General features: G+C 37.6%; 1 long non-coding RNA gene and 1 other non-coding gene across 2 annotated transcripts; one reads left to right on the forward strand and one right to left on the reverse strand.

Moving 5' to 3' along the window:
- Positions 1-26,536: 26,536 nt before the first annotated feature.
- Positions 26,537-74,189, forward strand: LOC121139855. Its single transcript, XR_005876692.1, has 3 exons — positions 26,537-26,629; positions 28,501-28,659; positions 73,907-74,189. It is a non-coding gene; the product is annotated as an uncharacterized LOC121139855 (long non-coding RNA).
- Positions 74,190-100,733: 26,544 nt separating this feature from the next.
- Positions 100,734-100,806, reverse strand: Trnav-uac. Its single transcript has one exon. It is a non-coding gene; the product is annotated as a tRNA-Val (tRNA).
- Between the last annotated feature and the right edge of the window lie 43,373 nt (positions 100,807-144,179).

The raw sequence follows: 144,179 nt of genomic DNA on the forward strand, positions 1-144,179 counted from the left end.
GCCCTACCATGCTGAGTACTTGGGACTGAAGGAGGCTGGGTATCTGCAGAAGTCAAGTATCAAATTTCACCCTACATCCCTCTCTGTCTCTGCCTCTGCCTCTGCCTCTGTCTCTGTCTCTGTCTCTGTCTCTGTCTCTCTCTCTCTCTCTCTCTCTCTCTCTCTCTCTCTCTCTTCCTTGTCTTTCACACTTCTGCCTTCCAGTTTTCCTCACCTCTTTTTCTCCTCAAAGTTAATCATGAAAATCTCAATTCATTCTTCTTTCCCAAGAGAGCCACAGGAAAGCCACAGCCCTCTTTCCCCAAAAGCAAGTTGTAAAATCTAGAATGGTCATATTCTCCTGTCTTAGATATTCACAGGGCAAGATAGCTACCTAAAAAGACCAAGAAAAATCTGAATAGACAGGCCTTGCTGGGCTGCATCTCAGTCTATCACTAGGATGTAACTAATTTTTGTTCAATTTTTAAAATTTTTTAAAAGATTTTTTTATTTGTTATGTATACAGTGTTCTGTCTGCATGTATGCCTGCAGGCCAGAAGAGGGCATTATTACAGATGGCTGTGAGCCACCATGTGGTTGCTGGGAATTGAACTCAGTACCTCTGAAAGAGCAGTCAGCCCTCTTAACCTCTGAGCCATCTCTCCAGCCCCAATTTTTGTTCAGTCTTATTTCTATATAAATGTTCATTCTTTGCCAAATCTGAGCATGAAGAATTTTTCTTGGGTTCTTGGATCACTGAAATGCCTGCTCTCATAAATTTTCGTTCAATAATTTGGTTATGTCTTTCCCTTGTTAATTTTGGTGTAGCTGTCAGCTGTGATGCTTATGATGAGTGACAAAAGTTTCATACCTCTCTGCCTCTATAAATAATAACATTAATAAAGCTCTATTGTAAAAGTGTTTGGTGGTTTTTTTTTTGCCCTACAAGAAAATAGTCTGGCTTATTTGTAGCATACAGTTTCTATATATGTTTGCAAAAGTTGGGATTGATTATGTAAGGTTAGAACAAATTATTGAAGCACTTGAATGCCACCCAGAGCAATTGGAACTCATTCTTTAGGAAGTTTTAGAGGTCATCCAATGTCCTCAGTGCATAGGTATTTAGCTAGGGAACAAGACTGACAAGCACCAAGCTTGATTTTCATAGATCTCTTATTACCCTGTGAGGAATACCTTAAGAGTGATATCTATCACAATTTACAAATGATACAATGCACCTATGCTCAGTCAAGAGTAGATAGACAGGGAGAGGAGGACACACTCTATGAAAATGTTTCAAGGATACTTGTGAGCTATTTTCATAGTCTTGAGCTTTTAAAAGCCTGTGATACATATGTGACAGAGTCTAATGTATCCCAGCCTGGCCTCAAACTTGCTTCGTAGCCAAAATGATCCTGTATCTCTGATTCTCCTCCCTCCATCTCTTGAGGACTGAGATTACAGCTGTGTAGCACCACACATATTTCATGAGGAGCTGGAATCGACTCCCAAGTTTCATGTATGTTAGGCAATCACTCTACCTACAAGAAGTCAAGGATATTTTATTGTCTCAAAAATTGACAAGGAACACTGTGAGTAGTGCTGCCTAAAAGCAATATCATCTCAATTTCTTTTAAGATCCATGTATCATATGACCTGCTGGAACAATAGAATGGATTACATCACTATAATATGCCTTTGCCTACATCTTCTATCACTGTGAATGATCTAAATGCCTAATTACCCAAGCCTGAAACACAATAGATCTATAAAACTCTACCTTCTCTCTCACCACCCATTTTCAGTCAGTCATACGAATATCTCAAGTTACTATGCCATGCCCAGAGTCACTGTTTCATTTTCAGGCTCTGATTACTCCCAACTTTCACTGCTTTATGATTTTCTTCAATCTCATCCTCTAGCCCATCAGCTACATCATTGACTAAAAGATGTGTTTTATAAATGCACAAATGTGATCTTTAAACTATATAAGTAGAAAAGAGCAATACCATAGCAAGGTTATTGAATCCAGGTTTTTATGTGACACTGGGGGGGTGGATGTAGTAGAATAGTTGCTTAATATATGTGCACATCTCTAGAACAAAAAGAACATAAAAGCAGTTTTATGTTACACAAGAGCATTCAGTTATGAAGACCCAAAGGTCTCAGGAAATCTTTTTTTTCCTTTTTCTTCAATTAAGAATAGGCTTATGTAAATGTAAGAGGACAAACTAATATGAAGCATAAGAGAAAAGGGGAGCAGAAAGGATATTTTGTGGCTTTCTTTGATGAAGAGGGGTTCTAATTTCTGTGACCGATCTTAAAGGGTAGAAATCTTGCCTTCTGTAACTCACTTTGGGAGAGAAATGATTGAGAGACACGGGAGGAAAATGGTGAAACTTGGTTCTAGGGTTCCCTGAATTTCTTTTAACAGACAGTATTCAGTGTGCCAAGATGGTATACCTCAGGAGTATTATTTTCTGAGTTCCAGCAGCACCGTTCTATTTATAAGTGTTCAGTAATACTCCATATTCCTTTCAGGGCAGGCCTCAGACTTGACTGCCAGCCCTTATATCTAGATTATTTCCCTCTTCTGCTTCCCTCATGCCCTGTGCTCTATTGACATTGAGCAGTTACCTTTAAGTGTCTGTTCCTGTCCCACTGCCCTGAAACACACTGTGTTCTATCTTTCCCTGCCCCCTTTTCTTCTTCCTACTTGTAATGTCAGACAGCTTAGTCATTACCTCCTTGTTAAGCCTTTCTTCCTAGTGTAGGCTCTATGGCCCCCAAGGTATCCTGACCACACTTGGAATGTAAGCAAACAATTTCCTAGCGTATTGTAATCGCCTGTGTGCTGCTGGACAGTTTTATGTCAACTTGACACAAGTTAAAGTCGGAGAGGAGGGAACCTGCCCTGAGGGGAGGGAACCTCACTCAATTAAGAAAATGCCTCCATAATGGTCAGCTGCAGGCCTTTCTTAACCAGTGATTTATGGGAGAAGGCCCAGCCCATTGAGGGTGGTGCCATCCGTGGGCTGATGGTTCTGGGTTCTATAAGAAAGCAGGCAGAGAAAGCCACGAGAGGCCAGTAAGCAGCACTCCTCCATGGCCTCTGGATCAGATCCTGCCTCAAGGTCCCTGACCTGCTTGAGTTCCTGTCCTAACTTCCTTCAGTGATGAACTGTGATCTGGAAATATGAGCCGAATAGGCCTTTTCTTCATCAATTTCTTTGGTTATGGTGTTTCATCACAGCAATAGTAACCCAACTATGACAGCCTGTCTAGCTGTATCTCTTATAAGGAGTTCTTTGAGGGAAATGGCATGTTTCTCTTTTTTTTTCTATGACGAACATCTATGTGCAGTATAACCCTCAAGCTGTGTAACAGGAATATGTAGGTGAATAATTTGAACATGTTTACGGTGACATATGGGAGGGTAATATCATATTCCCTTGTGGAGAGTAATCCATAGATACAGAAAAGTATAAAGTTTGCAGATAACCTAAAATTTGGAGAAGACCTGTGTGTGAGACTTTTATTTATTTTTATCTTATGTGCATTGATGTTGGGTCCCCTGGAACTGGAACTACAGACAGTTGTGAGCTGCCATGTGGGTGCTGGGAATGCAGAGATTTCTTTTTCAACAGACAAATAATACAACTGAATTAAACAACTAACTTCCTGGAAAATGGAAGGATAGCAGGATGTACTGAGTGAACAGAAGGAAGTAGACCTTCAGACTTTCATTTACAAGGAAGTATCAGAGTGAAAGTACTCTCAGTTTCTCCTTTTCTCCAATCCTGATGACTGTTATTCCTTACTACTGGGTATGACAACTTGCAAGATAGTCTGGCCATGTAGGTGAGGCAGTAACTACCTGATACACTTTTATGAGAATAGAGTTTTAGTTCTTATAGAACAGGGTTATACTATGGTGTAGTCACCCCTTATACCTGGTTTTGTATTACATGGATTTAGTTTCACAAGGACAATGAGAGTTAGAAAATAATAAGTGAAAACTTAATACTAACATTGGGAGGCAAAGGCAAGAGGATCACCGTAAGTTTGAAGTCAGTTAGGGCAACATAGTGAGTTCCAGGTCGGTGTAAAGCAGATAATGATATCTTAATGGATAAACACAGATTCATAAGCTTTAAGTTGTATGACTTTGAGTAACATAAGGCAGCTTCACATTTTTCTTCTCCTTATTGCCCAGGACATGGATTATCCCTTTAGCCAATGTACCTAGGCTGTGAATGCTACCCACTTGTAAGTAACTTAATAATGCTGGGTGTCGTATCATCTATGCTTGTACTTAAGTGGTTTCCATTTTGCTTAACAAAAGCCCCAAATGCACAAGTAGCAGTGTTAAAGATTTTATTATAGTACATTGTTAAAATTGTTCTATCTTGTTATTAAGTATCATTGTTAAATTTTTTTTCACTCTATTAGTGGTTTTTCTCATTGTTTTGACCAAACATATGACAGAAGTAACTTAAGGGAGGAAATATTTATTTTGGCTCATGGTTTGAAGGGTATACAGTCCACCATAGTGGAGAAGGCACAGTACCTGGGGCTGTGGGAGGGTGGATCAGAAAGCAGAAATCATGTATAAGTTTGCACTCCCACCAGAAATGGAGGAGTGTTCCCTTTTTCCACATCCTCTACAGGAGGAGCTGTCTTTTGTGTTTTTGATCTTAGTCATTCTGACAGGTGTAAGACAGAATCTCAGAGTCATTTTGATTTGCATTTACCTGATAGCTAAGGATGTTGAACATCTTCTTAAGGGTTTTTGGTCATTTGAGATTCTTCTGTTGAGAATTCTCTGTTTAGATCTGTACCCTATTTTTAATTGTATTAATTGGTTTGTTGATATTTAGTTTCTTGATATATATATATATATACATATATATATATATATATATATATATATGTGGGGTTGGTCAAGATCTTCTCCTATTCTGTAGGCTACTGTTTTATCCTATTGATGGTGCCCTAAATACAAGGGGAGGTGCTAAGTCTTATTGGAACTTGATATGGCATGTTTTCTTGATACTCATGGGAGACCTGCCCTTTCCTGAACATAAACATAGGAGGAGGGGATTGGGGTTAAGAACAGAAGTGAGTGGGGAGAGACTGGAATGAGAGGAGGGAGGGAAAATCGCAGGATGTAAAATAAACAAATAAATTCATTTTTAAAAAGTAGAAGAAATAGAAAGAAAGCGGAAAAGAGAGCATGGGGCAGAACCAAAATTGAGTATATCATTCTAGTAATCTTGGTACCATCCCTACTTGATCCCCACCAAAAGTCTTATTTTCTAGGTAGCACAAAGTCTCAAAGGCTTCATAGCCTTCCCTCAAATTCGGTGCCACCAGATGAGGAGCAGTATGCCTATGGGACATACATTACATGTAAACCACAGTATTGTACCTGATATATAAAGTAAACTTTATGATATCTATGTGTGCATAGGAGAAAATAGAGCCTATGTAGGGTTTGACATAATCTGTGGGGTCATGCAACCATGTTGCATGTTGTTGAGTTTTAGAATGTAATAAAGGGGTGATAATGTTATGTCATCCTATAAGACGCTGCATGGATTTTGCATGTAGAAGACATTATTTTTCTACAGAACACACTAAATCATACAGTGTGGTATTAAAGACAGATTATCTAACTGGGAAATAGAGAAGTGTGGGAAATTAGTTCTAACTTTGATAATTTGCTGCTGTTTGCCAATGGACATTTTGTTATCATTCTTTGACTCTCTTGTTTCCTTCTATTTACAATTAGAATGCCAACATGTTCTTCATGGGTTACTATAAACCACATGAAAGAAAACATGTGACACATTAAGCAAAGAGTACATGATCAACATATGTCATTTGGAAGCAAGGTAATGAACATGAACGGATTCACAACCTCTACACCAAAGGATCCATCTGCTGTATGCCACTTAGTCACTCAGTTTACATTCTAGTTCGTGTTAAAGGATTATTATTAGTAGTAGTAGTAGTAGCAGTAGCAGTAGCAGTAGTAGTATCATCATTTCACTACCTGACCACAGTTTCCCCTCCCACAACTCCTTCCTGTTTCTGCCATACCTCCCTCTCCCCCAGATCCACTCCTCCTCCCATTTCCCTTCAGAAAAGAGCAGGCCTCCCAAGGATAGCTACTGAACACAGTATAACAAGTTACAATTAGGTACAAATCCTCATATTAAGGCTGGATAAGGCAACCCACTAGGCAAGCGCTTTACCATTGCACTATGTTCCAAGTCCTGAGATTAGCATTTAATTGGCCTTACTTGTGCATCACACACACACACACACCATAAACCATGAGGTGAATGCCTTATATTGTGACATAAAATGAACTGCATTTTATTAATTCTGGGAATGAAACAGTGCCAGGGTGTGGTTCCTGCACAGAGTTTCATGAAACATATGTAGAGCTCTTCATTTTAGAGCAGAGGAGATGTTATTGAGGATATGAATTAATTCACCAGGAAATTTAAGGACAGGAAAGAAAATGAAAGCTGTCCATTTTAGTCATCTTAGATGGGGAATGGGATGTGTGAATGATGTTTCTGGGTAAATGTGAAAGAGTAAGAAATACCAGATGAAACCAGGCCTTTTGGACATCTATACACCCAACATACATGAACTAATATGAAAATATAGATGGAGTCTGTAAGTCAGTGGTTGGGAAAAGGCATCTGTACATCCTTTTAAATTTCTTATCCTATTAACAGAAAATTGAATCCTGCTTGGGAGGAAGAAAAGGGCCTGTTTTTTTCTTGGAATTTCTTCAGGGTCTAGCAGAGGGTCTGGCTATTAATTGTTCAGTAAATGTCTTATGGAAAACACAGTCAGGGTTTTTTCATTTTGTAGACGTGACATAACGAAAGAACAGACTATCTGGTTTAAAATAATCAAAATATACTATCTCACAGTTTTTCAGGCCAGAAGTTCAAGCACCAGCTGCTGTCAGGATCAGGCTTGCACTGGAGCTTCTAGAGGAGAACTTTTCCTTGATTTTTCCAGCCTCTGGTAGCCCCAGGTGTTCTTTGACTTGTGGCACCATAACTCCATCTGCCTGCATCATCACGGGGCCATCTGCCTTCTGGGTATCTCCATCTCCACATGATATTCTCCCCTTTGGGATTCTATCTTATCATGTACGAAGTACAGCAGCTGTATTTAGGTAAGGGGATCACTGCAACGACTCCCATTTCCAAATGAGTTCATACCACAGGTCCTGGAGTTTAAGTCTTCAACATATATTTGTAAGGAACACAATTCAATCCACATCGAGACCCGAGCAATGGCATCTCCTTATTCCCAAGATGACAGAACGGAGACTTTCTTTATACCTAGCTTCAAGCATACTCAACCTCACTTACTTTATTCTTCTGAGAAAGATCTTTGTACAGCCGATCTTTTAAATGATCCAAACTCTTAGTCCACATGTTCACTTATGTGCCCATTACCGTTGTACAAGGCTTGTTCATCTTTTTTTAATGTACCCTTTATGTTTTCTTCAAGATGATTTTGTTCTCTAGTATAGAACATAGTAGGGAAAAGCAGGGCTCTTGGAAAAGCAGGAAGGACTCCCATGCTGATGGAGTGCAGGGAGAAATTTTTAGCCCTCCCCTTTGATCTTCAAGACGGCTTTTCATCTCACCAGATTGCACCTCTCCTTCTGCAAAGTCAAAGTCTAACTATGGCTTCATCTGAGGCTCTGGTTGCAGATTACAGAGTGATGAGAGGACTCACGCAACGTTTCTCTACTTGGACTCCAGAGTGGCTGAGATCAACACTTTGGAGAATGTCGGGCTTCTGCTAGTTTACTGTAATTCTAAAATTGACCATCAAGTTGGTGACTTGGAAAACCAGATATTCCACCCCCCCCCCCACACACACACCAGGACTCAACACCAAATCTGAAGCAAGATTTTAGTGCAGTCAAAGTTCCTGAGTCGTCTCTGAGGGAGCACATGTTCCTTGCCTCTTCCAGCTTGTGGTGGCTGCCAGCATTTCTTGACCTGTAGCTTTATCAGTCCCATCTCCGCCTCTTCCTTCATTGCCTCCTCCGCTTCCGCTTTCACTGCATGTTTAGGGACACTTGCTGTTTTGTTTAGAACACCCAAGATGACCTTATTTTAAGATCCGGAATTTAGAACTTCTGTGGAGGCTTTTTAAACCAGTTACATCATGTTCACGGGTTCTGGGGATTACACTGTGAATACATCTTTTGGGGAGCCATTATTCAACCCACTACAGTGTTGTTTTTCTTGGGGAGGTTTCATCAAATTTTGCCAGAATTGCAAGATTCCGTAAATCAAAGAGAAATTAGGAGTTGGTTGTCTCTAAGTGCCTTCATTAAAAAACATTTATTTATTTATTTATTTATCTATTTATTTATTTATTTATTTATTTATGCGTTCATTCACTCATTCAAGGGAGACTTCAGCACTTCTGTGGAAGTAAGAGGACAACTTGCCGAACTTGGTTCTCTCCTTTTACTATGTACATCCTAGGGAATCAAACTCAGATCATAAGGCTTGGCAGCAAGCCCCTTTACTAGCAGCACCTCGTTACCAGCCTTTTAAGGTATGCTTTTAAGAGAAAATTCTATGACTTTAATTGATGAGGTAAATGTTACTTTCTATTAATAGTATACTTTGGTCCTTTTGATTTGGCATTAGAATTATGGTTTTAATATCAAACATTTAGTGCTGCGGGCCAAACAATGTGATGAATACATCCTATGTGTCAACTCATTTCACATTAACTACAGTCATTTTCTTCTTTCCTTTTCTTTTGGTAAATTTGAAATGGGGCCTTACTCTAGTGTCCATGTAAGCTTCGAACTCTCTATGTGGCCCAGGCAAAAGGATTCTAAGTTTGAGGTTAGCCTACACTATATGGTAAGTACAAAGGCAGACTGAGTTGCATAATGAGAATGTGTCTCAAAAGTAATAACAACAGCAACAACACAACAATAATAAAAGAGAAACACCTTGCGAGAGCAGGAGAAATCCCTAGCATTAAACCACTACTGTAAGAAATAGCAAAGTCTCCCAGTTCGAATATATTATAGCCTGATTGTATAGACAGTCATGGTTCTTGTTGTGCTGGTAAAGCTACCCACACTAAATGTGGCAGTGAAACTAATAGTCTTGACAGGAATGTTGGGAATGAACTGTGATTGAACGTGCATTTTGTTGGAAACTGGAGGAAAGTATGAAGGATGAAAGGATGAATACAGAGATACCAAGAAGCAGATATAGAGAAGGTAGGTTTTACTTGTGTCAAAAAGCATGACCCAAGCCTTAGAACCTCTGCCATGTTCCCTAAAAACATCAGCCATTTATCTGCTCCTGTCTACAGTCCTCTTAATATATGGGTATTGGAGTTCATTTCTGTCTTAAGTTATCAAGCAGACAGGGCAATCCTTTTGATTTGCCATAGCCAAAGATAGTCCTGGAGTAACATTTAAAAAACATTGCTGATATCTATTCCTTTAAATTGTTCTGAAACACATAATTAAAATATTGATAGAAATTGCTGAATTTAGTTCCCCTCAAAAAGTCGTATGTGTCTTTCTTTGATTATCATTCACTGAAATATTTAGGGAATGAGTGTTTTCTGCATGCTTTGTCCTGTGTAGTGAAACAAAATGATGGAAATGGCCCAGGCAATCCCTCTGTATCACACGACTGCCACAGTGTAGACCTCACTGCCTCTCAGAAGAATTTAAAGTTTTCAACTTACAGCGTAGCACAACCTGAGACACTCTGCAGGTTTCTGAATCAGCTCATTATTTGTTTAGTGCCCTACCATTTGTTTGACATTATGTAGACACAAGGCTCTATTGAATGAGGAGAGTGTGTTAGCTAGTAGGTCATAACTGGGGGCTTGGAATTACAATCCAAACAACCTGTCACACATTTCAGTCACACATAGGAGCAATATAATCCTGTTGCTTTGGAAATAGTTAAAAGCTAATTTTACAATAAGAAGACAAGCTCTTGAAAACAGAGAGGGGTGGGGCTTTTGTGTGATTGACAGACTGTCATTAGTATTTGACAGATATCCATGATTGCTTTTTCTAACAGGAAAATGGGTGATTCTTAAAAGCAATTCCAGATTCCTTTCTATTTTTTTAAACAGAAAGACTCTTTCATTAGTCTTTCTGTGTAGTATCAGTGAATGAACTGTTTCCTCTAAAGTCCTGAACACTGCCTTGTAAACTCCAACTGCATAGCAATGTATCACAAACATTTGGATGTAGAGAGGGGAACAGCCAGAAATAACTATTTAGTTCATATAGGTTTTTAGATGCATCTCTTCATATAGTATGGGTCCTAGAGAAGACTTGCATTTTAGGGAATATGTTACCCCGATGACAAACTGTAAGACAGTGAGTCACTTGCATAGTCTGACATTTCACTGTAAAAGTACTTGAGAGCAGGTGCATCACTTTTACAATCTGCTGTTGTCCTGAAGCAAATCAGTGGTATCTTGCATGATAAAACATAGGATGTATTGGATGATGAACCCTTTATGAGACTACCTTAAAATGGAAACCTGCATTTTTCACCTTGTTATAGAATTTAGTGCAGTCATGATAATGGGCCATTTGGGCACTAGAGAACAGTAATGGCATAATCTAATCATAATGTCAATGATATTACATCTGCCTAATGCCATACTCACTTTTTCTACAATAAAACAATTCACTTTCATTCATTATTTTATTGCCAGTATGCTTAACAGATTTGCTTATGTTTTCCAACTATGAAACAAGTTTTCCATATAAGCAATGTTATAAGTTTGAGTCTACGTTCAAGTCATGGTACCTATGACCACTTCATCCATAATATCCTCAAAGTGTGGCACAATAACATTTCCACATACAAAAGTTAAGCTCGGTTTTGCCTACAAGAAAACTATTATCATTATTTTTCTTTCCTGTGATTTTCCCCCACTGCTGTGCCATACTTCTACCTCTCATCCTTTTCCAGGCAAGCCTAGTCAAAACTATCACTTTTTTTCTCAGAGTTAGAAGTGAGCTCTCCCATGTCTGTAAAGGAGCAAGAAATCAGGGTCCGTTAAGGCATTAGAGGCTGGCTACCCCGTGTATTGTCTTTTCATTCCTTGAATATCTATCTGAGTGTTGCCATGACAAAACAGAACTTCATTTTTGTTGTTGTTTTCTGGTTGTTGTTGTTTTTGTTATGTTCTGCCTTTTTGACATAAAGACTAGTTTGAGAGACCAGAGTGGCCTTGAACTCATGATCCTCCTGCTTCTGTCTACTCACGGTATGTGCTACACATCAGCAATGCAGATTTTCTATCCTACACATTCTATATGTCCATTTACTTCCTCAATATATAGTTAAAAATCCAATTACCAGGTAGCTGTGCTGTGCTGTGCTGTAAACCATATATATGATCCCTTCAGGTTCTTTCAGTCTACTGAAGGATTCAGCCATATAAACAAACCTTTGCGATGTGACATGTTATTTATAGTGTTGGAGTGCTTTAACCACATAGAGAGGTAGGACAAAAGAGTCAGTATTCTGTTTGGTCAAAAGGCTCCTCAGAGCAGATACTAAAGTTTGGTTATGAAGGATGAGGCGCTCAGCAGGCAGACAGACCAGGGACTATGAGAAGACATTTTAGACTTTGACAAGAATAATGAATTATCACATTCAGAAAAATAAGAGCTATTTGATGTGGTTTGATAGAGGCTCAACATAGGGTGGTGTGAAAAGTTGAGGTTAGATAAGAGGTTTATGTGAAGAGCCTCACATATCATGGTAGAAGACAGGTTTATCTTCTCATTTTTCATGAGAAATGTGCTTAGATTCACCATGCTAGTTGCAGTTGGAAAATAGATTGAATGGGAGGAGAGTGAAGAGAGAGTTCCTCAATAAAAAGGGTAAAAGAAAGAAATATAATTGTGCTAAAATACGCTTCACAGTTTTTAGCTATTTCTAAATGTGCAGTTCAGTAATCCTGCACACATCCATTGTTTCACAACCTATCTCAGAACGCTTTTCATCTTACAAAGGTAAAACTCTATACCTGTTAAGCATTAACTTCTTTCTTCCTCCTCTTCACATTCCCTAACAACCACTGTTCTACTTCCCGTTTCTGTGAATACTTTGTGTGGCCCATGTAAGTGGAATCTTTATTTGTGGCTGACTTATTTAGTTGTTTTTAATTTTCACTTTAAAAGTAATTCATGCTCATGAATTAACAATATCAAATAGTATTCAAATGTGTAATATGGAGGGTGAAATCACAGAATGGATGATAGATTTTTGTGAAAGACATTTCAATCTATTAACAAGCGATTTCATTGTTTACTAATACTTCATTATATAATCATTGACGATTAGTAGGGACAAGAATAAGGCAAAGGTCATGGTTAATGTCATAAAGACTGAAACATCACGAAGGTGCTTCTGAATGAATGAGCAAACAGAAGTCTCCTACAGGACCCCAGAAGTCTAATCTTTGGCTTAGAATAAGGAAATGGGGTGTGTAGCTATGTGAGTCAAGGTTTCAAAGACTTTCCTTGACCATATTCCTTCCTCTTGAGTGTATGCTTATCAAGCTTACTCTGAAGTAATTTAAGAAGTTTTGAGTTAGATGGAGTCAAGCACACTTTCAATCCCAATTCTCTGTGAATTTCAGGACAGTCAGTGCTACATAGACAGACGTTGGCTAAAAGGAAAAAAATAATTTTGTAGTTGCTAGAAGCACCTGACAGTGACTTGGTCCCTAAGTATAAATACCAATTTACTGGTGACACACTTACTCCTAAATACAGAATTGCAGAGCACCCCTCCATCATTAGCCTCTTCCATTCTTTACACCTCCTCTTCTGAGATACTCCCTGAGTTTTAATTTGTGGGTGTGTGTGTATGGGGAGGTGTTAAGAGATACCTCCTGATGGCTGCAATTTTAGATTTACATCACTATGCCTGACTTTATGTGGTGCTGGGGATTGAACCCAGGTAAGCACCCTATCAACAGAGCTCTATCCCTGACTTGTAATTATTATATTTCACAAAAGGCTCATCTCAATTCCAAATCAATAATTCCAAACTCTTTAAGATCACACACAAGACCAACTTTTCTCTTTCTGTTTCTCAATTCTATTCCATAGTTCAGTAACTGTCACTGAGGTATCACTGTTCTCACTGGTCAACATTGATGAGTAATACATATTATCCATGATGACACCCTAAACGTGGTTTCATCTTTTCTAAGTGTCCGAGACAGAAAATGATACAAATTTGGAAGAAAAATAAGGAGAAAACTACCTTTACGACTATACAGACACAATGACAGCATTAGTTGTTATGTGAATTATTCCTGGGTAGATGTGTACAAGCATCTACTCATCTCATATATGACCCCTACAACAGACCAAATAATCTATTATACCAAAGTATAGATTGGTAAACCAATGAGTTCAACTGGCATTATTTACAAGAGGATGGATGAAATGCTAGCTACATAACAGGGGTAATTTATGGGTGATCAGCTACCCCACTGAAGAACAAGTCCTCCTAGAAGAAACACTATCTACTTATATACTATGCAGAGTTATGTATCTTCATAAGCTTCCCCATTCCATGACGGACCATTAGTAAGTCCAATATTGTACACATCTGCAGGTATTCATTGCTGCTAAAAAGTGGTCAATGGCCATGTCATGCCGAGAGGTCAGCATTCCGCCACAATAAGTCAGAAACTTTATGCTTTGTAACGTCCCTAAAGCTTCCCACTCATTTATAAATTTTGCATTTCATTAGAAAAGATGGGAACAGTATGACATTTTGAATGCTTGACAATAATGCAATTTCAAAAAGTATTTTCACTCCATTGAATAGAACATCACATTCTCTACAGATTTGGGGCAGCATCAATTTACTGAAGAGCTCTAAAAATGGAACCATTCAACCGTTTGACCATCAGATTGCTCATCCTATAAGTAATTCAGATTTTATCCACACAGAATCACTCCATGCTCACAAAAATATATTGAACATTACCTTTCCTTTCTAGGTTTCATGGGATAGTACCAACAGTAAAAATGAAATTAATTATATAATGGCAAGACTACAAACCTTGGAATTAGATATTAAATATGCTTAAATTTCCTCTGTAAATTACCATTTGTCACATTTTAGAAATTTATTTAAAATAAAGTACTGGTATCTATCTAAATAGGGGTACATATGAAGTATCCAATACTACATTGTACATATCATAATAACAATGATAGAATCATTTGCTGAATATTTTATTTAGGCTAATTATATTAAACACTTGATATGCATTATATATAATTTGATACATTCAATACTGTTTTCTATATGGACCTTCCTAATTCTGGATTTGACCACAGAAATTGGGGACTAGATGTCATCCTTGAAACTGGATTCTCTCCAAATAGTACAATGTTGGGAAAATGTTTTTCTCCCTATTTTTCCTTGACTTCTATTTTAGTTGGGGTTTCTATTGTTGTGAAGAGACATGACCATGACAACTCTTATAAAGGAAAACATTTAATTGGGGCTAGCTTACAGGTGTCAGAGGTTTAGTTCATTAACCTCATGGTGGGAAAAATGGCAGCATGCAGTCAAACATCTGGATCAGCAAGCAACAGGGAGAGAGAGTGAGACACTAGGTGGGCCTGGATGGGGCTGCTGAAACCTCAAACCCAGGGACACACTTCCTCCAACAAGGCCATACCTTCTAGTAGTGTCACTCCTTGTGAGCCTATGGGAATTGTTTTCATTTAAACCATCACAAATTAACCCCCAAATTTGTGACTCATCTCCTGGATTAAGAAGGTTTACCTGTGATACTTTACTCATTTCTACATTTTTTAAACAATGACGGCATTTCTAAACCTTCCATAGCATATCATATTTATTAGTACAATTTATTTTACATCAAATATTCTTCACTTTTCTATCTCCCAATCCCAACCTTCTTTGTACATGATTTGATGAGAAAGATCCTAATAGCATCAATTTCCTTAGCAAGCGATATTCTGAAATAAACTTGGTTCCAGTTGATGCCAAATCCATGAAGAATATCTCAAAAGATATATGAACCTAAATATTTTCACTCTGAAAATTATATTACAACACAAATTCATGGAACCTGCAGTTGATGATGTCTTGATTTTCTTTGGAAATTATACTCCATCTTTTCAAATTGTATGAGTCTATCAAGGCTCATCACAAAGGTCTACCTTACATGCTACAAGAATATATTTCTTACCCAGGTCCTTCTAAAAATGGAATAATGTTTCTCTAACTACACTGATAGTTTTTGAATAAGCATTTGGCAAATCTTAGCAAGAACACAATATTTTTTGAAAATACTGATATTGAGTTAAAGGAAACAAGCTTGCTTATTAGGACATAAATATAGATGAATAAAGGAAGCCATAAATAGTTATCACTTCTTCCACAGGGAAGAACTAACTTAGTTGAGGGTAATTATACCAGGAAATTGAACAATGGAAAAAGGTGGATAGCACAATTCATCATGGCATCATTAAGATCTATCTTGAACATCCTAATTACATGAATGAGTTTTCACATTTATCTCCAAGAGAATTTGATTTGGGTTTCTGCCAATTTTATCAGGTTTTCCATAACTGCCACAGTTTAACTGCTTACTTTCAATGTGATTACTTAGTTCTTTTCTTGACTCAAGTAGGTTTTGTGTTCTAGCAACTTTTCCTCCTTTTGTGTAAGCAGGACAATACATCTGTCTTTTTGTGGCCTACTACCAGTGGGTATTAATCTAGACTTTAAGTGACAGTGGGATAGAAATTTTTGAAGCAATCCAGTGACAAAATGGGTCTTCAACACGAGGATAATAAGAAGCTAAAACAGATAAAGTTTATAATAAATCAGTGGGGTAGACTAATAGGAGACATAACAATAGGGACATCCAGAGGCAAATGGATGATATTCACAAAGTAAGAATAAGAAAATGAAGTTGAGAAACATGCAATAAAAAGTAGATTTTGAAGTCTTGCTAGCTAGTCTATTTATGACTAATCAACAATCTCTTTGTGAATGGTTATGTATTGTTAGCTACTGTTTTAATTTCTATTCCTGCTGCTGTGTTCAATACCTTGACAAAAACTATGTAAGGGATAAAGGATTTATTGAGCTTACAGTTCCAGGTTACAGTATATAATAGCACCGAAATCATAATGATGTGTTTGAAGGATCTGGTCACTTTACATACATAATCAGGAACAGAGAACATTGAACTGAATGCATGCAAGTGCTTAACATGTCTTGCTGTTATATATAATCTAGGATCCTTTCCACAGTTAAGACAGGTCTATTAACATCAAGTAACACAATCAAGACAATCCCTCACAGACATTCTTTTTTATATATTTTATTTTTTATCTTTAAATTTAAATTTAAATTTAAATTAGAAACAAGGTTGCTTCACATGTCAATTCCAGGTCCCTCTCCGTTTCCCTCCCCTCCTCCCCCGCCCTCCCTTCAACCCCCCAATAGCCCCGCATGTCCCCAGGGAGGGTGAGGCCCTCCATGTGGGTGTCCATAGTTTGTCATTTCATCCAGAGCAGTGTCTAGACCCTCCCCCAAGAGTCCAGCATGAGAGTGCATCTCTCATTGTTGGATGGGAGCCCAAAGTCCACTTGTATACCTGGGATAAATACTGATCTACTACCCAAGGCTCAATAGATTACCTAGGCCTCCTCACTGACACCCACATTCAGGGGGTCTTGATCAGTCCCATGCTGGATTCCCAGGCATCAGTCTGGGATTCAAGACCTAACCCTTGTCACGTCAGATGTTTCTGGGGGTTAAACTAGCCCAGTCTTAACCCCTTTGGTCATCAGTCCTCCCTCTCTATCACTGGATTTCTTGAGTTCAGCTCAGCTCTCACAGACATTCTCAGAGCCTAAAGTTAATTTAAACCATCCTTCCTAAGTGTACTCATGGGATTGCCTCCTAGTTTTTGAGTTCACAATTAATACTAAGCACCAAACCCACAGTAATTCAAATACATAAATAAGACTTTAGTATTTGGTGGAATATATGATTGTGATCTGTGGTGCATACTCATTTTGTTTTAGTATTATTATTAGCTAGTTCTCAATTAACTACATAAGCTCTTATCTTTCTATAACTTTCATTAATTCTCACTTGCTATTTGTATGAACCTTGCAAAAAGACTAAACTGTTGAAGACTTGGTTCCCAATGCTCTAGAACTGAGGTAAGACCCTGGCGAAGCAATCACAATCATGAATATTCTCATTACATTGATGGTGGGTTCAAAATCTGATGATATTATTTGGAGGTTGAAGAATAAAGAAGTTGTTCCTAGTGAGAAGACATAGTTTTCTGTGAACTTGCCTGAGGATGATATTCCTTGTCTTGGGTTTCTTCTTATATCATTCTCTTTTCCTGGTCAGTGACAATTGAGAAAATGTTCTTCTATGTCTTTGTACAACAATATTATGCTTTACTATGACCACTTCCTAGACATAACACAAATATCACAGACATTGAGAGCAACAATTACTAAATGGGACCTACTAAAACTGAGAAGCTTCTGTAAGGCAAAGGACACAGTCAACAAGACAAAATTACAGCCTACAGAATGGGAAAAAATCTTGACCTGAAGGACCCAGACCTTCATCCAGACCCCTTGTTTTGGCAGCCATGACAGGCTGGAGAAAAGACCCAGAAAGATGTAGGCCCCTGACACAGCAGGATGTGCTGAGCCTCCTGACTTTGCTCAACCTTGCCCTAATTACTAGGAATAAACTGCCAGATACCCTCCATGTGGTAAGGAACTAATCAGAAGTTAGCTGGTGGGCTTTAGATGTGCCTTAACTGAAAATAGTGGAATGAAGCTGGTAGCAACGGCCCTTGGATGGCCTCTAAGCATAGCAACCCTTCTGCAGCTGTAGCTGATCAAGCAGCTTGCAACAGGCTACCCCAGCCCAGAGTTGTGCCACTCCTGAGACTGTTACCATGCAATTAGCAGACCCCCAGACACCCTCTTGTTCTATCCCCAGATATGCCCTGTCCAACTGCTACTTGAGGTTCCTCCTACTCTACCTGTTGTGTTGGATGGATAGAGGACCTGAGTTAACTTGTAAATTAAAAAGACTCTTTGCTTTTGCATTGGATCTGGTCTCTTGGTGGTTTTGGGGGTTCAAAGTCTGGGCACAACACACCAACCCCACATGTGACAGAGGGCTGATCTCCCAAATATACAAGGAACTCAAGAAACTAGACATCAAACTACCAAATAATCCAATTAAAAATGGGATACAAATCTAAACAGAGAATTCGCAACAGAAGAAACTCATATAGCTGAAAGACACTTAAGGAATTGTTCAAAATCCTTAGCCATCAGGAAAATGCAACTCAAAGCAACTCTGAGACACCATCTTACACCTGTCAGAATGGCTAAAATGAAAAACATAAATGACAATTTGTGCTAGAGAGGATGTGAAGAAAGGGGAACACTCCTCCATTTCTGGTGGGAGTACAAACTTGTACAGTCACTTTGGAAGTCAGTATGGCAGTTTCTCAGAAAATTAGGAGTCAGTCTAACTCAAGACCCAACAATACCACACTGGGTCATATACCCAAAGGATACACACTCATATCACAAGGGCATTTGCTTAAGTATGTTCATAGCAGCATTATTTATAATAGCCGGAACCTGGAAACAAACTAGATGCTCCTCAACTGAGAAATTGATATAGAAAATGAGGTACATTTACACAATGAAGTACTACTCATCAATTAAAAAAACAATGGCATCTTGAAATTTGCAGGCAAATGAATGGAATTAGAAAAAAACCATCCTGAGAGAGGTAATTCAGACCCCGAAAGACAAACATGGTATGTACTCACTTGTAAGTGGATATTAGGCACAAACAAATGATGACAAGCCTAAAATCCACAAGCCCAGAGAAGCTAGATAACATGGAGGACCCAAGAGAGACATACATGGATCAGCCTAGGAAAGGGAAATAGACAAGACTTCCTGAGTAAATTGTGAGCATGAGATGGAGGAGGGAGGGTAAAATGGGAGAGAGAGAGGACAAGGAGAGGGAAAAGAGATCATGAGAGAATGGGTTGGTCAAGTTGGGGTTAAGGACAGAGAAGTACAGCAAGGGAAGAGATATCTTGGTGGAGGGAGTCATTATGGGGTTAGTTGAGAAACCGGGCACTAGGGAAATTCCCAGGAATACACAAGAGTGACCCCGGCTAGGACTCCTAGCAGTAGTGGAGAGGGTGCTTGAACTGTCCTTTCCCTGTAATCAGATTGATGACTACTCTAATTGTCATCATAGAACCTTCATCCATGGAAGCACATGCAGAGATCCACAGCACTGGGCCAAGCTCCTGGAGTCCAGTAGAAGAGAAGAGCAATAATACAAGCAAAAGTGTCAAGACCATGATGAGAAAACCCACAGAAACAGCTGCCCCGAGCTAGTGGGAGCTCACTGACTCTAAACTGATAGCTGGGGAACCTGCAGAGGACAAAACTAGGCCCTCTGAATGTGGGTGACAGTTGTATGGCTTGGGCAGCTTATGGGGCCACTGGCAATGGGCCCAAGATTTATCCCTACTGCATGAACTGGCTTTTTGGAGCACATTCTCCATGAAGGGATACCTTGCTCATCCTAGATATAGGGGGAAGGGCTTTGGTCCTGCCTCAAGGCAATGTGACCCTCTCTGAGGAATGGATAGGGTGGTCAGTTTTGGGGGGATGGTGGGGAAGCATGAGGAGGGGCGGGAGGGGAAACTGGGCTTGGTATGTAAAATAAAAAATTGTTTTACTGAAAATACAGAAAAAAGAGATTCTAATTCTTCGTCTATGGACATTGCTCATTTGTAGGTAAATAAATGAGCTCCATACTGATTTTCTTTCTCACTAAGTGGTGAAGTTCAAAGGTCAACCATGGCTCACACACAAGAGATTAGAAGACTCCTATTCACATTCTAAATTGCTTCTGAGTAGCCAAAACAGTTGTTCTAAAAAACTGAATTTCTCCTGTGGAGTCCATAGATGTCAGTATAACATAGAATAAATATATTGAAAAATACCTGCTTGAGATATGAAGCTTTCATAACAAGGATATTTTGAAATTCATATATATGTGTGTGTTTGTGCATGCACACACAAATATACATATTCATGACATAGCAGTTTGATTAGCCATTCTGCATGAAAATACAAATAAATACAGTTAGCCAAACCAGTATTTGGCAAAAGACAACAAAATAAAACCTGTTTATTTAAGAGTATTTTTACAAATGATATCAATATTTTTTAAAAATGAATCTTTATAATTATAAAGCAAACTAAAATTTCATTGGTGTGCAACACATGTTTTTAAAAGTATTTTCTAAGTTGGTATAAAGGAGAAATTTCAGTGCTGGGTGGAAACATTTTTCGTTAAATCTTAGAGAAGTCATCAAAAATTTTTCTGAGAAATTTCTAGAACATTCAGGCTATGCCACTTCCTGAATGGGTTTGTTCCGTTCAAAAGGAAACTGGATCCAATACAAAATAAACCCAGAGGTTTATCACAGGGACTACTTGGTGCCACATAACCATTTGACTTTTGTTTTTAATTTTTCCATTATTTTTTGGCTTTGAGGCGAGCACAAGCCGCTGAGCCACTATAATCAAATGCACAGGGATACCTGTTTACACTGCTGTTCACATATTCCTGTAACAGCTCTTCTAAGGAGAAAGTACAGAGTGACAAGCAGCTATTGTTCTGCTAAGAGACAATACAATAAGGTTGCAATTTTCAAAATGAAAGATTTCTGTTATAATTGCACATGTGGTGCATTCCTTAATCCACTTACACAGAATACATTCCCAATTACCTCTTAGAGTCAAAAGGGGACAATTAGGTTCATATTCAAATGCTAATAAGCATTGCATTATTTAAACCTGTTTTTCTTTTCAAACCAGGAAAATTAGAACTGAGGGGTAGTGATGGAGACATATAAAAGTAGCAATTACCTTTTTCAGGTTCAGCTTTCCATATAAACGCATTTCACCTAGCAGCTTTAGCAGGTATTTTTCAAGACTAGGATTTGCTGGATGAATGTTTCTTCCCATAAAAGGAGCCCTCACAATCCCCGGTATTCGGTTACCTTAAAAATATATTTAGAGAATGTAAATTTTTGCCAAAATATGTTTCAAGTTTCCCTGCCCTTGCTTTTTAGACTTCCTATGTGGATTGGGCCATAAACCTTCAGTTCATCTTTGTTTTTCCCTTTGAAACAATTCAGCATGAAGGGGATCAGAAAGTAACCCCATGTTCTTGCTAATTGGTATTTGTTGTTAGATGACCCAGACTGGAGAGCATGGCTGCTTTCGATCTCCGAAAGCATTCCTCGCAGATACTGCAGAATATTGCAGCTTTGAGAGTTCTCCCAGCTACTATTCAATAGCAGACTGCTTTTCCAACATTTTCGGGGGAGGACTGGCTATTGACAAACAGAACAGCCATAATATAATTACTCTCACACTTATTTGAGTGCAATGTTTTCTTTTGTTTTGCTTCATTTTCTGTTTGTAGACATTACCTTGCCCTGTTATCGGTGCTAACCTCAAACTCCTGGGTTCAAATCACACAACTGTCTCAGCTTCTCGGGTAGCTAGGACTTCACACACGTGCCATGAAGCCTTAGTTGATGAGACAATTTGTCAGGAAATAGTAACAGAATTGAAGCAAGTTACTCAGTGGATTTTGTGGACTTATGTCACATTGCACATTGATTATGTGGCAGATAAAATTGTCATTGTTAGTTTATTGTGGCACACAACATCTCACATCCCCGTCACACCAATTTCACTAAAGTAGCCTGTTTCTCTATGTCTGAATATTTAACTGTAAAGGCTGATCAACTTAAAGATAAGGATCCTTCCTCCTGCTCTGAGATTTTCCTCACAGGGGACTGGATTGTGAAATATTCAGATAATCTCCATTCCTCCCTCTCCCCCTCCCTCCCTCCCTCCCTCCCTCCCTCCCTCCCTCCCTCCCTCCCTCCCTCCCTCCCTCCCTCCCTCTCTCTCTCTCTCTCTCTCTCTCTCTCTCTCTCTCTCTCTCTCTCTCTCTGTGTGTCTAATGCAAAGGGAATTGAGTTTTATGTATACCAACTGACAGTACAACCTTGGGTGAGCCAGTTAACATTCCCATGCCTGAAATTCTGCATCTGACAATTGCCTATATGAATGAACATCTGTCCTACAAGATTGGTATGATTGTCAAATGAGATAATGGTTGTAAAAAGGCTCTATGAACTGTAAATGCTCTACAACTGCAGTACGTTAATAGCCATAATAATCTGTTTAAAATGGACATGGCTTTTGTTTCTGTGACGGCCTTTTTGCCTTAGAAGCTAGACATTTGCCCTCTGAAAGGTCAGAGACTCTGAATCAGTAGTCTATCTGCCTGCTCGATGTTTATGAGATTATTCCAAGGCAAATTGCCATTTAGCAAATTGCACAAACTGAAACCTTCAGTTCAAACTGGAATTAAGCTGAAAGGTATGTTCTGCTCTGAGGCATTTGAAGTGTGTTGAAAGTTCTCTCATCATGAGACAGGATAACCCCGTCAGAGGAATACACATGCAGGTTATGCTTCCTAGTGTCCCAGAAACAATAAAGTTTAACAAAGAAACAGCCACTGTGTTTGAATCTAATGAGTAATGTGAGGGGACAGGAACAGACGACTTTTCATCTGTGCTTTTCCTTATGCCATTATCTTTGAAGTGTCTTGAATTTATGAATTTTGTAATAAAACTCAGTGGTAAAGAAAATCTTTTAGAGATAGGCATAGTGACATGTGTCTGTCATGCCATTTGGGAGACTAGGGAGGGGTTCTGTGGAGCTAACCAGTCTAACCAACATAATGAGACCTCCACCACAGATAAAACAAAAGCAAGCAAAACAACAAAAGAAATCCTTTTTTAATCAAGGGACGAGTGAACAACAAATGTAGAAATCTTTGTAATTTCCAAAAGCTCAGTGTACAATATATAGTTAAGTCTACATGAAATCACTGCTTGGGGAAAATGACTGTATTGCTGATCTAAATGCAAGGATTTCATAAGTGCTGGAGAATTTACTGCCGTGGGCAATGTGTATCTGAGTGCATCGGCTGCAATAGGAATGATGTCTGTCACTTGGGGATTCGTTTCAGAAGATTCTGAATTTTACTCTTTTCATTCTTTGTCTTAATAACGTAGCCCAAATATTTGCATGGTATTGTAAATAATTCTAAGATACGTAAGTAGAAAGAAAAAAAGAAAAGAAGGAAGGAAGGGAAGAAAGAAGGAAGGAAGGTTTCTTCAAGCCAAATAGAGGTAATGCTTTCAACTCCTTTGTGAAAGCAGAATGGTAAACCAGAAAGCCTGTGTGGAAAGAGCATGAGTGAGGTCCTGGTGAAATGCATAAAGGTTGGAGATCCGTGCAGAGGCCTTAGTGGCTTCAGCATTTTCCCTCGTAGACACTTTCAACAGAGACATTTTATGACTGCAGTGACCTTGAAAGACAAGCTTGCACCACAGCCCCACACCTGTTACAGTGGCAGTCTTTAGAAGTTTGCTTCTATCAGGCATCTGGCCAGCTTGAAAGAATTTTAATCAGGAAGAGGTTTATGAGGTAACTGTGCTTGGACTCTGTCCTCTCTGAAGCACCATTCATACTGAGCCCAAGGTTGTTCAGTCAATCAGTTGCTTATCAAGCCTATCTTAATTAGACCTGGGAAATCAGTATGCAACGCAAATTGTCCTTAAGCAGTTAGAACACTGCCTCCGAAAGTGTGTACTCTGTTCATTTTTCTGAAAGGAGATTTTCTTCATCTTGAGAGTCACAGCTGGAGTAGAACTAAAACCTAACACCAGCCAGAAAGCTTCCTGCTGGGGACATTTTCCTGGCTTTCAGCATAATTATGCAAATCCATCTTTGACATTAGAGAAAGGCCAATGACAATGTCAAGCAAATGTTATCCAATTTTCACTTAGTCCCGTTTTAGATATTCATGGAGCTGGAGTTCAAGTGCTGGAGAATATGAGGCATCATTTTAGTGTCTGAGGGAACTGCAGTTCAGTCCCTGCTACTGGACTAGCTGTTTAATTAACAGAAGAAAACCATCCATATTTAGGCCTCTCCACTTTGAGATCTTTAATGGCCTTTCATTTATTTGGCATTAGTATAGCATCCATAGGCTGTTTCCATGACACTGACTACTGTTTTTTTTTTAACTAATTTTATTTTCATTTTACTTATCAACCCTAGTTCTCCCTCCCTCCATTTTCTCTCATCCTCTTATCCCTTTCTCACCCCCATCCTCTCCTCAGAAGGGCCTCCAGGGACGGGAAATAGTTACGGCACTGACTACTGTTATCACTGCTTTTCTGGAATGAAGCTGTATCTAAAGGTAAGATAGAAGCACCTATAGCCAGTCTTTCACACTCTTTTGTTTGTTTGTTTTGAGTGCTCTATCCAACACGAACAAGAGTAGTCTGGGAAACCATAAATACACAGAACTCTACCTTCTCCATTGCAGAGGCCATGGAAATTGATTTTTAGATGTGAACAACAAGAAACAACCATACTATTATCTCATGTGGCAGCACCATCTTGCCTGTAAGTCACTTGAGGCCTATTGCAAATGACTTGTCTTAATTCTATACGCAATCCTTGGCAGAGTAAGGAAAACATACTTTTTTTTTAGATTGAATCCACCTTTCCTACAGCACATTTTATTATATACAGAGGACATTAAGGGCCCAGAGACAGCCTTCCACAGAGGTCTTATGGCTTCTTTATGACACAAAACTGAGACATTTGCAAAATCTCCTGGGGAGGATCAGAGGCAAAAGCCTTGACATTCCAAAATCAGTACACTTAGGAGTTCGTCGAGAAACAATGGTGACTACGAAGAATAAATGACCCAGAAAATGATGTTGTCTAGCAGTCTGACTACTGGAGAGAATCCTGACATTCCAGAAAAGATGACCTGGCTTTGAGGGACTTTCATGATATCACTGATACAGGTTTCTCTGGTTGGGCAAGCTGGGCTCTGGCAGCCTTGGAATTCAGGAAGTCTGGAAAATATGCACAGGCCATTAAGAAACATATTTTTGAGGCTCGGTGATAGAGTGCTTGCCTGGTATGCACAATGTCCTGGATTCCATATTCAGACTGGCAAAAAAATTTAAAAATATATTATGTGTTTCTAGGCTTTCTCATAGTGTGTCTTGGGAAACATCCAGAACTGTAAAGGATGCTGCAGAAAGGTCAGCGAAGGACGAAAGGAGAAATGAAATGAAATCAATATGAAAGAACAAGACAGAAAAGGGTACAATGTAAAGACAAGATGTTTCTAAAAGCAGAGCTATGGATTCTGTTTTCCTTTCTGAAATGGGGATACAGAGCAGTGGAGCTCCCACTGTTGAGTTAGAAGAAGAAAAACCAGATGAATGGGATATTGTAGAGAGGAGAGAGGGTGCTAACAAAAGGACTAGATTAAAACTGGAGTTGGCTGATGTGGACTAAGCTCTGATGATCATGTCAAGAAACAGCATCTCCGGGTCTCAGAAACAACAAACAAATGAAAAACAAAAACTGGAAGGAAAACCTTTATAAAGAATTGGTAAAGTAGACACAGGATGCTTATCTTCTGATAAGGCTGTAGAGTGCTGAGGTGGTAGTTATTAAATACTGGCTGTTTGTGTCTCTCTAGTATCCAGGTGTTGACATTTTAACTCCCAATGTGTTATTATTAGAGGGTTGGTGTTTTCGTAGTAATTAGGTCATGGATTTAGAGGTATTTATGACATGATTGGTACCCTTGTAAGGAGAAATATAGGCACTCACACGCTTTGTGGCGCGTTTTACATTATTAGGACACAATGAGGAAAACATGTAAACCAGCCCATGTTCTGGCCTTTCATCATTCCCCAGAACTTGACCATCCTGGTACTTTTTTGGTGAGAGGAATGGAACCCAGAGCCTAAAACATGCCTGGTAAGGGCTCTACCATTCAGCCATCTACCCAGGTCGATGCTGGCAAGTGAATCTTGGACTTCCAGTCTCCAGCACTGGAAAGGAAATTCTTCTTGAAACCACCCAATCTTTGGTATTCTGCTGAGTCACTGGTTAGAAAAGATCCAGTTAAAGAAAGCACGCCATGATTTTGCGATCAGTTGAATTCCCAGCACTTAGCCCAGTGAGTAGCATATGATTGGATTTAATGTTTTTAGTGAGTAAATGATCAAAGTACATTTTCTTTTGAAGAACAAAAGTTCTTCTGAATTTGGCAAGTGGCCATAGGGATAGGAGAAAAAAGAAGATACATAGAATGAGAAGGACATGACAGAAGGGTTTGGAGTGATTTTAAGGAAAGCTTGAATGGAAACCTAAATGATATAATTAGTTTGTTATTTTGCTGCAGGCAAAAAAAACCCTGATACGATGTCTCTTTGTGAGCATACTTTGACATTTGGAGTGTCGCTGATTTGATTTGTCATCATTGGACATGACAGATGATTCAAGGTATGTTTGTTCTCCCTGATCTCTTCCCGGGAGGCTTTTGTTGGTACAGAAGGGGTGTGTGATACAAATAGATTGGATAAAACTCAATGTGTTTCTTCTCTTGTTCATATGAGAAAAAAGGCTAATGTTTTCATGTTCTTCGTTAGGATCATGTGTCACTACTTGCATTGACACAGAGAAGAAAGACTTTAATGCCCTCATGATCAAAAGGTACAAGTACAGACAGTGATTACTGTGCCAAAGAAGTTATTGGTCCTGAAAACTCAAAAGCACTGATGGAGTATTCATAAAAGACTTTCCACATCTTCAATTGTGTGTTTCTCTGTCTCTATGACAAAGTACAGATTGAGCTTACATTTAGTTTCACAAGAATAATTTGGCAGATGTGTAGTATACAAATGAGTGAATGGATGAACTAATAGTAAGTAACCTTGTTCAATAAAGAAGTATTTAGATATCTTACCTAGTACCAGTTAAAGAAAACAAGGGCCATAATTTTCTGTCTCCAGTTTTTATAACTCCAGCCACTGACACATCATGGCCATGACATTTAGCAGAATAGACTAATGAAAAATGAATCATTGTGGGTCATTAAGTTTTGAAATATTCTCATTTCTACTGTTTTGCTTACTAGTCATTTGTATTTCCACCTTGCATGTTTGGATTTAAAGTCTTTCTCCCTCATTTACCTTCTATTGATTTCATATAGGCTACTCGAGTAAAAGTTTTAGTATTCCAATTTTCATAAAATTTTTGTAATAATGGTATCCATTCCATAAGGTTATCATGAAGTATCTATGATATTAAACATATGAGATTTTATAATAATGGTGGGCTATAGTACATAATGAATTGTTCTCATTATTACTTAAAATTTTAAATGTAGAAAAGAGTCTTGAAAGAGAGATACTCTTTTGTTCATACTGACAGTAGTCTGATTTTTAAAATATTACACACACACACACACACACACACACACACGTTTCCAAATAAATAGTTTCTTTAGGGCATGTACACACATAGTTTGGGTTGATCCCCTCCCCACTCTCCTCCCTCCACCTCTGCCTCTCCATTCCCAGATGCACCCTTCAGCCCCAGTATTCCTCCATCCAATTTTATATAGCATGTATTCTATTATAGTCCCCAGCTCTTTCCTTACAACCTCTTTTCTCCTTTTTCATGCTCTAATTTTCTGGCATCTATACATAATCACACCCACATAAACACACACACCTAAAAATTAGAAGCTAGAATTTGCTACATTTGATATTTGTCTTTATGAGCCTCAGTATAATCACCAACTTCCCTGCAAATTTCGTTTCTGGGGCTGTGTAAAATTCTATCGTGTATATGTACCATGCTTTTATTATCTATTCATCTATTAATGGACATCTAAAATGATTCCATTTCCTAGCTTTGTGACTAGAACAGAAATGAGCATGGATGTGCAAATATCTCCTTGGTAAGCTATGGATCCTTTGGACATATTCCCTGGAGTGGTATAGCTAAATCATGTAGTAATTCTGTTTAGTTTTTTTTTTTTTTGAGATGACTCCACATTGATTTCCATGGTGGTTTCAGTTGTTTATACTCCCACCAACGATTAGATTTGTTGTCATTCCTTTTTAAATTTGTATTTGTTTTGTTTTTAGAAAAGTCACTACCAGACATGGCTAAGAGACCATTGCTAGTTTTTCAGGTGTGATTTTTTTTTCAGACAATATGTTACAATGTAGCCTTGGATGGCCTGGACATCAATATGTAGACTCAAAAATGTTGTGATTAAAGTCGTATTCATTTTACTCTTATTTAGTAACAAAATATAGTAATGATACCTGAAAGTACAGAGTTTTCTCTTTCTTTTTTAAAAGGAACCCTTGGGTTGGAGAGATGACTCAGCGGTTAAGAACACTAGCTGTTCTTCCAGAGGATCCAAGTTCAAATCCCAGCGCTAACATGGTTGCTCACAACCACCCACAACTCCAGTTGCAGAGTATCTGACATCTCACTCTGTCCTCTGCAGTTACCAGGTACATGGTCCACAAGCATACATGTAGAAAAGCACTTGTATAAAAATAAAACAAACCACACCAAAAATGAACCCTTTCAAGCATTCGTAAATTAAACCTCTAGTACATTTATTTATGTATTTGTGTGGGGAGAGGCACATGTCATAGTGAGCATGTGGAGGTCCAAGGAGCATGTGCAGGACTGGAGTTTCTCCTTTTGCCATGTGGGTCCTGAGGATTAACCTCTGTCCTCAGGTTTGGTGGCAGGCACCTTTAGTCACTGCATCATATCTCCAGTCATTTATTTTCCTGATGGTAGGCATTCTAACTGGGGTTAGATGTGTCTGTTTTTGATAGCCTAACTGTACTGGGGAGGTAACATATACTATGAAACTATCCAGTTTTAGTTTTTGCTTTTTAAATTTAAAATTAGATGTAGAATTTGCACATCTTTATAGGGTACATTATCATAATTTAGTAAATTTATATAATTTCTAAAAATTCAAATTGTCTAACAAACTGTGTTAGTCAGCTTTCCCTTGCTATGACAAAACGTCCCAGAGAAATCATGGTCTTTTGATACTATCACTGTGGGCCTATGGTGAAGTTGAGCATCAAGATGGAAGGGATGTGCTGAACGTTGGTGGCGCACGCCTTTAATCCCAGCAGTCCGGAGGCAGAGGCAGGCAGATCTCTGTGAGTTCAAGGCCAGCCTGGTCTACAAAGCGAGTTCTAGGACAGCCTCCAAAACAATACAGAGAAATCCTGTCTTAAAAAACAAACAAACAAAAAAGAGTTGGAAGGGATGTGACAGAAGAAAGCATCTCACTTTATGGCATCCAGGAATCAGGGAAGAGGTGAGTGAGAGGGTAAAGGAGAGGCAAAGGAGAGAGAGAAAAGGTAGGTCAGGACAAAGTAAATCCTTCAAATGCGTTCTCCATTGACTTACTACTTTCTGCTAGGACACACCCCTAAAATCACATACAGTATGAGCTTATCAGTGTATGAGCTCATTGCCAATATTAGTATTCTCATGATCAAATCATCTATTAATAGTGTGAACAGGTTGGGAATATACTTTCCAACACATTAGCCTTTGAAGACATTTTATATTTACAGCGTATTATAAACATTTTCCTGTCCTAAAACACCAATCACTTTTACACATCAGGAATTTCTTGCTATTCTGTATTCTTTACTTGCTATTTTGAAATATGTTAATAGTTATTTTAAACAAAAGTTTTCCTGGTGTGTTATAGGAAAAAATACCAGAACTGATTCTTCTTAAGTGTTTTGTGCCTTTAACGAGCAGTTTTGTTTCCATTGTGTGTTGGTCTCTTAGGATAGTAATTGAATTGTAGAGTGAAGAAACTGAGGAGAAATCCATGCTAAAATCATAGAGCCATTTAAGGGGGACTGCAGAAAGGAAAAAAGAAGTAATGTAAGTCTGAACCTTAGAGAAAATTCACATTATGGAATTAGAAAGCAGTAAGAATGGAAGAGCTGTATAGATAGAAACAGACAAAATAGATTGGAGAGGCTCATTTTGGAGATGTAGTAACTCCATCTTTTAAATACTTCTACAGAGAAATCACGGATTACTAGGTTGAGAAGTCTTTATGGCAAAGATTTAATTTTATCAATAAGTGCATTCACATTCCCAGCACATAACCCTATAACATGAATAATAAAAATCCAGAGACAGATATTGGTGTTCAAGGTGAAGAGCAAAGAAGCAAATCAGCCAAGCTACCAGAGAGCTCTTACCTCTATCAAAGCTGAGGAGATCTTGATCTCAATAGGGCTGAAGACTAATTACCAGAAGACTGAATACTGAATTCCTGCTCCTGTCGTATATACCTCTCTAGTGCTGGGATTAAAAGCGCGAGCTCTGTTTCTGTTTTAGATTGATTCAATCTCATTTCACCCTGGGTGGCCTTGAACTCACAGAGATCCATCTGCCTCTGTCTCCCGAGACCTCGGTTAAAGGGCTCAGCTTCTATGGCTGTTGCTAGCTTTATATTCTGATCTCCAGTGCCTTTACTATATATAAACAATATAAAACCACATAATCTGACTCTTGTGGGGTAATCAATATATATTTGCTAATGAATGGAAAAATATGGCATCAGAAGGGCTAGAGAGATGGCTCAGTGTTGGTCTCAGAGAAGTTAGTAACATAAGAGAGATTAAAATGGCATTTGTTTGGGATCTAGAAATATTTAGGAATCTGGTATTATAAACATGTATTTCAAGGTCAAATAGAATCTCTAGATATATTTGATTTCATGTAGTCAGCAAAACATCAATACTGATCTACCTCCAGAAATCTTTTCACACACCTTTCTTCTGACATTATGTCTTGTTTATTGCAAAATGGAACTTTTAGTGGTTCCTGGGGTAGCAGGCAAGATTTGACATTGCACCATAACGTACACAGTCATGAGAGTAGATTAATGGGCAAAAAGAGAGTTAACAATCTAAGGTGATCTAGAGTACACGATGAGTGTCAACAGTCTGACAACTCTTTGCTGGAGACAAAGTCAGGCTTCTGTAGCCTATTTTTAGACTGTGCACTTGTGACTTCTCTTGTTTCTCACCTTTGAACAGTGACATTATTGGTATTTCTGAAAAATCACAATTCCACAAGCAAACATCTATTTCAAACCCCACCCACAATGCAGTTTTCTTCCTACCTCCAAATAATAATGACATTGTACATCAATACATATATTAAAATATTTAACAACTAGAACAAAATGATCACCAAAAACCAAAGGCAGCATCACAAGCCCTGAAAAATTTCAAGACTATAAGTGCATGTCAACTGAACTAAAGCTCTGACTGTGATATCTTCATTATATCAATCACAAAGCATTTTGTACACATTGAAACAACCATTAATTTATTCTTTTATTTTCAAGCAATCAATAATAATATAAAGTACACTGTACCACAGACTATGTAAAGTAACAATTATATATAAATACCTCTTACCTAAGGGGCTTTAAAATATAGACTTAGAATTAAATGAGATTCAGGAACTACCTGCAATTTCCTATTCAACCTAGAATGATAAGCACTGTGTACTGATAATTAACACTGAGCCTGACAATTTGGACAATCTGAAAAATGAGAAGCATTTGGGTTTTCTTTGTTTAAGATCAGTAGAAGGATTTTTGGTATATTTTATTTCTGTTGTTTTCGAATTTCAAAGAGTTTGAGCTGAAAGACCTGAACTTTAGAGAGACAAAATATCATCTGCTTCATCACAAAAAGAAATTTATACAACCTCTGTATTTGGTCACAGATTTCTAGTACCATTATCTTGAAGTTTTGTGGATGCTTTGACAATTGGTAAGTAGCGGGACAAGATGAGAACAGATATTCAAGGTGATCAGTCAGAAGATTTTGCATCCTAATGTTTCACAACAATCCAGGAACCCTTCATGTTAGAGGGAAGTGGCTCCAACTGGACTGAGGCCAATTATCTAATTATGCCTGGAAGGTGTGGGAGCTAGTGCACTGCAGGAAATGCGCTTGATAAGTAATAGTTCTCTTCAGTGTGAGCCATGATAAACAGATATTACTCTTAGGGTTTTATTTTCCCAGAAAAGTTAGAAAGAGGTATAACTCTAATGCTCTTTGCTTCAAATCCAGGATGTTTTTCCATAGATGAAACATATATGTAAATATCAGATACTAGGAAACCCTGTGAAAGAGATAATATAAAGAACGTTCTGATTGTCATAAGAACTTTGAATAATGTTGAAAATGTGTACATTTCTAGATATCCATCTGTTGTGGAATAGTAGTTGAAGATGTGTTACATTTGCCTATGCTGTGGAACATTTGTTTAATGATGCAAAGAGGTGTTGCATTCTTTTGTTACGTTTGTTTAACTCTGGGAAGCTGTGTTACTTTGCCTGTCTAAAACACCCAGTTGGTCTAATGAAGAGCTGAACAGCCTATTGGAGAAAGGATAGGCAGGGCTGGCAGGCAGAGAGAATAAATAGAAGGAGAAATCTGGGAAGAGAAGGTCAAGGAGCAAGAAAAGAAGAGGAGAACTCCAGGGGGGCAGTCACTCAGCTACACAGCAAACCATGGAATAAGAAGTAAAGAAAGGCATATAGGAAGGCAAAAACCCAGAGGCCAAAGATAGATGGGATAATTAAAGTTAAGGCAGGCTAGATACAAGCCAAGCTTAGGCTGGGCATTCATAAGTAAGAATAAGACTCCATGTATTTATTTGTGAGCTGGGTGACAGGACCCCCAAAGAGTAAAGAGTAAAAAACAACCAACTACATCCATCTTGTCTATAAACCATTTCAAAATATCAGCTTCATATGGCAGGTAAACAGTTACTTACTAAATGATGTTGTAGCAAGAAAGAATATGTACCTTGGTTGAAAGGATTCGGAAGTATAGTAGAGTGTGTAGTGATAATCTTTTTCTTTGAAAACAAGGAAAATTGAGAACTGACATTTAGTTATTTTTGGTGGCGATGGAACCTAGGTCCCTAGTCATACCAGGCAACAACTCTTCTTTTGAGATATATCTCATTATTAGGAACTAGACTTTTTAGTAGAATGTTTTATATACACACCTGTACACACAAAAACCTACATATTTAATGAAGGAAGATATCAAGTGTTTATTGATGGCAGAAACAATTTTGATCATTGTTTATTTTTAATCATCAAATTATCTTCCTCTTTAATGTGTATCAATGATGGAGAAAAATATGTGAATTATTTTGTCTAATTTCCCTTTTGTGTAGGCATCATTTACTAATGATAAGCCCTCCATGCTGAATACAAAAGGAAGATAATTTAACAGGCCTCTTCTGTTGTTTAGATCATGCCTTCAGAAGCTTATCAATGAAGGAAACGATACTTTGTAGATGTAAATATGTTAGCAGTATTCACTTACTAGACTTTTTTTTAATCATGATCGCTCATCAAAGGAAGCAAATCTTAAGGAAATATTACAATCAGCCATGTTTAGCCTGCTGATAGAAAAGTTCTTTCAGACATTTCATAAGAATACTACAGTAGATTTTTATCATGGTGGCTTTATGTGTAACAATAATAATTAAAGGTGGAGATATCATGAATTTGAGAAGGAGTAGAGGAGAAGACAGGTGACTTGGAAAGGGGAGGGGTAAGGTTGCAAATGATGTTAATACAGTACTCAGGTATAAAATCTGTCCCCAAATAAAAATATATAATAAAATAGATAGCAAAATAATCATAAACTTAAAATAAACAATTGTCAGCCAGACATCATAGTCACATCTGTAATCTTACACTCAGAAAGCTGAGGCAGGAGGATCAGGTCTTTAAGCCTAGTCTGTACTACATGAAACCTTGTCTTAGAAAAGAAAACAAATGAATTAGCAAAGCTGTGTTTGGAAATGTATTTAATCAAAAAAAGGAAAAATAGTTAAATCACCATTAGCAATAATATAAACAGTGAATCATAGCAAACAGCTTAGCACATTGAGACAGCAATATTCCCCCCCCCCCCCCGTCTTGTGCATTCTTTTTTTCAAGTCTTTTTTTATTTTTAAATATAAATTAGAAACAAGGTTGCTTCACATGTCAATCCCAGCTCCCTTTCCGTCTCCCTCTCCCTCTCCACCTGCCACACCCTCCCACCAAATCCCCACCCCCTTTCCCCAATCCCACTCCTATGGGGGGTGTCCATAGTCTGCCATTTCATCCAGAACAGGGCCTAGGGCCTCCCCCAAGAGTCCAGTCTGAGAGAGCATCTCTCATTGTAGGATGGGCACCCAAAGTCCATTTGTATGCCAGGGATAAATATTGATCTACTACCCAAGTTCTCATAGATTGCCTAGGCCTCCTCACTCACACCCACGTTCAGGGGTCTCGATCAGTCCCCATTCTGGATTCCCAGCCATCAGTCTGGGGTTCTAGAGCTCCCCCCTTGTTCAAGTCAGCGGTTTCTATGGGTTAAACAAACCCAGTCTTGACCTCTATGCTCACCTGTCCTCCCTCTCTGACACTGGGTTCCCTGAGTTCAGCTCAGTATTTAGCTGTGGGTGTCTGTCTCTGCTTCCATCAGTCACTGGTTGAAAGTTCTGTTTCCTAGACTCTCTGGCAGTGAGATTGTAGGGACAGAACATATTTATAAAAACATGACTGTCTTAAGATACAAACCACATGATAAACTTCAGAATGTTTCCAATACTGATCATATGTATACAACGTTAATTTTTTAGACAGTGTCTCATTATGTATCCCCATTTCGCCTAGAACTCACTATGTAGAACAGGCTAGCCTCTAAATTACAGAGATCATCTGATTTTGGCTACAGAGTGCTAGGATGAGAAGCATGCACCACCGTGCCTAACCTATAATATTGGTCTTAACTAACAAATTATGTACTTTAGTCCCAGATGTAATGTCTTTAGTTGGAGGCCACTGATTCCATCTTTATATGTGAGGCATCCACAAAGTGCTCATAGTGACTACATTTAATCTCAACATATATACACATTTCCCTTCCTTTGAAGAACAAGTATCAAGTTTTGACTTCTTTTTACTTTCCCTTCCTTGGGGGAAAAATGTGATTCTTGGGGGGAGGAATCCAAGGTAATTTCATTGTGTGTGTGTGTGTGTGTGCGCGCGTGCACGTGCACCAACTAATGGTTCAGTACTATGCCAAACATCACATCTGCAATGGGAGATAAAAGGAATGGACTGTTACCCTGCTTATTTGGCACACAACTGTCTAGAATATTTGTAAACTGAAGGAAATAAGGAAGCCTCCAAGTGTAGCCATTTCTTCCTAAAATAACTGTGACAATATGGTGTTTGACCAATTCTTCAAGTAGCATAAAGGCATGTTCTGTTTTACTAGTAATAACACACATGAGCCAATTCAAATAAAAATGAGAAAATATTCCAATTTTCAGTAGCTAGAAGCTAAAATTTAAGAAAATAAAATTTAAAACAAACCAATACTAGGCTACGATTCTCAGACCAAAATATGTAGAGAGCTGAAAATGTCCAGGGCTTTGTGAATTTTTACAAGAACTGCTATTGGTCCCTTTTGGTTCAGATAGTTTCCTTCTGCTGTGTCTATCCTGGTGTAGTTCTTGCTCATTTTTTCCCTCAATTTCTTTTTGAGGTACCAAAGAATGAATGCAGGACCTCATGCCTACTTCCTGAGCTACTGAATGTTTTCAAATTTGAAATTTCACTTTTACACTTCGTTTTCTTTTCATTATATTGTTTGACATTATCACAATTCAGTCAGAAACAGCCAGCACAGGTACCCAGCAAACAAGAAAGTCTATTTGAGTAGGGACTAACTTTAAAGTAGTTTACTAGCAAAAGATTTGTGTTGTGTGCCGTTTGCTTCACTTCACATAATCTTAATGTCTGTTATGTGGGCAATGGATACTTGGATAATGACCCTTGTCCATGTACTTCCTACAGGCCGAAAAACAGAGCTTTAAGATGCAATAGGCCCTAAATACAAATGTGTTCCTCGTCATTTCATTATTAAAATAATGTGTTTATCTTAACTGAAACTTGGGTAAAAGATTTTATTGTGAGTATTGTTTAAGTGATTAAATTATGCCTCTCCTAGGTTGTTGTGAGCATCTTACAGCAGCATGTCTGACAGAAAACCACAGAAAGTATTCCTTATGTTTGGGAGGCACGTTTCAAAGCAGCACTCAGCTTATCAGTTGTAATTCTTGTCAAAGCCCGAAATTCCCTATAATAATGTATCTAAAACTATATCTTTTGATAGTCTTACTTACCTTAAATGTTAACAGCTTTTTTCTAAGAGAATTGTTAGAAACTTTGAGCTCTAATTTAAATTGGTATCAGAGCCAAAAACCCAAAAGAGTGTGATCATTACAAAAAAGAGCAAGACATCTCTCCAAAATACTAAAAGCCAAGTGTACATATAATTCCATTTTTGAGTGTGAATTCAAAAGAAGTAAAATCAGGGTGTTAAAAACATATTAGTAAATTCAGGTGCACTCCATCATTATCTATGCTAGCTAAGAGGTTGAAGGAAGGAAGGGTCTATTTACTGCTACATGGATAAAGAAACTATTCTAATGGAACAGTTTTTCAGTCTTAAAAAGGAAATTTTGTTTGATGTTGCATGGTGGTGAGCCTAGAAGACGTAATGCTAAAGGAAATGAGTTCAACGTAAAAGACCAATACTGTTCAGAGAAGTGGCTCCATGTGCACATGCACAAGCCTATGGATCCAAGTTCAATCTCCAGACCCCACAAAAAGCTGGAATGACAAACCTGACTTCACAATGTTGCCTTCTGACCTCACAGACATGTCATGGCACACATGAACCTACATTCTCATGCAATAGTAATAAAAGAAGTAAACGTTAAGAAAATAAATACTGTGGGAGGAATCTAAACTAGATTGGATAGAACATTGGCTGTCACAGGCTAACAGGACAAATTGTGATTTACTGATCAGTGTAGAGCTTTTCAATCAGGCAAGATGCCGATGTTCTAGACATCTGTTGTACAATGATACAAGGTTAGAGTTAATATTATGTTACATTAAAATGAATAAAATGATAAACTTATGTATTCATACTGATAAAACCAAGCTAATTTTAAAATGTTGTATACAAAATGTTTTCTTATTTACTTTGAATATCATCATATTAGTAGCTTTGAGAATGACTCTATAACTAATTTTTCTTTAGCTCACCATTTCTCATCCTCATTTGTCCACTGTATTTTTAGAACTATTAATGAAGTATGCTTACTAACATTCTTTTTTTTTTTTTTGGTTTTAAGAGACAAGGTTTCTCTGTATTGTTTTGGAGGCTGTCGGTCCAGCTTGGCCTGGAACTCACAGTGATCCGCCTGCCTCTGCCTCCTGAGTGCTGGGATTAAAGGCATGTGCCACCACTGCCTGGCGCTTACTAACATTCTTAAGGACGTCAGTGATAGAGTTAAAGAAATGCCATTTATGGAGACTATTCCCACCATCACCACAGTGTGTGGAGAAGAAACTATTTGCAATCTTTGATAATAGATTCAGTTTTGGATATAACGCATTGAAGAACGCAGATGCTGGAAGAAGCTCACTTTTAGGTTTTTGACCATTAACAAAAATCCATTGTATTAGTAAATGGAAAGCAGAGCTCTGGAAGTCATTTGAGAAAATCTATACTCCTAAGCCTGGCTGACCCTCTTGAGTTGCTTTCAAAACAGCTTAGGACTTGCTATCCAGAGATAGCAATTTAGAGAATTTGAATACCAGCCATGTGTAAGATCTGTTTTAAAAGTTTCAATTCTCAATGATCACATACAGAACCAGGCATAGTGGTGCATGTCTTTAATCCCAGCACTCGGAAGGTAGAAGCAGGCAGATCTCCGTAGGTTCGAGGCCAACTTGGTCTACAAAGCAAGTTCCAGGGCAGCTGGGGTTGTGACATAGAGAAACTCTGTTTCAAAGATCCAATATCTATCACATACAGAAAGATTTATTTGGAATTTGTATAGTAACTCCAATCTAGTAAAATTATGGCACAGATTATGGATGAATCAGGTTAACAAAAGATGAAGATGAATTGGTCTGTAACCAAGACAGAGCCTGTTGGCTAAGGTTTCATGACTGGGTTGGCAGTAAGCTTGGTAGTAAGCTCAACTCCTTATTAGTGGGATTGGAAATTTCCTGTAATTGTGATTTTTGTCCACAAAGTTACAGACAACTCCTTGCATAGTGGCATTGCAGCATGGTCTATTTCTGTTGGCAATACACTGTCTAAATGTGAGCTTATACTAGAAAAAAGTCAGGGAATCAAAATTAGAAAAACAAAACCAAGGAAAATGTAATTATAAATGTGAGAGGATACAGTATGATGTAACTTTAGGTTGCAAAGCCTTGGTAAATCAACATGAACTCAAACCTTACCAATACAGGTTATGTGTACATACACATATGCACACATAAATATATATATGGATTTGGCAGATCACAGCAAAACCAATAAATTAACGTGGTTGATTTCAAAGTTCAAGCCCAAATGGGGGTCACACCTTAGAGTTTTGTGATAGCACATATCCAACATGAGCAAGGTCCTGCTAAACTCTTTGCCTCCTACTTGAAATTCAACCTAAAGGTTTCTATTTTATCCTCAGCATAAGATTCAGGTAACCTGCCAGGTGGTACAATTAGGTTGTCAGGTTTCAAATACAATCCCTGTTGCTTAATGAGCAATGTCAGGTTAGTTTCTTTCCATTTCTGTAGGTTTAAAATGTGAGATTCTCCCCATGCCTATCACCTAGCGTTGCACGATGAAATAAGAGCTTGTTTATAACATTATAAAGTGCTGTTAAAAGCACCTTGCCTATGAAAACTAGTAAGCATCATTGCCAGCATCAAACATCAATATCTTATAACAGATGTGTTTCTGAATTTCCTGACTCAGATTTGCTGGGAAGAAAAGTAGGATAGAGTGCAGTGGGAAGTAAAACTTAGAGTTACAGGATAGTGAAGGGCAAATTTCACTGAGGACTTACTGGTTTCTGTCCAGTCTTAAAGTTATTATAGTTTCAATATTCACTAAACAGGAAGTTTATTTTACTACATCTATATCTCGCTTTGAATTTCTTATAATTTCCTTACTTTATTGCATGGGGGATAAGTGACCTTGGTGTACTGGTTTTAATTTTTATGTAAATAATGGCTCCTAATGAATTATCATCTTTCTCTTTCAGTGGAACAGTTAATATAGATGATATCTCATAACTACAAAAGAATAGCTAGAATGTATTTTCCAATAGATCGCCATCAAAAGATGTTATTACTTAACACTGAGCAGGATTTGTTGACAGATACATTGGTTGTGAAGAAGAAAAGTCACTGGGGTGGGACATTAGGGCCTAAGTGTCCAACCAAAAGGCTGAGTTAGTCAGATGACTAATGTTGAGCTCTTTCATGTAAAAGAGGAGCTGGATGTCCTAGAAATCTTTCTGATTGACACATGCATTTAAAAAGCTATTCATTTTATTCGTGTGTGTGTGTGTGTGTGTGTGTGTGTGTTGTGTGTGTTGTGTAGGTACTATGTGACACAATGCATGGGACCAAGCCCCTAACTTTCTTAATTTGGTTTGCATGCAAATTGTATGCATGATATACTGTAATTCACTGTTTTATCTTATTATGATTGCAAGACTGGAGAGTAAAATGAGGGTTAAGGTAAATGAAAAAATGTCTCAAGAGATAGCTTCAACCTTCTTTTGTCTACCTGTGACCTATGTAGCTTGCTCCACTTCCCAACAGACACATTCCTTTTTCTTGATCCTTATCAGTCTAAATTGTCCCTTACTGTCTTGACCAAGTTTTTTTTATCAAGTCATTTCAGAGCTATATATTGAATACTTGTTTTGTTCTGTGATATGTATAAGGAACTGAAGTTATAGTAGTGAATAATATAAACACAGTCCTGGCTTGAAATACTCATCCTCATCATCTCTGATTTTATAAATGCTCGCTTTTTTAAAGTCCCATCTCTAAGTCATCCTAATTGATACCCCTCTCCCCCACAAAGACCACCCTTGTATTTTCAGAAAATAATTAACTTATTTACAGCAAAGCATTACTCCTTAATACCAACACATGATGCAACATATATAATTTTACATATACATAAGGGTCTAGAATTGAACAGATATTTCTTGGAATCCCACCTAATTATGTGTCTGATCTAGAACAAGTTATTTACTCTATCTGAGCTGGGATATCTGAACTAACTATGATTTAATTAATTAAACTTACTGAAAATAGTAGCACCAATTTCAAAGTGTTGAAAGCGCTGCGTGTTAGAACATATAATGACGTACAATATGTGTCTAAATGTTTGATATTATTGTGGTTACTTATTGACATAAATTTTATTGAAATCATCTTATGAAATTAAAATATCAGGGATGATTAATTTTACCTTGCATTCGAAGAAAGGGATACACAGATTTAAATTGATTTGTGTTAAGTCTCCCAGGAGTTTTATATAGGGTCACAATTAAAAGGTAATCTTCCAGCACACAATATAAGGAACTGAAGTTACAGTAAGGAACTGGTTCCTTTGTATAGAATAGACTTTCACTAAAATTTGTGTGGCTTTCCACACTGACTGACTTCTTCACTTTTGGACTGCTTCCTTCCTGCTGACAAAATTAAGTTGATCAGTCACAGCTCTTATTTGATAAAATAACTAAATTTCATCACTTTTTTATTAACATGTGAATGTGAACTACAAACACTCCTGACACATTGTCCATCCCTCACCACATCTTTTCAATGCAGGTTCAGGAAAACTGGAGCTCACATATGGATTGAGACATTATTGGTTTCCTTTACTATGTAATGCCCAGTAAGAGGGCAAAACCTAATATATGACAAGTTCTTGATGGCACATTACAAAATTATCAGAGTATTTTCTAAATTTTTTTAAAATTTATTTATTTATGACAGATACAGTTTGTCTACATGCCAGAAGAGGACATGCACCAGATTGAATTGTAGATGGTTGTGAGCCACCAAGTGGTTGCTGGGAATTGAACTCAGGACCTCTGGAAGAGCAGTCAATGCTCTTAACCTCTGAGCCATCTCTCCAGCCCTATTTTCTAAATTTTTAAAAACTGAAAATGCTATGTCCTGTATGTACTTGCCTTGGTTTGTGTAAAAACATCATCAACCTGCCTGAGTTTTATAATCAGTGAGCTTTAATAATGTGCATCTTATTCTAAATAGAACAAAAAAACCGAACTAGCTTGGCCAGGGTTTGAGTTTCCCTATTATGAGCCTGGAATGTGGACACACTGTCATTTCATCCGAGGTTGAACTTTAATGGGTAGTTTTTACAAATCACTTCCTGCAGTGAGAGGTAATTTTCTAAGAGAGTAGCAAAGCCCAGTCCTTAAGGGCAAACTCAGCTAAGTTTTTCTAGTTTCTTTATAAATGAAACATTTAGGTAAGGTTCCCAGTTTTCTTAAATCAAGAGTGGCAGAAATAATGTTTTGAAAAGGAAGTGAGCAGGAAGAGATGGCAGTCTTCAGTCCTGAGCAATGTGTAGTCATGATCATCCTTATTCTACCCACAGATCATGTCATGGTGTTTTTTTTAGCTATAATATTTTTCCTACACTGGTATTTTAAAAGGCTTATTCTTATTTCTTTAGACCTCATCATAAGCATAAATTTATTCATTTTAAAAATGCATTTCTGGGCTATTTTGTTTACTGTTCGCTTTCTATCCACCATTCACAAAAATTCTGAGACATAGTCACTGCCCTCAAGGAATTCAGAGCCTGTGGTGGTAGACAAGGGCTAACAGACGAATTATTAAGTAACATAGTTGAATGCTATTACTAGGAATGAAGTCAAATGCCGTGGGAGTCCACTTCTTTCTCTCAAGAGTGTCTGATTTATCATCTTTATCTCTAATTCAGAAAGAGAATGCAAAGTCCTCATTAAATGATTTCAAGCTTCAGAGAACAGGTCAGAGAGAGATTTTTGGCAAAGGGTTCCTTGCCACTGTCTCAGAAATAATACCAAGAGGCTGCCTACGCCATCTTTGTTCAAGACCAGACTTGCTAATATTGCAGGTCATCTAAAAGAATTAGGAGCAACATGTCTAGCTCAAAAGGAAGCATTCACAGTAATTCACATTCCTATACATGGTAGACAGTCATTGGGAGAGTCTGTGGAGATGCAGACAGCTCAATATGGAGGTTGACCTATTTTTGGAGACTGCTTTCTTAAACTATCATCTTGCCCAGTGGGGTAAGGATAATTGAATCTAGATATCTAAAGGAAAATAAATCAGTTCCTATAAGCACTCAAAACCCAAGCAGTTGCTGACTTTTTCCCAATACAAATGGATCAATTCTGAAATGATTTTCATGTTGCAAAGACACATTTGTAGATGAGAAAAACATGGCTGAGTCCCAGGCAATTCCTGTTGAACAGCAGAGAAGCCTGTTGGAACTTGGACCCTCTACCTCTAGGCTGAGGAAATTTCATGCTTTTTCTACATAACAGTCAAAACATGTGAACATCGGAGAGGCATATGTTGGTGACACACATACCTGTAAGTCCAGTTCTTGGCAGTCTGAGGCAGGAAGATCACACACTCAAGGTTAGGCAAGACTATACATCCAGACTTTATCTCAAAACCATAAAAGTTAGCAGTGTTTTCTATTAACAAAAGAACTGTTAAGTAACACAAATTATCTTTAATACATAAGAAGATGTGCCAAGGAATTGTGAATTGTTTAACACTGTGCTTCTTGAATGCTAGAGTTGGTGATAGCGTTGCTTTCTCTCTCAAGAATGTCAATATCATGCGTAGATAAAGATTTTACACCATCAGTAGTTTAAAACCGGTTTGAAGCAGTAATGTACAGTGGATTGGAATCCCATGTATTTTAAGCCTACTTATACCTATGTTAAAAATTTTGTGACTCTCCACTTTGTCTAAATAAGAAGTAAAAAACTAAAAAAACTGAAAGAATCCACAAATATTTAGCTCCATTATAAAATAGAGATCACAGGAATAAATGCTGCTCCTCAAATTGGAGAGGCAGAATGTGGATACAAGGAATCACAATTCACCAAATTTGAAACCCTTTTATTTCAACGGGGAGAGTTAAAGTCTTCAGGGATAGCACTCATAGAAGGTATCTGCTTAGACTTTTTACATTTTTTTCTGCCAGAAAGCCAAACTATGTTCAGACAGTGGAGATCAAAGAAAACTCCTTGATGTTCTCATCAGATGGAGAGGAAAGTAATCATGTTAAAATATGCAGGAACACTACGTTCTTATAGCAAAACTCAACTTCAAGAAAAAAATAATCCCAAAACCTAAGCCTTGGGAGAAGGGAAACAATCTTTGTAAGCACCAGATAAATAGAGCTCAACATGCAGAGAAAGGGGATTACATATTTTTGCTTCAATAAAACAGACACTGGAGACTGGAGAAGGACTTGAGTAGTTCATGAGGTACAGGGACAAGATGCTTAATAGATGCAGTCAAATCCTAGGTCGTAGAATATTTCTCCTTTCCCAATTTTATTACAACGGAATTGAAATGCTCTTTAGAGCAGCTCCATTTGTCTAGTATATCATGCTAGCCTTCCAACAAAAATAAAAGACAAATAAAAAAGTCAAAAGACATAGTTGAGGAAGTGTCACAAGCATCAGAAGCAGACTTAAGTAAGGTAGGTATTTTATAATCACCAGACTAAGATTTTAAACATTTAAGGTGGTCGCTCAGTACTGTTCTTGAAATCACAATCCTCCTTCATTCTTTTCCCCAGTGCTGGGACTAAAGTTAGGCACCACTGAGAACAAAAAATGGTTATGATTTATTTACAGATAGCCCTACTAGACAAAGCAGCCTATGTGTAAGCAGAGACATGCCATGTTAGTGTAGAGACAGAAACTTCAAGAAAAAGTAAAAAACGAGAGAGGTACAAAACAAAAACTGAATGAAGAACACTTTTGTCTGGTTTCTTAATAGCTTGAACTGGGCACAGCTAACACAAGCAGTGTATGTTTAAGGACATCACAACAGAAATATCCCAACATTGAAAATAAAGGGGAAGTAACTAAAAGGAAAAAGAAAATAGAATATTAAAGAGCATGGAACTAAAAAAGTACAACATGTACATATTGGAAATATGAGATGGGGAAGAAAGAAAAGAACAGAAGAGACATTTGTAATAATAATGGCAGAAAAGTTTCCAAATTAATATCAAACACTAAACCACAGATGAAGGAAGTTCAAAGAGCATTGAATACGATGAATGCAACATTTGTTCAAAATAATAGTAAAACACATTCAAAATCCATTCAAATGGATATGATGATACTTATAGAGATATTTGTAAATATCTTTACAGATACATATTATATATATATATATATTCCCTAGTATGCGATATAGAGGCTAGGATCATTTATTATTATGAGGCTGTCACACTGCTCATACAAATTTATTACCCACTAAAAAGTGGGCATAAAGAATGGATGACTGAAAGGAGGCAAAATGGATCCTTTAAATGATGAGGGAAAATGGAACCTTTAAATGATGCATTGACGCACAGAAGACAGAAAAGTACATATAATACAATATGAAACACATTAATCCAATTTCTCAGTAACTGCAAGATAGTATACTGATTGGGAAACTGTTTAAAAAGATTTTTCAGAAAAAGAAACACTTGGAACATATAAGTAACTGTTCAAACTCAACAATCTGGAAACAAAATAAATGGATTAAAAACTGAGTCTTGAAATCAGTGAGTGTATAGTTCATTGGTGGACTATTAATGTACTATGTACAAAGACAAGGTTTAGTCTTCAGTGCCAGAACAAAGATGGGAGCAGAGCAGGGATAGCAGGGACCTTAACTGCCCCTCATGAAGGAAAATATACACATACGATTATGAAAAGTTGGTGCCTGCCATATAGAATTTAAAATTATAAACTAAAATTAAAAGAACAATGAAATATCACACACAATTGGTGGAATTCCAGATTCTATAACACTGATATCATTTAATATTGATTAAATTTTTGAGTGGTGGGAGCTGAGTCATTCGGTGTAGGTGGGTGTGCAAAATGGCAATCATTTGGGAAGACACTTTGATAGTTTGTTACTGGATTAAGTATTTCTTATCCTGAAATCTAACAGTGGTGCCTCCAGTGTTTACATAAATGAGTTTCAAACTTGTGGTCCTACAAAAACCTGCGCATAGACATTTAAAAAACTGTATTTATAAATGCTCGCTTGGCTCAAACACGCTGTCCTTTAATTGGTGAATAAGAAATAGCATATTCAATTGATGAAAGTCAAGACAGCAGGAACCTGAAGCAGTTAGTCACATTCACTGTAAGGGGCACAGAGAGGATGAATGCATGCATGCTTAAAACATAGTTCACCTTCTCCATTCTTACACAGTCCAGGATTCAAACCCAGGCAATGTTGTCACCTACTACAGGCTGTTTCTCCACATCAGTTAGCATATCAAGACACCCTCCATCACACAGGCTGGGTTTGCTGTTACCTAAAAGAAGAGAGAAGATGGATATATATCCAAGTTTTCTTTCTAGTTATAGCCTTTGTAGTTTTATTTTATTCATAACTAAACTATTTAAACCAATAGTCTATAGCTATCATGTGTTGAATGTCTCTAGTATGAACTTCATGAAGTACTTTCTGTTCTGTCTTTAATTCACATAGTTTACTCATTCCCCTTCCTTGATGCCTCACTACCTTCCTTATTGCTAGTAGATTTACTATAATTATCTCTAAAAAGTAAAATTCAGAAAGTATTTTACAATAGCTTTATGTTTATGGAGAAATTGTGCAGACAACACAGATAATTTCCATTTACCTAATTTCTTCCCATTTTAAAGAATTTACAATGGAATGGCTCATTAGTTACAAGTGATAAAATAATACTAGCAGATTTTTAACTGATTTAGGTTTTCTTGATTTTACCTGGTGCTTTTTTTCTTTCTGGGTTCTCACATTGAAATTTGTCATGTATCCTTATGCTCCACTTGACTGTGACAAGTTAGTTGTATATTATTTATTTATTTATCTATCTTTTCATATAGTTCTGTTTTGAAGGAAGGCCCTCAATATAGCACAAGCCAGATGGGAGGAACCAGAAGGTACTCTTACTTCTTTTTGCATGGGGCACATACGTAACATATTTGAAGCTCTTTGGCACTGGGTTCTTGACTCTTCCCTATTTACTAAGTCATTTACTTATATCAGTTTAGAATCGTGGGCATTATTCTATTTTGGAGTTATGTAAGTGTATTCACTACTAGTTCATGTTTTGGGTGCCTAGTTCTTAGTATGGGGACTTTCTGTGACCTTGTGGACCTCTAGATGTGGTACCAAGTGGGAGGTCCTTAAGCTGCTAAGGATGTTGTCTTCAGAGATTAAGGTAGTCCCCATGGAACTCCTTGTTCAACCTTTCAAAGGGATTATTACAAAAGCCTTGGCTTTGCTCCACTTAATCTCCCCAGTCTCTTCCTCTGGCATCTTGCTTTGAGAAATCTCTTCCTTCCAGATAAGCTCCCAACATTGCCTTTCACCATGAGGTGACACAGCCCTAGGAAGCTCTTCTTGAAATCTGCATGATGCTTTTTAGACTTTCAGTCTCCCAATCCATGAACTAAAGACACTATTCTTCAAGATTAGCCTGTGTTGTCTGTGAGATGGTTCACTTGGAAAAGCGCTTGCCCTATGAGCCTGGCAAACGGAGTTTGATGGTCAGGATGCACAGAAAGGGAGAACAAGAGAACTGGCCCACAAAGATGTCTGGCCTCTGCACATATGCCATGCCATGCACATGTTAGAAAATAAATATATATACAGATTAAAAAGAATTTGTCTGTGTAATTCTGGTAATGAAACAACTCTAAGGCTAGTGCTATAGCTCAGTGGTAGAGCATTTATCTAACATACACGAGGGCACAGGTTCAATTTGAATACTGACTCCACCCTCCAAAGACAATTCATATTGTAACCTAATTTAATATGCACATTATTGCTTTACTAAAATTCTTCCAATTTTGACCATTAAGAAATCTGCTAATAGGCTTATATAATCCATTTGACATATCCCATCAATATGCCTGTATGCTTCTATGTTAGCACTCCCTTGTTTTCTAGAAACGTAAAATTCACCAGGGATACTTACCAGATTTTTAGTGTCCTAGAATCAACCACTTAAATGCTTGCTGCTTCTCTTTGCTTAGGAGCTTAGGGTTTTAAGGGTCAACATCTAGCTACTGATTATGTTCTGTGGGTATTGTTATTTCTAACTTTTCTGTTTTTTTCCCTCAACATTTGAGTTTCTAACTCTCTGTGTTAGTGATATCTTAAACCAGAATTTTGCTGTCATGGGGAATGATTCTGTGCAATGTGTGTTGTTTAGCAACATTCCTAGCTTCTACCCACTAGATGGTAGTAGTAACTTCTTCCAGTTGTGTCAAGTAATGTTTCTTGAAATTTCTAAATGTCCCCCGGGAGGCAAAATAATCACTTGTATTTGATAATGGCTACATTAATTATTTTTTGTTTCCCAGTATTGCACATTATATCCCAGGTTTCTTTGTATCTTATCCTATTGTCTTGATCAAACTTAGCCATCCTCTTTATTTTAATTATTATTCCTGAACTTTCTTTCAAATGCATATATGTACCTTTGATTTCTTTCCTAAGGGAAGAAGACATATCCCCATTTTCCTGCTTTATAGTCAGTCCTCTTGACACTTCAAATTAAATTCATTTAAAGTATATCCCCAATATTAGTAAGGAAGATCTTAAGGAATAACCAATGCCCAAAAGAATGGAAAAATCAGCCAGGCGTTGGTGACACATGTCTTTAATCCCAGCACTCGGGAGGCAGAGGCAGTTGGATCTCTGTGAGTTTGAGGCCAGCCTGGTCTACAGAGTGAGTTCCAGTGCAGACCTCAAAACAATACAGAGAAACCCTGTCTGGAAAAACAACAAAAAATTGAGAAATCCAACAGACAGCTTAGCTTACTACAGTGTCAGAGTTGTCACAAGTAGACAATGTAGTTCAGCTTTTCCAGAGGCAGGGTTGGCAAACTATATTCCTAGAAGAATCTAGCTCACGTTTTTTATTAATAACAGTTTTTGTACTTTATGCATGTGTGTAGATGGTGTGTGTGTGTGTTATTCACTTACTCATGCATGAACATATGGAGACCAGAGGATAATTTCAAGTGTCTTATTCTATTTGTCTCTTCCTCTTTATTGTCAATGCTTTTTTTGTGGTGCTGGGAATTGAGCTTAGCACCTGACACTTGCTAGGTAAGCACTCTCTCACTAAGCTATACTCCCATGGTCTCTGGAAATACAGTAAACAATCTTGAATCAGGGTCTTTCACCTGAAGCTCACTGTTTCTGCTAGACTGGCTGGCTAGTGAGCCCTTGGGACCATCCATGAATCTCTGACCAACCCTCAGCCTGAAAAATCTGTGTTGCAATTACAGGAGCTTGCTGAATCACCTGACTTTCTAATGTGTGTTCCAGCTATGAACTCAGCTTCTTATGCTTATTGAGAAAGCACTTTACATATTGAGCCATCTCCTCAGCCCAGGTTTTCCACATTTAATATATAAGAAAAAGTTTAAAGAATGTTTCAGGCCACATGAAAATTATGTGACACTTTCTGCATCATTAATAAAGATTGATTCTGACATATTCATTCTCAATTGTTTACATATTATCTGTGGTTTGCTTTAATGTCATTTTTATTGCTTTTTTGAGACAGGGTTTCTCTGTGTAGCTTTGGAGCCTATCCTGACACTCACTCTGTTGACCAGACTGACTTCCAACTCACAGAGATCTGCCTGCCTCTGCCTCCCGAGTGCTGGGATTAAAGGGATGCTCCACCAACACTGCCTCATGTCACTTTTTAAATTTATTACACTTTTAAATTAAAAACATGCTTGCTTCACATGTCATTCCCAGCTCCCTCTCGCTCTCCTCCTCCTTTACCTGTCCACCAGCCCCCCAGCCTCCCCTCTATCCCCACTCCAATCCACATAGGGGATCTCCAGAGTTTGTCATTTCATTCAGGGCAGGACCTAGGCCCTCCCCCAAGAGTTCAGGCTGAGAGAGCATCCGTCTTTGTGGTATGGACACACAAAGTCCCCCATAGATTGTCCAGGCGTCTTCACTGACACCCACATTCAGGGAGTCTGGATCAGTCCCATGCTGGCCTCCCATCATGTCACATTTTAAAGGCCTGTAAAACCTAAAACATTGGATGTGTTCTTTTTGTACAAAGGTTTCTGGATCCTGGACCAGAGTATGACAATTATTCACACACAATACTCAGAAAGTGAACCTACATGTTGTTTCCTTGCTCAAAGTCTATTGTGACACCATAGCTACATGTGCTGTAGGTTGTACTACAATTTAGAAAACATAGGACTAGAGGCCCATTACTTTTGGTAGCACATAATAAACAAACTAGAATGCTATTTCAGGATCAAACAGTGGCAGGTATGGGGTAGTCACACTTAATCTACTCCATTGTGTTTGTAATTGGCAAATAAAGCAAAGTCCAGAGTGAGGAGATGATTAGGAGTCGCAGTTTGGTATGTTGGACAATGGCCTGCCGGGCACTTGGCCTCATGGCAGACACTCCACAACTTCCATTGTTTTCCTTTTATTCCCATTTCCTATAACTTTTGCATCCGTTTTCATGGCAGATAATGAAATTGCTAAGCCAGCAATTCTAGAAAATTATTATTTATCATAGATCTCTCCATCTTTCTAATACCTAATCTATCCTATCCCTAAGTCTGTTTTTTACATTCAACATCTCTCCTGTGCTCTAATTTGGATCTGTGATGAGATCCCAAAGCACAAATACTAAAATCTTTGATCCTCAGAGAGGTACTGCTAGGAGATAGTGAACCTCCAAATGGTAAAGACTTATGTAAGGTCTCCAGGTTACTGGGGACATGCCCCTCAGAGGTTAACATGAGATGACCCATTTTCTCTTTCTCTCTCTTGGTATCCTGGTAAGTCTGTTTCACCATGTGCTCCTACCATTGTTCCCAACTGTTTACAAACTGGAACCTCCCAAATGGTACCAAATGAAACCCTTTCATCTCATAAATTCATTCTCTTAGTTACTTTGCTTTTTATCCCTGCCCCAAAAGAGATTTTCCCTAGAACTAAGAAAATTTTCAGAAGCTAAAACTGTAGCTTCCTAGTTTTATCTTTACAAATAGTACTTGCTACCTAAAGGGGTATTATTGGTGGTGGTCACTTCTCGGAGGAGAAGTACAAATGTGCCTTTTTAAAAGAAAAGATAAAAGGATAATCGAGCTAATAAAAAACAAGTCAACAGTTTAGTTTTAGCTTTGTTGACTCAGAGTTCCTTATTCTGCTTTCTTATTCTTCTGTAACCTAATATTTTCCAAGTTAGCATGCTAATCATACTTAATTAATGTTAAGCCTTGCTATTTTCCCTGTCCCTTTCAACTTAAATGCTGAGAAACTTAGAAAAGAAGATTCTTTTATCACATAGCCAAAGGTAGGACAAAATAGGGAACTAACTGCCTCATCAAGCCCTTTTTAAAGGCACCTAACCTACAGGTACCTAAAGAGTGATCAGTAAGTCCTCATGGTCTATTTATCTAGCAGAAGACCATCTATGAATATGGAGAGAATACATTCAGAGCAGAGCATGCCTCCTCTGCTTCATCAGCATTCAATCCTCATTCACAAAATACATCCACCCCATCACAATAGCTCAAGTCTTATCAGTCCAAAGCCAACGTTAAAGTCTAGGTTAGGAGACTTATCTCAATCAGACACGAGTGGAATTCAAGGCTTAATGTATTCCAAGGCCAATTTCCTTCCAGATTTAAGCTTATGAAGTCAAAGAAGTTATGATCTTTGAAAGCACGATGATGGGACAGTCATGGAATAGACATTTCTATTTTAAAAGGAAGAAATAAAATAAATGAGTAACAGGTCCCATTTAAGTCCAAAGCCCAGCAAGACAAACAACATTAAATCTAGAGGTTTAAGTATAATCCTTTTTGGCTCCAAGTCCTGCTTTCCAGACACTGGGTTGGGGGTTGAGTTCCAAAGGTCTCAGGAAGTTCTGCCCCCGTGGCTTGGAGGTACAAAACACGTTGTAGCTCTTAGGCCTTGAAGTCACATGCCTACTCTGCTCTCAGGCTCTTTCAAATGCCCTTCATCTATAGCTTGGTTGTCTTGGGTACAGGTTTGCCTCTTGAGAGGACTTAATGAGGACTCTCTGTGGTGATCACACAGTTCTGCTAGATATCGTCCTAGTGAGGGCATTCTCTCAGCTCCACTCCTGTGGCAGGTCTCTACCTGGACCAGAAGGCTATGAAATCTAGGTGGAGGCAGTCATATTTTCACAACTATGACATTGGGCATCCCAGTAAACACCACGTAGACACCACCAAAGTCCACAGCCACCATTCTACAAAGCAGGAGCCTGAACTATATTTTGATCCATTTGATCCACACATAGAGTAGATAAGGAGACTTGCACTAAATAAAGTTCAGGAAGCAAAGATTTGAGTTAGCTCTGAGCTGTGAATCCAGCTACACAACCCAGCTCATTTCTTGTGGAAACACTGGTCTTCTTCTCAAATCCTTTTAGCTTTTATGACCTTATCACTCTGAGCTTGAGACTGTATGGAAGTTCAAAGATCTCCAAATGTCATTCAAAACACAATATAGAGTTCATGCCTTTATAGCCATCTTAATCTCTCAATAAAATAGCAAATTAATGAAATCCATGGTTTTCTCTTTTCATAACTCCCTTTGCATTTTTCAGAGAGAGAAAGAGGGAAAGGATCTCATCATGGATTCCAAGCGGTGCTCTCACTCACGATCCTTCCACAAGGCCTCCTAATTGCTGGGATTGCAGGCATGTGCCATGATGACCCACTGCTTTTTTATTCCTTACATGCCTGTCTGAGTTTTTTTTTAACAAATTTTGCAAGGCTTGTGGCTCACTCTGTCAATTCCAGTACTTGTGTGATGGAAACATGGGGATCAGAAGCTCAGGGCTAGTTCTAACAACTTGAACCTAACACACACACACACACACACACACACACACACACACACACACACACACACACACACACACACTAAAGGTACAAAACAGGAGATAGAGAGATGGTTCAGGTGTTAGGAGCAGGTATTCCCCTCCTGAAGAACCCAGTTCAGCTCCCAGCACCCACATTATGCGACATACAACTGCCTACAACTCAACTTCCAGGGAGACCTGCTGCTTCTGACCCGTGCGAGCACCTACACACACAGGCATAGGCACACACACACACACACACACACACACACACACACACACAGCTACTCATAATTAAAAATAAAACAAATCAACAAAAGCAATTTTAATGTTATGCTTCTCTTTTCAGTATAAATCTCATTCCTAAAGCATTTCTATTTTCTCATATTTTACTGAAAATAGTTAAGAGAAGTCACACAGTATATTGTATACATGGTTGTGTAAGTATTTCTCTGCTAAATATCAATGCAGTCATTCTTAAACTGTTCCCCACAAAAGAGTAGCACGTGACTGCAATTCCAGCTACTTTTTTGTGTCAGTTTACAATAAAAAATGGCCCTTGCTCCAGTTCCTACTGCCTTGTTCCTCATTTGCATGTAAAACTTCATTAGTCTTCACTGTGATGACCACATAAATAATGGAGAATCAGACTTTCCTCATGTTTTTTTAACTTTCTTTGAAAATTAATTCCTCACCCTCATCAGTCTTGGGAAACGTCACCTAAAGAACATGCCTCTTAATAATACTGTGGCATTGGGGGTTAAATTTCAATATGAATTTTGAATGAACAAAAAATATTCAGACCAAAGCATTCTGGGAAGAGATAAGGGCGTCAGCATTTCTTACCTCAGTTAGATTTTAACAGCTTGAGGTTAAAAAGCATTCTATATGCATGCTCCCCTTTGTGTACTTTCAAAACTTTGGCTGAAGTCTGTTCTAAAATGTTTGTTTATCTTAAGTCAACACAATGGACAGTGAATGTAGAGGTTGAGTCTCTCCTTTGAGACTTTGATGCTGAAATTGTGGTTCTGGGAACAGAAGAGACTTCATTAGTTGGAATCTTGTTGGAAATGCAGCTTTTTCAGGCCCTAGCACTATAATCTGAAATTCTGTGTGAGGAACCCAGAAGACTCTTTACCCACAAGAATTCCAGGTGCTTTTTGATGCCCGCTAATTTGGCTGATCTAAGACAGACTATTTCTCCTCTGTTTCGCTGAAGACAACTATATTGCAAGAAAATAAAAACTTTTGTTGTTAATAGGAAATTTGCTGTGGGTAATTATGAGGCATAGCATGACTTGAAGAATATCTAATCTCTCTGTTTCAAAGCCCTGCTTCCAAGAAACTCATAAAGACCCACCCCAGGACTAAGCAGAAGATGATCTTTTGATACAACTACTAATGTGCTAACGTCTGGAAATCACTAATTTAAGATGTGAGTATGAATGAAGGTGCCTGCAGAGTCCTGAAAAGTGTATCATATCCCTTGGAGCTGAAGTTACAGGCAGTTGTGAGCTACTAAAAATTGGTACTGGAAACTTGAACTAATGTCTTCTGCAAAGGCAGAACTATCGCTCCAGTCTTATGAAATAGTTTTAATAGAATCTTCAAGCTACAGGCTTTGTGGATGGGTAAGGTCAGTGATTAGGTTCATGTTTAGCATGTGAAAAGTCATGGGTTCAAACCTCAATACCATAAATGAAAGAAGAAAATCACAGACACTATTTTAATATCTTGCTCAAATCATTCAAAGCTCTAGCTAAAAGACTATACAACAAAGAACAGTAAAATTTTCCAGCACAAAAGGTTGATTTTGCAAACTAGCTCTAATAAATGATAAAACTGGTTCAAAACTACAGGTATTAAAACAGTATGGTGATAGCACATGAACGAAAAAATACAGAACATTCCAGATGCCCAAAATAGTAAAGTAGAGTTTCTTATATTTTCCAATAAGATAGGGAAAGTTACATTCAGTTCTTGCTTTAGGATAATGACAAAAAGACCTGAGTTTCAGAACCTCTGCCTTTCTTGCTTCATTCATGGATTCTTTTGAATGGAGGCTTGCCCACATCCTCAGCAGCCCAGAAGCTCCTAGGAAAAATTAATAGACATTGTTTTCCTCAATCAAGGATTTCTTAATGTTTCTTTCTCCTTCTTTAGTGACTATATATACAGCATGTGCTGATTTGCTTGTGTTGGCAGATGGCAAGCAATATTTAGCAAGTATAATCTCTGGGCTTTCTTTTTGTCAGTGTCAGGTTAAAATAGGTAACTTACCAGTCAAGATTCTATTTCCTTGGAAGAGTTCCTTCAGATAGTTTGTATTTTAATGGGGAATCATGATCATCTTTTGTTTTTTTTTGTTTTTCTTAATTAGCATGTTTATTTTTATAAGGCAAAGCTGCAATTATTGAATTATTGCGACCGTCAGAGCTCAAATCTCTGATTTCACACATCAGCTGTTTTTCTTGGGGATCGCTTCCCATGTTCCCCCAAGTTTTTCCAGGATGGGATTATGGCTTTAAATGGAAGCCAGGTGAACAAAAAAGTGGGCACAACCCACTTTCTGACTACTGTAGAGGTTATCAAGTGTGGTTAGAAGCCCTTCATGGTCTACTGGTATTACGTTTTTATTTCCAAATACTAGGCTGAATTCAATTGTCCTACAGGCTTTCAGTGGTGCTTTCCCTGGATGGGGTATGACAAACAAGATCTAGTAGAAATCTGTTTGGTGCCGAAAATGGATGATGGAAGATGAACCAGGTCTTGGGCTTTGTTTTTTGTTTTTGTTTTTTGAGACAAGGTTTCTCTGTAACCACCCTGGCTGTCCTAGATCTTGCTCTATAGACTAGGCTGGCCTTGAATTTACAGAGATCTACCTGCCACTGTCTCCTAAGTACTGAAATTAAAGATGTGTGCCATCATGCACAGAATCATGATGATCTTTCAGGAGGCTTCACTTAGAAACAAGGGAGATAAATCTCATCTGCAGATCGTCTGTATTGCACTGTAATGTATATAATTCCAACTGCTATTCTGTCCCATTTTTCTTCAGGAACATTGTAAAGTTAAAAACAGAACCTTATATGTGTCAGGATGGTGCTCTCCTACAACTGTTCCCCAACCTTACATATCCTTTTCTTAAGCTTCATTTATAATATGTGAAATTATTCCTATATCTGAGAGTATATATATTATCCTTAACCAGTAAGAACTACACCAGAAATATTTGAAAAACACATCGATCATATCATTTTATTAAACAAAGGTATCAAGAAATATTTGCTTCTCTCAAAAATATTTAGAATTGTATTCAGTTATAATTATGCATTAAAACAGAGCGAGATCTTGTCTCAAACACACACATACACACACACACACACACACACACACACACACACACACACTAAATAAGCAACATTTTTTTAATGATCATGATGTCTTCCAGGAGATGGTCTCCTGTAGTTATAGAGAAGCCAGAATATTTGGCAATCTCGGTGACTACCCAGTGGACTGATGGCTTGCCAGTCATCTTCATTCTGAGAATGAGCTGACAGCAAACAGAATTTAGGAAGTAGTTCTGAAAAGCGCACGGGGCTCTCCAAAGGAACGGGTAACTAAGCCAAGAGATCAAATATGTCTAAAATATGAAGAAAATACTTTCATTGAGTTGCTAAATGTGCTCTAATGAATTGACCAACCACAAGAGAAATGAGTTGCAAAAGCCTCTGAGACCCATGAAATTGGTAACAGGAAGGTCAATCATTAGTAGGAAGCTTCTAGGTGAAGAATTAGCCTTCCGTTTGAAGCATGCCAACTACTGAGAAAGGGATGAGTAAGACTGGACTTAAAAGAGTTAGACATCTGCCAAATGGAGTCTGAGGACAATGGGGATCAGGAGGAGGTAAACCAGAAGGCTGACTCATAACCAGAAAGGATCCTGGCTATCTGAAAATGGCATCACCTCAGCTGAGTTGAGAGTCTGAATTTAAAGACGCTTTTGTTTTCCTAGAAAGCATGAGAGGAAGGAAAGGAACTTGCATTGTTTTGAAACTGCATTAGTCAAGCTGAAGTGGCTTTCAGTTAGAACAAGTTTACTTTGAGATGTTATCATCCCTTATTTCTGCATGTGCTGTATTATCCTTTAGTTTATGTTTAGATTCTTTGGTTACAATGAGTTGTCAATCTTATCTTGACGGAACTCATAGTAAAGGATTTTCTGGGTATCAGTAAAACCAGATATCTGATCCAAACAACTGGCAAAAGCCACCCAGAAGCAGTGAGTTGAGCTGGAGAGATGAAGAAAACAAAGCAGATACAAAGTCTCAGACAACGGTGGACTAAGGGTTTCCTTCCTATGTCAATTTGCCACCTCACTTAAAAATGGAATAGACCTAATGTAGAAAAGCATGGCGGCTTAAAAAAGTGAAAGCCACAAATGTAGAATAGAATGGCCATAATCATCTTTTAATTTGCTTATAGACAATGTTACATGGGGGAGGGGTTGAGATAGGGATATTGCTGTGAGTTGCAGACCAGCTTAGACAACCTAGTGAGTTCCCAGCCAATTAAACCAGAACAACGAACCAACAAAAAACCCAAAATAAAAAACGAAAAATCAACATCCAGAGAAAAGTAATTCCTGTGGCTACAAGACAACTGTCCATATACCAAGTTGGGATCAGTCAGAAGAAATAAAGCAGAAAGAAATTGCATGTTGATTCTGTGTCTTAAGACATTGTTAACACTTTGGCATGCAAGGAAGAAAACATATTCTTTAGATTTAATCTATTCCCATTTCAAGTCTGAAGAGAAATTCTGAGATTATTTTTGTTCTTTTTGAAGTTAGCCCAAGGCATGATTGTACAATATTTTACTCTCTTGAAACAAAAGTACTTAAATGCAAGACTCTGGAGTTAAGTGTAAATAAATACTGAAAAGTTCACAGCCATGACACATTTTTATATAGTACAGAGCTTGGGATATCCAAATATGCAAAACATACATGGCAATACCATTTCTACTAAGATCAACTAAGTTACTAATAATGACTATTTTATATTTAAAAAGACAATTTTTCTGTGTTTACATCATGATTTTTGTGAACATGCCATACAATGTCAATTTACATATTAATCAGAGAAATGCAAGGCCAGGCATGGTGGCACATGTCTTTAATCCCAGCACTTGGCAGGCTGAGAAAAGTGGATCTCTGTGATTTCAAGGCCAGTCTGATCTACATAGTGAGTTTCAGTATATCTCACTCTCTCTCAAATAAAACACAATAAAAAACTGAAAAACAAAAAGAATGAAAATATATTTTGCTATTTGAGTGCTTACATATCTGGTGTCCAGTTCTGCCATGATATAAAAGTCAAGACTAAGAAATGTCCCCTGATCCATATCTAAAATTCATTTATGAGTGAGTACATACCATGTTTGTCATTTTGTGACTAGGTTACCTCACTCAGGATGATTTTTTCTAGTGCCATCCATTTGCCTGCAAATTTAAAGATTCCACTGTTTTTTTCCACTGAGTAGTACTCCATTGTGTAAATGTACCACATTTTCTCTATCCACTCTTCAGTTGTGGGGCATCTAGTTTGTTTCCAGTATCTAGCTATTACATATAATGCTGCTATGAACATAGTGGAACAGACATCCTTGTTGTGTGAATGGGCATTTTTAGGTATATGCCTAGGCGTGGAATTACTGGGTCTTGTGGTAGACTGAGTCCCATTTTCCTGAGGAATCTCCACATTGATTTCCAAGGTGGCTGTACAAGTTTGTACTCCCACCAGCAATGGACAAGTGTTCCCCTTTCTTCACATCCTCCTGTAGTTAAATTCCTTGGGTTGGAGTTTTCTTTCCAGATTTTTTTGTAGGGCTGGGTTAGTGGATATGTATTGTTTAAATCTGGTTTTGTCATGAAATATCTTGTATTCTTCATCTATATTGATTGAAAGCTTTGCTGGGTATAGTAGTCTTGGCTGGCCTCCGTGGTCTCTTAATGTTGGTAGAATGTCTATCCAGGACCTTCTGGCTTCCATAGTTTCCATGGAGATGTCAGGTTTAATTCTGATAGGTTTGCCTTTATATGTTACTTGGCCTTTTTCCCTAGCTGACCTTAATATTCTTTCTTTATTCTGTGTGTTTGGGGTCTTGATTATTATGTGTTGAGGGTTTTTTTGGGGGGCCCCACTCTATTTGGTGTTCTGTAAGCTTCTTGCACCTTCATTGTCATGTCTTTCTTTAGGTTGGGAAAGTTTTCTTCTATTATTTTGTTAAATATGTTTTCTACCCCTTTGAGGTGGGTTTCTTCACCTTCTTCTATACCTATTATTCTTAAGTTTGGTCTTTTTACGGTGTCCCATATTTCCAGGATATTTTGTGTTTGGGATTTGTTGGACTTAAAATTTTCTTTGGTTGATGAATCTAATTCTCCTAGTGTATCTTCAACACCTGAGTTTCTCTCTTCCATCTCTTTTATTCTGTTGGTTATGCTTGCATCTGTAGGACCTGACCATTTTCCCAGCTTTTCTATTTCCAATATTCCTTCAGACTGAGTTTTTTATTGTTTCTATTTCAGATTTCAGCCTTTGCACGGTTTGAATTGTTTCTTGCAATTTTTGCTTTATCTTTTGCTCCATTTCTTGCATTTTTTGGATTGTTTTTTCTTTCATTTCTTTAAGGGATTTTCTCATATCCTCTTTGAGGACCTCTGTCATTTTCATGAAGTTGTTTGTAATGTCATTCTCTTCTGGTACATTTGTGTTGGGGTGTTCCAGTCTTGTTGGTGTAGGGTCTCTGGACTCTGACAGAGTCATATTGCTTTTTCTCTTCTTCCTTGTGTTTTTATATTGTCTCCTTCCCATCTGTTCTTGCAGTGGGTTCCAGAGGGTGCCTCTTCCTCTCCTGGTGAGTGTGGGATCAGGGTTCCCTTCTGGTGGGTGTAGGTAAGTCCAATGTTCTGGTAGTTCTCCACTTCCTGGTCTTGTGGGTGGAGAAATGGACTAAGATGCTGGGGTGCTTTGGATCCCACTTGGATGGATGGGAGCCCCAGTGGTAGACCCCAGGAACATGAGTGTGGCCTGGAGACAGGCCCTGATAGTCTTAATCATGTGGATGGAGCAGGAGACTAGGGTGCTGGGGTGCATTGGCTCCTGCTGCTGGGATGGAAGCCGTAGTGGCAGTCCCCAATCACAGGCAGGTGACCCAGAAATGTGCCCTGCTTTACCTGGACCCGTGGGTGGAGCAGGAGTCTAGGATACCTTGGCTCCCGCTGCTGCCGGGATGGAAGCCGCAGTGGCAGAGCCCAGGTACAGGAAACTTCTCATTCTTAAGAGTGGCCATTCTAGTTATTTTTTATTATGGATACCTCTTTTAAATAAGTGTCATGGAGGTGTATGTATAATGAATGTTTTAAAAATATTTACACTTACAGGAAAATTTCCTCCGATTTACTGTAACTTCTCATGAATTTTCAGTAAAATATTATGTGCTTATAAGGGAAGGAAAGTAAGTCAGGATGGGAGAAAGTACAGATTGGAACAAACTTATCCAACTTGAACTTCATCAGAAGAAATTGAGATTTAGATATATAATCGTCCAAGAGTGTGATAAGGAATGCTGGATTCTTTGGAGACTACATAGAAATGACTGGTGGTTCAGAGAGAATGAGAGGGAAGCTCTAGGTGGCTCCTTAAATTATAAAGTTATTTTTATTTGCTTAATAAACTGACATTCTGTGCAAAACCAGACATGAAGTTTGACTTCTACAGGTTGTGCTACTTTCTGGATACTTATGATCATCATTCAATTTTAGAGGTTGAAATTCTGTCTTCCAAAGAAGTAGAATTACTAATTAAGGAATTTTTTGGCAAGTGAGTTTTTGATGAGAACATATCCCTCATTGATGAAATTACTGTCCTATAAAAGATATACAAGAACTTTGTTACTTAACTCAAGTGATGGCAGAAGAAACAGGTTCAATCTATTATAAAACAACTTACCACTTATCTTCTTCACCTACTACCAAATTCTTTGAGATCTTGGTTTTAGTCTTTTCAGCTTCCAGAATCATTTGCAATGAATTAATGTTGATTATTAGATATAATCTACCTAGTCTACAATATTATAACACCCAGAAAAGATTAAGACTAAGTTCTCTTGTCCAAATCATTGGAGGAAGTGTCCCAGTCATCCCAATCTCTTTGGAATTTACCAATGTAAAATTTACCAATTTTGTGATTGTTATTATTGGATGAATATGCATGATATGTATGGGCATGTATGTTACAGTGTGTATGGAGGTTAGAAGACAAGTGTGTGAAGTGAGTTCTATTATTTCACATTCAAGTGGCTTCCGATGACCAAACTGATGATGCAAGGATTGTGTGGCAAGGACCTGTTAAACCATATCACTAACCCTCGATCAATATTGGTTACTTTAACTCAACTTTATCACATACTACAATTTTAGGTGGTAGTCATCTGAATATTGAGACTACTCACTCCCTGACACCAGTAGAATATTTCTTACCTAATCACTTTGAGCTAGGAGTATGTCAGTGATATGTATGACAATAAGCTTCTTGCTTACTAAGGTTAAGAGAAAAGCCCCTCTTTCCTCCTGAGTATTTGTATCAGCTCTTTGGCTAGATCTACAAAACCAACATGCATAAGAGTTTATTATCAAGACAAAACATAAAAGTTTAATTCAATAAAATCTTTCATTTTTATTTTATGTGTATGAGTTTTTGCATGTTTATATGTTCACGTGCATAGAGGCCAGAAAAAAGCACCAGACCACCTAGAATTAGAGTTACAATTGTGAACCATCTTGTGAGTTCTTGGATCCAAACCCAAATTCTCTGCAAGAACAGCAAGTACTCTTAACTGCTTAGCCATCTCTCCAACCCCAAGTTTTATTAATGTTTACATGTGCATGGGCTCTTGGTGAAATCCAAAGAAACAACAAAAACACAATAAATGTGTAAGCAAATAATGGTACAAGTTGATGTGTGGTCTAGGATAGTCAATTCTATCAGTGTTACCAAGAAATATATGGAGGTGGGTAATGATTTTAATAGAAGGTAACATTTTCTTTAGAATTTGCTTATTTGTTTCCATTGTAGTCCCAATCACTGTTATTACCTGGTGATCCAAGCCATTGTCTTCCAGTTCTGATTTGATAAAGATAGCCCCTCAAAAAGAACTCTTATAGCTTTCTGCACATGGAGAAAGACAGACCAAATAGCTCTTTATTTATTCGTAGTTCCTTCAGTGATTTTTATCTTTAAGTGTTAAAAATATTTATATGGCATGTTTTGAGATGGCATACCCTTAACTCATTCAGCACAGTGATTTTGTGCCTACCATGTTCTTTACTACAGTCATCTTTCCCTCTCTCCTTTCCTGTCACTGTGAGTGACACACCAGCTGATACTGTTATGAACAGGAAGGTTTGGGATGAGTGACTGTCAGAAATATTTTTACCGTGTGAAAGGACATTTGTGGAATGCTATGGCATCATTGCCTCCTTCCCCTCAGAGAATGTGGCATTGAGTATTGGGCTCTTGCCACTGTACTCAGCATACCAAAATGAGTTCCTGGCTTCATTGTGCATTGCTGAGTACCAAAATAATATCCTTACCTTATGTATTGGAATGCATTTATTTTTATATTCTGTTGTGTGTACCAATTCAGTCTTTGTATGTTGGCTTACACATGATTTAGGTGCAGTCCCCAGACTACTTTGGTAAACCCTATTCCCAGAATTAGAATACTACCCACCCCTGAGTTACTGAGAGATTTGTGGTAAAGTTCACACTGTGAATTTGATAGCTTTAAACATGAGCTATGTACTTGCAGTGTTTACTGAAATCCTCAGTCCCCTATCACTTTTCTTAGATTTCAAAGTTATGGAATTGTTCGGTGTGTTTGCTCAGAATGACCTGATGTGACTCGAGGGTTATTCTGGTCAAGACTCTGCTGCCAGTTACATTGCCCCACATGTTTTAAAGTGACTTGTATTACCAATAAAGTGACTTGAATGTACATTATTTGTTTGTCTATTCCACTGTAATAAAATTATATTCTTTTTTGGACATTTCATGATATCAGATTATATTATGACATTTTGTTAAGGTGGACTTGAAACTTTCTTGGGACTTTAATTCTGAAAACACTAGATTTTTAAATTGGGGACATGTTTTAGGGTATGATTCATTAACCATCAATTTCCTGGATGACATTTGAAATTATTTCTATGTTCTCATACTTCAAGCCATAGCAACCATAACAGATTTGAAAATATGATTACTTTTGACTATTTTTTGATTTAATTGAATATTAGAATTAATCACTCTATGATTGTATGAATAGATAGACTGTAGGAAAAGACATTGATATAGTTTTCGATGCAAGTTTACAAGAGAAATAGATGACTATGTTGCAAGATTAGAAGTCTAACTTTGAAAATATTCTTTGTAGTGGATTCTCAGAACACATCTATTTATCAGACATCTAACATTTAGAAGGAAAGCACTTGCAAGAGCAAGAGTTGGTATTAGCTGGGAGATTTGATGGATCTTCAGGTCTTAATATTGATAAGTGGAGATGAGGTCTGCCTAAAGTGATAGGATATACTGGCTTGCCAAGGGTAGCATGCTGGCAGTAGGCATCTGAGTTTGGGAAAGGGAAGAAAACTAGCAGAATAGACCTAATTATCTGCTTTTCTGAAAGCTGATCTTGTCTCTGACTTTTGGCTTAGATAGCCTGGTTTCCACTCTGCAATCTGCCCACCAAGAACATTCATGTTATCTTAGAATAATCTCTATGAGCATGGCTAAAGTACAATTCAAGAACATCTTCCTCCCTTTACAAGTTTTTTGGTGTCTTCTTGTTATTTTGTGAAAGCTTTCCTTGAAATTTTTCTGGGTGCCTTACCCTAATTGTCATATTCTTATTCAACTTTTCCTGCTGAGTGTTTCATTTAAAATAGTTTTCACCTGGTTTGCCCTCTGCTGAGATGAAGCCTAGTACAGATTCCATAACTTCTTGGAGAAAGCCCTGAAAACTTGATATTCCTTACTCTTCGTTTCTGGAGTAGGCTTCTTTATCTTGATTACAGAACCTCTGGAGTATACTGTGTATGACTACTTGAGGCAGAATTAAATATTAACTAAATCCTTTAATATGAGAAAATCATTTGAAATGCTTTCCTTACGTTTGTCCTGGTAGAAATTTCTACGTTGGAGATAAATTGTCCTTAAATTCTGCAAGCATAGGCCTAGTGCTGCTTTGAGTCAATGTTTTCACTTGGAGCCCATGGTCTTCTAAAATTTCACTACTCTGTGTTCCAGTGTGATCTATTTTTATTATTACGCTTGACACTTGGCAGGTTCTCCCAGGAGGGCAATTCATGCCCTTCATGTCTGGAAGTTTTTCTCTGGTTATTTCTTGGATAATTTGGCTTTTAAAGAATTTCTATATTCTCTCTGTAAATGTTACCATTTAGATGTTGGAAATATTAACTTGATACTCAAAGATATCTTCTTTTATTTACTGTTAATATTTATTTGTTTATTTGTTCACTTGTTTATTTGTGTGTGTTTACTTATTTGTGTGAGTGCTTGCATGCGTGTACATATGTGGGAGTAAGAGGAAAACTTGTGGGACTCAGTTATCACCACAATGTGTTTCCTGGAAACAGAACATAGGTCTTCCAGTTTGGACACATCCTTACCTGTTGACCCATCTCACCAGCCCACCATTGCTTCTGGTTTTCATATTTTTGCACTTTTGTTCTAGTTTCTAGGAGATTTCGAACCTACTTTTATTTCATCACTTCTAGTTTTTGTTTTATTTTTAATCCACCAAGAAACTTTTTCTTTTCCAAACATCTCTTTGTGTCTATGGTTAATTGTTTACAGTGTTCATCTATCAAAAAGATGAGACTATATAGCATTTCGTTTCCATCGTTACCTGCATATCTGACAAGTTCTCCTTTCTTTCCTACTGTTTTTATCTCTCCTCATAGTTTTCTCACTTTTGAAGGCAAATATGTATTTCACAATAAGACACTGAGCCATTAAGTTTTGTGTATATTTTGCTTTAAGCCAAGGAGTTTTAAAGACGTTGAAAAGGTTGAAACTCAGCTATTCACTCATTCTTCAAAGTGTCACTACATTTAGCTCCTTTCCTTTAAAACAACATTTAAATGAGTGTACACAGTATTAGGATAAATTATGGCATTTTCTAAAAAAATTATTCTCCTCTTCACATCTTCTCCCCCATCTTTTGGCCACACCCTTATACTTTTCCGAACACACCTTTTTGCTTTCATGTCTTATGTGTTCTATTGCCCTTCCCTGTTTCCTCAACATTGTCTCCCCCTACTTTCAACTAAATCTACACTCATCTCCAATTACACACACACACACACGCACACACACACACACCACTAATAGCTTCAGCATTTCTTATTACTTCTGATTTTAAATTAAGGTCTTTGATCCAATTTGATGTGTGTGTGTGCAGGGTGTGTAGGTTGTGTAGGGTGTGTAGGGTGCGAGATGTGGACTTAATCTTATTCTTCTGCAGGTAGGTGTCCAGTTTTGCCAGTGCCATTTGTCAAATAAGCTCTTTTCCCTAGTGTATGTTCTGACACCTTTGTAAAAATTAGGCATCCATATATTTAGCTCTCTTCTGTTTGAAAGTTTATGTTATATAGAAAGAAGCAGTCCAAATTTCTATTAAGTGCTTCAGGTCTGTCTGCCAGTATTCTGAGGTTTATGGAAAGACTGGTATACAGGTTGAAATACTTGACACATAGATTTCATAGTCTCATGTGTAGAGTGGCAACTCACCTATCTTAGTCTGTGCTCTATTACCGAGACACCATAATCTTTGCAGAAACTCTTAAAGAGGAGCATTTATCTGAGGGTTGGCTTACAGTTCTAAGAGTTAGTCCATTATCAGCTGGAGGTGAGCATGGTGGCACACATGGCACTGGAGCGGGAGCAGAAAGCTGTATACTGATCTGCAGGTCAAGACAGACACTCGGCTTGGCATGGGCTTTGAAACCTCCAGTGACACATTTCTTCCAACAAAGTTACACCACCAAATAATTCTAATCTTTTTAAATTATGCCATTTCCTGGTGACTAAGCATTCTAATATATGAGTCTATAGGCGGCATTCTTATTCAAACTACCACATCACCTTAGTTATTATCTGTAGTGGCATCTTGTTTCACAGTGGACTTGGGTTAGCCGCATCCTAGGGACGTGGCTTCAAGTGTGTGGCGTGAACCCTTATAAGGAATATGAGAGTCTGGCTCACTCTCTGGGGTTGTGATCAGAGAATCCAGAAGGGCAGAGACTGTATCTTTAGGAGCAGGAAGATCTTGGAGGTTGTTTACCCTCATTGTTCCCCTAATAAATACCTCTTAATCATTTGTCTGGGTTTTGTGGACTAGTTTAAACCTGCCTTGAGGCATTAACCTTTTCATGAACACTGCACCACCCAGTCTTTTTTATTAATATATGTACTGGCAAATGAAAGTTATTCATGGAGTATATGAATAAACTTAGGGCAAGAGGCAATGTACTATATTGCAACTGCCATTTGATATTCCTGATTTTACTTTTAAACATATTCCTGCCTCTAAGGATTCTTGATGGATCAAAATCCTAAGACTTGTTGAAGTTCTGCCACATGAATCATCTTGCTATTTTTGGCTTCTACCCAGTTTTAATATTATCTACTTTCCTAAGTTACCACCTGTCCATCTTCACTCCAACTTAAACAACTTCTGTTGACATTTCTCTTCTACTGTCATCTCCTTTCATGTTCCTTTTTGTCTTTCGGTGTTTCATGATCTATTTTTTTCTTCTTTACTATTGTAGTGAACTTTAGGAGTGATCATTGTTAACTTGATTTGTTCAACCTACTATTCTTGCCTATACCTCCTCTCATTTATTTTAGTAGTTGTACAATATATCATAGTGTGTATGGACAAAGTAATGATGTGTAAAATATTTATTATTTGTTAAATCTTGGCACCTACAAGTCAGATTATATATCAGTTATATTGGTGGTATATGGTCTGAACATCCTTTCTTCACAAGTATTCAGTAAGTCTTTAGTTGCTAGTTTTAATTGATGGAGTGTTTCGGTGTTTTGCCTGTTACCTGTCTTTGTGCACATTGGCAAGATGTCACTGGGTAATGTGTCATAATCTAAATAATAAATACTCTCCTGATATATGCTTATATTTTTGATTTTGTTGAAGTTTAATACAATGTGTATGTGACTGACTACATTAAATATAACTTTTCTGTACTTAGGGAAATATTTCTAGAATATCAGGTACATGGACATTTATATGATATATATATATATATATGCAAGGTGTGTGTGTTCACATGTGTGAGTGTGGGCTCATATGATGTTGGTCCTTATCTTCCACCTTGTTTGAAACAAGGGCTCTTTTTGTTTGTCACTATCTGGTTTATTACCTCCTGAAGATTCTGTTGTCTTATTTCCCATCTTACCATTGGAACATTGACATTAGAGATATGAACTACTGAGCCTGGCCTTATGTGGGTTCTAAGAATTTGAACATAAACCCCCCATGCTTATGAGGCAAGTGCTTTACCTACTGAGCAATCTCCCTAACTTCAGAGCACTTTTTTTTCATGATTCATTTCATTTACTTCTTACATTGCAGAAAACCAGTGGAAGCTAAACTCACCAATGGTCAGTGAGGCTTCTGTCCTTACCAGGCTAATTAATGATATTTTAAGAAAAATTACTGGTCAACTTAATGTGTTCTTTTCATTTTATTTTTATTTTCATCTTTAGGAGACAGCATTTCAGGTAGTTTTAACTCCCTGTGTATCCCAAAGTGACTAGGAACTCCTGATCCTTCTATTCCCACTTCCCAACTGAGTGTTGGACTATAGAATTGAGCCCTAATGATTTTAAATACGTTAGTACTTTGAGTTCTGCCATGAGACAGTAGACTGTGCATGCTTTTGCCTATCTGTACTGCTAAGAATACTAAGTTCTGTAATTATATATCAAACAAACTCAGATGTTGAATTACTTGTGTGTGGTTTTTGTTTGCCTGTTTTTCCACACACATTCTCCATTTTGAATAGAAAAAACACTACCAGTGGGTACAGACTGAAAGGGTCACAACAAAAGCTCAGTTTATTCAAATAAATGGGAGAGGAAAAGCCTAGCAGAACAGAAATGTTTTAGAGCATATTGGCTCAACTAGAACAAACATGACTATGGCCTTACTACTGACCATACTAGCAGAGCTCAAACAGAGAGAGAAGTCTGGCTTTACCCACTCGTAACAAGGTATTCCAACCTCTTTGACAAAGTGGTGTCATAGAAGGCAAAGTAGGGATCTGAGAAAATTTCTAGAAGGTAGTAAAAACGTCTCACATGTCAGTAGAGAAGCAGATAATGTACATTAAAGCATTATACAAAATGCTAATTGATATACTCACTGTTGTTTATTCTTTTATTCCAATGCAGAAAAGCAGTACCTTTACTGTCTATGTTTCTGGAAGCCAAGAATTCTCATATGGGAACTATATTGTAGAATGTTATTTATGTTTCAGTTATATAAATATTCCACAGTGGCCTATCCTACCTTCCCATTTAAAAATGTTCTTCTAAACTAATTCATCAGAAAGCTACTTATGCAATGGCATTTGTTTGTTTAAATGCCTCCACCTTCCCTCCATTCTGTGAGGGTCATTTGCAGTTTCACAGATAGAATTGCAGTTTTGAGTTCCCCATTTAAGTGTTTAAGTGCAGTGTTGGTTTCTATCAAAGTTGATGTTTGGCTTAACATCTCATTTGAACCTGACTGATGGTCTTTCCAAAGGCCTTCTAGTCTGTGGACGGAGCAAAGTTAAGAAAACAACCAGTATTAGTTTTTACAGGTCAATTGAATTGTGGTAAAAATGTTCAGAAAGGACCTCAAACAGATCTAGCAATGAAAGCAGTCTGTATGAGTTTTGTTTGGTGACAGCAAAATTGTTGTATAATATAAAAACAGAGAGATAAGGAAGCCTTTGGAAGACTGTTCCAAAGTATCAGCCAGCACACAAAATATTTAAACAGCCTGGCTTTCTGTACCCTTGATTTCTTTCCTCTCCTTTTATTTTTTGGAATATAGACTTATGCAGACCACACTGACTTCAAACTCAAAATCCTCCTGTGTCAGACTTCAGAGTGCTGGGAGTTCAGTTTTGTGCTCCAGCATTCTACTCTGGCTTTCTTTGCTATTGCAGTATTTATATTATTTCTGGCATTATTTCCTATTAGCTTAAAAGGCCTGCATTCATCTTGGTGCAGCGGGAAATGCATCTTACTCTCTGTATGCCTAAGAGCACACTCAGGAGAGCAGAGGGTGTAAAACACACAGAAAATGAATGGCTTCATAATTAATTCCAAAGTTCATTGATCCCCTTATTCAATGGCTTTGAGCTACATACAATTACTCCTCTTATCATCCTGTATACCAGTGCCCTCTTGTGAAGGATATTTTTATGGGTACAGGCTTATGAATATTTCTATGTCATTTTTCCCTAATAAGCAGAGAAAAACCATTTTGTTTTGGATTTACTTAACACTGACTCTCTTCTTCAAGTGATCGATATCAAATCATTCTTGTTTGCCTTTAGGTTATTCAGATAGAAGCATAGATGTGGTTTTGAAGAATCTGAAAAGTCTCTTCCAACTCCTACCAAAAATACAGCATACATGGGAAATATAGAATCATTTGGAACTTTCGATGTTTTAACATTGATTTCTGTGGCTTTTGGTTATGGCAGACAGAGAGGAAGAAGTACTACCTAGAGACCAGAATGAAGTTATTGCTGACTGCTTAACTCCAAGGCTTATTACTGGATGCTGAGTCAGAGGCACAGCTGTAAAACTTTTCCATAAGGCAGTATTTTCTTAGCTGACTGAACTTTGGTTTTCTTGTCTGAAAGATGAGGCTGATAACCCTAACCCATAATTAATATTACTATTGAGAGAAAGGTAACACTTTGTGAAAGGAACTGTTAGACTGAAATAATAGAATGGGCTGTTACAGATCGGAGAGCTATGAAACAAAGATATGAAGTCAGTGCAAAGTAGGCATTAGAATGAGGAGACCTAATGGCTGGCAGATAATTTGACAAGTCCAAATGGTATACAATGCTAACATTGCTCAAGTTTATCAAGTATTTACTATATCCTGGGCACTATGTTGATCTCACATTTGTCAGAGTCTCAGGCACTAAATGAAGTAGGCAACATTTGTTAACTACATTTTTTAGAAGAAGAAACTGAGATACCATAATGTTCAGAGTCAGAGACCTTGGAACACTCAGTCCATATAGGATGTTTGCATCAAACCCTTGCCCTCAGGACTCAGGGAGCTATTTGGAAGATGAGGCAGAAAGATTGTAAGAGCCAGAGGGACTGGATGACATCAAGAAAAGAGTGCATCTTCCAGACACAACAGTACTGACGCACACATGAACTCACAGAGTCTGTGGCAGCATGCCCAAAACCTACACAGGTCCAAGTCATATGGAGTCCCAGTGCTGAGAGGGGAAAGGTGACGCAAGGTCCTATCCCTAACCAAGTAGCTATTTCCAATTGACTACCACTCGCAAAGGAAAAAAATAGTTTTTTTCCAATGGTATCTCACTGGGTATATAAAACACAGTTAAGGGCAGGACCTAGGCCCAACATTAGATGGCCAACACCAAAACAACTCAATGATATTTTTGTAGACCTTTGTCTCATATTTCTTTGTTTGGGAATTTTAACATTACTGGTCTTTTTCTGGTATATATATATTATGATTTCTGACTTTGTGTTTTTAGGGGTTTTGTGTTGGTATCTCTCTCTTTGTATATGTGTGCATTTCTTATACACTTTCTTTCATTCTTTTCAAAATTCTGTTTAATTTTCATGCTTGTTTTCTAGAGAGAGAGACAAAGAAGGCATGTAGTTGGTGGCTGTGGAGGTGGGCAGATGTGAAGGATCGGAGAGATGAGGGAGGTGAAACTGTGATCAGAGTATACAGTGTGGAAAAATGACTTTCAATAAAAAATGAAACTGAGATACAAAACCAGCGAAAATTTACCTAGAGCAAACACAAGCAAAATACAAATGCGTATATGAACACATCATAATGAAATACATTATTTTTATGCTAAGCAAAATATAATGAAAAATATAAACCAAATATTTTTCAGGATTTTCTTTCACCTAAGCTGTTATTTAGTATGATGTCACCAAGGAGAGATTAGCAAGTGACAGGGCCAGGACTTGAAGCTAGACTGTCTGGCTCCAGAACTTTTATGCTTAAAGACTGTAGTGTACTGCATCTAATGTGTCAGTCAAGAATCTGCCCTAGCCCCATCCATATTCACGCATTAACATCACTTCAAAGGACATTTGACAGTTTGTGGGTTTTCTATATAGAATAATCATTCAGTTGTCTTACATGATGTGGGCATTAAGTGATTTGCAATTTTTCCCAAAGATCTGAAGCTTTTTCCTTCAAGACTTAAAGGACAAAATGACTGTTTACAATAGAAACTGTACTAAAATACTTTGTAAGCATCACAGCATTCATAAAGCTGTTTTAATGAATAAGGTTGATTTGGGGCTTTATACATATCAACTATTTTACTGTTTTATATAATAAACCTTCAGAAACCACTAAGGTTGGGAGTACTATAGGCACCTCGAGTAACTACATTCAGATTACTTTCTTTTCTTCTGTCCTGATGACTCTAACTCTACAATTATCTCAGTTGTTAGTGAGGGATTGGCTTCCCCTTTGGCTGTAAGTCCCCAGATCACTCACTAGATGAGACCTCATTTCTTTCCTGCATCACTGCTGTCTCTCTGCTTTCTGCCTTTCCTGTGCTTTACAGCATCAGTTTTCTTTTCCTCTGTGTTCTCTCCTTCCATTGTTTTCCACTGATCTCTCAATTTCTTTCTACCCTTCTAAAGTTTGTTGTTATCTAGGCTACTCCATTAGTATTTCTTCTTCCTATGAGAGAGGACAGAGTGTGTCAAATTTAGCTCCTTTTCTATGAGTAACAAAACAAGCACAAACACAAGACTTATAAAATAATCTGTACTTCTAGCTCTTAGTACTTTCATGTTGCCACTTATTTGGAAGTTCTTGGTTGCTTTCAATTGCTGAGTCTACTATAAATTGGAATACAGGCAATCATAGCTCTATTTTATTTCTAGAATAGAAATATTTTTTCAAATACATGATTTTCAAGGTGTAGAGATGTGGTTCAGCAGTTAAGAGTACTTACTATTCTTGAAGAGGACCAAGGCTTAATTCCCTGCACTCATATCACATGACTCCCAGCCACCTGAAACTCCAGTACCCAGGCATCTTATGCTCTTTGGCATTCTTCCATCACCTATACACATGTGCACACAGATTCATGCAAAATACAATAAGTTAATGCATGTGAGTATATATACACATATACATATATACACACATACATAATACATGCATACACACGCACATGTGCGTGCACACACACACACACACAGATGGAGAACATATGAGAAAACCACAACTGATCAAAATACAGAGTCCCATCTGATACATCTACAACACAACAGAACTCCTGAACCTTAGGTTCAGGAATCATATTGAAAGATGGGATGGAATGATTGTAAGAGTCAGATGAACAGAAAATTTGCAGTGAGATTGTGTCTCCTAGAAATGTCAGAGAAGTTATATTGATGGAGTTTTACTAACATGGTCAGCTAAATATGTCATGAACAATAAAGACACCAATAGACATGCTAATGTGGAAGGGGGAAGCTCATAAGCCCCCAGTTTTACACAAAGATCTACAGGCAACTAAGTAATGCTGAGAGTGGGGGAAGTATTACTACCAAAGGAAGAGCATATTAATTAAGTATTCAATAGTAAATGTTTATCCCTAAACAGATACATACAAGCAACATTATACAGACTAAGATGCTTGTATTTATATATTTAGGAATATATATATTAATAAGTAAATAAGAGTTCAAAAACTTTACACACACACACACACACACAAACACATATATGTATCGTGAGTTCTAATTGGTCTTAATATTAAAAACCTGGAGTCAGATATTGGGGTAAATGCTGAAAGATGAGGGAAGTAAAGGAGCCAGCCACTAGAGAGACCTTTTTACCTCTATCAGACCCTTAAATTAAAGTGACCAAGATCCTGTCTCCATTATTCCTTAGACTGAATTTGTTGCCTTCTGTCTCCTCCTACCCTATATTTCGATCTCTGCCCAGTTGTATCCCTTCCTGGCTCTACCCCTTAGTGCTGGGATTAAAGGTGTGAGCCATCACCACCTGGCGCTATTTCTTTTTTAGACTTGATCAATCTTGGATAGCCCAGGGTGGCCTTGAATTTGGAGAGATACATCTACCTCCGCCACCTACCAGAGTGCTGGGATTAAAGGTGTGTGCTAACAGCGCCTGACCTATATGGCTAACTAGTGGCTTAGCTCCATAATCTGATCCTCAGGCAAGCTTTCTTTGTTAGATCGCAAGCAAAACATTAATATCTCTATCTATCTATCTATCTATCTATCTATCTATCTACAAGTAAAGAAAAAAAGTCCACAAATTTGATAGAAAGCAAAAGCAGTTACACTGGAGGTCAAAAGGAAGGAAGGGAAAGAATGTACTCACATTAATCTTGAAATATTAAAATATAATAATAAAGTAAGTAAATCTTTAAAAATGCATTTGATCTTGAAAAAAATCCAAGTTGTGTTACTATTAAATTTATTTTAGTTTTAACAGGACAGCAATGCAGGTAACAAATTCCAAAATTATTTATGTTTCATACTTTGTCTTTCAACTATTTATTTTTAAAATTCATAAGTTTCTGAATGTAATATGTTTTTTAAATTGCTGCAATGGTCACTATGTATATTTTTTTCTAAGAGCATCTGAAAACTTTTCACATAAATTAATGGGCTTCAGTTAATATTCAGTCACTGTTTTCAAAGTATCTGACTCATGCAGAGATGAGGAGGAAAGGGACCTACCAACATAACTTTTGCCTGTTCCCAATAAGATTATCTTTCTATTTCGTTGCTAAAGTGCCCAGATTTAGCCAAAGATTTAATAACATCAAGGGAATATAACAAGTTCCTGTAATGTTGGAATGATGAAAGCAATCATAATAAACACACTTTTAGTTCCTTATGAAAAAACACACTTGGAAATATTACAGTTATTACTACTTTTATTGATTTTTGATAACACTACTTTCTGAGTACCTATTCTTTTTTAGATGCATTTTAAATTTACAAATACTCTCAAATACCATCGAATTTAAAAAGGAGATAGGATAAGGTTGTTTTGAACCTTACACCATCTTCTCCCTAATGGATTTCAGCACAGCCATGGAAAATGGCCATGCCACATCTCTACTTAACAAGCTGTTTTCATTTGTAAGGGAATCATCCAATGAGAATGATAGAGTGTTGCATTCTGTTTACAGTGCTCTTCACCCAGCCCAGAAGACCCTTAGCCAATCTCAAAAGGAAGAATTTTATCTGGTAAGAGGAGATCCTTTAGAGAAGAAATTTCTGATTTATTGGAAAGACGTCATCAAAACTATCCCCAGGAACTGCTTTTTCCTGAAGAATTACCAAGAAGGTAATAAGGATTTTTTTCAAACATAATTTACCCAGGAAATTGGATCACTTTAAAAATGGAAATTATTATGAATGACATGTGAATTTGCTGAATTAAAACCTAGCAGTTTATCTTCTGTGGCTGGGTCATCAAGGAAGGTTGCTATGTAAGCGTTAAATTACCTTATTAAGGTCATTATTATGGGTCATGAGGGGTTAACCACAAAATACAAGGAAGAAGTGGGGTTTTGTTGCTTGTGTCAATCATTCTAAATTTATATTGCAGACTTACATGGGTAAGATGATTTTCCACTTAATCACTGAACCTCAGGCAATATCCTTTGGACTTGGGAGAAGCATTGAGGATTAAAGTCTTTAAAAAAGTCAACACGAATGGGCCTGGATAAAGCCAGGGTATCACAAAACAAAAGACAAAGACATGATTGAAGGGAAAAAGGAAGACAAGAGTGATCACAGTGCATTGTGTACATACATGAAATTGTCAGAGAACAATTGTAACAAACATTATTTAAAATCAACAAAGAATGGGGCAATAGAGGTACCTGCTGCCTTTAATCCCAGCACTCTGGAGGCAGACTCAGGCAGATCTCTGAGTTCAAGGCCATCCTGGTCTACAGAGTTTCAGGACAGCTGGGATTACACACAGAAAAGTATGTCTCAGAAAAAAGCCAACACACACACACACACACACACACACACACACACACACACACACAAAATCCCAAAGCTCCCCTAAGCTTTAGTATGTCTGCATCTGCAGATGCTTTGACAAGATATTAGATTAAGATGGAAATTTAATTTAATCTAATGTACCAAAATGGACCTATAATTAGTAGCAAACATTAGATGGCAATGAATGCCATTAACCTGAGAGAAGGAAATGGGTACGAATTTTTAAAGAGTCATCATTCCTGTATTGGGAGTTCTCCTACCTCCCAGGCTTAGTCCAATCAGTGATGTGATAGCTTTCCTAGCCAGCTCCTAGTTTGTGTTAATCACATTCCTTCTTTTTAAACAAACACAAAACAATATACTTTCTTCTGAGCAGCTGATGGAACGTTCTCCAAAACTGACCACATACTTGTACACAAAGAAAGTCTCAACATACAACCTTGCATCCTATCTGGATATCACCAACAGAAAGCCTACAAACTCAGGATAACTAGAAAACTCACCACTGAATGAAAAATATGTCAAGACAGACATTAAAAACTTTTAAAAATTGAATTAAAATGAAAATACAACATACTAAAACTGATGAGAAACAATGAAAGAAATTCATAGCAATTCCCGTTGATATCCTGGTATTGTGCTGACCCCGGCCCCTGACAACTTGCATTCAGGCAGATACTTAGACAGCTTAAAGGGCCCTGTGTTGTGTGGCTATGTCATGCATTACCTGGCTGCGTAAGGACTCTGTACACATGGGCAAGCTTTTCCTTTTAAGTGAGCGACTCCCACCTGTTCACCCTTTCTTACCCGTTTTTCCCCTTAGCCTTCTCCTTTCAACTCTGTTCCTAGTTGGCCAACACCTACCCCTCCCTTTGCTCAATTTCCTAATAAACTCCACGTGGGTTTTATTGAGTTTTGTTGTTCGTGTTTTATCGCCCAAAGCTGCAGCAAACAACAATGACTACATGAAAAAAATTGGAGAAATCTCATATTATCAGCTTAATTGTATGCCTAAATGCTCTAGAACAAAAAGAAGAAATAACACTCAAGGGAGCAGATTGCAGGAACTAATCAAACTCTGGGCTGATATCAATGAAATAGCCACAAAGAGAACAATTCAACGAATCAATGAAACAAAGAGTTGGTTCTTTGAGAAAAATCAACAAGATAGAGAAACCCCACTAACTAAAATGCAGAGAGAGAATATCCAAATCAACAATAAGAAATGAAAAGGGGAAATTAACAACAGACACTGAGGGAAAACAAAGAATCATTACATCGTACTTAAACAACCCGAATTTCACAAAATTGGAAAATCACAAAAGAATCAGACATTTCTTGATAGATACCACTTATCAAAGTTAAATCTAGATCAAATAAAGAATTGGAAGAAACCTTTAACACCCAAGGAAATAGAAGCAGTCATTAAAATCTCTCAACCAAAAAAAGCTCAGGGTCTGACCGTTTTAGCACAGAATTCTTCCAGACTTTAAAAGAGCTAATGCCAACACTTCTCAAATTATTCCACAAAATAGAAACAGAAGGAACACTGCCAAATTATTTTTATGAGGTAACCATCACACTGATGCCCAAATCACACAAAGGCTCCACAAAGAAAGAATTACAGATCGATTTCCCTCATGAACACAGATGCAAAAATACTCAATAAATTACTTGCAAACAAAATCCAATAACACATCAAAATATCATCTAACATAACCAAGTAGATTTCATCTCAGAGATGCAAGGATGGTTTAACATACAGATATCTCTTAATATAATCCACCATATTAACAAACTGAAAGAAAAAAAACACATGATCATATTATGAGATGCTGGTAAAGACCATGATAAAATCCAACACCCCTTCATGACAAGTCTTGGAGAGAATAGGGATACAAGGAACATACCTAAACATAACAAAGGCAACTTATAGCAAGCCTATAGGCAACATCAAATTAAATGAAGAGAAACTCAAAGCAATCCCACTAAAAGCAGGAACCAGACAAAGTTGTCTAACCTATCTATATATATTCAATATAGTATTTGAAGTTGTAACTAGAGCAATAAGAAAATCAAGGAGATACAAACTGGAAAGGAAGAAGTCAAAGAATCATTATTTGCAGATGATATGATTGTATACACAAGTGATCCCAAACATTCTATAAGGAAAGTTCTACAGCTTATAAATACCTTCAGCAAAGTGGCTGGATACAAGATTAATTAAAAAAAAGCAGTAGCCCTCCTATATACAAATGACAAACTAGGTGAGAAAGAATCCAGGGAAACAACACCTTTTAAAATACCCACAAATAATATAAAATATCTTGGGAGTAACTGTAGACAAGCAAGTGAAAAACCTGTGAGACAAAAACTTCAAATCTTTGAAGAAAGAAATTGATTATGCCTCTGTGGGTTCCTCAGTCATAACTTTGAACACCCCCCTCCCCAGCTCATAAAATCCCTCCTCCCTTTTTTCCAAAGTGCTCAGCCCAGTACTTGGATATGGAGCTCTGTATCTGCTTCCATCAGTTACTGGATAAAGGTTCTCTGATGACAATTAGAGTAGTCACCAATCTTATTACAGTAGATGACCAGCTCAGGCACCCTCTCCACTATTGCTAGGAGTCTTAGTTAGGATTATCCTTGTGGATTCTTGGGAGATTTCCTAGTACTAGGTTTCTCCATAATCCCAAATCCCTTCATCAAAACTTCTTTTTCATTACTCCCCCTCTCAGTTGTACCCACCAATATGCCTCCCTCATGTTCCCATTTCCCTATCCCATGTGTGTTCCATGCCCCCAGTTTACCCAGACCTTTTATATTTGTTCTTCCCAGGGAAATTCATGCATTCCTCTTTGGGGCCTTCAAGTTATCTAGCCTCTCTCGGGTTGTGGATTGTAGGTAGCTTGTCCTACACTGTATCCCTAATATCTACCATGTTTGTGTTTCTGGGTCTGGGTTGCCTCACTCAAAGTGACTTTTTTTTCTAGTTCCATCCACTTGCTAGAAAATTTCACGTTTCTCTTTTACACATGTCTAGCATCTCTGAAGAGATTTGTTCATATGCTTCTGAAAGTCTAGCACCTAGAATGTTGTACCTGGGTGCAAAATAATCTAAACCATCACCTACTCCTTTCTATTTTATATAGTCTCCAAGCAGATTAGCTTACTTCTGTGATATCACAATAGTATCCCTTATCAAACTATCAACTTTATTGTTGACTAAGTATATGAATTTATATCTCCCATTAGGTACTATTAATTATAGCTATCTAGTTGGGTTCTTGAAATTTTAGCATATTCCATTTATCTCTCATCACCTATTGCCTCCAAACACATTACTTCATCTCTTCTTTTCTAACTAAGCCACATACAATTATTGAACATTAAGGAAATTAGAAATTATCCTCTGGCAATATTCTACCTCAGTTTCTCTTAATGTAGAATCTACAAATCAATAGCAGCTTGAAGAATTTTATGCAAAATATATATGTATATATATTTCCCCAAATATATAACTTTTCTAGTTTTCATTGTTGGGGATCAAAATCAGGACTTTGAATATGCAAGCAAATGTTCCACTATTGAGCTACATTGAAAGCCAACTTACATCGTATTCTTAAATATATGTGCAATCAAAAGAATTAGGAGATTTTCATTATAGAAGGACACCAAAACACTGGATGTTATCATTCTGTCATTTAAAAATCTATTGGAACAGTGCTCAATGCTTCTTAATTTTGAATGAAGAATTATATAATGTATCATCAAATGCTTGTTTGTTTTCCCTTTTCATTGGAGAAATTCATACAATGTAGACTGATTACAGTTTACCCTTCCCCTAACTCCTCCCAGATCATATGTACCTCCCTTGCCATCCAATTCTATGCCCTTTCTCTCCTTGTTCAGAAAACAAACAGACAAAATATCCAAGCAAACCAGAATTTTTAAAATTAAGAAAAATTAGAAGAAACACACATACATGTTTGATTTTACATGCCTGATACCTTTGATTTGTCAAGATTCACCATAACAAGAAATGAAAGCAACATATTATTTCTATTCTGCATATTATTCACAACTATTTATTTATTTTGAGACAAGGTCTCACTCCGTACTCATGGCTGGCTTGGAAGTCTCTTTGTAAACTGAGCCAGTCTCAAAATTACAGAGATCTACATGCCTCTCCCTCCCAACTGGTTGGAAAAAGCTTATACCACAAGGTCTAGCAATAGTTATTTATCACTTAGCTGATGCTCTATGACAGGAACTATTTTGAAGACTGAAATGGAAATGGGAAGCAAGATACTGTGTGTAACATGATTAGTAAAAACCCAAAGACTGATATTGGGGTTCAAGCTTTAGCTGAAGATTAGAAAAGCAAAACAGTCAGCCACTAGCTCTTACCTCCACCTCCGACTAAAAGGGTGATCCAGCTAACTCCATGAATCCTCAGTGTTTAACTGCTTCCTCTCTTCATCATGGCTGGAGACTAAGTCTTTACATGAGGCCCTTTGACTTTCCCTTTTTTTTCCAGTTTAAATTTAGATAAGAAACGAGGTTGCTTCACAAGTCAGTTCCAGGTCCCTCTCCCATTCCCTCCTCTCCTCCCGTGCCATCCCCCATCCCCTCCCATTATCCCCTCATTCCCCCAGGGAGGGTGAGGCCCTCCATGGGGGTGTCCATAGTCTGTCATTTCATATAGGGCAGGGCCTAGACCCTTCCCCAAGAGTTCAGGGTGAGAGTGCACCTCACATTGTTCTATGGGAGTCCAAAGTCCGTGTGTATACTTGGGATGGGTACTGAGCTGCTGCCCAAGGCTCAATAGATTCCCTAGGCCTCCTCACTGACACCCAGATTCAGGGGGTCTTGATCAGTCCCATGCTGGATTCCCAGGCTGATGCCTGGGATTCAAAAGTTAACCTTTGTCTGGTCAGCTGTTTCTGGGGGTTAAACCAGCCCAGTCTTAATCCCTTTGATCATCAGTCCTCCCTCTCTGTTACTGGCTTTCTTGAGTTCAGCTCAGTACTTTACCAAGGGCGTCTGCCTCTTCTTCGATCAGCCACTAAATGAAGTTTCTGTTTCCCAGACTCTCTGGCCATAGGGTTGTAGGCTGGCACTCCCCAAATCTATGTCTAAAATCCATATATGAGAGAGTACATGCCATGTTTCTCTTTTTGTGACTGGGTTACCTCACTCAGGATGGTTTCTTCTAGTGTCATCCATTTGCCTGTGAATCTCATGATTCCATTATTTTTTTCTGCTGAATAGGACTCCATTGTGTAGATGTACCACATTTTCTCTATCCACTCTTCGGGTGAGGGACATCTAGGTTGCTTCCAAGTTCCGGCAATTACAAATAAAGCTGCTATGAACATAGTGGAACAGACATCTTTGTTGTATGAATGGGCATCTTTTGGATATATGCCTAAGAGTGGAGTTGCTGGGTCTTGTGGTAGGTTTATTCCCATTTTTCTGAGGAATCTCCATACTGATTTCCAAAGTGGCTGAACCAGTTGGCACTCCCACCAGCAATGGAGGAGTGTCCCCCTTTCACCACATCCTCTCCAGCATAAATTGTCATTGGTGTTTTTGATTTTAGCCATTCTGTCAGGAGTGAGATGGTATCTCAGAGTTGTTTTGATTTGCATTTCCTGGATGGCTAAGGATGTTGAGCACTTTCTCAAGTGCCTCTCAGCCATTTTAGACTCCTCTATTGAAAACTCTCTATTTAGTTCTGCATCCCACTTTTTAATAGGGTCCTTTGGTGTTTTGGAGACTTGCTTCTTGAGTTCTTTGTAAATTTTGGAGATCAACCCTCTGTCAGATGTGGGATTAGTGAATATTTTTTCCCATTCTGTGGGCTGCCTTTTTGTCTTGCTGACTGTGTCCTCTGCCTTACAGAAGCTTCTCAGTTTCAGTAGGTCCCATTTATTAATTGTTGATCTCACTGTCTGTCTACTGGTGTTATGTTCAGGAAGCTGTCTCCTGTACCAATTCGTTCAAGGGTACCACCCACTTTGTCTTCTAAGAGGTTCATTGTGGCAGTATTTATGTTGAGGTCTTTGATCCATTTGGACTTAAGTTTTGTGCATGGCGATAAACATGGATCGGTCCGCATTCTTCTACATGCCAGCCTCCAGTTATGCCAGCACCATTTGTTGAAGATGCTTTCTTTTTTTATACCTCCCTAGTGCTGGGATTAAAGGGGTGTGATCCCAAGTACTGAGATCACCTTTGTGTGAGCTGTTTCTCTTTAGGACTGGATCAATTTCAGGTAGCTCAGTGACACCTTGAACTAACAGAGATCTGTCTGCTTGTCTCTTGAGGCCTGGGATTAAAGATGTGTGCCACCGCTGCCTGGCTCTATGACTAGCTAGTATGGCTGCTGGGATTAAAGGTGTGTATCACCATTGTCTGGCTCTAGGACTTGTAGCTAGCTTTGGTTTCTTTGCCCTCAGGCATGCTTTAATAAATCATAAATAATATATCACCATATTTCCTTTGTTTTGTCTAATACAAAAGGAAAAATGTCTATATAAAGGACCTCTCAACATAGTTACTGACTCACAATATGCAAAAAGAATTACTTTTATACCAGATGATGTAGAGTTGACTATTATTTATTCATTTACAAGACATAATCAGGTACAGGAATCATCCCATGCATATAACACCTTTCCATCACTTGTCAACAAGCCAAGGATATTACAAGGACATGTCCTACTTGTTTTTCATATAACCAAACTCTGCTACCTGCAGGAAGTAATCCAAAGGGTACTCAAAGGAATGAAATATGGCAGATAGATGTGTTCCATTTTGTAGAATTTGGAAAATTAAAATATGTACATCACACCATTGATACATATTCAGTTTTTCAGTGGACAACTGCTTTGAGTTTGGAAAAGGCTGATTCAGGAATTACAATTTGCTAAAAGTTATGGCACAATAAAGACAGACAATGCTCCAGCATGTCTTAAAGAAAATGAGACAGCTTTTAAAATTATTATATTATAAAACATATTATAAGTATACCACACAATTCTACAGAGCAGGTAGTTATAGAAAGATCAAATTTACCTCTGACTGATATGCTAAATAAGTAGAAAGAGATGATAAAGGACCCCCAAAATAGATTGCATAGTGTTTTATTAACTTTGAATTTTATGAATGCAATTGAGAAAGGAACAACAGCTGTGGAGAGACATTGGATGATAGAAAATAGAAAAAAACTATGGAATTAAATCAGGTGGTATACTTCAAACATGTGTTGACTTCCAAATCGGAACCAGGACATGTGCTATGCTGGGGAAGAGGTTTTCCTTTTGTTTGCACAGGTGAAGAAAAGCTATATCATCAAAGCTGATAAAGATTCAATTTGAACAAGATACCTCTTAATTAGAAGAGATGATAGTTCTTCAAGCAACATGGCTGTTTAACTTAAGCTAACCTATAAAACTAACAAATGTTTTTCATTTGATCAGCGGTAACTTTCCAAAAGAGAACTTCCCAAAATTAGGGTTTGGGAAAGGCTTTATTTTTGTCTTTTTGGAGAACAAAGGTATTCAGCTAAGGAATCTGGAGACCACTGCATAAATGAGATTTATGAAGAAAAAGGACAAATCATCCAGAAAATATGTCCCAAAGTATATCACATTTACAACAGGATAAAATTTCATAAATCTTCACAAATGTTTGTTTCTGCTTTTCTCTACAGCCATGTAATGCAAATGGTCTTTTTATAGTCCAATTAAAGATTATAGCTGTCTTTTGGGTTAGAATGTGACTCTCTCCTTCTCTAAACCCAAGCATGATTGTTGAAGAAAAATAAAATATCTCTGTCTCATGTCAGATGAATCACTTGATATGGAACAGAAGAAAGAAAAATATTGAAGTACTGTTTTATTGCCATTAATCTCATAATCCTTTCATTTTATAATATCTAAAATTTATAAGATTAGATATATTTATTTTAAAGTTTTGTGATGTTAATGGTCAAAGATTTCATCTACCTTCTTGTACATGATTTTGGATTTGAGTATCTACCAGTTTTCTGTAGTGAACCATGACCATGTGATGGGGGATGTTCATCTGTGTATATGTTTGTCTTATTTGTTGATGAATAAAGCAGTGTTGTCCAATGGGGAATCAAGACAGGTGGGACTAGGAGTCTAGCAGGATTCTGGGAAATACAGTAAAGAGAAGTATTCACCATGTGATCCAGGCAGGAAGTGACATAGCAGGGCAGAATCAGTATATAAGCAGGGACAAGAAGGAAATCACTCCTCTTCTCTTCTCTTCTCTTCCCTTCCCTTCCCTTCCCTTCCCTTCCCTTCCCTTCCCTTCCCTTCCCTTCCCTTCTTCTCCTCTGAAGGGAGGAGACGCTGAACAGACATGATATAGACCCCAATGGAGTCAGAGGTCCGGGATTTTTCTCCAGTAAGAGAAGACAACATGGAGATACTTAGATTTATAGAAATGGTTCAATGATTAAGAATAAGAAACCTTAGCCAAAGGCCAACAGCTTTATGCTAATATAGTGTCTGTGTGCTTCATTGGTGCAGAGAAGGGTGGCGGGACCTGCCAGGCCAGAAAACCTCATGATACAACCATGCCTAATAATGACCTTTGAAGTTTCAAAAAGGAGGATGTGGCCCCACAATGACAATCCCACCAGGACTATGATAACACCATTAAGCTGAACAACACCAACTAAAGATCAACTTTGGACTACAAACTGCTCAGAACAATTTTGAGGTATCCAGCTGAGATGATTCAACCTCACACACACTCTGCTCAGAACAAATTTGAGGTGGGCAGCTGAGATGATCCAACCTCACATACTCACAGACTACTCTATGCAGGACTTGCACTTTCCCATGCAAAGACTAAACAAAAATGATATAACTAGACAATCCAAATTTTTCTTTCCAGGAACTTCTAAAGATGCCATCACTCCCACACAGCAGGAAGTAAATTTAAGAACACAATACCCACATCCACAATAAGTGGGGTGTGTGGTTTTTCATCTTTTATTGGGTTATGAATATTTGTCATTGATTTGGGTGATAGGTTACAAATTGTTGCTGGTTATAGTCAGGAAGAAAGTTGAACAAAGAGGATTAGATTCAAGGTTTTTATTTCGAAAAAACAAATGATACAGATATGATAGGATAAAAGGGTAAATTATTGAATCTACTCTTGAAAAAAAAGGAAAGGTATTGATATGGCAAGTTTAAAAGATAGATTATTGAATCTACTTTTAAAAAGCAACTTCCAATTTTAAATATTTTGCATTGGATTTGACTTGTATATTGCATACAATTATTGTATATTGATAAAAATTTGAAATTAATTGGTTAAAATATACTGTACATATACTTCTAATCTTGTTCAAGGTATTGTATCTATACAGCTAATTTGACAATGTAATGTAAATTTCTAGTTCTTAAAAGTTATTATTACCAACTATACAGGACAATAAAGAAATATAGGTTAATAATTAATCACTTATTACTATTGAACTTGTTGTCACATTAGGTATATTTTCAAGGACAAACAAATATATATTTTAGGATGACAGGTCATCTTCAAACACAAGAGATCTACAGAATATAGCATCTAAAATGTTTTAATAACATAGGTTCTCTTTGTATAACAATGAGACATGTCTGCTCTTGGCGGCATGTCTCTTCTATTTCAGACAAGATGATGGGCACTGAAGGAACTCCACATGGAGTTTACTTTCTTTTTGGTAAAGGTAAGCCGCTGGAGAAGAAAGTGCCGTTACCTGAATTGCTGACATTACACTGTCCAAATTGAACAAACAGGATACCAAAGAGAGTGACTGCAAACCTTGTCAAGACCAGGTGTGATGGTCCTTTAGAATATCCTGTTTTACTGAGAAGTTTGTCAGATATGCTAAGCCTTTAGGACAAAGATGGATGCCGCAACATTGCAGAATAACTTTGGGTGACTGTATAGGCAGCTAGCTGCTTCTGTCATTTCTCACAATTTTTGGAAGTTGCTTGCTTGTACTTGCTGCTTACTCAGTTAATATTATTTCCTTCTTGTGTCTCTAAGAGAGTTCAAGACTAGATAGTGATATTCATAGTTTTCATTTCTTACCAGACTTAGAAAAGAAATTCACTAAAGAGAAATAAAGTATAAAAAGTTGATAAAAGATAATTTGATAATGCAAATTAGAATAGAAAACAAATTAGGTACAAAATTTTGGACTCATTAAAATAGAATAGATAATGGAATATTTTCTCTGAATTTGTCAAATGCAAATGGACTAGACATTGTTGATACTTAGTTCCTGTATATATTGTATATAGTTATTGTACTTTTGGCTGAAGTATCAGAATGCAAGGCCAGTAACACCAGTCAGCTATAGAAGCTAGGTGGTGATGGTACACACCTTTAATCCCAGGCCTCAGGAGACAGGCAGATGGATGTTTGCTAGTTCAAGGCTACACTGAGCTACATGAAATTGATCCAGTCTAAAAGAGCAACACAAAGATCTCAGCACTTGAGATCCCAGGCTACACTGAGCTACATGAAATTGATCCAGTCTAAAAGAGCAACACAAAGATCTCAGCACTTGAGATCCCATATCTTTAATCCCAGCATTTGAGAGGCATAAAAGAAAGAAACAAAGGTTCTCATGTGACATTTTGGTCTCTAGCAACATTTGGGGAATTAGTCTCCTGCCATGCTGAGGATAGGACAGCCCTTTTACCCTGATATAGAGGTAAGAGTTAGTGGCTGGTTGCTTTACTTCTCTGATCTCGAGCTTGAAGCTTGAACCCATTGCAATATCTGTCTGGAGTCATTTATTACTCATGCTACAATTGTGTTTGCTCACATATAACTTATGCATTAGCAAAGGAGTCAGACAGCCCCTCTACACACAAGTTTAATGATTTCAGATAATGAATGCTGTGAAGAAAAGAAAATTAGGAAATGAGATAGAAAGTTCCTGGGGTTAAGGAAGGGCAGTGGCAGTAACTAGGTCAGTGAAAATCTCCATTAGAGAACCGTATTTTGTCTCAAACCCTGTTGCACAGGATTTGGTCTGCAAATATCAAGGCAAAGATAAGAGCAATGCAATGTCCTTTGGAAAGCTTGGGGAACAGAAAGATCAATGTGACTGGAGCATAGTAAACAATGGTAAAAGTAAAAAGTAATGGATTTCAAGAGTCAGGTAAGGTCATAGCAGCAAGATAAGAGAGGAAAACTTTATTTTAAATGTAATCAAGTTGCAGAAAGCAACAGAGGTCCATGGCTTGACTTATACTAGTCCACCGGTCTATTGACTGTGTTCAGTGAATAAACAGTAAGAGAGCTTTGTAGAATAGATACATGTAGCCTATATTTATATTTCAAGCATCTTTATCTACTTAATAAATAGAAAAATAGGGAGCATATTTCCATCAGTCTTCCAGGACCTCATTTCTTCTCCATGATTGTTCAAAGATCATTACCATGGATCCAATAATTGCACATACCACCGACCAGTAGATAAACTCTCTATATATTTAAAAAATTTTTGCACTGAAAGAGAATTACATAACTTACCTTCCTGAATTTTCTTCCTCCAGTCTCTTCCTGGTATCTTACATCCAAACTTCCAGGGATGCACATATTTTTAAATTTGAATTCTACACTCCAGGATACAAACAACCATTTAAATCCTAGAATACTAGTTTTCTATTGTTGTTGTTTTATTGTTTTTAAATTATCGCTCCAACTATCTTCCACTTCGGGTAGTAAGTAATGATAGTTTTTTTAATCGTTTTTAGCCTGAAAATAATTCTCTTTGACAGGAAACACAGAAACAAAGTAGGATGTAAATGAGTCAATTTTCTTTGTGTCATCCATCACCCTGGACAGCTACTCTGGCTTATTTAAGAGTTCACTTCTACTCTTTTTCTGTTACATCTGTAGAATTTGCAATTGTTTAGTTAGAACTGTCTTTTGACAGTTTCTTTGAACAATGTCTTAAGTTCTACTTTTCCATGATATTTCTGCCATCTGGGTAAAGTGTTTAACTGCTCTGGAAAGTGGGAACAATAATATTATTAACCTCATGTAGTTGGTGGAAAAAGTTAACATGTTATATATACAAAGTACCTGGGGGTGTTTCTTGGAACATAGACTGTGTTAAGTATATGATAATTATCATTGTAATAATATAATATTTACTAATATACTTATATAGTATATATTAATATAGCAACAACAATATAATAATGATATAGTTGGGATATGAGCTTCAAATTTCATATCCCTGTTATGCCATGTCAGCATGTTAATCTCGTGTTATCTATTTTTGAATACTTCTGGAATTAAATGATTTAATTTGTATAATGTATTTAGGATAGTTCCTCAGACATAACCATAGCCATGTCACCCATGTGGTTGTCAGAGAACAACTTTGTAAAATTAGATTCTCAATCAAACTAAGATTGCTAAGCTTTCATGGCAAGTTCCATACCTACTGACCCATTTCACCTGCCCCCTCCTTGAGCATTTAAATGTTATTATATACTTTTATATTTATGAACTATAAGATATTGCTTAGAAAAGCATATCATGTATTATTTAATTATTGGCTATAATTGGAGTTTCTCTGTATCTCGGCAGCCACTCACAAATAACCATTCTGAGACTTATTATTAATTATAAATGCTCTGGCAATAGACCAGGCTGGTTACTAGCTAACTTTTATATTTTAAATTAACCCATGTTTTCTAGCTACCCACTGCCACTTGGTGGTACCTTCTTTTAACATGGCATATTCATCTTGCTTCCCTGTTTGTCTCTCCTGACTCCTCAGACTTCTTCTTCTTTCCAGCGCTCTCTCTGCCCCCAAATCCTGCCTACCTATTGTTTAATCACACTTTTATTAACAATTAGCAACACATTTTCATAGAAATTAGCTGACATAGAAAAATAACTTTGTCCAAGATAATTTTAGTTTTCTTTGTTTATAGAAATCTTTGGTCTTTAAAATGGCTTTTAAAAATAATTTTTTATTTTATTTTATATTTATGCGTGTTTTTCATTAATACATGTGTGTGCCTGGAGTCTGGAGAGGCCAGAAAAGAATACTGGGTCTCTTGGACAGGAGTTATGGATGGCTTTGAGCAACTGTGTGCATGCTTGAAACCAAACTTGAGTCTTCTGCAAGAACTACAAATGATTTTGGTCTTAGTCATTCTGACAGGTGTAAGATGGAATCTCAGAGTCCTTCTGATTTGCATTTTCCTGATGGCTAAGGATGATGAACATTTCTTTTAAGGGTTTCTCAGCCACTTGGCATTTCTATGTTGAAATTTCTGTTTAGATCTGTACCCCAAGTTTTAACTGGATTTTTTTTTGTTTGTACACACACACACACACACACACACACACACACACACACACACACACACTGGGAAACTGGGAAGCAGTCTACCTCAAAACCCAGTCATACAGGCTCAAAGAGACTGAAGCTAAAACCAGGGACTCCATTGTCTGAGATAGGTTCTTTGCATATATGTTATAGTTGTGTAACGTGGTGTTCTTGTGGTACTCCTAACAGTGGGAGTAAGGAGTGTTATGCTATATTCGGTTGATATCCCTGGGAGACCTGCTCTATTCTGAAGAGAAATGGAGAAGTAGCTCTGGGGGAGGGAAGAGGGGCGATCAGTGGAGGGATGTGGTTGGCATATGTAGTGATATATTATTTATGGTTTATTAAAGCTTGCCTGAGGATTGAAAAAGCAAAGTCATCAACAAGCTACAGAGGTCAAATAGTGGTTGTATACACATTTAATCCTAGGACTCAGGATTAAGTGGTAGACAGATCTCTGTTAGTTCAAGGCCACCATGGCCTACACAGGAGTGAAGATTAACAGAGTTCACACTTTTAATCCCAGCCCTCGAGAGGTATATAAAAAGACTGGATCCCAGTGTCTCAGAATGCATTCTGAGAGTAGTCTTTAGCCACATTGAGAAAAGAACAGCAGTTGAGTGAATCTGAGGAGCAGTGAAGTCAGGAGCAGTTTGAGGGTTGCCCCTTTGGTCTGAGCTGAGGTAAGTGCTAATGACTGGCTGCTTTTTGGATCTTCACCCTGAACCTTGAACCACATGGGATACATGTCTCTGAGTCCTTCTATTTATTGTGCTACAGGACATATGAGAGAAGAATGAATATAAAAAATAAAAAGGATAGAAACTAAAAAATACAACAAAACAAGCAAGTTCTCTTAATTGTTGAACCATCTCTTTACTCCCTTAATTATAATTTTCCGTGCAATCATTCTTCAACAAAGGAGCTGATGTGAGCTAGGCATGGATGTGCACAACTGGACTGCCAGTACATAGGAGGATGAAGCAGATGGACCTGGGCTCATGGGCAGCCTGCATCACATCGTTGAGCCTTTACTTCAAACAAAGTACTGAAATGCTAAACCTAGAGTGATTTTTTTCCTTTTAAATTTGTATCTCTATGAGTCGAAGCCTTAAAATAAAAAGAAGCCAAGTCTGGTGGCTTTTACTTGGTATCCTAGCATGCAGCCGGCAAATTCAGGTCAACTTGGTAAATACTGCACCTTTCAAGACACGCAGGGCCTACGTAATGAGACCATATCTTTAAAACCACACATCATGTAGGAGGCCATAGGATTCATCCCAGCACCAACCCCTCCTCAGAGTAAGCCCATAAACCTTATAGCTGTGGTAATGATTACTTACACACGAATCAATTTTACCACTCTCCTGTAATTTTATTCTTTGTGATGAAAATGAGCTTACTTGATGTAAGAGGCAGTGTCAGATATCGACGTTCCAGGAAATGTTGCTTTAGACATGAAGATTCCAAAACAAAAGAGAGTGCCAGTTTGGAAGAGAAGAGTGAGAGGATAATGAACACTAAAGAAGGAATGAAGCTACATTTCTGCCAAATTTAAGGGTTTCTGAGACAGTTTTTTGTTTTGTAATAGCATAAAATTTACACAATAGGTGAAAAGGAGAATAAACTTCAGTGTCTGTTCTATTAAATTGTTTTGAATTCTGTGGCGGTACACATATGAAAGAATCAAGGGACTGTGGTTCCCAGCTTCTCCATGGATTATATTTCTGGATTAGTGTTTATTTTGGTACAAGAAAAACTGCTTCAGTTCAAAGGATATTATTTTTACAGAGAAATTATTAAGTTTTAGCTTACAATTATATACTTTTATAACCAAGTTACACAAATTTATGAGCACAGCAACATAACCTGGAAATACATGGAAAAAAAGTTGAATCCCAATTTTTTAAAGCTGGAAAACTGCCTTTTCTTATTGACTTTAATATGCCAATCTATGTTTTTACTAACCACCCAGAAAAAAAGACATGAAGAACACAGAACATCTGATGAACAGATCACAAAGAATGGAGTCATGGCAACTACTGTTCCTCGCCATACTGAATGCCTCTTGTCTTTGTCTTTCAGCCTGGGAAGTATCCATTATCGAGATGGTGTTTGTATACACACAGGAAAGGACATTATTTTATAAAGCTCAAAATATTAACAGATAAATTATATATTTTGTGAAATCTTACTTTTATAGGTGTTTCTAATTTGTTGTGAATTTTTGAAACAAAGGTGGTTAAGGTTTAAAAGTTAGTGATCAATGATCTTAATAATATGCCCAGAACTGTGTTTCTAGTCATGATCAGTACAAACGCATTTTTTGCAGAGACAAGATTGGAGGGAGAGGCCATTTTATGTCTTCTGTTTTATAGCCTTCTATATATGCATATGTTGAATTAAGTCTAAAGCAGATGAATAGGAGCAAGTTAGAAACACACCTTAGTTTTGCTTAATACAAAATATTTTTGTGATTCAGGTTTGCAACTTAGAAATCGTCAGGAAAGCATGAGATAAGATAAATAATCAATTCAATATTAAGACATTCTCCAAATCATGCTCATACAGTAGTATCCATTCTTTTACTATTGTAGTTTCCATTAAGAGAACAGGGAGTGCTAGAGAGGATGATGCATGCCAAGACACAGGGGTTCTCTCCTTTCCTTTTAAGAACGATTTTCTCTTTCCTAACAGCGGAATGATGAGTGAGCTTCACATTAAGGATTCAGCTATACTCTAAACCATTTGGGTCAGAATGAACTCACCATCTTTATGAACTTTTTGTGGTCTGGACTAAATTCGTCTTGAAACTGTTAACAATCCTCCATGTTTAATCATGATATTTTGTTTTTCTCACAACATCGTGTAAGTGGTGTGCACTCAAATATTTTTCCAATAGATAGAATGTCCCTGATATCTTTATCATTTTTAGTGGAGGAACAATAAAAATCTCGAGGTACACCATCCTGATGACTCTATTTATGTCCAGGAGAAAAGTTCTATTACATCTGTTGTGTTTTATATTTTAAACACTGTGCACAGATCATTATCAACAGCCCAAACATTCTTGAATCTATAAAGAAAGCATACTATTCTGAAATGCATATGATTATGAAGATCCCTTGCCCTACATGACTTCATATGAAATAGAGCTAGCATATAAAGTGTGCTAAATAAATGTTAATCATAACCATCATTACTGTCATAGTGAATATCAACAATGGAATGGAAGATGGAAAGAATAATCTTTAGAATTAGAAGTATTTTAGCAGCAGAAAGAGCGAAGTGGTACTTGCTCCTTTGAGATTTATAGGAGAGGAGAAAGAAAAACTACAGAAATAAAAATGACATGTTAAGGGTAGAACAGGGAGAACTTGCAGGTGGATTGCACTTTAAGAAAATAGTTTCCTGAGCACATGGCTGTAGAGGCGTAGGGGGAACTGGGTTTTGGATGAAAAGAGAAGGTCTTTACACCAAGGATCCATTCAGCAATACATTCTATGAATTTGTGCTTTGTTGTGGGAAATGAAACAAAGAAAGGGCATTTTCCCCTTCCTTAGCTTTTCCAACCATTTAGAGCAGTGAAGATAAATTAAGAGAGTCATGAGTGAAAATTTAAACTTCTAAAAGAAAGGGAATTGCGAATGGGGCCAACACTGCAGATAAAAAGTGGCTGTCTGAGCTATGACTTTGAACAGAATGGCTTTTTGCTGTAGTAATTAGGAAGAAACCAAAGCAAGTTATTTCAGATAAACCAGAGCTGACTGATGAGGGAGCTACTAAAGAAAGAGAAGCCGCTGATAAAAATTGAAACGCAATAAACACTTCAAGGGTAAGAAGTTGCTGTGCAATCAGACTGGTAAGTTGTTACCAGACCCCGAGAAGGACATTTTGTTAGGCAAAAGAATTGCACATCAATACTGTTTTCAACCATTAACACGTAAGGAAAGTAGATTAATTTTGAGATTTCTATTTTTTTGTCCTGAAGAGAGACAAACAGATCCAAAACAAACTGACAGCTGACAAAAATAAATTATAAGAAGATAAACACTGGATATTGATTCTTGGGTCTGAAGATGGAGCTGGATAAACAAGGAACTATGAAACAACTTTTGCTATTTCTATCTTACTGTCAAGAAATCAATTTGTCCTATATGGGATTTATCCACGTACCATAGGTTCATACCTTAATTAGTTAGTATGTTTGACAGCTTTCTGGCAGTGTGAAGACTATCTATTGAACTAAAATTATAACAAGAAAAGGTACATGCTTGTAGTTCTATCACTTGGAAGGCAGAGAAAGGTGAATCTGCAGACTTAAGGCTAATTTGCACTACATACTGAGTTCCAAGTAAGCCTGGACTACCATGTGGGACTGTTTCTACAGAGCAATAAACAAGCAAAAGTGGTGCATGTTTTGGTGATTGGGTGATATGTATGTGTAAGCAGAGAGAAAGCAGTGGGGTGGGGGTGGGGGGGAAGGAGGCAAGTCATCTTGGGTCAGCGTTTTGAAGGTTTTGATTCAGTCCACAATTGATTGATTCTATCATTTGTGGTCCTCTGGCAAGCCAATACATAACGGCGGGAAATATAGGATATGGGAAAGCCAATAAGATCATTTATGGGGATTTAAAAAGAAAAGGAAGAAATTGGGCTCCCACAGTTCTTTTTGGAACTCCTCCAATGACCTCTCTCTAGGCCCTTCTAGAACTCCCATCTATAGCAAGTCTTTTTGATGGTTTGAGAGAGTGCTTTCTAGCCTGGGCTGTCCTCTGTCTTGGTATGTAGCTAGAGATGATGACCTTGAATTCCTGATAATCCTGTCTTCACCTCCCAAGAGCTGAGATTATTATGTGTGTACCACCATGCCCAGAACAAAGACACGTTTCTTACCTGGATATGATGTTCTCTTGAGAGTTATTTCATTAAAGTACAAGCATCTCAAATTTCTTCATTTTCACAAAATTCAATAGTGCAACAGTGATACTGAAGTGCTGTCTTTAACGTGGATGTTACAGGACTATCCAAGTTTGCTTTTTATTGTTATGATAAAATACCAGAAATGGGGGAGGGGTAGATCTGGGGAGCAGGTGGGAGGAGTGGAGGGAGGAGAAACTGCAGTCTGGGTGTAATATATGAGAGAAGAATAAAAAAAATCACCTTGGGGTGGAAAGAGTTTCTCTTAACTCATGTGTCTCAAACAAAGTCCACAATTGAATAAAGATACTGTTATTTTGTGACAAATATGAAACAGGACATCTTCTAATTCTAGTTTTTCAACTTGAGGTTTGGACTTGATCAAGGTATTTAGTATCCCTGAACTTATTTTTTTCATATAAAATTGTAGGCAGTTGAATGAGTTTGATTACAACTGATATTATTTAACTCTCAAGTCTCATTGTAAAAGTCAAGGCTCCAAAGTTTCTTGGCTTTAATTAAATGGGAAAAAGCACCACAAAAAGTAAATTATTATCCTTAAAAACTAAATAAGGAAAAGTTACTGAAATCTATTTAAAAAGGCAGATAATTTTGCATTTTTAATGTTTGAAAATTGCACACATGCATACAGCTGTTTTGCTAAAAATCCATTCCCTCACTCCCTCCCTTTCAAATTTTTCATATTCCCCTACACTTTTCCCTCCCAATGTTTTTATTTTTCCTTTCTTTTGTATGTTTCCTTTTATTCACTCTTTTTATTAATTTTTATTTAAATTAGAAACAACCTTATTTTACATATCAATACAAGTTCCCTCTCACTCCCATGTCCCTCACCAACCTCTCATCACTCCCCAGGGAGGGTGAGGTCTTCCATGGGGGATCATAAAAATCTGTCACATCATTTGGGGCAGGGCTTAGGCCCTCCCCTTCATATCTAGGCTGAGAGAGTATCCCTCCATAGGGAATGGGCTCCCAAAGCCCATTCACACACTAGGGATAAACACTGGTTCCACTGCCAGAGGCCCCACAGACTGTCCAAGCCCCCAATGATCGTTTCACATGGGTTGCCTAAGACCATTGGAAAACACAAGTTATTTACAGTATGCTTCATAAAAATAGCAACATTACAGTTATGAAGTAGCAATGAAAATAGTTTTATGGTTGGGGGTCACCACAACATGAGGAACTGTATTAAAGCTTGCAGCATTAGGAAGGTAGTTAACCACTGATCTACTGCAAAACAAAGGTTGTCTGATAAGGGTTGAGAGCTTTTCTAATATATGAATATGAAGTTATATATTTAAGAGGCTATTTATTACTATGGACATGTGGTGGTTTGAATGAAAATGGCTCCCATACGCTCCTATATGTTATTTTAATATCAAGCCTTTAATCCCAGCACTTAGGAGGCAGAGGCAGGCAGATTTCTGAGTTCCAGGTCAACCTGGTCTACAGAACTAGTTTCAGGCCAGCCTGAGCTACACAGAGACACCTTATTTTGAAAAACGCTCAAAATTATTATGATTATTTATATTATTATTTTAAGTAGATGAGTACATACTATTATGCTATTGCATGTCTGTGAAGGTCAGAGGACATCTTTCAGTAAATGGGTTCCTCCTTCCACTGTGGATTCTAGGGTGGAACTCAGGTTTTCTGGCTTGAGTGGGAAGAACATTTGTTGACTGAGATATCTGGCTGAATATTTTCATTTTTAAATTTTGATCAGTTGTAGGGCTGTATCACCTAGTGGTTTAAGAGTGCTTGGCTGCTCTTCCATAAGTCCTGGGTTCAATTCGCAGCAAGCACTTGGTGTCTTACAGCAATCTATAATGGGATCTGATGGTGTCCTCTGGTGTACATTGGATGCATGAAGACAAAGCATTCATATACAAAAATGCATAACAAATAACCCTTTAAAATATTTTGTTCAGCTATAATCCCAACCTAAATCCTTTAGCAAAACAAAGGTAATACTATGTTTCAAAGGTGGGGAGTGAATATAATAAACAAAAAATTAACAAGAAAATCCTAGCTTTGGGAAAAATTCTAATTGTATCATCCAAAATTATTTAGATCTGGGGCTGGAAACATGGCTAAGAAATTAAGAGTATACATGGCTTTTACAGAGGAGTCAAGTTTGGTTACCAATACCCACATTTGGTGGCATACAGTCTCCTATAACTCCAGCTCCAAAGGATCTGCTGTCCTCTTCTGAACTCTGTAGGCATCTACACTCATATGTCCTTCATATAATATATATATGTATATATATGTGTGTGTGTATACATATATATTAGAAATAATGAATGAATGTTTTAAATGATTTCATAGTCTAATGGAAAAGAAAATCATGCATTACAAGTAATTACTACAGGAATAAAAATAATATGTCATTGATTGACTCATACACCAATTTTTATTAATGTACCCAAACAGAAATGAAGCATCATTTTATCTTTGAGTGTGTTATACAATGGATGAATGAGTAGGTGAGCCAGGAGATGATTGTTTCATGACTTAAAAACAGATGACAATTAATTATATGAAGTGGCCATCCCTACTAACAGAATAGAGACCAGCAGATGGAGTTGACATGTATTCAAGAGGGACAATTGGTAGACGGTGATTGTCAAAGTAGGATGTGGCTGTGGTTGTGGTAAAAAGATTTGGAAAACACTTTAAAGATGTAATCATGGGCACAGGAAATTTTAGGTATGAAGAGGATTGGATATATCTGGAAACCACTTTATTATATGGATCCCTAACTCATGAGAAACCATGTATGGAGACAAAGATTTGAGTTTAATTGGCAGATAAATGGTACCTTGTTTTCTTGAGGTCATTCAGACTTTATGTCTGTGAAAAAAGAGGGAGAGAGGAAATGGGAGGAGAGGGGAAGGCAGAAGAGACAATGACTTAGGATAGACCTCTGAGACAGAACCCTACCATTTATAGAGGAGGAAAGTCCTCAAAGATGAGAGATGGCCAGAGTCGTAGTGAGGGGAGAGCTGGGATAACTTTGGCTTATGAAAGTCAAGGGTTCATGGCCTTCAAGGGGGAAAAGTGTTCACTATCAAAATTGTTGAGTGGAGGACAGTGAGATGGTTTGGTGGGTAAAGATGCCTGCTTCTGAGCCTGAAGCCTGACTCTCTGAGATTGATTCACACACACACACACACACACACACACACACACACACACACACACACACACACAGAGAGAGAGAGAGAGAGAGAGAGAGAGAGAGAGAGAGAGAGAGAGAGAGAGAGAGAGAGAGAGAGAGAGAGAGAGAGAGAGAGAGAGAGAGAGAGAGAGAGAGAGAGAGAGAGAGAGAGAGAGAGAGAGAGAGAGTTTGAGGACAGGAAATGCTATCCTGAAGTCTTCTAGCACTCTATTCAAACTTCTGTTCGCAGCTTCCTTGTCACTAGATCCAGTAGACCTTCTTGGAACCCCCTTCAGGAAGTGGAGAATTTATCACATCATCACAAAGAATTACAAGATAAATATTTTGATTTAAAGCAGGTGGCAGTCTGGAGATGTAGCTCAGTAGTTGAGTGATTGCTTGACAGACCCTGCGTTTGATCCCTAGCACAAGAAATAAAACCTGAAGGAAGAACAGAGGAACAAGAAACAAAGAGGACTAGGCCATATATTTTCTCCATTAATTCCTGAGAGAGTCAGAGATCTTTTTTTCTAGAAGCAGGAGCAACAAGGAACAAAAAAGAAGGAAGGGCCCTTGAGAGTTCATTTTCCTCCTCATTAGGTATTTCTCTCCAAAGCAAATGCAGGAAGCGGTGCTACTGAAGGTATCTTAACAATACCAAGCAAGGCAACAGATTAGCTCTGTTATGGGCAGGATTTATGTCTACTTTATTGCAGACACCAAGAAGAGTGCCTGAAACATAGTAGATGCTCAATAAATAACAACTGACAGTACAATGAAATCAAATGGGAAATTGGAGCCCAATGCAGCCTGAAATATAATCTTTCCCCTTAATTACTCCCTGTGACTGGATATACTCGGGGAAACCAAAGGTCACATTTGATAAAACTGATGGTCTCTTAAACAAGAGGAATGAACTGTGAGTCGCTTGCAGAACTTGCATTTATCATGGTTATTGCTTCTTTAAATTTATTTAACAGCAAAAGTAAAACCCAGGGGCATCTGATAATGGTTGTTTCTTCACTTTCTGTCTTTCCAAATGTGTGCTGGAGATCATACTGATTCTGAAAATGCACACTGACTTGAAACTTATTTCAGTGTTCCAATCTGTGTGGAGGGAGGCAAAGGGAAAGAAGTTTCAGTTGCAAAACCTGTGCTCCTGTTAATTGCTGATTATTGTGATGTGCATGACAGCTTGTAGGTTTCTTGAGCTATGGCCATTTGATGAGTTGTCTCCATTTGGGGGTGGGGGAGGTGACCACAAAAATAATATGAATGAAAGTGCTCCCAATGAGGTGCGTTATCAATATACCTTCCTAAGCGGTTGTTGTGTCTCTTGTGGTTAAAGATAGACACAGTCACGTGTTCATGGGAGAACTTGTGGTACCTTTCCTTATCTCTTGGCCTCTTTCCTGGGCCTCAAGATTCTAGGCTGAAGGAAGAATGAAGGGATTTTCTTACCAAAATGTTGACTGTTCTCAAGCCAAGGAAACACAAGAAAGGAAAGAACTGTCCCATGTAGAATGGTGTTCCTGATAACAGCTAGAGAACCATTCTGGCCTTTGTGATTCCTTAGAAGAACTCTGTTCTTTAGACCACTGATTCCTTGTAATGCTTTATTGTTTTACCTCTGCTGCTGCAAACCTCTTGTAGTGTTCCACCTACATTACTGGCTGCCCTGTTTCTCTCTCTCATGCAGTCCTTTACTATTGAGATACTCAGTTATCATCTATAAAGTTGAGTTACAGAAGAAAACCAATTACAAATTCTCATGTTTTATGTGAGTTCATGGTTGATTCTGTGATGGACCACATTCATAATTATTCTTGGGTACATGGGGCCTGTAGACTACTGGTTGGACATATTGCTATTTTGTGCTACCTGGCCAGTCCTGAGCTCTCTTCTTTCTCCATCTGTCACCTTGCTTTCTCAACTTATTTCCCCCTCCCTCCCTCCCTCCCTCCCTCCCTCCCTCCCCTCTCTCTTTAAAACACAGAGTATCACTGTGATGTTAGTCTGTTCTAGAAGCATGGAGGAACTGGTGCAGACTCATTCATGCCCTGTGCATACTACCTCAGTCTCTGTGAGTTCATATGAGCTTTGAACATGTTGATTTAGAACAGTGGTTCTCAACTTACCTAATGCTGAGACCCTTTAAAACAGTTCCTTATGTAGTGGTGACCTCCAACCATAAAATTATTTTCATTGCTTCTTTATAACTATAATTTTGCTACTTTTGTGAATTATAAAGTAAATATTTGTGTTTGTGTTTTCCAGTGGTCTTAGATGATCCCTGGGAAAGGATCATTTGACCCTGGAGGGGTCAAGACCTGCAGGTTGAGAACCACTGCTTTAGAGGGTCTTATTTCCTTGGTGTTTTCCATCACCTCTGACTTGTATGTTTTTCTCCCCCCTTCCACAGAGATTCCCGAGCCCAGAGGGGAGGGATTTGATGAGAGACATCCCAATTAAAGCTGTGTGCTCCAAGGTCTCGCACACTGCCTGATGTCTGGCAGTGGGTCATCTATGTTTGTTCCCATCTGATGCAGGAGGGAGAATCTCTGATGATGGTTGAGCAAGGCACTTATCTGTGAGAACAGCATAATGAAGTCTTTTTATGGAGCATGAGTAATAAAAACCTAGAGACAGATATTGGGGTTAAAGCTGAAGATGAGAGAAGCAAAGCAGCCAGCCACTAGAGCCAGCCACTTCTACCAATGCTCAGACCAAAGTGTGATCCAGCAAACCTCAGACTGCATTTGATTGCACTGCTCCTCAGGCTGCAATGATCTCCCATCTCTTCTTACCTTATATTCTTCTCTAGTGCTGGGATTAAAGTTATGTGCCACCACTGCCTGGACTGTATGGTTAACTAGTTTGGCTAGCTTTGCATTCTGGATCTTCAGGCAAGCTTTGTTAGATCGAAGATACAATATCACCGAATTTTTATTGCTATGTTTTTATGTTGTTCTTTGGTTTTTGTACTTGTTTTAGAACAGTAGTATTTGGTTTGACCCTAGGCTTGTTACTAACGGGTCCTTTCAACTTACATTAACCCTTATTTCTTATCTATGATCTACCATGTGCTGGTAGCTTTTTTTCAGCACAGCATATTCATCTTGCTTCTCTCCATGTTTCCTTTCCCGGTGACTCCTGACTATGACCCCATTTTTACCAGTGTCCTTTCAGTTTGGCTCTCCTGCCAAAGATCTTTTTGCCTAGTTATCAGCTAGTGAGTTCTTTATTAATCCAATCCAAAGGCATCTTGGGTAAGACACATCTTCACAGTGTACAAAAAGATTATTCCATAACAATTTCCCCTTTTGGTCTAATTAAAAAAGAAGGTTTTAGCTTTAACATAGTAAAACTATACATAACAAAATATTCCTGGCTACGAGCTCCATTATTTCTCTGTTTATGTTTTGTCTGGATGGCCTGTCTATTGAGGAGAGTTTTGGTACTGGTCTACCACTATCAGTGTGTGGTGATCAGTAGGTGATTTAAAATACAGAAGACTTTCTTTTACCAACTAAGATGCTCTTGTGTTTGAAGCATAGATATGAAGAACTGCAATGTGCACTTTGATGGGTATACAGTGTCCTTTCCTATCTCTCATTGTTGGTTTTGGCTTAAAGTGGCTACAGTGGCTTGTTTCCTAGGTCTATTTGCTTGTACTACCCTTTCCCATCCTTTTATTCTGAGATGTCTATCTTTGACATTAAGGTATGTTTCTTGAGTGCAACAGAAGAATGGATACTGTTTTCCCATCCATTTTATTTGTCTGTGTATTTCATTGGGGAATTGAGACCATTGATATTTAGAGATATTATTTCTGTTATTTTGTTGTTGTTCTTGTTATGGTGGTGGTAGTACATATGTGCATGAGTGTGTGTGTGTTTTCCTTTTTTTGATTTACTTGTCTGAAAGAATTTATTCCATTTATTCCCCGTTTTTTTTCCCCTGGGTGTATTTAACCTGTTTAGGTTGGAGTTTCCTTCTAGCACCTTCTGTAGGACTGGATTTTTACTGGATCGCAACTTTAGTCCCAGAACTTGTCAGGCAGATGCAGTTGACTATCTGTGAGTCTGAGACCAGCCTAGCATGGGGTGAGTTTCATGATAAGCACAGCTACAAAGTAAGAGCCGGTCTTGAAAAAAAAATACAAAAAAACCCATAAAATGTATCAATTTTCTAAACAAATACAAAAGATACCCATTAATTACTCTGCCATCTTCCACTCAAACCATGTCAAAACTTTTTTTTATCTACATAGTAAACCCAAGTAGGAGACCTTTCACACCCTTTGAGAACCTGAGTCATAAAAAGTCTTAACTAACAGGCAGGGTATTGAAGATAGGATCTGAGACTTGAGTGAGACTAGGTCTCAAAAAGTGAGGCCTGGAAGGCATACTGGCAATTAGTTTCAATTACTGAGTTTAAAAGTCTTCCCTGGCAGGTGCAGAGAAAGTTAACGTTCTTTACCAGGTGGTTCCACTGGGGCTCGAACCCAGGACCTTCTGCGTGTAAAGCAGACGTGCTAACCACTACACTATGGAACCGGGCGTATGTCAACACTTTTAAGTCATCTTTCTGCACCTGTCTTTGTCCCATTTTTATCAGCTTTCCACAATACTAATATTTCAAAGTATACCATACAAACATAAAATTCTTATTGTCACTGACCTTGGGTAAATTGTAAATATTAACAAGACCGCAGACCTATAATAATCTCAGTTAAATTCACCCCTTCTAGTCTCATATTTTGTATCTTTTTCTACATCACGGGCATTAGTCTTCCCTTAATTCTGTTTCCAACTACAGGACATTTACATAGAGTCTTTTTCTAGCTAAGCATATATTTCATTATCTCACTTTATCTGGTAATTATTACTCTTGAATAAAGTCAACTATGATCTAGGCATAGTGGCCCATGTCTATAAATATAGAACTCTTAGGTAGAGTGAAGCAGGAAGATCAGAATTTCAAAGCCAGCCTGGACTACATAGTTAGAACAGATATTTTCAAAATGTACCAAGCAGATGGATAGGTTGCTATGTGGTTAGGAGCACATAATGCTTTTGCAGAGGACTGGAGTTCAGTCCCCAGCACATAGGTCTGACAGCTCACAGCTATCTGTAACTCCATCACCAAGAGATTCAATTCCACCTTCTGGTCTCTTTAGGTACTTCACATACTGTGCCCAGACCCACACACAGACCCGTAGAAACAGAATAAAAATAAATCTTTAAAAAGCAAAGCAGAAAGTAAAGTTAATATTTGAGACCATTTCATCACAAATGCAAACATCCAGTGGTATTCTAGATAATGTAATTTTAGTGGAAAGTTTATGTGCTATCCACTGATCTTGGCTGTGTTTATTCCTCCAGGGAATATATTCCTTTTCTTAATATTTATAATGGAGATGACCCTTTGAGTAACATTGGAAATACTTCCTTCTAAAAGGCCTGGACTCTACTGACTTAGGACTCTGCATGATTTTACAGAGGAACACTGCTATGCCAGTCAATCATCTGGAGTTGTCACATAAAAAGTAAATAGATACATTCATTTCCTAGAGCACTTTCTCTGCTCCAACTGTGTCAGAGACAATGTCTTCCTTGTGTTTTGCACATAGTGGTGTCAAAGGGCAAAATTACAACAATTTAATTAAAAGATTTAGTTGACTCTCTTTTCAATTTGAGGATTGGTTAGTACTTTACTAAATACAGTTGAAAGGATGTTCTAAGCGTAGGGCAGATGAGGTTGGTTTCTAAGACAGAGAAGAAATAGAAATATGCAGAAACACAGAACAAAAAGTCAAATTTATTTCTGACGTTTCTTTATAACATACACTTTAAAAATATATGTGCATACATAAAATGTGATTGGAACAAGTGTATTCCACATTTCTTCTCCCCAAAGTCCTTTTATATTTGTTTATGAAGTTCAGAAACAGGGCATTAACCCAATAGAGAAAGTAAGCGATAAATTAACATCATATTATGTCAGGTTATTTTTGTGAAAATTAAAGGATTAAAAGGTTATAAAGATTAATACTTACCATTTTAGTTGAGATTTTTGGGAAATTTGCGGTTATCTTTCCTTATAATTTATTAGAAGGTCAAAATCAACTTAATTTCAGTTGGAATACTATTAATGGTGATTCAACTTTGAATTTTAGTTTGGTCTGTTGGACTAGAAGTGTAGTAAACACAATGGCTATCTATATCTTTTACATGTATATATATATATGAAGTGTTTGTTTATTGAATAAAAAATTAAATAAGTGCTTTCTCAAAACATTTGTTGAACAGGTGATATTTTTATTTCCATTTATTTTTATTCCTTTTTAAAACTATGTATTTGTTGTCTGTATGTATGCACATACACGTCATAGAATTCATGGGAAAGTCAGAGGAAAATGTATAAGATTCATCCCAGGGAGTCCCAGGGATCAAATTAAGGATTTCAAACCAGACAGCAAATGCCTTTACCTACTAAACCATCTTCTCAGATCTATCCGTATCAATTTTCTTCCAACCAAGTACTAACCAGGCCTGACCCTGCTTAGCTTCTGAAATCAGATGAGATCGGGCGTGTTCAGAGTGGTATGGCTGTAGACTCATTTATTTCTATTTTCTATGTCTTACAATCATTTAATGGTTAAGCTACACCCCCAGACTAAGTGACACCATTGGTATATTTACATATATAAAATGCTGCCACATTATTCACAATGAGAACTGAACTTAGAAAAAATATTGAATGTAACTAAAATAAGCAAGCAGTTTTCTATTCTCAAGTATTATATGCTTAAGGACTATCGTGATACAAAATGGATAGTCAAGCAAATGTGAACCAGTCCAAGGAATGGCTCAGCACCTTGAGGTCCTTGTTGCACAAATATGAATACCTGAGTTTAATCCCCCCTCCCCCTGCCCCCCCACTAATGAAGAAAAATACTTATTTTAAAAATGGAAATCAAGTAAGGCAAACCAAATTTGTTTTGAAAGATGAATAGCCACTAATGTATTCTTTTGTGCTGTAAGGCCTAAGGAAAAAATAGTATTTTCTATGGTGAGATTATTTTCACTTCCCTCTTAATTGGTTTTGCTTGTGTCAGACGAGATGTCATGTTTGTGCTCATTTAGCTTTCCTTGAGTATATCAGTATGTTTGTTAGACATGAATGGTTATGCGTATGTTTGTGCATGCTCTTAAAATGCTTTTTGAGGATAGTCACAGGGTAATTTAACCCTGTAGTTCAAAGCAGAGCTGATGATGTGATCAGAACCATTGAGAATTTACAGCCTGCTCCAGGATCCAAAGCTTCACTATAACAGGACTTGGGAGAAGCATTATTTCATTGGTGAAGACAATTTAGCTAAAAGCTGTTGGTTGCATCTGCTCTGATAAGAGTGGGAGAAAGGGTGATAATTGCGAGGGTGGATGTGTTGGGAAGTAGGGACGCCTGTCCCAGAGGTAGTTATACAAAAGGTCTGTCTTTGCTGGCAGTGAATATGTGGCTTTTACTTTCCCTTTGTGTCCTCACAAGCTATCTCTGAAGGGTGTCCTATCTCCTCAGTCTCAGGTTTGAGGTGGACTCTGAGCAACCTCTGTTACAAATGGATGGCCTGGCTCCCTCTTCTGGTACTTTAGGACAGAGCAAGGTGAATGGAGGGAAGTGGCAAGGAGACAGATCAGGTTTTCCATGACATCACATGGCTCACTTGTGTCCTGGTAGCTTGTGTCCTTGTCCCCTTTAAACTGTTACTGAGAAGTGATCTCAGCTGCTGTGAATTGGAAAGAGAAGCAGAAGTCACGAGTCTTGTAGCAGATGCTTGTACTCAATAGGGCTCCTACTTTTTACTTTCCTCCGACATACCTTATACTTTAAACCTAATTTTCATTCTTATGGGTAGAAACACTCTTGCCTTCTTTCATCTTCTGATACTCATAATTTACATAAAAAGAGAAAACCTTTTTAGGGAAGCAGAGAGATGGCTCAGTGGTTAAGGGCGCTGGCTGCTTTTACAGAGGACCTGGATCTAATTTCCAGCACCCACAGGACAATTTAAAGACCTCTGTAACTCCAGCTTCATGGGATCTGATGGCCTCTTCTGGTCTTCTAGAACACCAGACACACACGTGGTGCAGTGACATACATGCAGGCCAAGACTCTCATACATATGAAATAAGAATTAACAAATCTAAAACAATATCTTAGTCCTATTCATTTTATTTTCTCCATTTTACAGATGGGAAAATTGGATTCTGAGAGGTTGTCACTTAGTATCAGCCAGGAAGCTGTTGTCAGAGCTAAAATCCATGCTGAGAAACCTGGCAAGCTGGTCTCTGATGACATGTTCTGCTTTGCGAAGTGTTTGCTGCATGAAGTCTTTTTGTTCTCAATAAGATAGGATCTCTCTCCCCTTGCAGCACATCCTGACATCTATAGGAGCGTCCACTGATTATCATATTCTGTACTGTATTATAAAGATCTGTTTTCAGAGTCAGAATACAAGTTCTTCTCTAGAATGCATTTGGGAAAGTCACACACTTTGCATCAGTTCAGATCTGCAAAGTGAGAGAGTTTTAACCAATCAATGGTTCTAATTTCAGATGAGATTGGTTGTTTGGCTCCGAAGTACTAAAGAGTAAACCTCTAGCTGCTGGGAATGCAGCCACTCAGTTCCAGGTGACTGTGGTCACACTGGGATGTTGGTCTAGGGCAGTCACATAGTCTGATTTTTTTCAGGATGAATGCATATTTTGTAATCTTAATAAATGGTGCTTCTTGAATTTGAATTGCTAGATCAATTAAAATAGAAATTAAATGTTTTCACACTTAATCTTGGCCAATGGCAAACAAGCATTCTGTTTTTTTTGGTTAAGCACCTATAAAAATTGGAGGAACCCAGGAAGGGAAAATAGTTAAGTTTTCCTGGGTAAACTGGGAGGCGGGCAGAAGGGGGGATGGGAACGGAAACATGAAGGACCCAGAAGACCAAGTTGAGGGAGGAATGAAGTGGGAGAGCAATAAAGCGATGTCTTGATAGACAGAGTCACTATGGGATTTGGAAGACACCTGGTGATAGAGAAATTCTCAGGAACCCACAGGATGACCCCAGTTAAGACTCCTAGCAATAGTGGAGAGGGTGCCTGAACTGGCCTTCCTCTTTAATAAGATTAGTGACTAGCTTAATTGTCATCATAGAACCTACATCCAGTAACATATGGAAGCAGATGCAGTGACCCACAGATAAGCAAAGGACTGAGCTCCTGGAGTTGAGTTTAGAGAGGGAGGAGGGATTGTATAAACAAGGTGTGTGGGGGGGGGTCAAGAGCATGATGGGGAAAACCACAGAGACTGCTGAACCAAGTTATTGGAGCTCACAGTCTATGGACTGATAACTGGGGGACATGAATGGGACTGAACTTGGCCTTCTGAATGTGGGTGACAGTAATGTGTCTTGATCTGTTGCAGGAACTCCTGGCAGTAAGAACAGGATGTAACCTGGGTGTATGAACAGGCCTTTTGGAGCCCATTCCCTATGGAGGGATACCTTGCTCAGCCTAGATACACGGGGGAGGCCTTGGTCCTGCCTCAACTTGGTATGGCAGATTTTGTTGACTCCACAAAGAAAGCCTTAACTCCTCTAAGGAGTAGATGCAGCGGTGGGGTGAAGGCAAGAAGGTCAGAGGGTGGGAGAAGGGGATGGAGGGGGAACTGGGGTTAGTAATAAAATAAAAAATATTTTAAATAAAAATAAATAAATGATCAAATGTCAAAAATAAAAATGTTTCTACATAAATGGGTACTCTAATATCTTTCTACTATTCCTTTCTTAAGAAATAGTTCTGTGGGGTGTTGGTGATACGCGCCTTTAATCCCAGCACTTGGGAAGCAGAGGAAGGTGGATCTCTGGATCTCTGTGAGTTTAAAGCCAGCCTGGTCTACAGAGCAAGGTTAAGGACAGGCTCCAAAGCGATACAAAGAAACCCTGTCTGGAAAAAAAAAGAATTCGTTCTAAGTACCATCTCTTAATATATTTAGCAATCAGTAGAATTAAGGAGGAAATATATCAACCATCAAGATTTACTCAACTATTAAAAAATTAGACATATACTTTTCTCCATGTACTGTTTTGGTCAGATCCTGAGTACTACAAACACCTTTGGAAGTCTTACTTGTTACAAAGAATGAAATAAACTATTTCAGTACTTTTCAGGTTCCACAGCAAGATCTTTGAGTTGCTCAGGTCATCTGAGGATAATACTGAATAACACTCTTGATGAGCATCTAAAAATAAGTGTGAAAGATTCACTTCCGCCATAGCACAGCATTTGTACCAAATGGACAATGAAAATCGATATTTGTAAGGAACCAAAATGTGTCACTCTTGAAAAAGAATGAAAATGTATGACACTGCGTTATCAACTTCTCAAAATTATCCAAGAACATACAGTAATTTCCTTCCTGGATTGGATTTAAGATGTGGAATTTTCTTTCTCCTTTTATTGGTGCTTTGGTGTTACAACTTTTTTGGAGTTAGAGTGTTTCCTTAAAAAGAAAGTAAGTTTAAACTTGCTTCCCTGGGAGTTCTTTCTAGGTTGTGTTTTTAGTAAAAGGGAGACAGAGATGGTTACATATTAGCTAGTAGAATACCCCCAGGCACAGAATAGAATGCAATCTCTTTGGCATTCTGCAGATTAGAAAATGCTGGTGCTGGAAGGGACTCCCACAGTTCCTTAGCAGTTGTGCTAACCGTCTCCGGCCCTTGTGATAGTTATCTCCAAAACCCTGCCTAGCTCATCTGAAAACTGGGGCAGCTGAGGCCCAGGGTCAATGTGTATGTTTACTCTGGATTACTTTTTCAGAACAAAGGGAGCTGACTATGAAAATATCCAAAGGAATTCAGATTACAAAAATTTAATGATAATTTTCTGGACATTTCAAATAAATGACTAAATTTGAGATGCAGGAATGAAATTTGCTAGAGTTTTCCACATTTCTAAATAAATTATAACACATTTTGGGTATTTATGTGAGAATAAATACAAGTTAATCACTTAATAAAGAGATCCATTGATCCTTGCCTAGGTCATGGCAGGGACTTAGTATATATGAAGTTGGCAACCACAAGCACCAGAAAACACTGTCATTGGTTCTTTTTATTTAGTGTTTTCAATCTAGATATATTTCAGACTGGCAAAGAAAGTAATTTTGCGACATTAAGAATAAATTTTCGTAGAAGCTGCAGTATGATATAGTAAACCCCTTATACACACATTTTGATTTTCCCTTTCTTTCTTTTTCTTTTCCTTTTCTCTTAAATTTTATTTTTATTTTGTTTAATTTTTAGGGGGAGATGGGGATGGGTGAGATCAGGAGACATGATGTGAAAGACACAAAAAATAGAGTTTAAACATTTTTAGAAGAATAATTTTTTTGTATTTAAGCTTATACCTGCTTTTCAGGTGGAAACTAAACTATTGAATTTTACTATGAGACTGCTACAAAAAGGAGATTTGACTTAAATGTGCTTCTTGCTTGATCCACAAAAAGAAAAATATATAATTTATTGCTTAAAATTTCATGTACTAATATATATGTATATATATTATGTTATTATATAACTAAAACCTCATTAATCACTAGACTTCCTTCACCTGCTTAAGGGCTAATAGTAGCTGTCAAGACACAGAATACAATTTATGTATATTGTTCTCATTGTTCTGCACAAGTGGGAAAAGTAAACTGGTAGTTTGAAGTTTTAATCTGTTTCCTTCTCCAAAAAAGTTCAGCCATGCAATGTCTTTAAGACTGAATCAGGAGAGATGACATGTATTTTAATTACGACAGAATTAACGGATGCTGTATCATATGACCCTCTCAACATGAACTTGGCTTTTATGTTCTTCTCTCACATATTAGTTGGCATAGTCTCCAACCAACAGTGTTTTCCTTATACTTTTCTCTTGCTCACAAACCCCTACAGCATGACATTTTAAAGTATTTACATGGCATTTGCATGTATTAAAATAGTTTTTAAATTACATTTTAAAGTTACCATGATATTTTCATGCATATGTGTATTCTAGTTTGCTTCTCTGTAGGTGTGACAAAAATATTGGCCAATACCTATAGGCAGAGTTTTCCTGTCCTGACTGCCTGCTCCCAAATACCCAGCAGTTGCTCCTCAAATAACTAACTCGGAGGCTTAATATAAATTAGAGATGCTTGACCGATAGCTCAGGCTTATTGCTAAATGAACTCTTACATTTGAGCATATTTCTATTTATCTGTGTGCTGCCCCATCCCATTTGGTATGTCTGATTCATCTGTCATGCTGGTGACTCCTCCAATTTCGACCTCTATCTTCCAGTCATTCTCAGTTTGGCTTTCCTGCGTAACTTTCTGCATGGCTACTGGCCTGTCAGTTTTTTATTAACCAATGAGAGTAGTATGCGTTACAGAGTAGACAAGAATTATTCCACAGGGAGAGAGAATAATTTGAAGAAAGGTTGTTTATTTGGCTTAAAAGTTAACAGTCCATCATCAAGAGAAGACTGGACAGGAATTCAAGGCAGGAGCTTGAAGACAGGAATTGAATGAAGTTGAGGTCATGGAAGAACACTAATATCCTAATGTGCTTTCTGCAGCTTGCTGAGGTTGCTTTCCTATACCACTCAGGACTGTTTGCCAAGGGTGGCACAGTCCAAAGTGGAATTGGCCCTCATACAGTAATCACTGATCAATAAAATGACACACGGGCTTCCTAAGTCCTCAATTGACGGTCCTTCTTCTCAGGCAACTCTAGTTTGTGTTAAGTTGAATAAAATCTAACTAGCATAGTGCGTTTCATGCCCTTGTAGTCGTTGCTCTTTTCTTTCCCCCAAATAGTAAACAGTCTCTGTTCTGCTTCTATGTCACATCTGTGGCATTATCTTCTGTTTCGATCCTCTCCTAAAATCTCTTTCTCCCCTCTCAGAGACTTTACACAAACACACACACACACACACACACACACACACACACACACAGAGACACAGAGAGAGACAAAGAGATATTTAAATCCACATTCTGTAAATGAGAGAAAACATGCAGTCTTTGTCTACGTCATTAAACAGAATGACTTCTAATTCCATCCATTTTTCTGTAAATGTAATGATTTCATTTTTCTTACCGCTTAATAAAATCCCACTGTGTCTATGTACCACATTTTAATCTGTTCATATGTTCACAGAAATATATGCTGGTTCCATTTTCTATCTATTGTGAATAGAGCAATGGTTGCAAAAAGGGAAAGAAATGAAGGAAGAAAAGAAACATGGATAAGGTTTCTCTGTGGCATGCTGACATAGAGTCCTTTGTATAGCTTAGTTGCATGGTATTTCTATTTGTAGGTTTTTGAGACATCCTTGTGCTGCCCTCCATAGTGGCTTCAGCAGTTTACTTTCCCATCAGAAGTGCGCAAATGTTCCCATTTCCACATATTTTCATTAGCATTTTCTTTCATTTGATTTCTTCTCTTCTGACTGGGATGACATAGAACCTCAAAATCTGCATTAATTTCCATTTCCCTGATGCCCAAGGGTGCTAAACACTTTTTTTTGTATTAGTTGTTTTTATTTCTTCTTTGGATAACTGTCTATTCAGTTCACTATCTTATTTACTACTGGTATAGCTTTTTGCATGTGTTTAATTTTTACTATTCCTTTTTTTACTATTTATGTGTTTGGGGTAAAGTGGGGGGCATTCATGTCATGGCATACATGTGGAGTTCAGAGAACAATCTTTTAGAAGTAGGCTTTCTCGTTCCATCTTTACATGGGTTCTGGGTATCAAACTCAAGTTATCAGGCTTGGCACCTTAATCCACCGAGCAATCTCACTGACCCTTATTTTTGTCATTTTAAAATGTATTCAAGATATTACTATCCTATGTAATATATAGTTGGCAAAGATTGTTTCCTATTTTATGTTGCTGACTTTTTAAAATCTAGTGATTGTTCTATTTGCATTGTGAAAGATTGTTAAGTTTGTGTGATCCCATTTGTCAATTCTTAAAATATTTCATTTACTATTTGAGTCCTCTTCAGAAAACATTTGCATATGCCTGTAGCTTAAAATATTAATGTTTCACAGTCTATAACTTTCATGTCTTGGATCAAGGCCTCTGACTGTGTTGATCTTAATGCTTATTTTGCCCCATCTCCTAAGTAGTTTAGAAGCTCTTCTTTGCCAGAGAGGAACACATCTTCTTTGTTCTAACAGGTTTTCCACATCACCTACAGTCTCATGAATACATCTTCAAATGTTTGCTGAATAAATAGATCAATGATATTTATGGAAATTGCATCTTGTAGCAACAAAAAGCAAAACACCAAATGAATGTAATCTCAGTCTTATGATCTAAAGCAACAGACCAAGTGTTCTCACGATGAGCAGATCTTCCTGATCATTTTTATATCTTAGAAAATGAATATGAAAGGGAAAATGCATCATTTTGCAAATGCAGTAGTGAGAATAGCATATGGAATTCGCTATTGCTAAATGAATGTTCAATTTAAAGCAACGATTTAGCTATACATCCTTGGTCATGTCGATTAACCTCGAAAATGCTCAGTTTCCTTGCAAAATAAATGGAGGGTTTGTTATATACTTTCTGTATGCCTTCTATTCCACAAATTTATGGGTTTTAGATGGCATATTTCAGCCTTAGTTAGCAGTGTGTCAGTATGTGTATATGAATTCTGAGGATGTAGAATCATCAATTTGTGTCTTTTGGGAGTACTTATGTGTTTATTAAATACATGTAGCTTCTGTCTTGGGTACATGGTATTGCAATCTAGTTTCAGAGACACCAAATGGCTCTAGGATACAATAAAAAGATTTAGTACTTCTGGGGAAATAAGGATGATGGGAGAAAAGAGATGCCGAAGAAAGACTTTAGTTAAGTAATGGATGAAAACTGGGTAAAACAAGGATAGCACTTGCATGTAAAAGGAAACAAGAGAAACATCTTCCTTCACTCCCTCACTTTCCTTCATTTACCCGTCTATACTTAAAGTACCTCTACTATCCCACAAAGTAATTCATCATTAACCACAGTTCATGATTGAAAGCGTCATAGAAACTGTAATCCAGTTTCCCTGATTTTAAGTGGGTAAAGTGCTTGCTGTGTAATCCTAAGGAACTGCATTAGGATGCTTATGCCTAGCAATCATTTAAAAAGTTGGGTGTGGCAGCTTTGGGGAATAGAGTCAGGTGGATCGATGGAGCTCAATGGCAGCAAAATGATGAGTGCTGGTTTCAGTGTCTTAAACTTTTGTGTAGAGCCTGTGGGAGTCAATGTGTATGTTTACTCTGGATTACTCTTTTAGAACAAAGGGAGCTGACTATGAAAATATCCAAAGGAATTCAGATTACAAAAATTTAATGATAATTTTCTGGACATTTCAAATAAATGACTAAATTTGAGATGCAGGAATGAAATTTGCTAGAGTTTTCCACATTTCTAAATAAATTATAACACATTTTGGGTATTTATGTGAGAATAAATACAAGTTAATCACTTAATAAAGAGATCCATTGATCCTTGCCTAGGTCATGGCAGGGACTTAGTATATATGAAGTTGGCAACCACAAGCACCAGAAAACACTGTCATTGGTTCTTTTTATTTAGTGTTTTCAATCTAGATATATTTCAGACTGGCAAAGAAAGTAATTTTGCGACATTAAGAATAAATTTTTGTAGAAGCTGCAGTATGATATAGTAAACCCCTTATACACACATTTTGATTTTCCCTTTCTTCCTTTTTCTTTTCCTTTTCTCTTAAATTTTATTTTTATTTTGTTTAATTTTTAGGGGGGATGGGGATGGGTGAGATCAGGAGACATGATGTGAAAGACACAAAAAATAGAGTTTAAACATTTTTAGAAGAATAATTTTTTGTATTTAAGCTTATACCTGCTTTTCAGGTGGAAACTAAATTATTCAATTTTACTATGAGACTGCACCAAGGCATGGTAGCCAGTGCTTGGAATCCAAGCATTTGGAAGATGGTAGCAAGAGGGTCAGGAATTCATCACTAGCTTTGGGTACATTTTGAGCTTAAGGTCAGTCTGAATTATATTTGAGACAGAAATACACATTGAGAAAACTAAAAAAATGGTAGTGCACAGCTATAACCAATATTTGTGAGGAGGAAACTGGGTGATTGGAAACTCAAGCCCAGCCTTATCATAGGAAAAATAGAGGAGGAAAAAGCAGACTATCTATTGTCTCAAACCATTTCTACTACTGAAGGAATACCTCAGTATTTAAGTTCTTTACAAGGAACTAATCCTCCCATTTGTCCTCATGGCTTAATAATGATTATGGGAAAGAACACACATTTAATCCATGACATCTTCCTTTGCTTTGCTACCATTTCAAGTCCTTTTGACATGGTAAGTGTGTTGAGTTCATCCAAGTAGGTTCAAAATTTCTGACTCTTTCTAGTATAAACTCCAAAGTCTAAATTCCCAAATCTAATGGAAATCAACTCTAAATCAGTCCCGGGTTAGACTCAAGATAGCATTCATTCTGAGGGAATGACTTTACTACAGCTGTGACTCTACTAAATAATCACAAAAAATGTATATGTGTCTAAACCACAATGGTTAAAAATTGAATATACTGAGTTCTCGTATCACAGCTTGTAATACTAGTCTCTGAAAAGGTTAAGTAAGTCTGGAGAAAGAAATAGGCAAGATATATATAGAGGTTTTGTGAAATCAGAATGCAGGGAAGAATTCAAATCAAAAGCAAGCAAACAAAAGAAGTGTCAGTGGCCAGATCTGGGAGTGTTTATATAACAAAATAAATAAAATTGTGCCAAGGTATAATCCAAAGTTTCCCACTGATATAAATGATAATGAAAGTAATAAGTAAGACTTTCAGAAAGGCTCAGTGGGTAAAGGCGATTGCTGCCAAACCCAACAACCCAAAAGAAAAAAACAACTATTCCAAGTTCTTCTCAGACCTATTTATGCACCATAACATACATGTATACACACAGACACAGACATACACACACACACACACATACACGTACACATGATGATAAAATCAAGTAATAAAAGTTGAAAAATAGCATATATGGATCAAAAACAACTGTGGTACATTAAGAAGACATACTTTCTAAATCCATTAATAGAAACCACTAAAATTGTAACCAAATATGTAGTGAGAAAAAGCAGGTCAGTAGTTGTCTGGGAATGGATGTTGCAGAAAGGGTGGATTATAAAAGTATGTAAATAATCCCTTTGGGCTGATTGAAATATTTGCCATCTTAATCGTGGTGTGCTTTTATGTCAAAATAATCCAATTTAAGACTTCAAATATGTTGTCTGTTTCTACTCAAATACACCTCAATAATGTTTTAAAATATAATCTACCTGACTTTATCTAGAGTTCTTGTCATTACATCACAGTTGCCTGTCTGTGATAGACATAGAACTTCCAAGGATGGTGAATAGAAAGAATTCACTATTTGTAGGGTGATTCATTAGTTAGGATCTTCCAGGTTGAGAATCATAGTATCATGTCAGACTTCAAACAATGACAAGACATATAAAATAACCCTTTTTATAGGCCCCGACTAATTGAATATTGAAGTTTCATATATGTCAATCCCTATTAATTTGAATTTTTTCAGAGGGGTTATGACTAAGAAGGGCATATAATACAGAAATTGTGTTTAGAGATAGACATAAATCATTAGAATGATAAAAATGACATCTGCAAATTGATAAAAGTAGATTTCAGTGAGTTCAAGGCCAGTCTGGTGTACAAAATGATTTACAGGACAGCCAGGGCTACAAAGAGAAACCTTCTCTAGAAAAACACACATATATGTTTATTAGGATTGTGCCATAGATAATAATCCAAAATGTTTAACACATTTTTATTTCAATTTTCCTTGGACATCCTTTGAAGGAAATGAACAAAAATCATTTTTATATTTTTAGTTTATGCATTATTTTGTTGCTTATTGTATAGTTGAATCCAAACTTCTATTAAGTTTTATTTTATTATACTAAGAACACTTGGAGTGGTTTTTAACTCTAGACAGACTTTTACATGCTCAAATATGACATTATTGTATCTATTGGCACAATGTTATATAGTAGGTCTATAGACACCACCTTGGAATTGTATGCCCATTGATTATTAATCCTTCTCTCTTCGCTTTCCCACAGGCCCTGATAATCTCCTTGCAAGGCTCTTTGAAGCATTTACTCTTCTACAGCTTCTATGTAGTTCAATCATGATGTTCTATATCATAAGATTTCCAATGAGTAATACTCCATTGTGTAAATGTACCACATTTTCTCTATCCACTCTTCAGTTGAGGGGCATCTAGGTTGCTTCCAGGTTCTGGCTATTACAAATAATGCTACTATGAACATAGTGGAGCAGATGCCCTTGTTGTATGAACTTGCCTCATTTGGATATATGCCTAAGAGTGGAATTGCTGGGTCTAGTGGCATATTAATTCCCATTTTCCTGAGGAATCTCCATACTGATTTCCAAAGAGGCTGTATGAGTCGGCACTCCCACCAGCAGTGGAGGAGTGTTCCTCTCTCTCCACATCCTCTCCAGCATAAATTGTCTTCGGTGTTTACAGTTTCCTGTTCTGTACATATTGGAATTATTGGCATCTCATGATTGTCTTTGACAATTGTCATTGCTCTTCACTCAACTTTCTACTGAGGTACATCCTTATTAAGGAAAACCTCCCTGAACATCTGATGTAAAGAAACAATGCCTGCCTCCTTTTTCTCTGATCTTGTTAATCTCTTTGTTATGCATTTTTTGTTTTTGCTTTTTTGTATGATTCTTATGGTTTGGTTTTTGTTATGTTTCAATGCAACAAGTCGTCTACTTATACTGAATATTGGGTTTCTTTTATCTTTCCAGTATCACTTGAATAAAGAGTTCTGTTGGTTAAAATTTAACCCGAATATGTGAAAACTTTTGTTTAAAGTATCAAGAGGCTCAAAGGGCATGTTCCTGAATTTTAAAATGAGTGAATTTAAATTACATAGGTAGAGAAAAATGAAAAAGCTCTTCCTTATATTTGTATAGCATTTTGAAAGTTATTTCTTTCACTTTTTTAGATTACCTCATTTCCTTCATCCCTTTCCTGACTTCAAACCCTCCTTTATACTCTTCCTTGCTTCTTTCCCTTTTTCAAATTCATGGCCTCTTTTTTCGCTGATTCTTAATGTATACACACACACACACACAAGAATAACTTGTTCAGTCTGTGTAATGCTACTTGTCTATATATTTGCTGTGAAATTGTGTCTCCTAGGAATATAAAAATCTATACCAATGAAGTCTCACCAGCATGACTACCTGAACATGATCTAAAGAAGGATAACAGCAAGAGATATACTACTATGGTGGTAGTGGAGGGTAGGGGACCTCAGCCAGAGACAAAGAAATACAGACAACCAAGTATTGCTGAGAGCAGAAGTTATCCTCTCCGGGGAAGAGAACACCAATTCATTATCTAATACCAAATTTCCAGCTCTGTAAATATACACATACATATAGCATTTCACACTGTTCTAAATACACTTGTAAATAATCAAATTTAAGCTTCAAGCTAGCTAGCATTACGTTCATTTTACAAGTCAGAAACATTGCCTAGGAAATGGATGGCACTAGAAGAAACCATCCTCATGAGGTAACCCAGTCACAAAAAGAGAAACATGGCATGTACTCTCTTATATATGGATTTTATACATAGATCTGGTGAGTGCCAGCCTACAATCCCATCGCCAGAGAGTCTGGGAAACAGAACCTTCATTCAATGGCTAATGGAAGCAGAGGCAGACTCCCACAGCTAAACACCGAACTGAACTCAAGGAATCCAGTGACAGAGAGGGAGGACTGATGAGCAAAGGGGTTAAGACTGGGCTGGTTGAACCCCCAGAAACAGCTGACCTGACAAGGGTTAGCTCTTGAATCCTAAACTGATGGCTGGGAATCCAGCATGGGACTGATCAAGATCCCCTGAATGTGGGTGTCATTGAGGATGCCTAGGTAATCTCTTGAGCCTTGGGTAGTAGATCAGTATTTATCCCGGGTAGACAAATGGACTTTGGGCACCCATCCAACAATGAGAGATGTACCCTCATCCTGGACTCTTGGGGGGAGGGTCTAGGCCCTGCCCTGGTTGAAATGACAGACTACAGACACCCCCATGGTGGGCCTCACCTTCCCTGGGGAAATGAGGGGATATTGGGGGGGCTGGTGGGAGGGCACGGGAGGAGGGGAGGGAAAGGGAGAGGGACCTGGAATTGACATGTGAATCAACCTTGTTTCTAATTTAAATTTAAATCTAAAAGTAAAAAAAGAAAACACTGCCTAGGGCTAGAGAAATGGTGCAGTGGTTAGGAGGGAGCACTAGGTGGTGCTCTAGAGGACCTGGGTTCAAATCCCAGCACCCACGTGGCAGTTCGAATCTGCCTGGTACTCCAGTTCCAGGGGATCCATGGCATGCACATGGTGCAAAATTCTATGCATGCAGGCAAAATACCCATACACATAATAAACAGATTTTTTTGAAAGAGAAATTGGGTTAGTTAGTGTTTCTAACTAAGTATTTCAAAGCACCAGGACCAAAGAGTAAGTTGGGGAGGAAAGGGTTTGTTAGGCTAACATCTCCAGATTGTAATTCATCATTAGAGGAAGTCAGAACAGGAACTCAAACAGGGCCAGAATCTGAAGGCAGGAGCTAATGCAGAAGCCATGGAGGGATACTGCTTACTGTCTTGCTTCCCATGACTTGTTCAGCCTGCTGTCTTATAGAACCTGGGACCACCAGTCAAGGAATAGTACCACTCACGATATGCTGGACCCTCCCCCATCAATGACTAATTGAGCAATGCCTTACATGGAGGCATTTCCTCAACTGTGGCTCCTTCCTCTTTGATGACTTTGTGTCAAGTTGACCCACAAAACCAGCCAGAAGAGAAACACATCCTGCGAGCTGTTCAGGAGTATTTGGGTCTCTGATAAAATGTTTTCTGGTTCCAATAGAACAGTGTTGGTAAGTGGTGAACTTTTTTCATGAACAAAAAAGTAATTATCAAGTCTTTGATTCTCCTACAACCATTTTTACCTGACAGGTTCCCACCCACTTTAACATACTTTTCTGTAGTTCACATATAGTCCTTGTGCTGCCTTGTTTTTGCACTGGGTAGTTGAGAATTTTGTCTTCCCCAATGTTCTGAAAAACAGAACAATATAGTCATATTGTGGTGGATATAAATTGATTTTTCCAAAGAAGTTATGAGATGCTTGTACAAGATTACAAAAATGTGATTTTAGTGGTGTTTTATTACAAACTCATAAGGTAACTGAAGCGGAGACTGGATTTAGCAGACTGAATCTGGCAGCTCAATAGCACTGTGTGTCAGACATATTACCCAAATGGTTTCATTTGATTCCTCACTACAAACCTATTTGATGAGATGACTGGCAGATCATGAATTGACTCCCCTCGTCTTTACATTCCACAGGAGGTCAAACTTAAGGGAAAAAAATCTCGTTTTATTTTCATCAACAGTACTCAATTTTTAGAGACATCTGTGTGCTTTAATACTACATTTTATCTATTGCTGACACTTAATAATATTTAAAACTAGAGGCATGCACCTAAAATCTGGAGGGTCTTCATCTAATTAGTAAGTGAAGTACTTCAAGAAGCTATAAATTTAACTCTAGGGAGCTGCTTGTGATTGAATGCAGAAAGATTAATATACTCCATAGAACAAGTTCTTAGGATTGAAAATGATTCCAAGCGTCTTGTAGATACAAGAATGGGTTTGGAAGTTTGGGTGTGGTAGGTTGCATATCTCTGATTCCAACAGTTAGGAGTGGGAGGCAAGAGGATTGTTAAGTTTGCACCAGCCTGAACTATGCAGCAAGGTCTTAGCTAAAAGGCAAAATAAAACAAATCAGGTAGGTAACAAAACAAAACAAAACAAATGGATAAGCATTGGAATTTTCTCAGGACTTTCAAGAATGCTGCCTCCAGGGAATGTGAAGTTAGACTACTAGTGGACAGATAGAATATTTCTGGTACTCTGCCTGGGCATTCACCATTCACTTGGTTTTTACCTTGCTTCAAATTCTGACACTGCTTTTGCTTTCATGAAACAGAAAAGGAAGTAAAAAATGACATCTATTGAGTACTTTCTCTGTACCAAACACATAACCTAAATAGATTTATTTGATTCCTCGCAGCCACAGTAATGATTACCAGTGTACAATACATATGACAGTATACTCCATAATTTGTGACTGCTTGAATAAATAGGCAGAGTAGTTTCTAATCTTCTCATTTTACAACTGACAAAATCAGTGCTCCGAGGAGTTAAATATATTGCTTAAGGTTACACAGATGGTAACCTTCTTTCATGTGTCTTCCTACTTTTCTTTCTTAAACCTTAAAAAAATTTTGAAGGTTAACTTTAATTGCCACAAGCCTACATCTTAAGAAAATTCTCCCTCCTCTGTCTTTCCCCCTTTTCTTCCTCCTCCTCCTCCTTGCAACTATCATCTAGTGATAAGCATTCTGGAGAGTTTGTTCATTTCTGTCCTTTCCGTTGTCCCCACTGAATCCTATCGCTGTTGCTGTGCCTCAGGGTTGAAGCTTAGCTATTTCTACCTGAATTCAATTAGCAGAAATTCATATTTTATGCTTGGATGTAACTCATAGTCTGTTTCCCCTACTTAGCAACTATTTTTACTGCGGTATCATCTTTCTTTTGTTTCTGCCACTATCAGCAAGAGTCTGTGGCTGTTGTTAATAATAAGGGTATTGCTCTGGCTGAGTTTTACACAATTCTATCTTTTCTGTTTGAGTTGCAAGTGTACACTTGGGGAAAGTGACAGATGGTCAAAATGCTCTATGCAACAACTGTTTTATGACTGTGGTAGCAATTGAAAGGGTAAGTCTAGAAGCAGTAGCCACTAAAATTGATGAATGGAATATAAAGGGAAGCAACAGACAATCAGAGAACTAGTAACTGCTTTTCTTCACTCTGATTTGATGTGGTGCTGAAGACAGAACCTCAGTTTTTCTGGAGGCAAGCGATCTTAATAGATCTTGAGTTTATCATCACATTTCTCCTTGCACAGTGTCTTGCAGTAGTTTAGCTTTTATAATGGAAAAATCTGTGGTGATTTCATTTCCAGCATAATGCTCACCAACATGCTCTCTATTTAAACCATTTAACTGCTTCCTCAGTATGTCACTTTTAAGCAGCAGCTATCACTACTGTATGAACATATTTTCTTATCCTCCTTTATCCTTATGGAATGTTTCCTTTGCCGTTTCACCAACTGAAATAATCTCCAATCTCCTTAGCTCTGCTGATGAGATTTTCATCTTATTCTCTTTACTTGCCTCCCTGTTTGTCCTGGGACTCAGACTATCTCCTCATTAAATCAAATATCTGCTATTTCTTTACTGTTTCATTAAGACTAGAAAAATCATTTTCAACCCAGGAAAGAAACTTCCTGTCTTTCTTTCTCTGCTTTCACTTCTGAACTACTTTGAGGTCATAAAACCACAATGAGTTCACACACACACACAAATTCGATTACTGACCTTTTGCTGTTTTTACACTTTGCTTCCTATGTTTGTGTCCCCCTATGACTTTTTCTGAAAGTTTCCAAGGACACACTGACAAATAAACTGTTCCAGTTGCTTAATTCCTTCAGTAGCTTTGAAGCCATCGGCTACAGTCTCTTTGGCATTCCTTGCTTTCCCTTTACATCCATTTTTATCGCCCAATCTTCTTTCCCTGAAGTATCTAATCATTGATATCCTGGCTTTGTCCTGGAAAAGAAGCTTTCCAAGATGGGTACATCGTATTTCTCATCTTTTCCCATCCTCTGATGTACGTTGCTACCTCAATAGCCCCGACTTGCAATGCCAGTCTCTCTTCCCTTCCTACAAATGAAGTCATTCTCCTGTAGAACTGCTCACACCATTCCTTGAAATTGGTTATTTCCTAAAATTTACATGTCATTTCTCTTCCACAGTCCTTATTTACAGTAGTTTTTAAATGAGTAGGTCACAGGCAAGAGAGATGGCTCAAAGGTTTAGGGCCCTTGTAGCTCTTACAGAGGACCTCGGTTTGATTCACAGCTCCTACCTAGTGACTTAAAACCATGTGAAGCGCCAGCTCCAGGAGATCCACTGCCTTCTTCTGACCTCCTCCACACATGTACAGCACAAAGATATATGCAGGAAAAGCATCCATGCACACAAAAATAGTAACTGTAAAAACTTTTTAAAAAAAGAGTAGTGTTTTCATTCCTCACCACTTGTTTGTACTACTTAAACTCTACCTTACAAGCTTTGCAATTGTAATATAATTGTCTTAAGTATCAATGTCCTAATGCAATTATGTATGATGACTTCTTCAAGAGTCATCCTAGGTCCTTCCCTAGGCAATATGATTGATGATTGCCATATCCTTAGGTTATTTTGTCTGTATATTTATACCTTCTCTGTCCTTGACTTTCTCCTATGTGTAGGTTGTCCTTCTGTGTGAAGTTCTGCTATATATTATAAACATTTGCATAAAAACTTGAAGGCACAATTCCCATAGATCTATACCACTGTATATTTGACTCATACCTGGAATCCCAGCCCCAGTGAGGCTGAGCACAAGGGTTTGAGTTGTGTTACAGGCCATATTGTGTTATACTGCATGAGAGAAGAATAATATTTAAAAAACAAAAATTCAGGGTTTATTTTTTGTGCTGCTAGCAATTAAATCAATTTCTTCAATTAATTTACAACCTCAACCCTGTTTATATCTTTAAAATTAAAGAATGTCTAATGTGATAATTTCATATCCTTACAGTCTCACAAACACCAACTGTATATTCATTCTTTTCTTCAAATTCTTTTATTGCCAATTTGATTATAAACCAGTGAATTCAAAACACTGTTTAGATAAAATATTCTTTACAACAACTTGATTTATTGTTTCTATTATTCTTCAAGAGAATCTATGATCTAAAATCTTCTCAAAAGCAAGATGAGTAGTATGCCATTGTTATAAATGTGTAAATGTACCACATTTTCTCTATCTACTCTTCAGTTGAGGGGCATCTCGGTTGCTTCCAGGTTCTGGCTATTACAAATAAAGCTGCTATGAACATAGTTAAGCAGATGTCCTTATCGTATCAGTGTACATCTTTTGAGTACATGACTGAGAGTGGAACTGCTGGATCTTGTGGTAGACTGATTTCCATTTTCCTGAGGAATCACCATACGATCTCCAAAGTGGCTGCACAAGTTGGCACTCCCACCAGCAGTAGAGGAGTGTACACCTTTCTCCACATCATCTCCAGCATAAACTGTCATTAGTGTTTTTGATTTTAGCTATATGCTGGGAGTAAGATGGTATCTCAGTTATTTTAATTTGAATTTCCCTGATGGCTAAGAATGTTGAGCATTTTTCCAAGTGTCTCTCAGCCATTTTAGACTCCTCTATTGAGAATTCTCTATTTAGTTCTGTACCCCACTTTTTAATTGGATCCTTTGGTGTTCTGGAGACTTTCTTCTTGAGTTCACAATGGAGTACTACTCAGCAGAAAAATAAATGAAATCTTGAAATTTGCAGGCAATTGGATGGCACTAGAAGAAACCATCCTGAGTGAGGTAACCCAGTTATAAAAGACAAGCATATATGGATTTTAGACATGGAGCAGGGGATTGCCAGCCTACAACCCACCGCCAGAGAGTCTGGGAAGCAGGCAGGACTGTAAGAGATATGCATGGTAGCCCAGAGGATTATGGGACAAGATCTCCTATTGGATTGGGAGGGGGAGAGAAGGAGATGTGAGAAAGAGAGGGGGAAAAGAGGAGGGGAGAGGAGGACACAGGAGAACAGGAAAGTTGAGCCAGGGTAAGAATAGAGGAGAGAAGGATGAGAGATACCATAATAGAGGGAGCCATTATAAGTTGGAGGAGAGATCTGGCACTAGTGAGATCTTCACTGATCTACAAGAATGACATCAATGGGCATTAAAGCTTCCTTAAATGCCCTCCCATGATAATGAGATTGATGACTACCTTATATGCCATCCTATAACCCTCATCCTTCGATCGGCAGAAGCAGAGGCAGACACTCATAACTAAAAACCGAACTGAACTCTTGGAACCCAGTTGCAAAGAGGAGTGATGAACAACGGAATCAAGACCAGGCTGGCAAAACCCACTGAGGCAGCTTACCTAAACAAGGGGGAACACAATGACCCCAGACTGATGCCTGAGAGGCCAGCATGGGACTGATACAGATACCTACCCCCTCACTACCCTCAAACCTGGGTGTCAGGGTGTCAAAGAAGAAGCCTTGGCAATCTATGGGACCTTGGAGAATAGATCAGTATTTATTCCTGACATACAAATAGACTCTGGGAGCCCATTCCACATGGAGGGATGCTCTCTCAGCCTGGACACATAGGGGAGGACCTAGGCCCTGCCAGGGATGATATGACAGACTCTGGAAATCCCTCCATGGAGGGCCTCACCCTTCCTGGGGTATGGTGTGGGGGTTGGGTGGGTTATTGTGGGGGCTGGTGGAGGGAAAAGGGAGATGGGATTGACATGTGAAGCAAGCATGTTTCTAATTTAAATAAAAACACATATGAAAATGTTATTCAACCCTCAAGCATCCCAGTGTATTACCAAGGCTCTTGGTTACTCTCCACTTAATGATGGAACCGTCCAATTGCTGAATATAACACCTACACAACTTACTGAACATGGAGGAAAAGTTGGACTGGTGCCCACATAGAGCCTTAACCCCTAGTGTTCTGACAGTGGAAAAAATTTTGTACACTACCAGAGAATAAAGATCACCACCAGGGAATCATAGGTTAGAAGACAGATCAGGTAGCAGTGTGACCTCTAGTGATCTAAAGGGATGATACCAACTGGCAAGCTAAGCAATAGTGGAGAGACCACCTCAAATGCCCATTCCTGATAATGAACTTGATGTCTATAACCATCCTGGAGCCTTCATCTAGTGACTGATGGAAGCAGAGGCAAACACCCACAGTTAAACACTGAACTGAACACATGGAACCCAGTGACAGAGAGAGAGGAGCGATGAACAAATTGGCAAAACCAGCAGAGACAGCTGATCTGAACAGCAGAGAGCTCTTGGACCCCAGACCGACAGCTGGGAGGCCAGTATGGGACTGATCCAGACCCCCTGAATGTGAGAGTCAGTGAGGAGGCCTGGGCAACCTATGGGGCCCTGCCCTGAGTGAAATGACAGACTCTAGATATCCCCTATGTGGAAGGAAGTGGCTATAGCGTGGGAGGCTGGGGGTGATGGTGGGGGGGGGTGAGGGGGAAAGGGAGGGAGAGGGAACTGGGACTGACATGTAAAACAAGCTATTTAAAATTAAAATAAAAAGATCACCACCTACTCTGCAAACCCTCCAATATACAATGGTGATCTACCTGTAAGAAATGGTACAATATTGGTACCAGACTTGTGGGAGTTACCAACCAAGATGTGACTGGATATAAGGCCCACTCCACAAGATGGAACCTAAACCCAAAACTGCTTAGGTGTCCAAGAATCTAAGACTAGAATGGCCAGGAATCTAGAGGAAAACCAAATACTACTATTATGCTAAAAGAACACAGCACAGCAATAGAGTGACTCCTAATTACAATCTTCTATACCCAGAGATCAATATCTTGCTCAGCCACCATCAGAGCAGCTTTCTCCTGTAGTAGAATGGAACAAATACAGAGACCCACAGATGGACAGTGTGCAGAGCATAAGAGACACCAGTGTACATGGAATTTTGCAGATGAGGTGGTAGAAGCAATATAAGAGCTAAAGGAGATGAGGACATCAAAGAAACATGACCTTCTAAATGCAGCAAGACCCAAACAAGTATAAACTCACAAAGACTATGGCAGCATGCACAGGGGCTACACAGGTCTGGGTTAGATGGGGTCTTAGTGCTGAGAGGAGATGTGGACGACACCCTCATTTTTAGCCCAGAAGCTATCTCCGATTGATAACCACTTGCAAAAATTAGTTTTCTTCAAAAGAGTCTCATTAGGAAACAAGCCACTCTTTGCTGTAGGTTTCATTCTCAGCAGTAGATGGTCAACAGAAAACACACTCAACATCATCTTTGGAGGCTCATTGTCTCATAATGTTAGATCAGGACTTATTTTTCTCTCTCTCTATATATATATATTCTGGCTTTATGTTTTTATGGGATTCCCATGTGTTTCTGCTTCTGTGTGTGTTTTATTGCTTTTACTTTGAGTATTTTCCTTTTTGCTTGTTTTTAACTTGTTTTATGTTATTATTATTATTCCTTAGATGTCTGCTTGTTTTCTAATGATAGACAGAAAGGGAAGGGATTCAGTAGGAGGGGAGGTGGAAAAGAACCTGGAGGAGTAGAGAGAGGGCAAACATCATCAGGATATATTGTTTGAAAAAGTTATTTTTAGTGTTATTTTTCTTTCATGAGCAATAGATTTACTTCATGTTAAAAATAAGCACTATTATAATCAAGTTATCTGGACAATGTTTAAGATAACCTTTAATAATAGCATGTGACACAGTCTGGCTCCCTGCCTAGTCTACATAAATAAAGTGCTATTGGAATTAAAGCATGGTTATTTGTTGATGGATTATTGGTGTTTTCTTTCACATTGCAGCTGAAAGATTGTATACTTGTGATAGAAATAATAAGACCACCAAGGTCTAAAGCACTCATTCTTCAGTGAAAAATTTGTTGGTCCCCTAGTCTATATTATAACTTATATCTGGAAATGTTGATGAACTTGAGAAAAAATTGATTATCTTTTAGGGTATAATATTAGATATACACTAATAATTCAAATGTTGAAAATTCTGGAACCCACATGGTAAAAGGGGTGAACTGACTCTTGCAAGTTGTCCTTTGACTCCCACATAGTATGAGTGTACAGTTTCCACACAAGAAGAGAAGGGGGAGAAGGAAAGAAGAGTAATAGAAAATTAACAACATAGATTTAAAAATGTGTATTTGTGTCCATATATGTCCATATATGTATATATTTATATTATATATACTTACTATAAGTATAGTAAATTGTTAGTGCTGAGGACTCCTGAATAATTTAGAAGTAGGCAGACAATTCAGCCACTCTGACTGAGAAAATACGGTATTCAGAGACAGGTAGTTATAAGTCTCACCTGGGGAGCATACTCTGTGTTCATTTGACAATTATTTGTTTATTTATGTATTTATGTATTTATGTATGTATGTATTTATTTATTTATTCATTTAGTATGGTTGAGGTCAGAGGACAAGAATCAGGAGTGGGTTCTCTTCTCCTACTTTGTGAAGCGTGAGGCTGGTAGTCAGGGTCATAGTTTTGATGGCAAGAGACTTCACTTGTTGAGTCAATCCTCATACCCAAGTTCTAGCAACTCTTGATTTGAAATGAGTACAAGGAACTGGACATGATAGCTCAGAAGTTAAGAGCACTGATTGTTCCACCAGAGGACTGGAATTCAAGTCCAAGCATCCACATGGCAGCTCACAACTGTCTCTAACTCCAAGGCCAGGGTATCCAATACCCTCTTTTTACCTCTGCAGACAGTAAGCATGAAAATTCTCACAAATTGGGACACTATGTTTTCTACAGAATGATGTTTAAGTGAAGGAATGAATATTCCACAAAAATAAATGATTTCTTTGGTTTGAATAAATTTGGGAAATACTGCATTAGATACAGTAAATATTTTAATCCGTGGGACATTTTGGAACATTTTGATTTATGAGTACACATTGAATGTCACAACATGAGTAATAAATTAGTCAAATATTCTCAAGCTTATTTTATTCCATGACATTTCATATCTATTGACATTTCTTAGAATTAATACTTTGTGAGAAACTTTGAGAAATGTCTTAGAGCTCAGTGTAGTGGTACACACCTGGAACCTAGCACTAAGGGGGCTGAGAAAACAAGACGGTGAATTAGAAGTCAACTTGTGTTACCTTCTTACCAGCTTAAAATTTATAAGTTCTTTCTTAAGGCACGTTATTAGGAAAGCCTCCAAATTCGGGAGGCTGATCATTTGCTTTTTCTTCATATCATAAACAGGGCCTTCTTCTTAAGTCAATGCCCCTGGTTATCACCTGTTTCTTCCTTTCAGATTAATATACAGGACCAATCTTCATCAAACATCTATTACATATATCTCATTGAAGTGGATGAATGAAAACATAAGATAAATAATTACAAATAAATGAAATATTACATAAGGCAAATGTCCTTTCATGAAGGTGGAGCAAATAATCTCGTGTGAAGTGAATTACTGTTTGTGAAGACTTCTTTGTTACTGCTGTGCAATACATATAATCATTAGAGGTTTTCATTTTCCCATTTAAATACTGCTTTACTTATTTTCTTGCTCTGAAATAACTTCTATTCCTTTCAGATCATAAACACTTATTTTCCAAGATGTACTTGAGGGGTCCAACCTTGCTTTAAAACAATAGTTCTCAACCTATGTTTCAGGACCCCTTTAGTTGGGGAAACACCCGTTCACAGAGTTGACGTATCAAATATCCTGCACATCACATATTTATACTACAATTCATAATAGTAGAAAATAACAGTTATAAGTAGCAACAAATTAATTTTATAGCTGGGGGCCACCACAACATGAGCAACTGTATTAAAGGGTTATAGCATTAGGAAGGCTGAGAACAACTAATTAAAGCATTATCTTGTTTCATAATGAGGTTTATTTTATGTGTATTTATCTTATATGATTTACAATTAGCATAATCCTGACCACAGAAATGGTGCAATATCTGTAACCACAGATAAATAAGTGATTGAATCAGGAGAACTGTGTGCTTGAGGCTAGCCTGTGAAGCATGACAAGCCCACATCTTAAAAGCTGTTAATTATGTCTGAGGTAGTTGTGTATGCTTGTAGTTCTAGTTCATGTGAAACTGAATTGGGAGGATTTTAAGTCCTGTGCCAACTCAGGATACATAGGAAGATAAATCCAAAATGGAGTATGTAGTTAAAAGCTAGATTTTGTTTTTATTTTATTTTTGGTTATTTGTTTATTTTTGAGACAGGGTCTTACTCTGTAGCTTCAGCTGGCGTGGAGTTTGCCTCTTAGACAGGCTGGCTTTACACACTAATCTGCCTGGTTCTGCCTTAGGGTTGAGATTAAAGACATGTGACACGTGCTCATCAGACTTTTACTTTATAAAATAATATTTTAGATTTTATTTATTTTATTATTTTATTTGTAAAGAATCTTTTGCCTTCATGTATGTATATGCACTGTGTATGTTCTTGGTACATGTGGAGGTCAGACATGATTCCCTGGAACTGCATTTATGGATGGTTGGGAGATGTCAGTTCTGGGAGTAGAACCTGTGTAACAAGTGTCCTGATGTACTGAACTGTCCATCCAGCCAGGAATTTTATCATTTAAAAAAGGTAACTATTTTATCAACTAAAATCTAACTTTGAATTGTTCAAGATTAAAAAGGATGACGTTAAGCTAGGTGTGGTAGAACATGTTTTTAGTCCCAACTCTCAGAAAGAAGAGGCAGTGAGATCTCTTTATGGTAGATCGAGTTCCAGAAAAGATGGGGCTGCAGGATGAGTCCCTGTCTTAAACTAATAAATAAATAATAAGGATTTTTATTTCTCTTATTAGTTTTTTTGTTGTTGACGTTAGTGGTGGTCTTTTGTTTGTTAAGTTTTTGTTTGTTTACTTGCTTGTTTGTTTGTTTTTTGACACAGAGTTTCACTATGCAAACCAGGTTGGAAGACTTGAACTCACAGAGATACACCAGAGTTTTCCCTTAGTGCACATATGGCTTATTATGTTACTTCTCTCATTTTTTAACCAGTTCATCTTTTGATGTATAGAAGGAAGGCTTATGTAGATTAAATGAAGTAAAAATTGAAAAATTAGTGTAAATTCAAAATAAATTTCATATAAATTTTAAAATTTGTTTGCTTGGTTTTATTTTAGGCAGACGCTCCCTACACAGCCCAGTTTGATCTAGAACTCATGATCCTCCTGCCTCACCATCCTGAGAGTTCTGAGATTTCAGGCATCATCCTGCTCAACTCAATTTTAGAAATTAAGTAACATAGTTCTTATAGTATTTTCTCTGAGATAGGGTCTTCTCTGTTGCTCAGGCCTAGCTTGTAACTTGCTATGCAGCTCAGGAAGGCTCTGGTCTCAGTAGCCTGTCTCACACTTCTGAAATGTGTGAAAAAGCTGCATTATCTCTTGGCAGAATGATGCAAAGCACATTATTTTCACTATCAACTGCTCCTGTAAACAACACGTTTTTAAGTTCCATTAGTGTGAATTATTCAAACACATCATTAAGTTGACATTCTAGCCTAATAACTGATTCATCAAAAATCTTTTTGTCAGCTGAAAGTCAGCATAGTATATATATTGTATTAGAATAAAAGCTTCATTGACCTGTATCTAACTAACCTGAATTCTCAATTAATAGGTTTTTTCCTTCCTGTGTTCAAATTTTTAAAAGAACAAGACAAAAAACAAGACAATTTTATAACCAGCATAATTTATAGTAATCACAGATTGTCCCAGTGAGTAGGCTTATTTGTTGTATCTTGAGGGAAAGTGTATAGCTCCCATAGCACCCAATTACTTGCAATTTTGCTAGCTATTAGTTTTTGGTTTAAGGAATACAAAAGTACAACTGTAGTTGAAAAGGGAATTATATAACAGCAAATGAGTTATACTTTACCAATAAAGATTTACTAGATATTTTTCAAAATAAAAGTTTACTGAAAAACCCATAAAAGGTCAGTTTTGATGAGGCAAGAGTATATTGAAGACTGTAGTGGTTTGAACGAAAATGGCCCCCAAAGGGAGTGGCACTATTAGGAGATGTGTCTTTGTTGAAGGAAATGTGTCACTGTGAGGGTGGGTTTGAGGTCTCTTTTCTCAAGCTTCCCTTAGTGTGACAATCATTCACGTTCCTGTTGCCTGCCTAAGATGTAAGACTCTCAGCTCCAGCACCATGTCTGCCTGCATGCAGCCATGCTCCCCTCTATGCTGGTAATGGACTGAACCTCTGAAACTCTAAATGTTTCCTTTTATGAGTTGCCATGGTCATGGTGTCTCTTCACAGCAATAGTAAACCCTAACTAAGACAAAGACCAAGAAAAAGACAGTGGCCAAAGGTAGCAGACTTCTTATCATGACCACATAGCAGGTCCTAATCATGTGGTAAGGAAAAAATTGATATGGCAATGAGGAAAGGCTAGAATGTCTTTAAAACAAGTTACACAAGTGGCACATACCTGTAACTCTAGTACACAAGCGGTAAAGAAAACAGGATTTGTAGTTCCAGGCCAGCCAGGGCTACATAACAGACCTTCTCTCCACAAACAGGCAAACAAACATAGAGGGAAGAAGATTGTCAGAAGTTCAATGCCAAACTTGTCTACATAGTGAGTTTCAAGCTAGCCAAAATTACATAAGACCTTATCTCAAAAATAGCAACAAAAACAAAATCTTTCCGACCAATCAAACAAAGTCCAACATAATTTATTGCACACTTTTCTAATGTCAGCCTTATACTCACTGTCAACATTTAGAGGTACCAGACATGAGTTCTGGATTATAGACAAGGCCTCAAGTCCACTGAGAAGGTGATTTGGTTACTCTCACAACAATTGTGCTACTATTTTCCAGTGGGCATAGCCTTTCAGGCCAGTTGTTATTGTAGCTCTCTGATCTACTGATTGCTGAGTACTTATTCCCCTGATAACATGGATAGAACCTTCCAGCACTATGGTACTAGGTGGGTTCCAGCTTGATTTCTCCATGTCCTATATTTCAAGTATGTGGTATCTTCAGCAACAGAGTCTTTTCATAAAGTTATAGAGGGTAACCAAGAACAATGACAGTAGTCTTCTGTGTTTATAAGTCTGTGGGACCTCATTCTTCAATACTTCAAAAAGAACTAAGTCATACCACCATCCCTGGGTTTTTTATTGGATAGTCTGTGATGTCTGGGAGAGATTTGTTCTTTATTGTGGAATAACTTCATTCAATCTGCTTTTCGTATGTATATGTACATATTTCAAGAAGCTTCTGCAATAGTAGGCATCCCTACACTATTTTCAAAAGTTTTTAGTGTTAGTTATCTCTCCCCATATTCCCTCTTCTATGCTATCCTGCTATTACCTATCCCACACAGCTCTTCTCTCTCCATTATTTCCTATTCTGATTTCTTAACAATGTTGTCCTGTCTTACCTCTCTTGATATCCTGGCCCCTTACTAATTTCCTGACTTCTATGGGTACTCTAAATTAAACACCCAAAAGCATGGGAGCATTTTATCAATTGAATTTGCATATTGTCATTGACAAGCTAATCTTTTCTGTATTGTTCCAATTTTAATGTACAAGCTGATGAATGGAGGAGTACTAAAATAAAAACCTTTCACATGCTTATTTTTATATTTACATGAAAATTGTAATTCCACATTTTCTTGAAAATAGTCTCTTTTTAAAGGTAAACATTAGTAACCATATGTATTTTTATCGCATTGGCATAACATTATCTTAGTTTATATTATAAAACTTCAATTTACAGATAAGGAAATGACACATAAGAGACGTTTAAATTGTCTTCATAATAGTAGTGAATTTGGAGTTTACATTCTAGTGCAGCAAACAGCTAATAGAAGAAACAATAAAAACAGATGTATAGCAATGTTTATATTGATAAGTGCTATAGAAGAAAATATGCAAGGAAGTGTTATGGAATGTATGGATGAGTAGGATGAGGTGGATTTATTGTATAGGAAGCCTGTGATGAAAAACTTTGCTACAACTAGCATCATATAATATATACTTATTTTGGTTAGTATCAAGGCCCTCAAACTTATTGAAAGGGGTAATCCACATTAATTCTGTGAATACTCTTGGAGGCACCCACTACTTTTATCAGTGAGAAGAGCAGCCTGGTTATTTTATTTCATCTTGTATTTCCCTTGTGGGAAAATATATCTCAACAGTATTCCTTGCCTTCTGGCCAGTATCTTGTCTTCATCTAATGCAAACTGGTGGTTTGCTTTCAGCAAGTCTTGTAGTGAAAGAAAAAGTCTTCTAGCTCCGTTGGGTTCAAAATAGGATTATAAACTTTTTGAAAGAGTTGAAGGTTAGGAAAGTTTCCCTTCATACTAGAAATTTCTCTGAAGTATTAGGACCTCTTCCAGAGCAAATGAATAAATGGAAAAGTATGTGCTAAAGTTTGTCTTCTAATGAAAGGAACCATATTCAGTGTCATCGGAGGGAGTATAAAAAAGGGAAGTAATGCAGAAAATATATTTAACTTAGACTGGATAGGAATTGAAGTTATTTGAAAAACTGAGAAGGATTTCAGTCCTTCATGATTCAAGGGATGCATGCAGCTTTTCTTTTTATGCCTTTTTAATTCAGAGAGATAAAGAAAAATTTGACAGATAATATTTTGTGTCTTTTTTAAAGAGTATCAGAGTGGAGATTGGGTGGGGGACTGGGGAACCTGTTGGTGAGGGTAAAGGAGGAGGGGAGGGAGAGGGAGCTGGGATTGACATGTGAAACAAGCTTGTTTCTAACTTATATTTAAAAAAAGAGTATCTGCCTTCCTTTGGCCCTGAATGAGTGTCATTGCTCTCAGGAGAATGTCAGGGAACCTTCTGAAAAATTCTGTTGCCAAATCATGACTTCACAACTGCAATCTAAGGAAAAATTTTTTATGTCATTGTTGAACTTGTCATATGAATATTAGATGTAGAATTAATGAATAAAGCATCAATCTTTAAAAATCAATCTACTGTATTTACAGAGAAACGAGGTATGTGGTCAGTTGTGCAGAAGTACTGGTACAATTTGCTACTCATGGAGATTTATGAATGTTTGTACCATGGCTCTGGGTTTGCTGTAACAGTGCATCAGTGACACTGTCACATTTCCCTTTCAGCATTAAGTAACCAATGCTGTTCTCACGTACATTAAAGATACTACTTTAAGTCTTTTCCTGAGTTCAGGTGTCTCTGAAAAACTGTCAAATCCCTGATTAGATGTCTGCATAATTAATATAAAATAGTGTCTCTAGACCTTGGTTCTTTAGTTTGGCTTTTTTTGTACGTGTTAGCTTTGTCTTTTCTGATTAATGGTAAGCTCCTTCAAAATGGGACTTGCTTTACAGATAAATGGACCTCTTATAGCTGTTCCGATATTTGTGAGGTTGTAAAAATGCCATAAAAGAATTTATAGATTCATAAGCTGAGGAAAGGAATAAAATAATTTAGGAGAAAGTTGTCTGAAGTTTTAGAAGTCCTCCAGACATGGGAATGTGTAATCTGGTAGGTATAATGTATTAAGTCATGGCCAGGCATTGACATATTTATTAGATTAATTGACCAAGAGAGTTCCTAGGTGAGAATGAGCTACAGGAAAGAGAAAGTATTGACCTGGTTTTGGAGGATGCTGGGAAGGTCTCCCAGGGTCTCCCAGGAAGAGGATCGAACACACATTTATTCAGCAATATATATATATATATATATATATATATATATATATATATATATATATATTGTGGGACGACCTAGGGTCCAAGAGTAGAATGAGGGGTAAGTGCTGAATGAAGGGAGACAAAGCAACAAAAACCAAAAAAACAAATACCATGAGACTAATTCTTTGGATACCCAAGGGCAGTGTTTTCTCCAAACATTTTATCTCTTCTGAGTTTGTTTTTGACACTCTTAGAAATTTCCTTATTGTGTGTTCCCTCTCTGTAACTAGTTAGTTCCTTTACTTGTTCTGTCAATGAACCAAGATCAGTCGTGGAGAGCTCAGGCTTCCCTTTTCCTCTTTATAGCTACAGAAGACATTCACTTTATCCTTTACATTACTTCAGCAAGCTCTGGAGATTTTCACAAAGAGATTTTGAACAGTCATTGGTGATGAGTTATAGACATTTCCTATAAATGTGTTGAAAATATAAGCAGCTTTGTTACAAGGGAACATTACACTGAAGTGATTTAAAGGTTACAGTTAGCTCCATTTTGTAACTGAAGAATTAAATTGCACTTTCTTCTAGAAAATAAAATAAATATCCCCATGGGCAGAGCAGATTTGGTTTTATGGTCAGAGAAGAACTGAATGAAGAAGAATCAAAACAAGATTATATTAAGTCATTGCAAAGTTCTTTTTCTTGTACATTCAATATGGTAAGACACAGCAGTAGATGATGAAAGAAAGCACAGGATATGTCATCATACTGATGGAAATGGCTGCATTGGAGCTTGGCAGTTATCATAATCTTGATTTCACAAAAGGCCAGACAAACAAACTAGTTTTGGTTTGGTGACATGGAATCTCAACATGGATGACTCCATTTTGAATATTAGTCTGGTTTGTTGCAGTCCTGTGCAGGATCTCAGCCCCAAATAATGGCCTACTGTGTTTTTTTTTTATTTAATAGTTAGTTATTTTAAATTAGTCCTTTCTAGCCTAGGGCTGTGACTCAGTTGGTACAGTGCCTGCATCACATGCATGAATCTATGTGTTTCATTCCCAGCACTGAATTAAAAAAAATCAGTTCTTCCCCCTACTTTTGTTGCTAGAGACTGAACCTTCAACACTGGTATCAATTATCACACATTCTGAACTGAAAAGTTTCTAATACTCTCAGGTAAAGCTGTGTTTCCTGTCATTAATTATGCAGAGTCTTTGCAATAACATACTATCCTTTTAAATTGACTTGGTTTCTGTTTAAACTTTCATTGTCAGCAAATAGCCTTGGGCACTAATTTTTTTTTAGGTTTGCTTTTTAATCTTAAATGAAGCTTCTATAGGAAAACATTTGGGCATTCCAATGGCATTTAACAGCAGCTGCTAGCGCAGCTTAATCCAAATAAAAGTTTCAGTAGCTCAGTTTAATTAATTGTCTGTTTTATATTTATTTGTACTATTTTTAAAAGTCTTATTTTACAAACCAACCCCAGTTCTCTCTCCCTCCCTTTCTCCCACTTCCCCCATTCCACCCCCCATTCACTCCTCAGAGAGGGCGAGGTCTCCCATGGGGAATCATCAAAGTTTGTTACATCATTTGGGGCAGGACTGAGGCCCTTCCCCCTGTTATCTAGGCTGAGCAAGGTATCCCTCCATAGGGAATGGGCTCTAAAAAGTCAGTTCCTGCACCAGGAGGAATCTAAGCAATACAGGAGAGAGTGTCTTTACTGCCCTTCCCCTATAATCAGTTTGATGATTACATTAGTTGCCATCATAGAGCCTTCATCCAGTAACAAATGGAAGCAGATGCAGAGTAATTTATTTATTTTTAGAAACAGTCTCACTAGGTAGCATGGCTGGCCTGCAGCATACTTATGTTGACCAGGCTGGCCTCAAGCTCATAGAGATCCCCTATACCTGTACTTCCTGTGTACTCATTTCCAGCCAACTCATTTTCTTTTCTTTTAACAATGAACCTTAAGTCACACAGCAGTTTGGAAAACCAGATCTGGTACTGGTAACTACAATTGTGCTGCCCTTCTGAATAGTTTTTATAGGTGGAATCATTAGTTCATTTGTGTACCATGCTAGAGTGTCCTCATGACTCATGCGTGATGCAACATGTATTGGACTTACATTGCTTTTTATCGTTTAATATTATTTCATCTTGTATATAGAGAACATTTTGTTTATCCATACATCTGTTGATGAAAACTTGGGTTCTGCTACCTCTAAGTTATTTTGAATAATGCTGCTGTGAGCATGCATATATAATTATTTATGTGAGTCCCTGATTTCAATATTTTGTAGACATCTAGAAGTAGAAGGTTCATATACTGTTTCTCTATTTAAATTTTTTGAGGAATCAGCATCTGCAGTATTTTACACTGTTACTATGAACTTGCAAGGATTCCAGTTTTTCTTAACCTTGATGACACATATTTTACATTTTAAAGATTATATCTGTTTCAATAGATTCGAAGGGCTTATGGTTGTGATTTGCATTTTCCCATGGCTAATGACTGTGAGGATTTTTTCTGTGTGCTTATCAGCTGTTTGTGTATATTCTTTGGGAAAGTCAAGTATTTTGCTCGTTAAAAATTGTTTTGAGATAAGATTTTACTGTGTGTCCTGGCTGCTTTAGATTTCTGGTGTAGACTAGGCTGGGATAAACCTAAGGCAATTTCCCAGCTTCTCCCATACCAGTGCTAGGATTATAGTTGTGAGCCACCATGATTCTTTCATTCTTTTTAAAAAAGGCCTTATTTTTATTATTTTTAATTCTGTGTATTAGTGTATTAGTGTGTGCTTGTAGAGGTCCCCGAAGCTGGATTGACAGGTGATTGTAAATCACCCCACAGTGATGTTTTGAATTGAACTTTGGTCTTCTCTAACAACGGTGTATGCTTTTAACCACTGAGAAGTTTCTTGCAGCCCCATTCTGTTCTTCTTTTTCTTTTCTTTCTTCCTTTTTGTTGTTGTCGTTTGTTTGTTTTGAGACAGGGTCTTTCTATGTGATCCTGGATGTCCTGGACCTCACTATGTATACCAGACTGGCCTTGAACTCACAGAAATCCTCTTGATTCTGCTGATATCCAGCCCTTTTGCTCATTTAAAATTCAATTTTGGTAAAAATAAAACTAGCTAAAGATCTCAGAGACTGGGCTGGAGAGAGCTTAGCTGCTGAAGGCCAGGTTCACAACCACAAAGAAAAGAATACCAGTGGAACAACACCCTTCTACTAATTGTGGAGATTCAGTTACATTTTCTAAGTGATGGCAGAGAAAGGGAAAAGAGGCAAAAGAAGCAGAGGGCTGCAGGAAGATGAAGAGTCTAGGCTTGGTTAACTAAGTCAAATGCAGGGCTTTGTGTGCAGATTATCCATTGAAGGTAAGAAAGCCAAGAGCAGTTAATTCCAAACAATTATATATATGAAGATTTACATTCTGTTGAAGAAAGATAGGTCCTATTATAACTTTAGAAAAATGATTAGCAAAACCCTGGGGATCATTCATCTGTTGTTTGTTATAAAGTATTTTTACAGTGAGTTATTGTTTAAGTTTATAATATGCTTTTGATAAGAGCAACATGAAAAAGAATTTCTCAATGTCAGTCAAATGTCTCATACTTTCCTCTTTGCTTTATACCCTGGGGCTCGTGGCTTGCAACTGCCATCTGGTGGTGGTATTTGGCATAGCAGGGTTAGGAATTTGCAAACAAACAGCAGGCATGCAGAGACACTTGGGAGTAATACTTGCAAAACAAGAGAGATAAAGTGATATCAAGTACCTCTGGAACTTAAATTAATAAGAGAATTTGAAAATTACAGGCCAGCCAAGGTTGCATAGTGAGCTCTGTCTCAAAAAATAAAATGCATTTATTTCTCATTTATTATTGGCAATATAAAGATTAATGGGTCCAGACAGTCTGTGGTTGTGAATAGTTTAATTGTCTTGGTGATATGCTTTACACTTTAACAAAGCTGAGGAAGTCATTAAATAAAAACAAGAGTATGTGAAAGGCTATATTTTGTAAACTGAAAGTCATTTATTTTAATTTTTGTTTGTAGCATTCCTTTGAGACACAGTCTCAGCATGTAACCCATGCTGCCCGCCTGATTCTCAGGAGTGTTTGACAGCTGTGTGCCATCACAGCCAGAATGATTTTAAAGTTTATGAATGATTCAATTGAAATGAAACATTGATTGTATACTGTGTACTTTAGCCTCTTTTGTGTGGTACAGGAGAGTTGGAGGTTGTAGCTTAACAGTAGATTGTCTTCTTGGCATGTGCAAGGTCTGGGTTTTATTGCTAGCACCACCACTAACAAAAGACATATATTAGTATATGCTGGAAAAATAATCTGAAAACATATATTGGTCACTGAAGCTGCATGATTAATTTAGAATTAATTTAGAATTAAATTAGAATTAATTTAGAATTAAAGGTTCTCCTTTTGAGTTTTTTAAAGATTTATTTGACTTGTTTTATGTGTCTGGATGTTTTACCTGCCTGTAGCGTATGTATGTTCCCCAAGCATATCTCATGAAAGTCAGAAGTGAGTATCAAATTCCCTGTAACTACCATTACAGATGGTTGTGAACCACCATGTAGTGCTGGGAACCAAACTTGGGTCTTCGATAGGAGCAACAACTGCTCTTAAGCACCGAGTCATCTCTCTAGCCCTAAGAATTTCTTTTGAAAATAGAAATAGTGGTGCTTGGGTATAACTCCTTATCAGTATCCTTGCTTATTATGCCCAAAGACCCAAGTTGGAATGTCAGCATCATATACGCTCAATATACACAAACACACACACACACACACACACACACACACACACACACACACACTCGATGAATGTGACAAATGTAAAGTTGACAAAGATAGATGAGCCAAATTTTATTTGCCTTCTCCTGGGAGTCCAGATGATGATACATTGCCTTTCTCTAGTGTCTTCTTAATTATCTGCTTAGGTCTTGCCATGATGGAGTGGTCCAAGGTACACAAATAGGCTACTTCATTGAATGTTACAAGACTGGCAAGACAGGCTTTCAAGGATAAGAAAACCTAAATTATCACTTAGGTTTAAGGTGAAAAAATCATAGAGTAATGAAGGCCTTAAGTGGATTTATTATTTCTATGGCCCAAAAATGGTTTCCTAAAATTCTAGCTATATAAAGAACATTAGTTCCCTAAGGAAAGCAGTCACATGCTCTTCAACTTATAATGTGGTTATGTCACAACACATATATTGTAATTCTAACACTTTGGAGATGGAGATAAGTGTGTGGGATATTTTTACACTGTGTGAAGATACATTGATGTGATTTATTGATGGTCAATAGCTAGGCAGAAGGTATAGGCAGAACTTCCCTTTCTGCATAAAGAGAGGAAGTAGGAGATGTAGCAAAGTGCATAGGATGCCACCAGATGCTGAATGAGTTGGACTCACAAAATGGGAAAGAGGTAAAATCCATGTGGTAGAATATAGATTAATAAAAACAGGGTTAATTTGTTATAAGAGCTAGTTAGGAGCAAGCTTTATTTATAGGTCAAGTTTTCATAATTAATAAGAAATCTCAGTGTCATTATTTGGGAGCTGATTGGCAGGACAGAGAAAGACTATCTACAGATAAGAGGATTATAAATTCAAGGCTAGCTTGGTTTGAGAACTCTAGGGCTTGTCTGGGGTATATAGACAGACCCTGTCTCAAGAAACTGCACTGAATACATCTAATGTACTAAGTATTAGCAAGTTGGTCTCCTGCAGAGCATCAGTTGTTTTCTATTAGGAACTGGAAGCTGGGGCCCACTGACATCGTCCAGCATCACAAGAGAGTACCAGACTGCATACCTCTAACTTGGGAAGAGACCAAACTCAGACTGGAAGTACAGTTTATCCTGAATGCATATGTTTTGTACCAACCCACAGTTCAAAGATACTAAATCAAGTTATCATCTTATGTCAGACTATATTTTGTTGTATAACATTGGTGGAATTTGCGACTTTCATTTACTTGCAGGTCCCTCTGTGTGCAATTAGATTCCTACATATTTGCTTCATAGTCAGGAGTTCCAGACAAAGAAAAATGCTGAAATCGACAGGGGGATATTTTATTCAGTCGTCAAAAAATTTGCACTGGTCATTTTCTTGACCCTTGCTATCTTAAGCAATCACATCTTATTGTAAATCGCAATTGATATTTTGGACATTCATTCAATAGTACATTAAGACTCTGACATCTTCAGTGTTAGCTCAAAAGTGAATAAACAGATAAGCATCTTTAAAAATAAAATCTTTTCTTTCACTCTTGTATCGATCTCCATCTTTTTAGATGTGATGGGGGATTAAGTACTCCAGGCAAAGGGCTGTACTCCCAGCTCCTTCATCTCTTCTCACTTCACCTGATCCCTATTTTTCCCATTTCTTTTTTTAAATTTATTTTTCAGTTTAAATTTAGATAAGAAACAAGGTTGCTTCACAAGTCAGTTCTAGGTCCCTCTCCCATTCCCTCCCCTCCTCCCATGCCCTTTCCCCAACCCCCCCCCCCATTATCCCCTCATTTCCCCAGGGAGGGTGAGGCCCTCCATGGGGGTGTCCATAGTCTGTCATTTCATACAGGGCAGGGCCTAGACCCTTCCCCAAGAGTTCAGGGTGAGAGTGCACCTCACATTGTTGGATGGGAGTCCAAAGTCTGTGTGTATACTCGGAATGAGTACTGATCTGCTGCCCAAGGCTCAACAGATTACCTAGGCTTCCTCACTGACACCCAGATTCAGGGGGCCTTGATCAGTCCCATGCTGGATTCCCAGGCTGATGCAAAATCGATTCTATTTCCTCTTTCTGTGAGTTCACCTTAGAGCCCACCTTGTTACTTTGCCTTTCTGGGTCTGTGGATTGTAGCATGATTATCATTTACTTAACAGCTGTGTTTACAAAATGAGTATTACCTAGCTTTTAAAAAATGACATCACGTATATTTCAGACAAGTGTATGGAACTAGAAAAAAATTATCCTCAATGAGGGAATCCAGACCCAGAAAGATAAACATGGTTGTACTCACTCATACATGGATATTAGCTGTTAACTGTCTATTCATTATGTAACTTTTCAATGGATATTACTTACTGGTGGGCATTAATATAAATTTGTAATAATTAAGTAGTTTCTCTGCTTCCCATTTTGATTCCATCTGGCCCATATTACATGGAAAAAAGTTACATCAATTTTATTGAATATCATATTCTTGTAGTAAAATTTTTAGACAGTTTATAAATCATGGAATTCAGCCAGTTAAAATTTCAAATTTCAAAATTCTTCCTATGGCTCCCATTCCTAATTTCAACACTATGTACTTGTTCTAATTTAAGTTGGTGTTGAATCCCCTGAAGCTATAGTTACAGGTAGTTGTGAGCCACTTGCTATATTTGCTCAGGGAATAGAACTAAGGTCTTCTGGACAAGCAACTGTTGTGAAATATTATTTTAACTGTGTAATGGTGTGTTACATTTGTTTATGCTGCATTTGTTTAGTGATGTATGTAAGGATGTATATTTTATTATGTAAAGATGTGTTGCATCTATTTCACCTTGCCTACCTAAGGCACTTGATTGGTTTAATAAAAAGATGAATGGTCAATAGCTAGACAGGAGAGGGATAGGCGGGGTTCCTAGGCAGAGACAATAAATAGGAACAAAGAATGAGAGAAGAAGAGAAGGAGGAGGAGAGAATGAAGGGAGAAATTTAGGGACACCACTGGGGCAAGAATCCAGGTAGCCTCCAGTCACCCAGTCATGAGAAGTGAAAATAAGACATATAAAAAGAAAGTAAGAAAATAAAAAGCCCTGAGGCAAATTGTAGATGAATGAAAAAGATTAAGTTAAGTTAAAAGAGTTAGCCAGAAACGAGCCTAAGCTAAGCAAAGCATTCATAACTAACAAGAAGCCTCAGTGTCATGATTAGGGAGCTGCCTGGTAGCTCAAAACAAAAAGCCTGGTACAAGCAACATGTGATCTTAACTGCTGATGTATATCTACAACCCAAATATATTCTGTTTTGAGTTCTCAGTGTGTGTTCTTCTCTTCACAAGTTCGACATGTCATAGATATTACATTATCTCACTCCATCTGCACAATGACTTTGCAATGTATTTTACAAATTGTTTCATTTCTCATTCTTTCTTGTGACACGTTTCCCTGTGTAGTCTGTGCTGGCCACAAGTTGGCAATTCTTTCTCTCTCAGTTTTCTTATTATAAGACTAGACCCTCAAGCTAGACTATGATTTGAGCACTCACTGATTCTCTCTCTCTCTCTCTCTCTCTCTCTCTCTCTCTCTCTCTCTCTCTCTCTCGCTCTTTCTATGTGTGTGTGTGTGTGTGTGTGTGTGTGTGTGTGTGTAGTAATATGCATATGTGTAGAGGTCAAAGGACAATTTTGGGTACTGTTCCTCAGGTGCCGTTCACCCTGTTTTTGAGATAGTGCCTCTCACTGGCCTGGAGGTCACTAAGTAGGCTAGGATACCCAGTATGTCCTAGAGATCTTCCTCTTTTTACTTCCTTAGCACTACAATTAAGAGCAGGTATCCCATAACTGTCTGTTTTACTGTGAGTTTTGAAGACTAAACTCTACTGTCTTTGGATTTGCACCGAAAGTACTTTATCAGCTGCTCTACCTCCCCAGCCCTACTACTGTCCATTATTTTCTGTATTATAATAAGGAAGATTGAACCTAGGCTCATGAAAGTGCTCATGCACTGGGTTATAGCTCCACCCCATCTTCACTGTTAGTTATTCTTACCTTCATTTTATAGACGAATTAAAGACTTTCTCCTAAGGCAATGAAATGGTGCACCTGGGACTAGAATAATTGCTGGAATACCCAGTGGCTGACTGTCATTGGCTTCTGTTTTTGAAAAATGTGTTTAAAAAGTCAGTATTTAGATTGATAACAAGGGGAAACAATAGGGAATAAAAGAGCTTTCCAAATCTTTATTACATTGTTTTTATTTTCCCCAGTTGATACTATGGAACTGCGTTGTTTTTAATAGAAGAGATCAGTAGGAAAAGTGATAGGTGAATTAAAATATACCTTTCATAAGTTTGTGTTATTGAGAATTTAGAATGTAAAAGAGCTTTTAGATTTTATCTTACTCCATTCAGAATGACTGAGTTCAACAAAACAACAGACAACAAATGCTGGTGGGTTGTGGGGAAAGGAGAACTCTCACTCTTTGTTGGTGGGAATGCAAACTGGTATAATCACTCTGGAGATCAGTATGAACAACCCTCAAAAAACCAATAGTAAATCTACCATATGATGCTGTTATGTCACAATTTGGCATGTGCCCAAAGGACTTGGTATCCTACTCCATAGACAGTTGCTCAGTCATGTTCATCGTCACCCTATTCACAGTAGCTAGGAAATGGAACTGACCTAAATGTCCTTTATATGTAACTGATAGACTTGTCCCTACATTCAGAGGATCAGAAAAAAGTTGACTATGTTCTAGAATTTTGTAACACAAAGTCACTGACTGTGATATTTTGGATGGAGCAAGTAAGGGGCTATCAGAATAAAAAAAGGTGTGAAGTTTTTTATTACTATTATCAGAAGAGTAATTACCAGTGAACTGCAACATTTATAGAGGTAGCAACAAATGTGTGACAACTGGGTTAATCGAATGTCTGGTGACTCTTTTTCTATACAGCATAATTCCTTGTGCATACTTTAAGGAAGAAAGTAAATGTGACCAGTCAATTGTTAAATGAAATGAATAAACATCACCCAGGGGATGTTCTGATCTACCAAACTTAATTCTTTGTTTTCCTTAGCTTGCAAGATAACCTAGCAATTAAGTTCTGATGGTGAAAAAAAGTATATCTTGAAAGCCTATGCTATTATAAAACTATATGGCAAAGAGTGTTCTTTTGTATGTCCTAACTTTAGCTTTTATATGAAGGTTTTGTAAAACATGTAAACATGAAGTTCTGAAGAAAACACCTTTCCCAACAACAGCATGTAAAAATGTAAATGGCATTGAAGTCATTCACTTCATTGCACTGACTTAGAATGTTAGAGTATTAGCTATGTCTATATGGCTTACCCAAACATAATTATCTTATCTAAGAGGCTCAATTTGGATTCTTACTTGTTTATATTCTCTCATCCTCTTTTAAATTATTTAGTTTTCTAATTTGCATGAACTAATACTGATATGTAATCTAATACACAAAATCTAGGCTATCCTGTGGCTCCATCCCAGTGGTCTCTATTTGCCCTGTCATGAGCATTCAGTATGTGCTTGTGTCCTCTCTTCTATATGTGGGAGTCAGGCAATCATATGAGATCTCTCAGTTTAACTTGTACTTGGAGTAAACTGTGAAGAACAGGACAGGGCTGACTAGAAATGTGTTGACTGTAAGAACTTCAACAATAGACTCACAGAAAAAGTAAAGAGATAAATGCCAATAAACCAGGTTTATATAATAAAAAGAAAGTTAGAAGAATTAGATTGCTATTATATATTTTATCCACACTTCAAAGCAAGGAAAAGATTCATGAATGAAGAAAAGAGTAATAAAAATAGAACTGAACTATCCAAGAAGACACAGCAGTCTTGAATGTTTATATGCCTAGCAATGGTTATTTACAAGACAGGTAAAGCATAATATAGCAAAAATAGAGAGAAATGCTCCATTTTAGCTCAAACATTGCCACCCCTTTATCAGCAATTGATAAATCCAGCTACTATAAAATCAGTGAAGGACATAGTTAAACTGGGTCTAAGTGACGGTTACAGAATATTTTATCTAACAGAGGCAGATGGCATGTTCTCAAGTTCATAATGAGTGTCCACCAAAAAATATTTGAAGCCTCTTAAAATAATAATTTTAAAAGACTAGCAATCACATAAATTTAAGATGATGTATTAGGGTTCTCAAGAGTCAGAACTTACAGAATGAATCTCTTCCTCAACATGTACTCTCAACAAGGGAATTTATTGGAATGACTTTGCAGGCTGCAGTCCAGCTAATTCAATAATGACGAGCTGTGAACAGAAAATCTAAGAATCTAGTAGGGAATCTATTACAGGTGTGCCCTCCATTTCTGGATTGTAGTTTATTCCAGATGTAGTCAAGTTAACAACCAAGGCCATTACCGATGACAATGGGTTAAAGATGAAATCAGTAAGATGATATACGGAATATCCTAAACATGGATGTTAAATAGCATAAGTCTATATAGGACATGGGTTAAACAAGAAGTTTCAA

Source organism: Mesocricetus auratus, unplaced genomic scaffold (assembly GCF_017639785.1).
Source record: "Mesocricetus auratus isolate SY011 unplaced genomic scaffold, BCM_Maur_2.0 Super-Scaffold_100003, whole genome shotgun sequence".
Taxonomy (NCBI): Eukaryota; Metazoa; Chordata; class Mammalia; order Rodentia; family Cricetidae; genus Mesocricetus; species Mesocricetus auratus.